The sequence below is a fragment of the Trichosurus vulpecula genome, chromosome 5 (assembly GCF_011100635.1).
Source record: "Trichosurus vulpecula isolate mTriVul1 chromosome 5, mTriVul1.pri, whole genome shotgun sequence".
Classification (NCBI taxonomy): domain Eukaryota; kingdom Metazoa; phylum Chordata; class Mammalia; order Diprotodontia; family Phalangeridae; genus Trichosurus; species Trichosurus vulpecula.
Genome location: NC_050577.1, coordinates 21,261,321 through 21,405,002, shown reverse-complemented (window position 1 = coordinate 21,405,002; position 143,682 = coordinate 21,261,321). Strand labels below are relative to the sequence as shown.

At 44.9% G+C, this 143,682-nt stretch overlaps 3 protein-coding genes across 8 annotated transcripts; 2 read left to right on the top strand and 1 right to left on the bottom strand.

Moving 5' to 3' along the window:
• Nucleotides 1-14,986: 14,986 nt before the first annotated feature.
• Nucleotides 14,987-20,596, top strand: GGCT (gamma-glutamylcyclotransferase). The gene is made up of 4 exons (XM_036762061.1): nucleotides 14,987-15,403; nucleotides 17,502-17,647; nucleotides 19,094-19,229; nucleotides 19,913-20,596. The coding sequence occupies exons 1-4, from the start codon at nucleotides 15,257-15,259 to the stop codon at nucleotides 20,048-20,050; spliced, it is 567 nt and encodes a 188-aa protein (XP_036617956.1). The 5' UTR covers nucleotides 14,987-15,256; the 3' UTR covers nucleotides 20,051-20,596.
• Nucleotides 20,597-24,806: 4,210 nt separating this feature from the next.
• NOD1 (nucleotide binding oligomerization domain containing 1) lies at nucleotides 24,807-65,891 on the top strand. 6 transcript variants are annotated; one of them, XM_036761086.1, is made up of 14 exons: nucleotides 24,807-25,054; nucleotides 32,563-32,744; nucleotides 42,374-42,417; nucleotides 43,439-43,735; nucleotides 45,799-45,973; nucleotides 47,843-49,664; nucleotides 51,159-51,242; nucleotides 53,838-53,921; nucleotides 55,528-55,611; nucleotides 57,022-57,105; nucleotides 57,806-57,889; nucleotides 58,342-58,425; nucleotides 61,038-61,121; nucleotides 65,032-65,891. In XM_036761086.1, the coding sequence occupies exons 4-14, from the start codon at nucleotides 43,535-43,537 to the stop codon at nucleotides 65,099-65,101; spliced, it is 2,856 nt and encodes a 951-aa protein (XP_036616981.1). In that variant the 5' UTR covers nucleotides 24,807-25,054; nucleotides 32,563-32,744; nucleotides 42,374-42,417; nucleotides 43,439-43,534; the 3' UTR covers nucleotides 65,102-65,891. The 6 variants fall into 6 exon arrangements, with proteins under 6 accessions (XP_036616981.1, XP_036616980.1, XP_036616983.1 ...); XM_036761085.1 differs by lacking the exon at nucleotides 32,563-32,744 and having other exon boundaries at nucleotides 42,377-42,417; XM_036761088.1 differs by lacking the exon at nucleotides 32,563-32,744.
• Nucleotides 65,892-84,253: 18,362 nt separating this feature from the next.
• On the bottom strand, nucleotides 84,254-129,735 carry ZNRF2 (zinc and ring finger 2). The gene is made up of 5 exons (XM_036759307.1): nucleotides 129,121-129,735; nucleotides 105,476-105,571; nucleotides 94,632-94,737; nucleotides 91,201-91,276; nucleotides 84,254-89,541 (listed from the first exon to the last, which is right to left on the bottom strand). Exons 1-4 carry the CDS (start codon nucleotides 129,527-129,529, stop codon nucleotides 91,219-91,221), a joined length of 669 nt encoding a protein of 222 aa, XP_036615202.1. The 5' UTR covers nucleotides 129,530-129,735; the 3' UTR covers nucleotides 84,254-89,541; nucleotides 91,201-91,218.
• Between the last annotated feature and the right edge of the window lie 13,947 nt (nucleotides 129,736-143,682).

The window sequence follows — 143,682 nt, the reverse complement described above, 5'->3', positions numbered from 1 at the left end:
CTTTTTCATGCCCCAGGATGAGCTGCTAGACCCTCGTTGGTATGAAGATGAGAGTCCGCAGCTCGTTGGGGCGCTCAGGGGTGTTATCACCCCTTTGTAGTTCCAGGGCCAGAAGGCAGAAGATTCTCTCTGGTCCAACTTCCTCATTTTACAGAGTAGGAACTGAGGCCCCATGAGGTGACTTTGCCAGGGTCTCACAGCCTCTTCCCTGGGTAGATGGGACGAGCCCTAGCTTGGCGCCTCCTTGGTCTTCTCACTGAGCAGGCTTTTTGAGGTTGGCCTCCCCAGGCCAACAAAGGAAGGCCTTCCTTCCTACCAGGTCCTAAGAGAAGCCCTAAAGAGGACGAATTCTCCCTTCATCATGACCCAAATCCACCCTTTAGCTTTCAAATGTCTTTTCTTTCCTTTTGATTTAAAAAGAACATGCATTATTAACATGGATCTTTAGTTCACAGTGGAGTGAGGACGCCCCCTGGTGGTCCAAGTGTTTCAATGCAAACCCTGCTGTCAGAGTTAGGACTCCCTGCTCCACCCAGAGGCGTCTCACCTCTGGGAGACAACAGAAAATGGAAGCATGCGCCACAGAGACAACGCCTTCCCTCCTGGTGCATTAGCACTGGCTCCCCCTACCCTGGCATGCTCCTTCTCCTCACTGCCGGCTCCCTTCCAGACTCAGCTGGGACACTCCTTTCTGCAGGAAACCTTTCTGTCCCCCTGCCCTGCTTGCCTCACCCACAATCTTTGAGGGCCAGGCCTGGGTTTTGGCCTTTCTTTGCATTCTCCAGTGCCCAGGCTTAATCAATGCGTGCTGACTATCTGAACCACAGTGAGGCCAGAGGGAAGGACAGGTACACGTTGGTGTGTTTCTGCCATGATCCTCTGGGTCCACAATCAGGTGTCCAGGTGGGCACAGCTTAATTCTGGAGGATGCTGGAGTAGGTGACTTCTAGGGTCTCAGCCAGCTCTGGCTTATGAATTTCTGGGCAGACCATCCAAACTGTGACCGCAAGAGGCAGACAGGGCATCTCTGCCTCACGCTCCTGCAGTAAGGACTGGATAATCTCTCCACATCCCAGACTGAAATGCATTTCTTTCAACTGTTTGAAATGTGATGTAGTGTGGCAGAGTGGTCAGGGCACTGCTCCTGGAATCAGAAGGGTTCAATCCAGTCTTGCACAAGAGCTGAATGTTCTCCCCACGCCCCTCTCCCTCCCCTGCACCCTTCCAGCCCTAAGGCTCGGTGTATCCATTAATATTTACTAAACAGAGAGGCAGTATTGGGTGGTAGTGCGTAGAACCCTGGGCCCCAGTGAGGAAGACCTGAATCCAAATACAGTGTCCGATGCTCATTGGCGGCGTGATCCTGGCCCGCCTCAGTTTCTTCAACTATAAGATGACAATAATAATGTCACCTACCACCGAGGGTTGTTGTGAGGATCAAATGAGATGATATAAAAACAATGAGCTTGGTGCCTGGCACAAAGAAATCACAGGTTCTGTTAAAAAAAAAAAGCCACGATTAGCTTAGTGCTGTATAAAATGCTCCTCCCCCCAGAAAGGGGAAAAGGCACGGTGTTCTTTCCCAACTCACATTCAGAGGAGCTGGCATTCTCTCTGCTGCTTAGCTTTTCATCTGGTCAGTGTCTGAGTCTCCTGAGCCAGGCAGACGGAGTTTCCAGTCTTCTGGCATTTTGTGTAACCCATGGATAACAGATCATCCCTCTGGCAAACTGTCTGGCTTTTAGATCTGAGAAGACCTAGCAAAGCAATCTGTGATAAAGCAAAAAGCAAGGTTTTGTGGTGCGGAGAGAAAAGGGAAAGTCTGAGTGATTTAAAATAGACACAACAGGGCTGAGGGATGCACTCCCTTTGTGTCCTGCATCAGGAAAATGGGACATGACACAGAAGAACTGAACTTGGTCTCCCTCTCTCTCCCCCTTTAGAATCTCTGGCTTCCTCAGGGCTCAGCCAAAGAAAGGTATGCTTGCTACCAGAAGCTTTTCTGGATCTCCTACAGGCCAGTGTATTCCACCACCCCATAATCTTTTCTTTACTTTGTCTATCTTTTGAATGTAATTATATGAGAGTGGGGACAGGAGGATGTTGATGGAGTAAATCAATCAAATTCCCTCCAGGGCTCAGAGTAACTAGCAAGAAGAGAAACCTTTGAGAATTTGAATCAGTGCATCAAATATCAACTAAATGTGAAGGGGATCTAGCTATCTCCCTTCAAGGGTATTTCAATTAGGCGACAAAAGTCTCTTTGGATTGGTCAAGAGGCCTGGACATACCCTGTGAGGTCTGTTTATAACCAGAATCTAGTTTGGAGTCAAGATATCCAGTGGAGGGTAGCTGAAGATGAGAGTTCCAGCCAAGTTCCTGAGAAGGGGCCTTGGCCTTGGCATTTTCCAACTCCCCTTGCCCAGGGGAGGACCTTGTGAGCTTCAAAGGCAGATTCAAGACTCTACGAAGAATGCAGCAGAAAATCGATGTCACATCTAAATGGAACATCTTGACAACTCCAGTAGAAGGACTTCTAAGAACTGTGAGTTTCCCTTTTGCTCCATGTGCTGTCTAAGCCTGAATCCACTTTCCCCACACTCTGTATGGACTGGTGGAAAGTGTGTTACAGACTTTGAGGTAGGAGGCAATGTTTTGTTCCAGCTTTATTACTATACCATTTCAGTAAATAATCCTTTCTAAAAGTTAATAAAGTCCAGCTGACTAATTGATATTATCAGACAACCATAGATGGAAAGCACACCAGTGGGGGCTTATGACCATCAGAAAATCACATGCCCCTAAACTCTCAGAGCTCTAGAAGAGATAGAGCCCACACCTTCCAGAGGCCCAACTTACAGGTAAATCGGAGCTGGTAAAGTCTGTGGTACACTCAAATGTGTAATGTTTTCTCCCCCATATAACTTAAGCTCCTTAATGGCAGAGATTATCCATGCTCATCTTTGTATTCTCAGCACCTAACTCATAATGGATACTTACTTATTGAATGCTTGTTGATTGACGAATAAGTGAAAGCGGGAAGCTTTGCCACCCACCTCCCAGCCAACCTCCAGTCTTCCCTCTTCTTCATCTCCTCCCACCCTCCAATATTCATTCAGTTGTCCAATTCTATAGATTCTACTTCCACAGCCTATCTTCTCTCCACTCTCAAAACCAGCACCCTAGTTCAGTCTTTCTCCTACTCTCCACTAGACTACTTTTTAAAAAAAAAAACACATTTTATTGATTTTTTTATTTTTACATATGCCTAAATTTTCCCCTGTATTCCCTCCTTTCTCCTACCTCTCCCTCTCCCAAAGAGCCATACTTTATAACAACTAATTTCTCTAGACTATTAAGTACAATAGCATACTTTTTGCAGAAGGAAACCTAATAGGAAGGAGACTCACTACTTCCAGGACCTACCCTCTCCAAACCATTCTCCAACCAGCTGACAAAAGACTGTTCCTCAAGAACAAATCTGACCTTCACTATAGACTCAAGGATAAGGTAGAATCTCTTTATTTGCCATGTAAAGCCTGTGACAATTTCCAACTCACCTTTCCAAGTTTATCTTACATTATTCCCAACAAACATTCTATACTCCAGCCAGATTGCTTGCTCAATGTTCCCCCAACTTGGCTTTCTATCTCTAGCTGGCCCACGACTGCACCAGCAGCTTCTCTGTGCTTCCTCGCCTCTGCCCTGCTCCAAGTCTTAGCCTATGGACCTGCTACAAGGGACCTTTCCTGATCCCCCTAGTTGATCTTCTTCCCCAAACTCCTCTTCAAATATTTTTGGAAGCAGTCTTCCCTAGTGTCACACAGCTAGTAAGGGTCTGGGACCATATTTGAACTCAGGTCCTCCTGACTCCGGGGTTTGTGCTCCATCCTAGCCACCTAGCTGCCTTCAATTAAAAAAAATATATATTGTGAATCTTTCACCAACAAACACCAGCTTCACAATACAAAGAACAAGAGGATTCTAGAAGAAACTGTGAACATCTGTGAAATCTAGCTTCATATAACATGTATGTGTAAAATATATGTGTACATAACATGTTTGTATTGGCATATATGTATACATACGTATAATAAATAAAATGTATATATATGTATGTATAGAAAACACCAAGATAGCAACAAAAATTGCTCTATTAAGCCCCTTCCGCGTCTTCATGCCACAGTGGATTGAATGCTGGGCCAGCTTCATTGCAGAGGCAGACAGATCCTCTGACCATGACATCAGCTTTCATCGAGTACTGAGGCAGAATCCCATCTGTCTACTCAAGGCAGTCCTTTCCCCACATGCTTCTTCTTCCCACTGGTATCAGGGTATTAGGGCAACTCTGTGAACCTCGGAGGGCCTGGTGCGGGGAGGGCTGCCCTTTTCCCCACCTAATCCTTGGAGTGCATGGCCTCCCAGAAAAGCCTGCATCAGGGATTGAAGTGCCACCTGTCTGTATCATCTTTCCTTTGGTACAAGGTCTTGGGAGATCTCAGATCTGACACCACCCTCTAACCTAGGCACCTGCCCAGCAGGTTAGTGGCTATCAGAGCTGAGATGGCAGCAGAACAAGGCAAAGAGAAGCAAACAAGCACTTATACGTCACCTACTGTGTGCCAGCCACTGTGCTAAGCATCTAACAAATGTTGATCTTCACAACAACCCTTTGAGGGAGGTAGAGCAACAGACACGGAAAGTCACCCACACAGAGAGAAACCAGCAGAAAGAAAAGAGTCCACTTAGCCTTGATCAGGCTGCACTGAGAGAAGGTGCAATGCAGAACGGCTTGTGAGCAGCCCCTACAAAGGTCCGGATGGAGTTTGAATACTAGCCTCCAATGGACCGCAATAATTTAATGCTTCTTTACTTAGGATTTCTTTTTCTGTGTGGGAATAAAACTACTTATTCCGCCTAACTCATGTTGATGCTCTGGCTACCTTTCTTCCTTCCTTTTCCCCTGCTGGGGAGGACCCCTGAGACTAGAACCAAAAACAAAATTGTTCTCTAGTAATCTGAGTTGGGGTGGGGGTGGGAGGCAGGGCGGGGGAACTGAGGAGCCAGGCAACCTCAGAGCAATGACGTAAGGCAAATTGGGAGGGCAGGTGGAGGGTCCCAGCTCCTGTGGGCTCAGCCATGTGTTGCTAGGTATGCAAACACACGGTTTTAGACAAGTATTTTCCTGCGTCAGTGCAATAATTTGTAATTGTTAGAAGCAGCAGAGCTTAGCCAATACTCCCAGGAATCAAGTTTCTATGAAGGTTGGCATTTTCAATAGAAAGGCTTAAAAAAAACACAACATGACTATGTTATGTAACTAATCTGTGTCAGAGTCTCACATTACCTGGCTGGAGACTGCACCCCAAATTCTGAGAAAACGTCTCCGTTGGACAGCCTAGTAGACTGGTTTGCCAATTTGTAAACATACAGACAACCACAATCTATCCAAAAGAAGTCTTTCTATAGGAAAAATCAACATGCCTAAAATGATCAGCAGCAAGAAAATTGTTGTTCAGTCATGTCCTACTCTTTGTGATGCCATTTGAGGCTTTCTTGGCAAGAATACTGGCGTGCTTTGCCATTGCCTTCTCCAGCTAATTTTACAGATGAAGAAACTGAGGTAAACAGGATTAAGTGACTTACCCAAGGTCACAAGGCTAGTATCTGAGGTCAGATTTGAACTCAGGTCTTCCTGACTCCAGGTACTTTATCCACTATGCCACATAGCTGCCCTAACGAGAAAGTCGCAAGACCTCAAGCTCCCACAGTTTCTCTGGTCCACAATAGCTTCCCTAAAGGGGTAGATAGATATTTGTTTTTTTTAAATAAAATGCCCTATTGTGGGAATGAGATACCAGAGAAGACATCTTCTATCTCTGAGGGCACTGCCCTTCTGACCTATAGGAGGACAGTGGGGTAGAGGCTGGCAGGAGCAGCTCTAAATTCTAGAAATCATCGTCTATCCTCCCACAGAGGCTTCAGGCCCCTTTGCTTTTGTCCTGGGCTGAGGAGGACATCTGACATCTTTGCCTAACCTGAGTTTCTTTCATCTGGACACCTCTTCCTCACTTGTTCAAGGCTTGGGGTGGGTCCTAGTCACAGTTCAATTTATTCTCCTTAGATAGGAATAATTAAATTACCTGGGGATCTTGAGGCCTAGTGTTGGTCAAAACCTCTGCCCCAGCTAAAGCTGCATATTAAGTAGCTCCAAGAACCAGAGATGGCCTGGAACCTTGCCTTTCATTCTTCCTGGTCAGCACAGCTACATGTGGAGGAGGCCCAGAGTAGCTCAGTTACAAGATCCCGACCATGGTCTTTACTGGAGAGGAATTCTCTGAACTTTTTTTCTAGAAGGATCTTTCTTGTTGGGTTAGTCTAGAAGTAGACTGGTGTCTTACTGGAGGTGGTATAAAGGATAGATGTGCTGGGCCCAGAGTCAGGAACACTCCAAGTTTACACCTATATGACTCCTTCAGTAACACAAAATGCTAGTTACACAAAAGACCATCACAAATAGTGAATAGTAAGCAAACTCATTTATTCAAGTAAATAGGGAAAGGTATATAGACTGGAATACACCAAAAAGTAAACAGTACAAGAGCTCTCCCTTTGGGAAAGAGCTGTCAGCCCAGGGAGAGGAGAGGCCCTGATGTTATCAATAGAGAAATAAGCTGCACATAGTGAAGGTTCAGTTTCCCATGCAGTCAACTTTTTCTCTTCTTCTTCTTCTTCTTCCTACAGGGAAATGTTCATGTTTGCTAAATTCATAATAATAAAAGGAAAAAATTTTTAAAGAAATAAATTGGAATGAAATCCTAAACTTCTTTAAAGTAAAATTAAAAAAAAATAAATGTGTTGTTAGAAACATTATATAAATTATTATATAAATATAATTATGTAACATATAATGAATATTAATATAAACGACTAACATGATTAGTATATATTTACATTAAATTCATTTCATGCATAAAATAATCATGAAACTATTTCAGTCACTTTTTCTAAATCCCAATCAGGATTCTTTGTATGTTCATTTCTCCTTTATTTTTCCTCATATTAGGGCCAAGTATAATTTTTCAAGATTTCCAATAAAAGTTGGTTATTTTCCAAGCCAGGTAAAGGGAGTCTTTCCCAATTTGAGATATCCTATCTACTCTAACCCATATAGTCCTAGCTCCTAGGTGTCATCACTCTCTCTTTCTAGGACTACTTAAAGTTCACTGTTGCTCCCAAGACTTTTGGCAGAATGGAAAACAATCAAACATGGTACATGCTAAACCCAACAAGCACAAAGGTTTGTAATAACTAGACACCATTGTTTACTCTGTCCTGTCAATTCGTTAGTGATTAAATCTAGTCTTAAAACCTAATTTACATTTTTTGGAAGGGGGTAGGCAAGGCAATTGGGGTTAAGTGACTTGCCCAAGGTCACACAGATAGTAAGTGTGTCAAGTGTCTGAGGCTGGATTTGACTCAGAACCTCCTAACTATAGGGCTGGTGCTCTACTCACTGCGCCACCTAGCTGCCAATATACATTTTTAAAAGTACTAAAAATCAAGTTACATTGAAGGAAAAGGAATTGTTCAATGAATAGACATTCCATAATACACTATGACCAGGTAGGATTTATTCCAGGAATGCAAGGCTGGTTCAATATTAGGAAAACTATTAGCATAATTGACCATATCAGCAACAAAACTAGCAGAAACCATATGATCATCTCAATAGATGCAGAAAAAGCCTTTGACAAAATACAACACCCATTCCTATTAAAAACACTAGAAAGCATAGGAATAAATGGAGCCTTCCTTAAAATTATGAATAGCATCTACCTAAAACCATCACCAAGCATTATTTGTACTGGGGATAAGCTAGATGCATTCCCAATAAGATCAGGGGTGAAACAAGGATGTCCATTATCACCCCTACTATTCAATTTGGTACCAGAAACGTTAGCTGTAGCAATAAGATAAGAAAAAGAAATTGGAGGAATTAGAATAGGCAACGAAGAAGCTAAATTATCACTTTTTGCAGATGATATGATGATTCACTTAGAGAATCCTAGAGAATCAAGTGAAAAACTACTTGAAATAATTAACAACTTTAGCAAAGTTGCAGGATATAAAATAAACCCACATAAATCCTCAGCATTCCTGTACATTACTAACAAAGCCCAACAGCAAGAGATAGAAAGAGAAATTCCATTCAAAGTTACTGTAGACACTATAAAATATTTGGGAGTCTATCTGCCAAGACAAACTCAGGGCCTATATGAACATAATTATGAAAAACTTTTCATGCGAATAAAGTCAGATCTAAATAAATGGAAAAATATCAGTTGCTCATGGTTAGGCCAAGCTAATATAATAAAAATGACAATTTTACCTAAATTAATCTATCTATTCAGTGCCATACCAATTGAACTACCAAAAAATTATTTTACAGAGCTGGATAAAATGATAACAAAATTCATCTGGAAGAACAAGAGGTCTAGAATATCTAGGGTATTAATGAAAAGAAATGCTAGAGAAGGTGGTCTAGCCATACCAGATATTAAACTGTACTACACAGCAGCAGTCATCAAAACTGCCTGGTACTGGCTGTGGATCAGTGGAATAGGATAGGTACACAAGTAGATGAAATCAACAAGTTTAGCAATCTACTCTTTGATAAACCCAAAGAGGCCAGCTTCTGGGCTAATAATTCACTATTTCACAAAAATTGCTGGGAAAATTGGAAAATGGTAGGGCAGAAACTGGGCATAGACCAATATCTTACACCATATACCAAAATAAAGTCAAAATGGGTTCATGATTTAGGAATAAAGGCTAATACTATAAGCAATTTGGGAGAGCAAGGAATAGTTTACCTATCAGATTTATGGAAAAGAAAAGAATTCATGACCCAACAAGAGATAGAGAGCATTACAAAATGCAAAGTGGATAATTTTGATTATGTTAAATTGAAATGTTTTGTACAAAAAAAGCCAATGCAACAAAGATTAGGAGGGAAGCAGAAAATTGGGAGAAAATCTTTACAACTAGTGTCACTGATAAAGGCCTCATTTCTAAAATATACAGGGAACTGAACCAAATATATAGGAATACAAGTCATTCCCCAATTGAGAAATGGTCAAAGGATATAAACAGGCCATTTTCAGAGGAAGAAATTAAAGCTATCTATAGGCATATGAAAAAATGCTCGAAATCACTACTAATTAGAGAAATGCAAATCAAAACAATTCTTAGATCCCACATCTCTCCTGTCAGATTGGCTAAAATAACAAAACAGGAAAATGATAAATGCTGGAGAAGATGTGGGGAAATTGGAACATTGTTACATTGCTGGTGGAGTTGTGAACTGATCCAGCCATTTTGGAGAGCAATTTGGAACTATGCCCAAAGGGCTATAAAAATGTTCATACCCTTTGACCCAGCAATACCACTTCTAGGCTTGTATGCCAAAGAGATCACACAAGTGGGAAAAGGACCCATGGGTACAAAAATATTTATAGTGGCTCTTTCTGTGGTAGCTAAGAATTGGAAATCAAAGGGATGCCCATCAATTGGGGAATGGCTGAACAAGCTGTGATATATGAAGGTGATGGAATACTATTGTGCTATAAGAAATGGGGATGATACAGACTTCATAACGACCTGGAAAAACCTACACGATATAATGCTGAGTGAGCGGAGCAGAGCCAGGTGAACATTATACACAACCACAGATATATGGATTCTGTGAGGACTAACCCTGATAGACTTTGCTCTTCTCAGCAACACAAGGTACAAAGACAACTCCAAAGGACTCACGATGGAGAATGCTATCTACATCCAGAGAAAGAACTATGGAGTCTGAATGCAGATTGAGGCATACTTTATGCTCACCTTTTTTTTTTCTTTTTTGTTTTTGTTTCTGGGTTGTTGGTTTTGTTTTTGTTTCTTCTTTCTCATGATTCATTCCATTGGTCATAATTCTTCTCCATAGCTTGACTAGTGTGTAAATTAATTCAATGCAAAGTTATACATGGAAGCTATATGGGATTCCATGCTGTCTTGGGGAGGGAGGGAAGAAAATCTGGAACTCAAAATTATGTAGAACCGACTGTTGTAAACTAAAATTAAAAAAACAAATAAAACCAAAAAAAAAAAAAGAAAGAAAAAATAAAAAATAGACATTCCAAATTGGAAGTCTGGAAGGAAAAAAAAATTCTTTTTACAGAAGAATTATTCATTAGTACTTACAGGCACTAAAATATTTTAATGAGTAAACGCCAGCATTCAAATGTTAAAAGGCTACTGGCGTAACAAGATCTACAGGTATTGCTAAAGACAACTGGGTAAGTTTCCATGTGGTTGCCTAATCATTAAACACGTACACTACTTTGCTGGTACTTTGTGTTGGGGGTGGGGCATAATGGACACCTGTGATTTCATCATTGTAAGAAACTCCTAGTGTGGAAAGGAAGTTTATGCTACGTGATCTGGAAATGGTTAGGACGTGGTGTGGAAACCTGGTTCTAGACAATATAAGAGAAAAGTTCACTTATCAGAACCCAGAGATCAAGACTGGGTGGTTCTGGCAGGAGATGATTAAGGGAGATAGTTGAGGAAGATGTGGGGAGTGGAAGCAGTGTGATCCAGAAAAACAGCTGGTAGGTCCATGAATGAGACTGTTCCTAGGTGACAGGGGTGTCCCCAGAGGCACACATTTCTGCTGTCACTGGATGGACCCTATAGGACAGACTTGAAGTAGTAACTATTGCCTCTTGGTTTTCCTGTGGCACTGCCCACTTGAGACAAAGTGTGGGATTGGAGAGAGCTTTATTTATTTGCCAGATCTGTAGAAACCCCTCCCCACCTTCAACACCCCACTTGTTTTCTTGTGACCTGAAATCCATTCTTGAAACTTGCGTTGCCCATGTGGAGGAAGCCCACTAACTGAGGTGTTCCTGTCTCCATTCAAGCCCCTGCCTGCTGCTGTCTTGAGACAGGACTGATGGACAGTGTGAAATCATTCTCTGGGTGTTTCTTTGCCACGAGCCCACCAGCTCTGATACTGGTTTGTGTCCTGCCCTGTCAGGGCATAGATGAAGACAGGTGACCTGGACTCATTACGTAACCGAGCTGAGAGTCAGAGGAGACCCACAAGAACCATCAGAATCTTGCGATACTCTGCCATCCAACTAGACGATTGATAGGCCAGTGATGAAGTACTCCACAGCATTTCAAGATCACATACGATTACCATAAATGATAGTTACTATGTTAATGATGAAAAACTTTACAGCTAAGTTGTTCAAGGGTAAGGCATTATGGGAGAAAGCCCCCAAGAAGCCTAACCTGGAGATGGGTCTGTGGCTCCAATGAGCCCCTGGATACCCAGGAGCACAACCACCCCAGCCATCAGCAGCAACAGCAGAAAGCATTTATTATGCCCCTACCATGTACCTGGCACACACTGTGCTAAGCTGGGGAGGCAGGGGATACAGAGACAAAAACAATCTCAAGGAGTTCACCTTCTAATGGGCAAGATCACATGCAAACAACTCTGTCCAACATCCCTTCTACCCTTTGAAGGGGAGACTGCGCTGGGAAGTTTTACCAAACAACTTCTCCATTTGTTTTAGGGCAAATTGTTAGCCAGATTCAGTTAGCTTGGAGCCACGGGCTCCTAATGCCACCAAAAGGTGAATATCTGGGTCCTGGGAAACCATACAATCCACAGAGATGTCTCCTCAGTTCTCCCATGAGCAACTCTCCTTTATTATGTGGTGGGTTTTGGTTGCTTCTTTGGACACCCAAGCTGCCCTGTCAGCTGAAAAGATCCGCAGCAATGACGCTGAGTAGAGGTGGTGATTTGGGTCAATTTAATCCAAAGGTTGGGGATAAACACAAAATGAGTGGATGAGGGGATGGGTGGAGTATTCTATGGGCCAGATGCCTACCCCGGAGTCTGAGAAGGACGCAGCTGATTGGCATTCATAACAGGCTTCTTTTAATTCCACATCTCTAAGGAAAGTTAAAGATTGATTCAGTTGTGTTAAAGCCAAAAGGTGAAATTCAAGAGCTTATGCAAGGAGAAATTCTGGAGCAATGCTCCCAGATGCAAAGGGAAGGTGAGTATTCCCAAACCCCTTTACAATGATGCATGTCATAAAGTTAATAATAGTTAACATTTAGATAATGCTTACTGTGCTCTGAGCTTCAGGCTCCGAGCTGCTAGGTGGTACTAGCAGAGTGCCAGGTTTGGAGAAAGGAAGACCTGAGTTCAAATACAGTCTCAGACAGTTACTGGTGTGACACTGGCCAGTCATTTTGCCTCAGTCTCCCCATCTGTAAAATGGAGATAATACTATAGCACCTATCTGCCAGGGTTCTTACGAGGATCAAATAAGATAACAAAGCAGTAAGCACAGTGCCTGGCACATAGTAGGTGCTTAATAAATGTTAGCTCTATGTGGATGGAGAATTTACTGGGATCTTGGGACAGAGAAGGGAGGGGGAGGTTATCTGCTCCCTCCCTTCAGGCATTTCAGTTGAGTGGCCTTCAAGGTCTTATCAGCCAGTCACCTGAGGGAGCCCAAGAGGACCCTGGATCTTATTCAGGGATATTCCCGGTACTCTGGTTAAACCAGCCCTAAGGCCCCTGACCACAACCAGGCATTCCATCTTTTCCTACCTTGCCCACAAGGCCATCATGGGAGCAGGCCCAAAGCCTTCCTGAAATCAAACCATCCTCCATCAGTCAAACTCTTAAAATAAGCTGCTGCTTTCTACTTTTTCAGCCTGTGTGTTTAAACTGCAACATGATTTCCAAAGGCCCGATGGACACCATAGAAATTAGAGGCTGTCAGATAAGCCTACGACCTTCATCTAGTGACTTAAATGAGTTTGAGAAGCTCAGAAGCTTGCTGAATCAATGAATAAATAGGACATTTAGTAAGCACTTACTATGTACATTAAAAAAACATGGACACTTGACTCTAGCACAGTGAAGTCATTTTGGTCCTCCTTGAGAAAGAAAGACACCAACCAGCCAACCATGTACATTGCCAAGTGCTGGTGCGAGCTCTGGAGGAGTTATATTCTGATGAGAGAAAATGCAGAGGGAAGGCTTCCGCTACAAGTCACTAAGAAAGGCTCCCACCAGGCTTCCTTTTCTATGAACGTAGAATCAAGGCCAGGACCCTGAACTCAAGAGCCTTGAACCTGGAGTCCTTCTGGCCCAGAGCCCTCAGCTGCTCTCCTGGGAAGCCCCGCCCCTCCCCCCCCCCCCATTTCGTAGATGAGGAAAATGAGGCCCAGAGAGGTCAAGTACGTTTCCTGATGTCACACAGGCCTGGACTTGGAGGCAGAGGAATGGGTGCCCATGCTTATTCTCCTCCAGTCACCTCATCTCTCACCCGAAGGTCCTTCAGCTGCAAAAGGAGAGGCCTCTGCTTGCCTCTAATATCCCTCCCAGCTCCAAATCCTGTGAACCGTGGGATGAATTTGAAGAAAATGCACCAAGCTGGCTCTGTCCCACCCCTCAGCGGCCAAGCCATGTCAGATCAACAAGGCTGGCTTGGGGGTGTCAGAGGAGGGCTGGCTAAATAAAGACCACCTCTAGTGGGCCTGGTAAAGAGAGGGGAGAAGGGACCCTAGCCCAAGTCCAAGAGCCAGGCAGGGGGCCTTGGAAACGGGCAGAAGACTCTGAGGTTCCATTTTGGTAAAGTGAGGCAGCTGTGTGGTGAGGTGGATGGAGGGACGGATAGGCCTGGAGTTGGGAAGACCTGAGTTCAAATGTGACGCTGGGCAAGTCCCGTCAACCCTGCCTGACTCAGTTTCCTCCTCTGTAAAACAGGCTGTTTCACCTTTGTCTCTGCTGATTGATCGATCTCCCACGTGGCTTTTTAAACCTTAGATATTTCCACAACAATACGGGGCAAGCATTCCCTGGACACTAGTGACCAGCTGAAGGGTCTGGGATTTTGGAAGTGTGATTATTCTCTCCACAGGTGCGGGCAGCAACCCCTGTACAACCAGCCCCCCTTGGACCAGCCTGGTGATGTTGCCTCTCCGCAGAGCCAGGCTGGCGCTTGGGCTCGCAGGTCTTCGCAGCCTGACAATGAGCCTCCAGCCCCACTGAGAGCCCAGGACCGAGGGAGCTGCTGGTCGTTCTGAAAAGGATGATGCTCGAAGAGGAGGAAGGGAAAGGTCCAGGACGGTGTCCCAGGCTGCCCAGGTGCCCAGGAAGGGGCATCGGGCCTCAGGTGGGGCCGCTAACAAGCATCTTCACTTAGGCGCGTTCTTGGTGCCACTGTCCTCACCTTCCCCATCTGCGAAATGGGACGCTGGATCAGGCGATCTTGAAGGCCCCCTGATTACGACTCGGACCACTGCAACCAGCTGCCCCCTCTGGTGTCTGACCCTGTTCTTCCCCTGGGTCTCTCCTCCCCCGTCACCTCTAGGATAAACCACAAAACGACTGCTTGGCCTCTGGTCCGGTGACCCCTCACCCCGCCTCTCACATTCTTCAGTCCAGCCAAACGGGCTTTATTGGGATTTTTCCATACTTGACGGGCCATCTCCCGCCTCCGCGTCTTTGCACAAGCCACCCCTCACGTGCCCGTGATGTTTTCCCCTCCGCCCCTTGGAAACTCGACCTCCTTTCTCGGTTCAGCCGGAGCCACCTCCTACGCGAAGCCTTTCTAGGCACCCCAGTTGGCTCGGGCCGCCCACGACGCCGGCCCCACCACTTGGACCACTTCCCAGGACCGCCCGTCCGGCTCTCCTCCCCCCTCTCCCATTTGCCGGCGTTTCCCTGGGCGACCACGCCACTCCGCCCCCCCACCAATGGAAGGAGAGAAGAGGAGGGGCTTCAGACTCGTGCGGCCAATCAGAAGGCAGATCGGGGACAGCTGTGTTTGGGAGCTGTTAAAAGAGCGGGCCGGGAGTTCGGAGAGGTAGAAGGAGGAGCCGGCGCCGGATAGGCCAATCAGGAGGCGCTGCGCAAACTAGCCGCGGGCCAGTGGCCAATCAGGGGAGGCATTGCTCTCAGCCCGTCGTGCTGCTGGTCCTAGGCCGGGAGCGGGCAGCGGAGGAGCGTGGACTAGGCGCGTGGGCGCCCAGGGGCCTCAGGAGGGACCCCTCCGGGGAAGGGAGCGGAGGCCCGGCCCGGGGCAGCCCTCGTGCGCCTGCGCCCAGACCCTGGCCCGGGCTGCGGCCCCTCCCGCCCGCCGTCGGCCGCGCATGCGCCCCGCGCTCCATGGAGTCTGGAGGTCTGGCGGCGGAGCCCGCGCGCGGGGAGTCGGGGGAACACTTTCTCTACTTCGCCTACGGCAGCAATCTGCTGAAGGAGCGGCTGCGGCTGCGGAACCCCTCGGCCCAGTTCATCTGCGTGGCCAGGCTGCAGGTCAGGGAGCCGCGGGCGGACAAGAGGGGAAACTGAGGCACGCCCCCACCCGCCGCGGGCTGGCGGGGGAGAGGGGGGCGCGGCCGTGGCCAGGGCGCGACCCCGGACCCGGAGCGGACGGGGGCAGTGGTGCTGGGCAGCGGGACGGTGATCATCGGACCACCCGAGGGGCCGGAGGGCAGGCGGGAGGACCGGAGTTCAAGTGCTGCCACTGGCCGGGTCCCGTGGGTAGCAGGGACGCCCGGGACCCCTGGCCTCCTCTGTGAAATGGGAAGGGTCCCAGCACACTGGACGCAGTGTAATGTCCGCGGCCGGGGGAGGGGTGGACACATGCCGGACACAGCCTCCTGCGAGGGGAGGGGGCGGTGGGAGAGGCACCACTTAAATGAGACAGGGGCCGAGGTGAGCCCGAGCCCGGCAGAGCCGCCCCCAAGTGGGCTAAGGGCCGCTCACCCCACCTAGACCCGCCAAGCTCCCGGGGTCCCAGAACTAGATTTGGAAGTGGGAGGGACCTTACAGCCCCTCCTTTGACAGATGGGGAAACTGAGGCACAGGGTGACACCCCCCCCCCCAGCTAGTCAGTATCCATCTAGGATTCACCCCAAGGTCTCCCTGACTCTGTGGGGCCATAGCCAAGGGAAGGAAGAGAGCTGGGACAGGTCTGGGGGTTCCCTACCCTCCCACTCCTCTAGCATGTGGCCTTGCTGTGTGAACTGGAATGGCTCAGGGGCAAACTGCCCCATGTTACAGATGGCAAAGTGAGCTGAGCCTAAGGCCACCAGGGAGCCAGGGTAGGCAGAGCCGGTGTGTAGAGTCAGTGGCCCCCCTTATTCCCTTGATGTGGGTCCTGTGCCCAGTCTGCCTGGGGGGGGGGGCTGAGGTTGTTCTTCCAGTCCTTTCTGTTGTGAGGGGGAAAGGGATAAGCATTTGTTAACTGCCTGCTGTGTGCCAAGCACCGTGCTAAGCGCTGTACAGACATGATCTCATTTTGTCCTCACAACTCTGGGGGGTAGGTGCTATTATCACCCCCATTTTACTGCTGAGGAAACTAAGGAAGACAGGGGTGAAGGGACTTGCCCAGAGTCACACAGCTAGGAAATGTTTGTGTCTGGATTTGAACTGACTCCAGGCCCAACACTACATCCACCGCCCCACCTGGCTGCTGGAATAATGTATTCTCCCTCTCTGATGATGACCCTGGGTTTTTGAAGTCACCCTACCGGCCCTGGCCAGTCCTATTCATCTAAAAAAGTCTTTGGTTGAGGCCTGCCAGGCACTGTCATTGGAGGACCAACCGAGGCACATCACCGAAAGGTTGGCCACTGGGTGTTGAAAAAAAAAGCCAAAACGGTCGCTGGTGACATTGCCTATTAAAGTAGGGGGAGGGGTTGTGATGTGGGAAGTAACCTACACACCGGTGAGGTCCCAGATTTAGTGATGTTAAAAAGCTAAAACTGCAGCCTGTAGTGATAGATGACCAACAAAGTGGTGTGTGTGTGTGTGTGTGAGAGAGAGAGAGAGAGAGAAAACAGTATGACTATTTGGGCCAGCAGCCCCTAATATGATCACCTTTTCAAATATCCATCCAGTAAACTGACTGAATCTGGTTTGTAAGGTCCAGCAGAAATCCTCTGTGATAACTAGATCTGTGTCCACCTTTCCAGAAAGGTCTGGCAGATAACTAGCCAGCTGAGGACAATTGGCAGCCAATTGTGACAAAGTCTTTGCAGACTGTCCATTTCACTGGTATTTATTCAGAGTGTGGGCACAAAAATCCACCAGGAAAGCTAAATCTTTAGAGACATGAATAAAGGTATTTGTGTGTTTAGTTAAGAGTTTGATGGATGGATTGTGTATACAATACAGAAGCTCCTTTTGATGGCAGCCCCTATAGGGGAAAGAACAAAGGAGACCAATAGGAAATTCCACAGATACTAAATGACCCTAAAAGCAGATGAGCCTACGGTGTTTGTCATTGATGAGAAGATGCTCATGAGTGTGTGTTGTGAATAGGACAGCCTTAAAAGACATCTAGATACTGAGGGGATCTGGAATTGAACCAAAGCCTGATCATAACCACACTGGTTTTCCTTTACAGGATTTCAAAGTTGACTTTGGAAATTATCAGGGTGTAACAAGTACTTCCTGGCATGGAGGTATAGCTACTATTGTTCAGAGCCCTGGAGATGAAGTTTGGGGAGTCGTATGGAAAATGCACGTGAAAAATATAAGTTCTCTGGATGAGTAGGTGACACCTAATTACACTTTAAATGATACTAATTTAGAAAGGCTGTGTGGATGCTGGGTTCTTAGTGGTGCTTAGCCCAGTGCCTGGCATACATCAGGCACTTAATATATGCTTGTTGACTTCTTAATGCTGTGTGGCATTAAAGAAAAAGAAAAGAAAAAGAAGAAAGAGGAAAGAAAAGAAAATACTATATAGCATCTCAAAGTGGTTCTTTTTTTTTTTTTAAATTATAAGAACGTTGGGCCTGCTCCATTTAAATTTATTTACACCAAGCTTATACCAAAGGGATGGTTTTGTTTTCAAATGACTGTGATATACTTGGAAATTCATCAGGCTTGTGCAGCAGAATATATTTTCTTTTTCAGTGCCCTTGGAGGAGGGACCCTTTGCAGTTTCTGGCTCATCTGAAGATAAATGCCTTTCTTTCTTTTTCTTTTTTTTTTGTAGTTATTTGGCTTTTAGAAAATAAATACCTAGAAAGTTTTTTACTTTAGATTCTAAAAAACGAGTATTAAAAAAAATTATGTGTTGCCTATTTCTTCGAGATTTCAGAAGATGTCCTAGCTTTATTGCAACCAGTCTTATAAAATGCCACTTACTTGTGATGGAAGTGGTCTGGAACAATGATGTAGTGATCTAAACATTAAGGGAGCTTTCCTCCTTTATGTAGTTTGTCCTTTTTGTACTCAGGCCTACTCCTTACGTCATCTAACAAGCTGGGGCGGGAGAGGGCCGGAGAAGGGAAGAAGGATGTATTATAGCTGTTCTTCATAAATTGTCAGATACATCAGTGGGAATTGGAGACATCTTTTTTCCCTCTCTCTCTCTCTTTTTAGGAGAGAGAGACATTTTTGCCAAGTTCCATGCGTTTTATTTCATAGCACAGAGAGGAGTGGTATTGCAGGTGTCATAGATTGAAAGAACTTATTAGCAGCATGGTGTTGATATATTCTCTTTCTCATAAGAGAAGCTGAGAGTTACAAGTGAAGTCATATTCATTTGCAGGCTTACCTGGTCCAAATGATTTACTTTTAAGGTGAAGGCTGCTGTCCTATTGTTCCAAATTACTTCTGAAAACATTTAGAACATAAATGTACCAAAAACGTCTTGAGCAGAGGTCCTGCACCTGCAGTCTGTGCTTTTTAAAAAAAAAAAAAGTTCTGATAATTATCTAGCTATAATTGGTTTTCTTTTTAATCCTCTGTATTTTATTTGATGCATTTAACAGTATGGCTCTCTGAGAAGGGGTCCATAGGCTTCCCCAGATTGCCAAGGGGTCCAGGACACCCAAAAGGTGAAGAGCCCCAGGCTAGAAGAATCAATATTTTTTATACAGATGCACTTTCATTCTGTGTGTGTGCTCCACCTTGAACAAAGGATCTTGCAGAATTCAGGAAATTGGGAAAATCTGCTTATGGGGAACATCTGGTTTTGGGTTTCAGACAAGAAGGAGTTGGAAGTGGAACGTATATCCCAATAGAAGTTGATGTTCAGAATCAAGAAGGGACAGTATTAACCTGCCGAAGTTACCAGATGAAAAATTACGTCCCTGCGCCCCCCTCACCGCAGTATAAGAAGGTAAGGAGCGGTGGAACTTTGACCTCAGGGAAGCGTCTGGAGAGAAATCCGATTTATTTTATGGGGAGGTTTGTCTCTAGAGTCAGCATAGTACAGTGGAAAGCAGGCAGGTTTCAGAGCCCCACATGTGGCTTTGTGCATTCATGCCTTCTTGGTGGAGTGTGAGCTCCCTGAGAGCAAGGACAGCCTTAGGTTTCGTCTGTGACATTCACTGCATCTTGCACAGACTCTGCTTGAGAAGTGACTGGGTTTGAATTGAATTTTTAAAAATGCTTTGTTGATGGTTTTTGCCTTTATATCACCTTCGTTATTCCCACAGTATCTGTTCACTCACCCCTGGCAATCCCTTCAAACAAAAAATAAAAAAAGGAAAAGGGAAAAATCAGTGCAGCCAAATTAACAACATTTTAACCAAATGGGAAGATAAATGCCTCATTTGACACCCAGAGTCCCTCTCCCCCTTCTCTACAAAGAAGAGAGGGGAGCAACATCCTTATTTTTTATACTTGCCCTTGTTTTGAATTCTCAATTTATAATTTGCATGTAGGCACTCAGTTTTTTAAAGGCTGAGTAGGCCCCAGAGCTGCCATGCTGTAATGTTGGCCCTATGATCACAATCACAGCCTGCATGTCCCAGCTGACAGAACCTTCTGAAACCTGTTTTGTTTTCCATCCATTTGCAGGTCATCTGCAGGGGTGCCAAACAGAACGGCCTGCCCTCTGAATATCAGAGGAAGTTAGAAGACATTGAAACGAATCACTATGAAGGACCCGTGAAGGTCTTTGAAGAAATTGAAGCCATCATCAATAAACCATTGTAGCAGACGTCCATTATCATTTTAGACCGTGTATCTAACCCAACTTTTGGCCTCAATTTATTTTCATTACTGTCTCTCCTTGCCACTTTTGCATTTTTTAAATATTTGATAAAATGAATCCCGAATTGTCCACAGTAACTTATTCAGGTGATATCACTGCATTAATATATTCAGAACCATTTTCTGAAATGCTGCTACCCACTGGTAGTTTCTCTTGTTTCTAGCTTTCTATAGGGATTGGGGTCAAGGCCATATCAGTTGTGAGACAGCCTAAGAATGGTACTTGGTGAAATCCTTCTTTGGACCAAGGCCATGATTTTAGGTGGGGTCCAGACACTCCTACAGCCTTTTCCCCAAGTACACCAGGGGGCTGCTTTCTTTTGTTTATCGAGGGTGGGGAAAGTGGAGATTGCTTGAGCTAGATGGTAATTTTGATAATAAAATGAATGTGAATGCTTTGTTATTGTTAGAGGAATTGGGGTACCTCTTTCCACGTGGATTCTGCTGTTGCACTGGGATAGGAAGAAGTAAAAGTTTTTGTCTGAACCATCTGTGCTTGCAGCTCTGTGTGGGAGGGTTCCTGGTTCCTCATTTTCTACTGTCATCATATTCTTTTTCGTAGTCTGTGTGGCCCCATAAATGAAACAAGACTTTTGAAAGTCCAGCCAACAAGGTCATGAAGAGGGGGGAGGGATAAAATGTATCCCTTGATGGAAGGTGAAGTTGAGGTCTTGGCAATCTAGGGGCTTGATAGAGAGCCAGACTCCCCGAGGCCCTCCTGTGCTCTCAGGCAAATCACTGGACTGTCTTCGGCCTCAGTTTCCTCATCTGTAAAGTGGAGATGATAACTCCTGCCTTCCCGGGTTGTTGTGAGGATCAGAGGAGGTAACACTGCCCAACTGGAGCCCCAAGTTAAAGGCCTCTGAGCCGGGGTCTGTCCCCTAGGGCCAGCCACCACCCCATCCGTGCTCTGAACAACTCTCCGAGGCTGGACTTGAAGAGGAGGGGCTTCCTCCTCCAGGAGTTCCCTATAGCCATGGTCTTTCCCTATGAAATGTTGCCTTTCGTTTAGGAAGGACCAGTCATTTTGTTAGTCATTGCAACCCATAGTTGGAGAAGAGTCCCTCAAGTTTAGGTGGAAAAATCATCCTGGTTGCTCTGGAGAGCAGTCATCTATATTTAAAACAGGTTTCTGACCAGAAGGAATCATGGGATCATCATTTTAAAACTGGAAGGGTCCCTGTCTTCTCGTCCAGCCACATTTTACTGGTGAAGAAATCCTGGGGTGTGGAAGTCAAGTGACTCGGGTAGTAAACATCAGAGAGGAGAGGAACTCGTGGCCCCTGACTCCATCTTTCCAATGTAAGCAGCAGGCTTTTGAGGTCTAACCAGGAATCTCTGGCAGGAAGATAGCCACAGTTGACTGGACAGACTATATTTAATAGCCTTCAGACCAGATAGTTGACCAGATGAGTTAAACCTCTCCCACCCCAGCTATATGATCAGGGCCCCAGGACCTGGCTGGGATGTTCTGTGGATACTAGAATGTTGGTGTAAATTAATTCCACGACCCAGGAGTCTTTGGTTTTACCCAAAAAGCTCCAAGTGGTGCCACTGACCCTCTCAGGAAGGAGCTTGTTCCTGTATTCCTAGTTGCTACCAAAGTAACCGACATTTCCAAAGCAGGAAAAAAGTTTATTGTTATTGCATTCAGGCACCATAAACAAAGGACTTGGAAATCTTCAAACAGCTTTGCCACTTACAGATTTGAGGAGCAATTTAAACACACTTAAACCACCCTGTAGCTTCCCAGCTTCACTGTTCCCTAAAAGGCTATTTTAGTACATTGTTCAATGTGCTGGGGCCTCTTATCCTGGGCGATGCCAGTGGGTTTGGGTCTTCCTAATTCTGTAGAAAGTATAACTCTGATCTTGCTTTGTTGACAGCTTCAGATAAGGATAAACTGAGGGAATCATTATATTAGGCTTCCCCGCCTTTCATACTAAGAAGTTCAAAATTTTTTTTTGTTTGTCATGTATCTGTCTTCATGAAATCGTAGGGTTTAGAGCTTGATGAGACCTTGGAAATCTAGTCAGTCCCCTTCATTTTACATGGAGGCCCAGACTGGTGAAGTCACTCGTCCAAGGTCATACAGTTAATAATTGGAATTAAAGCAGGAGTCAGAACCCCGTTGCTCTGCCTCTGACTGAGGGAAGCAGCCTCTTAAATCACCTCTCCGTCTATAAAGCAAAGCTTCCCTTTGCATCAGTGAAACATGCCTGCATTGTCCTAGGAACCAAGCTTTAGTGTGGATTTTAATTTTTTTAACTCTGAAATCTAAAAATGTTTCAGCCATGAAAGCCAGAGCCATTGGGACAGCCTTGGACACAGCAGCAGGGCAGAGTGACGGCGTCTCCCAGCCTCCTGACAATGCTCACATTTATATGGTGCTCTAAGCAGCACATGTACTTTACATAATTAACATCACCGACTAGATTTAGAAGGACATTATGTAGTCTGACCTCATTTTCCAGATACCTGGCCTAAGATCCTGCAGGTTGTAGGAGGATTTGAACCTGGCACTTAAAGGTTTGTGAGGAGTTTTTACAAAAATCTCTTTTTTTCTCACAACAACCCCAGGAGGTAGGAGCTGTTATGATCTTCATTCACTTAACTGATGAGGAAACTAAGGCAGTCTGACGTTAAGTGACTCGCCCAGGGCCACGCAGCTCGTGAGTGTCAGAGGCTGGATTTGAACTCGGCTCTTCTCCAGCTCCAGGATCCTGACAGTTGGCATCCTAGAGGTGGTGGCCATGGTCAGACCATGTCAGAGGTGGGGCCTGGAACCAGGTCTCTCAGACTGCAAGTCAAGCCAAAGTACTTTCATTTTTATATTTTCATCTCAAATACTTTCATTTTTATATTTTTCTTACAACTTTCATTTCCCCTCACCAGTGTGGAGCCACAGGGCACATTTATTCCTCTGACAGTAAGGACTAGGACATTCACAAGCTCAGATTCCTCCCCTCCCAGCACTGCCCTTCTAGCCCACCCCTTGACTCCTAGATCCCCACAGCCCCTTCTACAGGATGCCTCTCTCAGCCTCCCCTTTACTTCGACTGCCTTCCCTCTGAGAGTCCCTTCTATTGATTCGGTATCTAGCAGTAGGCCAGTAAACATTAAGTGCCTACTATGTGCTAGGCACTGTCCCGAGCACTGGGGATACCAAGTAAAAGGCTGCAGCCCCTGCTCCCAAGGTACTCCCAGTCTCAGAGGGAAAGCAACAGAACTAAGGGGGGAGGGGGGAATTTCTTCTAGAAGGTGGGATTTTAGCTGGGATTTGAAGGAAGCTGGGGAAGCCAGGAAGAAGAGATGAGGAGAGAACATTCCAGGCATGGGCCATAACCAGGGTAAATGCCCAGAGTCGGAAGATGGGCTATCTCTCTAGAGGAGGAGGACGGTGGCACAGAGAATGTTGGGTCGGTGTGAGGTGTGTGCAGGTTGTGAGGGGTTTGAATGCCAAGCCAAGAGGAATTTGTGTCTGCAGAAGGCAACAGGGGAGCCGCGGGAGTTTATTGAATGGGGAGCTGGGGGCCGGGGGAAGGGGGCTCATTTCATGGTCAGACTTTTGCTTTCGGAAGCTCACTGTCAGCCGAATGGAGGATGGGAGAAGGATCTAATGTGTGAATAAAGAGCCAGGAGAGACTGGAGGCAGGCCGGCTGCCCCCCCTCCTCAGCAGCAGTAGCGGTAGTCCAGGCTGAGGGGGTGTCCCAGGGTGGAGGCAGTGTCAGAGAGGAGGGGCAGCATCCAAGGGAAGTTACCAAGGTGAACTACATAGGCCTTGGCAGCGCATTGGCTTTGGGGGATCACGGTGGAGGGTGAGCCCTGGGCTTTGAGCCTGGGTGACTGGGAGAATAGCGCTGCCCCCAGCAGTAATAGGGAACTTAGAAAGAGGGGACGTCTGAGCGGAGGAGAAAGCCTCCACATGGTTATTGTTCGTGTCTCTCCTATTAGAATGGGAGCTTCTTGAGCTCAGGGAAAGTGCTATTCCCTTTCTTTGTACCTCCTACGCTTAGCACAGTGTGTGAGACTTTAATGCGGGCTTGTCGACTTCTTGGGTCTCGGTCTCCTCATCTGTAAAATTGGGGGTGGGGGTGGGGCGGGCAGCTTGCCTTGGATGGCCTCTGCCATTTGGCCCAACCCTAGTTTTGATCATCGGGCAGCATATACCACATTCCACATCCGTAGTCCCCACCACCTCTGAACTAAGGGGAGAGGGACAATATAGGTCTCCTGTCTTATCAGTCTGTCCTTTCGTCGGCGTCAGACCGTTTTTTAGTGGTGTTCCCCGCTTCCTCATCACTTTGCAAACTCCCAGCCGACTCCCCAGGGCGGTCATGGCGCATGGCAAACGAAAGCAAGAGCGAGGGTCGCCTTCTGAGCCAGGGCACAGTCTTTGGCCGCCGTAGACAACCTCCGAGGTCCCGCGGTTTGGCCCGGGCGGGCAGGCAGCAGCCATTCCCCCAACCCCCAGATGCTCCGGGGAGGGGGGTGGGGTGGGCAGAGGGTGCACCGAGGACCCCAGGGCGGTGCCGCGCGTCAGGCTCCAAGCCCTTGACCCGCCCCTAGTCCCCTCTCCTCCCCCTCCCCACTTCCGGCCCTCAGCCGCCGCCGCCGCCGCCGCCGCCGCCTCCAGTAGCTCCGGGGGCTAAAGCTGCAACATTGTGGCCACTTGTGGCGCGTTCTCCGCGGCCGCGGCTGAACTTGGCCGGCGCCAATCCTCCTCGCCTCCTGCCGGGGGCGGCCGCTGCCGACTCTAGCTGCCTTCAGGGCGGTGCGGAGGCTGGGGCAGCGAGGACAGCAGCTGGGAGGGACCGGTCCAGTGTCCTTTCGGCGCACTTGGCCGGTCCCTGCCGCGGCGCCCACGCTCCCTTGGGCCTCTCCGCCCTCTGCTCGCGGCTGCTTTGTAGGGCCCTCCCCTGATCCTCCCTCCGGCTTTGTTCGACGTAAGTACCCCTGACTGCGGACCCTGCCCCCGGGGCCTGAGCCGGCGGCGTTTCTAGGGATTCCTCGGATTTCGAACGTAGCTGGGGAAAAGAACGAGGAGGGCGGGACGCCTGATCCACCCTTCTCTGGACCGGCCTGGGACGGGACCGGACCGGACCGGAAGGCGCCGGGGCTCAATTGCTCCTTGCCCTGCTGGGTGGAGGCTTCGGTGCTCACCCGCTCCCAGTTGGTATAACTTTGGGAGATGAAAACATGGGGGCGCGGGCTGGGGGCGAAATGGAAACCCTTTAAGAGGGCAGCGCGTCTACCCCGGGATCCTGCTACTTGCGTCTTTCCCAGGGTTGGGTAGCCCAGAAGGTCTGCAGGCGGACCCCCTCAGCTTGTACAGTCCTATCGGCTCACTTGGCTCGTAGAGGTCTGAGCTCCTCCCGTGGCTTCACCGCCAGGGTCTGGAGGCGGGGGGGAAGGAGACAATGCCTGGCAGAGATCCCTGGACCGGGTTTGCGGGACAGTATGGGAAGCAGAAGGAATTCCAGATAAAGCCCCAGCGGGCCACGTTCCGATAAGCGTAACTCTCACTTGCCTTGACCATTGGAAAGTCGGAAAGGTCCCTTTTCTACTAAGTGGACTAATTTAAGGATGAAGCTTGATGGTGTCTGGCATGAGCAGGAAGGGGATGTGTGAAATTGCTACTGGGCTTCCCTTTGAAATGTGGTTCGAGTGCTTTGAAGGTTTTAGGCTAAGACAGAGCCGGGAATTTTTCGAATGGACTATTTCGCAGGCTGAGGCTTCCCTGCTCCCGCCCTGCGGTCACTGCCTCCTCTCATGCCAGATGCCAACAGTGGGATCCTAAGCCCAGGCAGATGGGTAGTTGGCAGAGGAGAGGGCTGCCATCCTTACTTCGAGGAGGCAGGACTCTGGGTTTTTATCTGTCCTCTGATGCTTGCTGCCTATCTGACCTTGGTGGGCAGAACAGTTCCCTGGAAACAGCAGTGAGTTGAGAATCAGAGGCCCCGGGTTCCAATTTTGGCTCTTCAGTCACCTGTGTGACTACGGGCCAGTCACAGCCTTTCCGACCTCGTCCTCCTCTGACCTCCCCTTAGAGAGAAGCCAAGGATAAGATCTCTGATGAGAGCTAAGGGAAGGGGAACAAAAAACGGGACACCAAGAAAGAAGAGTTTCAGAGGTCAGAATGGGGACCAGCTCTTACTTTCGTTTTGGATTTTGGATTCCAGCAGCTAGCCAGAGTTTTGGACAAAGGTTTATTTGGGGTACTTTCCCCAATCGTTTTTTTTTCCCTGCAAGCCCTTCTTCCTTCTACATTTTCTCCCCTTTGACTAAGGGCCCTCTCCATCATTTCCTTTTCTTTTTTAAGGTTTTCTGGTTTCTTGCCATAGGCTTGAGCAAGGGAAGCCCAGTGGGGGAGGAGGCAGTTCTTCGTTAACTCCATGCCCCTCACCTTCTGTGGCGATTTACAGAAGTGGGACCCAAGTGGCCTCCTTCCTCTATCTGCTTCAAACCCTGCATCACATCCCCCTGATGTTCCCAACTCACCCACCCCCATGAAAGTAATTTGTATTTACCTTCTGTTTATTCGGTGTGAGAGCTGGCCAGCCAGCATGTGCTAGAGCTGGCCTTGGAGCCTGACAGTGCTGCCCTCATATATCCTGGTTATATAATAACCCTGGGCAAGTCACTTAACCTGGAAGTACTTTAGGCAGTTCTCAATGGGAGGGAACAAACATCTATTAAGTGCCTACTGGGTGCCAGGTATTATGTTAAGTGTTTTATAAATAAGATGTCAGACTGCCAGGTTAGACTGGGGTTCCTATGTCGGTGAACTCACTGGTTCAGTCCCTATACACCAATATTTTATACACATTTTTATGCATGCGTGTTGGCTTCCTCAGTTGAACATCTCACTTTTGCCTTTGTGTCCCCAAGGTCTGGAATATAGTAGGTACTTAATAAATGCTTGTTGATTGTTTGGTTGCCAGCTCCCCTGCAACCAATCATTCTCTTCTTTGCTGGGGAGAGGTAGAAGGAATGGGCATTTAATAAGCACCTGCTACGGGCCAGGCACTATGCTCAGTGATTTATAAATATTGCTTCATTTGATCCTCAGAACAACCCTGGATGGTAGGTGTTATTATCCCATTTTACAGCTGAGAAAATGGAGGTAGAGGTGAAGTGACTTTTCCCTGTATTTCAGAACTAGAATTCAGAGTTCTTTTAGCTCTTGAGCACACCTCATCAGTGCGCACATCTTGAAGATGGGCTTTGAGGGGAGACAAGGGCTGTTTGGAGGGACCTTGGAGTTATTTGAGATGGATGCCAGCTCCTGAGCCCCCTGCTTGGGTGCTGCCCCCTCCCCCTGCCAGGCCCTGGGAGCCCAGCTAAGCCAGTCTCCACCTTCTGAGAGCTGGGCACGGCAGGTGCTAGGTGTAGGAATTCTGCAGCTGTTTATGTCCAAGGCTGAATGAACCTTTCACCCGAACACTCCCGCTCCGTGACATTCATGATTGATAATTGTGCCTGAGTGTTTCTTTAGTGGCTCTGTTTATGTTAGAAACCTAAGCAGTGAAGCAATGAAAGCATGGCTTTCCTGTCCAATCATCTTATTCGCTTGAGTCAAGCAGCTGAAACCGCGTCTCCTCGTCTGCCTTTAAGACCAGAAGATCCTCTGGAATCTAGTTCATAAGCACCTACTATGTGCTCTGCCAGTAGTGGGTTATAATCCAACCTCAGGAAGGATTGAGCAGGGTGGTCCAGTGGGAAGTGTACTCGTTCAGAGGATCAGTGTTCAAATCCCCCTCCTGCCTGTAGGATCTTAGGCGAATCTGTGTTGGACCAGCTCTTAGGACCGTAGATCTGGAGCTGGAAGGGACTCTGTTTTACAGATAAGAATGCTTGGGACTAGGAAGGGCCTTAAGTTGTACCCACAGTAAGTCTCAGAGGTAGGATTTGAACACAGCTCCTCTGGCTCCAGAACTTATGCTCTTTTCCACTGTACCAAGCTGCTCAATCCTTCCTGAGGCTGGAGGATAAACTGACCGAAGGAAGGGGCTATATCGTTTTGTTTGTTTGCTTGTTTGTTTTCGAGGCTTATGATTTTATTGGTGTAAGGAACTCTCTCCAAGGAATCTCTCTTCACCAATGCTGATCTTTTCTGCACTTTATTAGTCTTAGCAAGTTACCTGCCAAGGAGCATTGGCGGGATAAAATGGCTAATATGTGTACGAGGCAGGCAATGAACGGCTGCCTCTCCAACCCACTTCTCCAGGAAGCTTCTCTAGCAACCTCTCAGGTCCCTTTCAATTCTCAATCTATCATCTCAAGAAAGTTTTTGTGTTACATTTCTTTTGTTTTTGTTTCCTTTCTGGGAAGTTTAGTCAAGCCGTAGAATTGGGAGGGTTAAAAAGACCATAAGTGCAGAATTCTTATCTTGCCAAGGTTGGGCTCTAGGCTGCTCTCAGAGTTTGCAGGAGTACTGTTTTTTCTTCTGGGCAAATTCAGTGGTTTGTACTATGCAATAGCCTTTTTCTTTTTTTCACTGCCTTCCATAAAGGTCTAAACTTGTCTCCTGCAAAATGCCTCTTGGGCTCATTAGATGCTGGTTTGATGGCAATTGTGCCTTCCTGCCTTGACTCACGTTTTAGAAGGAAAGGAGTTTGATAAGTTGGCATCTCAGTTAATGAATGGTTATTTGCACTGCCAGACACTCTGACTGCCATTCTCCTGGCACTGATGATAGACCAGAATTTGCAAGGACTCTATTGCAGAGAAGAACCTTCCCACCCTTACATGCCTCTAGACTAGGGGCTGCAGAGATGACTGACTTAGGGAAACCACTCACACTGTCCTGTTTGTGTGATCAGTTAGGAAGTGCATGGATTTGGGATCAGCACAGTAGGGCAGAATGATATTATAGCTACATGAAGAGGGCAGGTCCCTTCCCCTCTCCATGTCTCACTTTCTCCTCTGTAAAAGAAGGGGATTGCACTGAGCCAGGACTTCTTAACCCAAAGTCCATGGAACCCCACTTTGTGGATGGATTTCTGGAAGTCTGGGAACTTGGCAGGGCTTCAATCCTAAGTGTAGGCAACAAAAGGGGATTTGGAGAAGGGGTCTAGGGGCTCTAGACAATTGCCAAAGCAGTTGGGATCACAGAAGAAGGTGGGGAATGTGAAGATCTCACAGGTCCCTTCTTGCTCGAAATCTTTAGATGTTGGAGAAATAAGCCGACCTGCCTCCCAGTCATTGCTGCCAGATTCTCTCTGGGTCCTGAGGCATCCAACATTTCCTACTGCCCTTGGAGGTCTTCCTAATAATGCTCATTTCCAAAGCACTTTCAATTAAAAAACAAACAAACAAATTACAGCCACCCTGTGGAGGGGGCAGTGGAAATATGAGCATCCTAGTTTTACAGAAGGGAAAACTGAGTCTCAGAGAGGGGAGATGACCCACAGAGGGTCACAGAACCAGCAAGTTGCAGGGTTAGAATTCCAAGCCAGATCGTGGGATTTTAAGTCTAGCATTCCCTCCACTCTACTGCGAATGAATGAATGAACGAATGGATGGATGGTGTAGCCAGAATGGACTTTGTTTTCTTTGAATGACTCAGCTCGCCTCGTCGAGCTTCCCTGGACGCTGGGGCTTGCTCTTCCGGGGCAGGACCAGAGCTTCCTGTGTGATGAGTCGTGGCACTGGCTGAGGGGAGGTGTGTTAACGTGGTCTACGCTAGGGGGAAGGGCCAAGTCAAGAACCAATCGGCCCTGGTCGTTCAGGCGGCGCTTGATGATGTCAGAAACTCTATAAGAGGGGAGAGGACAGCTTGAAGATCCTCCTTTCCTCATATTGTGAAAGACTAACTATATTTTGCTCCTTCCTAACCTATCCCCCTTTATTGAATTTTCTCCCTTGACCCTGTTTCGAAAGTGTTTGTTTTTGATTACCTCCTCCCCCATCTGCCCTCCCTTCTATCATCCCCTCTTTTTTATCTTCTCCTTCTTTCCTGTGGGGTGAGATACCCAATTGAGTGTGTATGGTATTCCCTCATCAGGTCAAATCCGATGAGAAAATGCCTCAACATCTCAGGCCTCAGTTTCCTTATCTGTAAAATGGGGTAGGGGTGGACTGATGACTTCTGAAATCCCTTCAAGCTCTAAATCTTCAGATCCATGATCTGAGTCCCAACTGATTTCCTTTACTTCATTTAAACACATTTAAAAAGTGCTGTCTGTGAAACAAAACTAGAAATTCAGCGACAGAAACCATATGGAAAACAAGCCCGATCTTTGTCCCTGCCATTGCTATCCCTCCCTCCCCCTCCTCTTTTGTGGGGTTGTGGAAAATGAATCTTTTCATAGAGAGAGGAGATGGCATTTCTGTGGTCTCTTTCTGAAGGTAGCCATTGTCTTGTGTATTTTATGATATATACAAAAGGCAGCCTGCCATGGTTTTCTAGAGCACAGGGCAGGCTTGGAGTCTGGAAGAGCAGGGTTCAGATCTTGCCTCTGACATTTAGACACACACACACACACACACACACCCCATTAGGGGTATACAGTCTCTGCAGTGCTGAGAGAGGGTGCACAGAAGCCACATCATCAGAGAAAAGTCCCAGTTGCCCAGTGGACCACATGCCCGTGACTTCCCCCAACCTGTAATTTTTCAGACTTTCCCTTTTAACTCTCAGTAACTATCTAGAAAGTTTCATATCATTTCAAAAGAAAACAAAACATGAAGCTGTTGTTGACTGAAGTGATTAGGGTGGATTTACAACATTTATTTTGACATAAATGTGATTCTCAACATGCCAAGATTGCTAGCTAGGACATAAAGAAGACAGGCGATGGCTGATGATTAAGCATTCCTTTACCTAGAGGTGTGTACCTACTGTTTTTGGAGCATGGTTCTAGGTCCGCTGAGGCAGAAGAAGAGTTTGGATAAAATGAAATGCCAACCCTCGTGAAGCCTCTGCTCTTGGGGGTTGATTCATTGGGACTGGGGACTTCTAGTACGAAAACTCCTTCTGCCAATGCAGATTGTCTCCTGTTACCCAGCACACTGAGAGGTTAGGAGACTTGCCCAGGGTCACACAGCCAGCACATGGGTCTTGAACCCAGGTCTCCTGACTCTTGGATCAGCTCTCTAGCCACTGTGAAGGTAGCCACTAGGAAGGAGGCATAGAATTGCTTGCTTCATGAATTAGATGAAAGAGATCACTGTGAGATGGCAGGGGGAGTGTCTACCAATGGTGGGAACCTGTGAAAGCTTCCTGGAGGAGATGGCATTTACTCTAAAGGACAGGTCAGCAGGGTGCAGTGGAGAGAGCATTAGCTTTGTTAGAGGATCTAGGTTTGAATCCTACTGGGTTCAAATGTCTACTTGTAGGAGCTTGGCAATTCACTTTTTTTTTTTTTTTTTTGCTTTTTGGCAGGGCAATTGGGGTTAAGTGACTTGCCCAAGGTCACACAGCTAGTACAAGTGTCAAGTGTCTGAGGCCGGATTTGAACTCAGGTTCTCCTGACTCCAGGGCCGGTGCTCTACTCACTGCGCCACCTAGCTGCCCCTGGCAATTCACTTTTAACCACCCCAGGCCTCGGTTTCCTCATCTGTAAAGGGAGATAAGAGATTGCTGTGCATGTCAGGGCTTCAGGTACTTGTGTTCTTAGAGAGCAGCCCCACTCGTCTAGATTGGATGGCATACAGATATAGGACAAGAATGTGAGATAAGCTAGTGCTACATTCTGGGCAGCTAGGTGGCACGGTGGATAGAGTGCTGGGCTTGGATTCAGGAAGACCTTCACCATCCTTAACAGCTGGGAGTAATGAGAGTCTGATCAGTCAGTCAGTAAGCATTTATTAAGCTGCCGCCATGTTCCAGGCACTGGGCTAAGGGCTGGTGATATAAAAAGGGACAAAGACTGGCCCTGCCCTCAAGGAGTAGGCACCCCATTTCCTGGAATTGGTAATCATGTACACAGCTGCATTCTTTAAAATGCATTTTATTTATGGTGGGGTGTGTAATTTCTAGCCCTTTGCCATGTATTCTCTATCCTTTACTTCTCTCTCTCTCTCTCTCTCTCTCTCTCTCTCTCTCTCTCTCTCTCTCTCTCTCTCTCTCTCTCTCTCTCTCTCTCTCTCTCTGTCTGTCTGTCTGTCTCTCTTCCTCCTCCTTCTCCTTTATCTCCTCCTCCTCCTCCTTCTTCTCTCTCTCTGTCTCTCTCCTTCCCCTCTTTCCTTTTTATTCTTTCTACCAGTTCCCATCATTGGCTTTCAGGGAGGCACATGTCAGTTAAGTTCTTGAATAGAAGATTATATTGGAGGAATAACACATTCTCTAAGGAAGGATCTGTGGATGCTTTAGGAAAAACAAATAAACACAATACAGCCAGCCCTGTGTGTGGCCCTCCCATGGTGTGTGAAGCGCTGCTGAAATGCTAACCAACCAAGTGTCAAGGATGGTTCCAGAGTTATCTGTTGGTTCTTAAATCTTCTTTAGGCATCTCACAACCTCCATGTTCCTTGCTGCAAATCTACAGTTATAGTGTCATTAAATGCTGCTGCTGCTGCTGCTGCTGCTAATAACTTTAAGGAGGAACTAGAGAAGCATGGCCTGAGAAGGGAAGTTTTGGTGGGGAGGACACCATGTCTGGAGCTGTCCAAGCTGTTGTGCTGATGAGGGTAAGAGCCACTCTCCTTCGCTCCAGAGAGGAGAACTGAGCCCCATCACCATTCTGGTCACTTTTCTGAATTCATCATAGCTACTCATGGTCCTTCCAAAATGTGGTCCTCAGACCGAGTGGAGTGCTCCCTATGTGATCAGACCAGTTCTCTTGGCCACATTTCTCTTAACAAAGTCTGATTCTATGTTAGACATATTGTCTGTGTTGTCCCAGGCTGATTCATTGACCTTGTGGCCCACAAAAACTCCAGGTCCTTTTGAGATGCTCTGCTGTCTAACACTATCACCACCACCACCACCACCACCACCATCATCATCACCATCACCACCACCACCACCACCACCATCATCATCATCATCACCACCACCACCATCATCACCACCACCACCACCACCATCATCATCACCACCACCACCATCATCATCATCACCACCACCACCATCATCATCATCATCACCACCACCATCATCACCACCACCACCACCATCATCATCACCACCACCATCACCACCACCACCATCATCATCACCACCACCATCACCACCACCACCATCACCACCACCACCACCACCACCACCACCATCATCATCACCACCACCACCATCATCACCACCACCACCACTACCACCACCACCATCATCATCACCACCACCACCACCACCACCATCATCATCACCATCACCACCACCACCACCACCACCATCATCATCACCATCACCACCAAAAGCAGCAGCAGCAGCTGGCATTGGTATACCCCTTTGAGGTTTACAAAGTACTTTACAAATATTATTTCATTTGATCCTCCCAACAACCTTGGGAGGTTGGTACTGTTGTTATCCCCATTTTTAAGATAAAGAAACTAAGGATGACTTGCCCAGGGCCACCTAGCTAGTAAGGGTCTGAGGCAAGATTCAGACTCAGGTCTTCCTGACTCCAAGTCCAGTGCTCTATTCACTGGACCACACGGCTGCCTCCATAATAAAACCAGGAAGTGCTGCCATAGTCCTTTAGAGCTTACAGAGCTCACAGCAACTCTGGGAGTTAAGGTACTATAGGTGTGGTTGTTGTTGTGTTTGTCCCTTGTTCTCAAAGAGGACCAGGACAACAGGAAGGTGATGCCGTGACTTGCAAGTGAATTGGATTTAAGTGAGAGGGGGCTGTGCAATTTTACAGACAAGGAAACTGAGTTTCAGTGAGGTCCATATTCTTTTTTATAGTATTTTATTTTTTCCAATTACATGTAGAAACAATTTTTAACATTCATTCTTAGAAAATTTTGAGTTCCAAATTTTTCTCCCTCCTTTCTCTCCCCTGGACTTCTCTGAAAACAGTAAGGAATTTGATATTTGTGCAATCATGTAAAACATATTTCCAAATTACTCATGTTGTGAAAGAAGAACAGACCAAAAAGAAAAAAACCACACAAATAATAAAGAAAGTGAAAGTAGTCTGCTTCGATCTGCATTCAGAGTACATCAGTTCTTTCTCTGGATGCGGATAGCACTTTCCATCATGAGTCCTTGGATCATTGTATTGCTGAGAGGAGCTTAGTCTATCAAAGTTGATCATCGCACAATGTTGCTGTCACTGTGTACAGTGTTCTCTTGGTTCTGCTCATTTCACTCAACATCAGTTCATGTAAGTCTTTCTAGGTTTTTCTGAAATCTACCTGCTCATTATTTCCTATAGCTCAATAATATTCCATTACATTCATATACCACAGCTTGTTCAGCCATTCCTCAAATTGATAGACTTCCCTTCAATTTCCAATTTTTTGCCACCACAGAAGGAGCTGCTATGAATATTTCTGTACGTGTAGGTCTTTTTCCCTTTTCCATGATCTCTTTGGGATACAGACCTAGTACAGGCATTGCTGGATTAAAGGGTATGCACAATTTGGTTGCTCTTTGGGCATAGTTCCAAATTGCTTTCCAGAAGTTGGATCAGTTCACAACTCCACCAACAATGCATTAGTGTTCCAATCTTCCCACATATTCTCCAACACACATCATTTTCCTTTTCTGTCATATTAGCTGATCTGATAGGTGTGAAGTGGTACCTCAGAGTTGTTTTAATTGCATTTCTCTAATCAATAGTGATTTAGAGCATTTCTTCATAACCCTGTAGATAGCTTTAATTTCTTCATCTGAAAACCGCCTGTTCATATCCTTTGACCAGTTATCAGTTGGGGAATGTTTTGTGTTCTTATAAATTTGACTCAGTTCTCTACGTATTTGAGAAATGAAGCCTTTACAGGGCCGCTAGGTGGCACAGTGAGTAGAGCACCAGCCCTGGAGTCAGGAGGATCTGACTTCAAATCTGGCCTCAGACACGTGACACATTTACTAGCTGTGTGACCTTGGGCAAGTCACTTAACCCCAATTGCCCTGCCAGAAAAAAACCTAAAAAAAAATGAAGCCTTTATCAGGGATACTTGCTGTAAAGATTGTTTCCTAAATTTCTGCTTTTCTTCTAATCTTGGTTGCATTGGATTTGTTTGTGTAAAAACTTTTCAATTTAATGTAATCAAAATTATCCATTTTACATTTCATAATGCTCTCTATCTCTTGTTTGGTCATGAATTCTTCCCTTTTCTATAGATCTGACAGATAAACTATCCCTTGCTCAGAGAAATCCATATTCCTCCACAATCACATATAGCTAGTGTCAGAATTTAGACTTGAATACAGGTCTTCCTGACACCAAGTCTGGCAACTCTCGTTGTTGGGTCTCACTGCTCCTCTACCACTATGTCCCTCACCCTGTGTGGACATAAGTTGGTTTTTGAACCTAAGCGCAGGATTGTATGTTTGTCTTTTCTGAACTTTTGCCCAGTGTTCTAGACTCCCCAAATGTCTTTGGATCCTGACTTTGCTTTCTTTTCATTTGTAAATTGTGCACATTTGCCGCTGATGCAGTCATCTAAGACGTTTATAAAGATGTTGAACAGCCTCGGATGAAGGACAGATCCCCGGAGATTCGCCTCCAATGTTGCTGTCATTCCAGTCACGACTCTTTGGGGCTGGTCGTTCCCTTGAATTGTGCTGTCATCCAGTCTACACTCTCACACTCTCCCTCTTGTCCACAAAGATGTCGTGAGAATTTTACCTTTCTGAAAATCCAGAATTGCTGTGCCCATGACATTTCCCTGATATACCAGTTGAGTAACCCTGTTAAACAAAAAAAAGGAAGTGGAGTTAGCGTAACCTCATTTTAATAAACCCTTCCCTCTTTCTAATGATCATCACTTCCCTTTTTCAAAAGAATTTTTTGGGGGCAGCTGGGTGGCACAGTGAGTAGAGCACCCGCTCTGGAGTCAGGAGTACCTGAGTTCAAATCTGGCCTCAGACGCTTGACACATTTACTAGCTGTGTGACCTTGGGTAAGTCACTTAACCCCAATTGCCCTGCCTTCCCCCCAGCAAAAAAAAAAAAAAAAGAATTTTTTTAATTGATAGCTTTTGTTTTTACATCACCTACTTTTTTTCCTGTATCTCTTCCCCTACTTCCTCCCAGAGAACTATCCTTTATAAGAAATTTAAAAAGAAAAACAGGGAGAACAAAATCAGCACAACCAAGCAATATACTGGGGGATGGGAAGTGGGGAATCGTGACAATGTATACAGTGTTCCACACCCTTTTCCCCACCTGTGCTAAGGAGCAGGGGGAGGTGTCTTCTTCTGTCTCTTCTTCAGCATCAGGCTTGTTCTTTATAATTTCCCAGCATTCATCTTTGGTTACTTGGGTCATTGTGCACATCGTTTTTCTGGCACTACTTCCTTTACTTGCATCAGTTCATGTGAATCTTTTCATGCTTCTTTCATCTTTCATACATCACTTTCATTGGTTCTTATAGCACAGTCATATTCCATTACATTAATGTCATTCCATTACATTAATATCATAATTTGTTTAGTCATTCCGCAGCTGATGGGCATCTACTTTGTTTCCATTTCTTTGTTACCACCAAAAGTGTTACTATAAATATTTTAGCATCTATAGAGCTTTCATCAATGATCTCCTTGAGGCACGGTCTACCAGAGGAATCACCAGAATCAAGGATTATGAACATGTTAGACATTTTGTTTGCATAATTCCAAATGGATTTCCCAAAGGGGTAGTAGTAATTCACAGCTCCACCAACAATGCATTAGTGTGCCTATCTTTCCTTAATCCCTTCAGTTGGACTATTCCTGTCATCTTTACTTCCCTTTTTAAGTGCTCAGCAGGCATCCCTTTAAAAATACGTTCTTGTATTTGTGTCTTCAGTACCTAGCAGAGTACTTGGCACACAGTAGGTGTCTACTAAATGCTTGTTGATTGATGCAGGATTGGATTTTAGAAGAGAGACTAGGGCTGCACATGGATGATCATTGAACCCATGGGAGCTGATGAAATTGCCAAGTGAGAGGGTGTAGGAGAAGGAGGCCCCAGGCTAGAGACTTGGGGGACTCCCTCAGTTAGTGGGCTTGACCTGAAGATCCAGGAAAGGAGACTGAGGAAGGAGAACCAAGACAGAGGGGAAGGTGGTCAGCAGTGCCACGTGTTGCCAAGAGGCCTCCAAGGATGGAGCCTGAGGAAAGAGCATTCAGTTAGGCAATCACAAGATCCCTGGTAACTTTGGAGAGGTTGGCTTGCCTGGGCTGGAAGCCAGATTTCAGATGCCATGCATTCTAAAAGTCCCTTCCAAGGCAGCAGAAATACTTGTGGCCAGCTCTGTGTCTCCCCCGAGGGCCGGGTTTCCTTGCCAGAGGATGGAGCCTTCCATAACTGAGGGATTCCGGGAAGTCTCCTGATTTGCCAAAGCTCCCTTGGCTTCTCATCCTCCCTCAGACATTGTGAAAAATCCTGCTTCTTCTTTGATGCGTTCAACATCTTCCTACACAGGGTTGGCTCCCTGAGCTAAGTTCTCAGCGAGGAACTGTGTGTGGCCTCTGTGTCAGCATTTCTGCTGGGAGGGATCGAGCATTGGCAGATCATTCAAGTCTTGGGGGCTTCAAGTGACGGCTGTGGTCACTGCTGGTGTTCTGGCTTTGTCTTTTCTTGCCGCACAAACATCACCTAGAGATGGAAATGCCCCTCAAATGGCATCAGCTCCACTCCTCTGCTAGGGCAACTAGGTGGCCCCATAGTGCACAGAGCGCCAGGCAGGAAGAGGAAGACGCATCTTCCTTAGCTCAAATGTGGCCTCAGACACTCAATAGTTGTATGACCCTGGACAAGTCACTTACCCCTGTTTGCCTCAGTTTCCTCATCTGTAAAATGAGCTGGAGAAGGAAATGGCAAATCGTTCCAGTATCTTTGCCAAGAAAACCCCAAATGGAGTCACAAAGAGTCAGACACTGCTGAAAAAGAATGACTGAACAACACCTACCAACCAGCAGCTCTGGGGAGCATGGCTAAAATTCCACACCTCCCCTTTCCAGAGAGACAAGACTTCAAATTCACTGGGGCATCTCTTTCCCTCCCAGCATCCCCTTGACTCTTCTTGGTGTGACCCTTCACCCAGGCTCATGCCAGACACACCTGGAGCAGGTCCAGGACAGGTCCCAGTATCCTTTACCCTCATTCTAATTTTTTTTTGGTGAGGCAATCAGGGTTAAATGACTTGCCCAGGGTCACACAGACAGTAAGTGTCAATTGTCCAAGGTTGGGTTTGAACTCAGGTCCTCCTGTCTCCAGGGCCAGTGCTCTATTCACTGTGCTAACTAGCTGCCCCTCCCCTTGATCTAAATTTAATTGATATTCTTTGGCACAGGCCTCCAAAGCCTCATCCAAGCCTTGAGAGCCCCAAAATGATACCCGCTTTGGAAAGGATGCCAGTGCGTCATCTTGACCTGTCCCTGGTTGTTTGGCATCCCCAAGGGTTTCTGGGGAACAGGCGCCCCGAGCTCTCTGCTCCTGCCTCTTTCTGCTGCCCCATAGTTCCAGCTTCCTGCTTGTCAGCACCTGTATTTCCACAGATAACATGCTTACAAAAACAATAAGTCTAGACAGTCCACATGAAGCCCTTCTGCCCGGGGTTAAATTCCAAAACCACAGAAACCGGTCTGAAGTTCATCTTAGGTTCCTGGTCCTTTCATTACTACCACACCCTCTGCAGGTCAGCACTTTGGCTTGACCATAGTCCAGGACACAAGCTGGAATTCAGAGTCAGACCTTCAGACTCAACATCAGATGAGAAAACCAAATCCCCCCCCCAACTCACCCACATCACAGAAGCTGAGATTTGAACCCAGGACCTCTGACTATAGATCGCCCCTTCTTTCTATTGCTGCCTCTCCTCCAGAAAAACTTTGGTAAGAGAGGCAGTGGTTGGGACACTCCTGGGCATCAGGGGCCCCAGCCCCAAGCCTGGCTTCATCCTGGATGCATGTATCTTGAGGTCTTAAGGCTACTAGATTCCTGGGAGAGCCTGGGTACACACTGGAGTACACCTCTTCCTAAGCCCTGTAAGCATTTGGGCAGTAACAGTGGCCTCCCTTAAGAAATAATTGTAGATTGAGTCATTTGGATGTCAAGAGTGTTGGAGTTTTTGGAGGGTAGTCAGTTAAAGCTCCAAAGCCTTGATAGGAACCCCAGATCCAACATAAGGTCGGCCAAGACCACCTTCATCCTTATATCCAACATCACCAAATGTAATATTAGGAGTAATGATAATAGAATTGGATAACTAGAATTGGAATGCTCGTTAGACATCACTGAGTCCAACCCTTCTCATTTTACCTGGGAAGAAACTGGGCCCAGAGAGGTTGTGTCTGGCCTAGGTCCACACAGCTAGCAAGCATCTGAGGAAGGATTCAAAGCTCCCCCCCGAATCCAGGACACTATCCATTACACCACACTGTCTCTTCCCAGTTCCAGTGACAAACCAGATGTTTTTCTTTTCTTTTAAATTCTTACTCATCATTATGAAGCAAAGCCTGAATGAAAAAGGCATTGATGTGAGTCAGACCAGATACTCCAGCTCTGGAGAGGCTGGGATGCGTAAGGAGAGAAAATGCCTTGTAGATCAAGAAAAAAGGAAGGTGGGAAGGAAAGACCGAGAGAAAGCCGGAGAGAGTCTCTCTGACTCGGAGGCCTTTGTCAGGGGATCTCCGGGTGATTTACCAAGCAGAAGCATCTTGCAAGGGCCCTGAGAAACTGGGACAAAGGGGAAAGGAAGGAGAGGGGTGTGGTTCCTCCTTTAGGGTGAGAAGCGAACCCCACAGAGATGTCTGTGACTGAGCCAAAGCTTCAGGAAGAGAGGCCAGGACTTGGGAGGCCACGCCCCCATTGCTACTACCAGACCACATTCCTCTCTTGAAGTGTTTTCCCTAAAGGGGAACAGATTCCAAAGTGAAAGGTCTGTCTTAGCATAATGTGGCTGATTCTGGTGTCCGGCTTTTGTTTCCTGACTTTCCCCACCTCACCCCTGTGTCGGTTTCAGAGGATGACCGGACTTTGGAGGTCATCTAGTCCACTCACTTCCACTTTAGAGATGAGAAAACCAAAGGCCAGAGAAAGTGTGAGTTGCCCAAGAGGGTGAGAGGGAGCTCAGAGGTCTTCACTTAGAGATGGGAAAACTGAGGTGGGGGGGAGGAGAAGGTTAGGGACTCACCCAGCATCATACAGGCAGAAAGTATGAGAGCTGAGGTTCAAAGCCACATCCTCCTAGAAGCCCGGCAAGGGCCAGGGATGTGAAGTGAACCTTGGACTTTAGCTCATTTTAAGCTTTACATAGAGCAGCTACCACAACAATGCAGTGAAGGAGATACTGAGGTTATTATCCCCATTTAACCTGCAAAGAAACTGAGGCTTAGGGAGGCTGAACTACTTGTCCAGGGTCACGGAGCTCATAGAATCAGAACTTGAACCCTGACCAGGTCATGGACTCCAAGGACACACCCACTCTCCCCACTGGTAGCTGCCCAGGGCCTGCAGGAAGGGTCCAGTACCTGACAGTGAGGAGGCAGGAAGCCGAATGACCCAGGACGTGGAGAAAGAATGGAACTTGTGGCCTGGCCTTCATCAACCAGCTTAGCTACCTGGTCCAACACAAAGCTTATTGATTGACTGTCTGATTGCTTGGTGCTATTGGCTGTTCAGAAACCACGTGACTGGCCATTAGCAGGCTCCTCCCTTCACTCTAGTACCAGAGGATGGAGCCCCGCCAGGCCAAGCCCAACCCGCGTCTTCTTAGCTATGGCCAGCCTCACCTGGGAGTCAGGAAACCTGGATTCTCTTGTCAGTTCTCGTGTTAACCCTAGGAACGCTAAATGAGGGCATTGACCTAAATGACCTCTAGCGCTTCTAGTGCCAACATTCAAGGCTGTGCAGTCCTATGATGCTGATGGTTCTGAGGCCCCCTCCACCTGTAAAGCACCAGACCACATGTTTGTTCCTCCTCCCTGTGCAGAGGGCCAAGGACTCACACCTATTTTTCTTTATAAATTTTACCTCCATGCAGCCTTTCCGTCTGTTGACTTTTGCAGCTTTCTTTCCAGTTCCCTGATTTGTTCTTTACCATAATGGGGTGATGGTGATAATAATTACTCATATTTATATAATTCTTTAAGTTTTACAAAACTCTTTGTATAGATTATCTCATTTGACCTTCTCAACAACCCTGGGAGGGAGGTGATTTATTTCACAGACGAGGAAACTGAGGCTGAGAGTCTAAGTGACTTTGACCAAGACCACACAGTTTGTAAGTGTCTGAGGCAGGATTCAAAGCCAGCTCTCCCTAATTCCTGGTCTAGAACTCAACCCCCTGCACCACACTGCCTCCTAATTGACTGCTGCTATTAGAACCCCTCCATGAGGATATGGGGAAAATGAGATATTAATGCAATTAATGCATTGTTGGTAGAGTTGTGAACTGATCCAACGATTCTGGAGAGCAATTTAGAACCTTGCCCAAAGGGCTATAAAACTATGCATCCCTTTGACCTAGCAATACTACTACTAGGTTTGTATCCCTCAAAGGAAAAGCATCTACATGAACAAAAATATTTATAACAGCTCTTTTCTGGGGGCAAAGAATTGGAAATTGAGGGGATGCCCACCAATTGGGGAATGGGTGAACAAGTTGTGGTATATGAAGGTAATGGAATACTACTGTGCTAAAAGAAATGATGTGCAGGATGCTCTCAGGCTAAACCTAGAAGGACTTATATGAGCTGACCCAAAGTGAGATGTGCAGTGTACGAAGTGTCAGCGATACTGTCAGATGAGCAGCTGTGAATGACTTGGCTATTCTTAGTGATCCAAGACAACTCTGAAGGACGTACGATGAAAAATGCTATCCATCCCCAGAGGAAGAACTGATGGAGTCTGAATACAGGTTAAAGCAGACTTTTTTTTTTAACTTATTTGAGTTTTTTTTTTGGTCTATGTTTTCATTCACAACATGACTGTTATGGAAATGTTTCGCATGACTACACATGTATAACCTTTACCCAATTGCTTGCCTTTTCAATGAGGGGGTGGGGTGAGGAGGGAGGAAGGGAGAGAATTTGGAGCTCAAAGTTTTAAAAACCAATGTTAAAATTTGTTTTTACATGTTAACTGGGGAAAAATAAAATACCAATTTAAAAAAAAAATAGAACCCCCTCCATGAGAGCCTCATTCTGATGTCTCATCCCAGCAGGAAAGTGAGCCTGGGTTCTCCAAGACTACGCACTAATCTTGGTATGTGTGTGTGTCTGTGTGTGTCTGTCTGTCTAGATTGTAAGGTCCTTGAGGGCACAGACTGTCTTTTGCTTCTTTCTGTGTCCCCAGAGCCTAGCATAGTCCCTGGCACATAGTAAGTACTGAACAAAGATCGATTGGTTGATTGGTTTTCCATCCAAGGACCAGCCTGGTTAAGTTCCGACTTGGTACTGGAGGATGGAATTTTCAGCTGGCCCCCATGACAAGAATCTACCAGGGCACTGAAGGAAGGCAAGGACAGCTCTGCATTAGTGAACAGGACACAATCATGGATCTCAGGGGCCCCTGAAATGTGTTCTCCAGCACAAAACCTGAAGTTCAGAACTTCTTAGTATACCAGAAATGAATAAAATTATAAGGAACCAAAAAAAAGTTGAGATGCCAGAGGGATTTTCTTTTTGCTTGGTTTCCTCTTTTTACTCCTCATTGAGCAATTCTTCCCACTCCTACTTAGAAAATTTAGTTGCCTGATTTTAAAAAGAAAAGTTATTTTCTGGAGTGCAGGCAGGCAAAATTGTTAAATGAGTACAAATAACTTTGTAGGATTGAATCTTTTGAAAATAATGTAGAGGTAACTGTGTCTCTCAGGCAGAATCCTTCCTAGGACCAAAACACTGCCTTTTCTTTTCATTCCAGAGAGGTCCGCAGGAAGCAGAACATGAGAAAAGTGCTGGCCTTGGAAGCAGGAAGACCTGAGTTCAAATCCTGCTCCATATACACTAACTAGCTGTGTGACCTTGGGCAAGTCACTTAACCTCTGTCTATCTGTTTTCTCAATTGTAAAATGATGTTAAGAGTAGCACCCACCTTCCAGGGTTGTTATGAGGATCAAGTAAGATAATATCTATAAATGCACAGTGCCTGGTGCATAGTAGGAGCTTAATAAATGTGTGTTCCCTTTCCTTCTCTTTCTTAATTTTGGTTCAGGAGAAGAGAATGAAGTCAATGGTCACTTGGTTTCAGTAACAGCTTATTGCTTTTCTCTTTCTTGGCCCTTTAGTGAGGAAGTAGAAGCAACAGGCATGAAGGGTCTGACTGCCAAAAGACCTGAGAGACAGATGCAGCCAAAGATGAATTTGGGGAAAGTCCCTTAGCCATGGAAATCCAAGCCCTACCTGAGGTGACGGCAGTGCCCAAGGATGCTCGCCATTGCATCAGGCTGCTCAAGGTGGACCGAGAACGGCTGGTCACCTACATTCACAATGTCCAGTGTCTGGTCGACAACCTGCTTGTCAACGAATACTTCTCTGTGGAGGATGCGGAGATCGTGGGCGCCTGCCCCACTCTGCCGGACAAGGTACAGCCTTTGACCATTGGGAATGGGATGACATCAACACAGAGGGCCGAGTTACCCACTCATTCACCAGTTCACACTTGTGTGTGTTTGGCCTTTTTTCTTAATAGAGACTTTTTCTTTTGACTCCGTAGAAGAATCCCAGCAAACAGGGACCTTGGCTCTGGAGTCAGAGAACCTAGGTTCAAGTCCCAGCTCTGATGCTTACTGTGTGTGACCTTAGGCAAGTCCCTGCCCCTCCATGGACCTCAGTTTCCTCATTTGTAAAACAAGAGGGTTGGATTGGGTGGCTTCCCTTTCAGCTCCAGATAAATGATTCTGTGATCAATATTCCCCCGAAACGGTCAAGCAAAATGGCCGAAGATTGGTTTTAACTCACTGTGTGTGTGTGTTCACTCTCATTGTTCGCTATTTGCTAACAGGAAGGCAGGATGTGTGCTTTCACTTTCGTAATTCGCAACCATCATAGGCCGTTGTATTTGCCCTGAGTCTTGTGGCCACAAAGTATTGTTTTCATTCATGTTGTTGAAGCCACAGAATCCTAGGCAGGGAGCTCAGGGCCCTCTAATTTAACTTGAACCTGAAAAAGAATCCCGCTACACTATCTCTGCAGTAACAGATCCAGGGAAGGGGGATCTACGCTGTGCTTCTAAGCCGGAGGCCACAATGTGCCTCCTCATCCCCCTGTCTGTGGTTCTTCTGGCTCTGCTCCTTCCTGCCTCCGTTTTGCATGGAGGAGCAAACAGCTCCCAGATCACAAGACTAATTGCCTGCCTTGCTAACTCATTCCCTTCGGGCCTTTCTGTGGTTCTTGCTTCTGACTGGTAAATGCGTCAAAGATAAGGAGTCGAAGTTCTGATGGAAACATTCAGTCCTGGCCAATGAAACTTGGGCGGCTGCTGATCTAGTGAAGGAATGAACCTAAGCAACCCACCAGGTGTAGAGCACAAAATGCCTGTATCCTAAGCTGTCTACACCACAAAGGGGAGGGATGGGGCTGGGGGGGACACACCCCTCTGCAAGTGTCCACAGGTATGGAGCATCACATAGAGTATCAGAATTTTTTTCAATGTATCAATCAGTTGGGGATGTTTTTTTCTCTTCTTTTTAAAACAAAATCTCCATTATAAGAGATGGTTCTCTGGGGTAGAGAGGGATGCAGTGGGACATTTAGATGAGGGTAAAAAAAACCATCAATAAAAACTTATGTTAAAAGTAAGTGGGGAAACAACCACATTTTCCTTCCTAGATTCCTTCACTTGTCTTTTTGAGAAGTGTGGAGAGCTTCTTGGAACTTAGGGGCCATAGGGAGTTCCCCACTGTGACCCTAAAGACCATCCTAGAATTTGTTAGAGATGTCCTGAAGGGCATTCTCAGTCACATGTGGGGCGACTCAGGGGCCTCTGAGGTTCCTTTGAGCTCTGAGCTCTGTGATTCTTTGATGCAATTTTAAAAAACACGCCAACAACAATAAATCCTTCTTAGGTAGTGGAGACACATTGGCTGCTTCCTAGAAACTTCCTCGGCAATCAGAGTCTCTAAGAAGGAGCCCTGGAGACAGCGCAGAGACTGACTTGACTGTGGCGCCAGTGGTCTTGTCCTCTGTTTTCCTTAGGCTGGTGTAGTTTTTGTCCCTAGAGAGTAAGGATGCCTTGTGTCATTGCTAAACTGATCAGGTGACAATCAGGTTCATTTCTCCCTTGATGCTTCACCAGCACCATGCCATAGAGAGTGCTCCAAGCTGGTGAATATTCCTTGGCCTTCCTGAGAAGATCACGGAGCACCCCATTTGTGCCTGGAAAGACTGTGATGTTAGGGTAACAGCAGAGACGAGGGTGGGGAGAAAATTCCATAGGGGGTGGCCTTTGGGATTGGCAAAAAAGCCTTGGCAGCCTCCTGGGATTCTCCAGTTCAGTTCTTAGGCAGCCCATTTCAGGCCCCACTGCCCAACAAGCCGATGCAGGCAGCGGCTCGGTTGGTGCCTGACCCTGAGGCAACACGTGCATCCCTCCATGTGCCCAGGCACCTCTCCAGCTGACGCCCTGCCTGTTTGTCACCGCCACTAGGTCCGTAAGATGCTGGACCTGGTTCAGAGCAAAGGGGAGGAAGTGTGTGAGTACCTCATCTCTGTGCTGCAACAAATCCCGGATGCCTTTGTCGATCTGCAGCCATGGCTGGAGGAGATCCGCTTCACACCCTCAGAGGTTGTGAGGGGCAGAACAATTGTGAACACCGACCCTGGTAAGCCAAGGAGTGGGCTGGCAGACCAAGACACTGGGACATTATTTGCCAGGAGCTCTGGGACTTCCCCCGGCAATGACAATTCTGCACCTTCCCCTGTCATCTCTTGTAGGAAACACTCCTTGTTTGCCTTTTCAATCAGCCAGTGAGCAGTTACAATGCACCAAGCATTGTTAGGTCTGAGCATACAAATACAATAAATAATTCCTGCTTACAAGGTTCACAGGATCGATCAGTCAGTCAACCAACAACCATTTATTAAGCACCTACTATGTGCCAGGCATTGTGCTCAGAGGTACAAAGATTGAAACAATCCCTACCCACGAGTTTGTTCCATTCTAATGGAGAGGCAACAAGGGCTTAAATAATTGTGTAAGTATAAAATAAATGAATCTAGGGTTGCTTGGGAGGGAGGCTGCTAGCAGAGTGAGGCTATCAGCAAAGGCTACCTGGAGAAGGTGGTCCTTGAGCTGTGCATAGAAGGGCATTCCAACCCTGTGGAGCAGCCAGGGCCAAGGCTGAAAGGATGGATGAACAGCACAGCCTGTCCTGGCACACCTAGGTCAGCTTGGCCAAGCTGCTTTTTCAGTCTTTGTTGCAAAGAATGCCCCGCCCTTGCCCATACGCAATCTGTTCTCAAGTCTCACTGACACCCCCTTTCTAACATCTCAAATATGTCCCCTTCTCTGGACAGTGCTGCCCCCTGGTGCAGGCCCCCATCACCTCCCACCTGGACCATTACAATAGCCACTGGTGGGTTGGCCCGCCACCCTCTCCCCACTGCCAGCCATCCTCCATTCTGCCCAGGTCAACTTCCCAGACTCCAGGTCTGAAAACGTCACCCCCACTTTCAAAATTCCAGTAGCTCTTTATTACCGCCGGGATCTAGTGTAAAACCTCCTGTTTGGCTCGGAAAGCCTTTAAAAGCCCAGCTCGGAAAGCTGCTTCCACATACTCTGTGTTCCAGTGACATCAGCCTCCCTGCTGTTCTTCACACATGACCTTTCATCTCCCCACATTTCTCCCAGCTCTCCCCCACGCCTGGGCTGCACTCCCTCCTCATCTCCTCCTCCTGCCTCCTCTGGCCTCCTTCAGGTCCCAGTGAAAATACCCTTCCCCAGGAAGCCTTTCCTGGTCCCCCTCAATTCTTGGTGCTTCCCTCTAAAATTACCGCCAGATTATCCTGTGTGTAAAGCTTGTTTGCCCAAAGCCGTCTGCATGTTTTCTTGTCCATCAGTATGTGAGCTCCTTGAGGGCAGGAGCCATCTTTGACCTTGCTTTGTATCCCCAAACCCTTAGCACTATCCCCGGCACACAGTAGGTGCTTAATAAGTGTTTATGGACTTGACTTGATATTTACAAGGTTTGGCTCTCTGGGCAAGGCAAGAGGGTTGAAACATTTGGATATGAAGATGATGTCAAAACAAAATATAGCAATAAAATATTTTTAAAACAATGCATGTTATAGATGGAAAGTTAAGGTAATTTCTTCCTGAATCACAATAGGCTGCTCCTGATAGTAGAATCATTCTTGCACAGGGTAGAGGAAGCCAGGTTTCTCATTCTTGGAAATAACATTGTTTGCCCTCATCTCTCTCTCTCTCTCTCTGTCTGTCTGTCTCTCTCTGTCTCTCTCTCTCTGTCTCTCTGTCCCCTTCTCTCTCTCTCTCTGTCTCTCTCTCTCTCTCTCTCTGTCTGTCTGTCTCTCTCTCTGTCCCCTTCTCTTTCTCTTTCTCTCTCTCTCTGTCTGTCTCTCTCTCTCTCTTCCCCCCCTCCCCGCTTCTCTCTCTCCCTACCTTTCTCCCTCTCTCCCTCTCTCCCTCCCTCCGGCCCTCCTGCCTCACCCTGTCCCCTCCACTTCTCCACCAGTGAGCCGGTACATCCAGAAGCTGCGCTCAGAGTGGGGCCGGGATTCCAAGTTCATCACTTCCTACAGTCAGAAGGAGGAGATGCTGCTGGCGGACACGTACACGGAGAACACCATGGAGCTGCTGAACTTCCGCAATGAGAGCCTGGGCAGTGTGAGCAGCCTGGGCTCCCTGCTGGATGACTCCACGGGGGTCATCAACCAGGAGGGAGAGACGGTCTTCATCTTCGGCGACGCGGGCGTGGGCAAGTCGGTGCTGCTGCAGAAGCTGCAGAGCCTGTGGGCGCGGGAGGAGCTGGGCTCGGGGGCCAAGTTCTTCTTCCCCTTCCGCTGCCGCACGTTCAGCTGCTTTCCCCCCAGCGCGGCCCTCAGCCTCCGGGACCTGCTCTTCATGCACAGCTGCTGCCCGGAGCTGGAGCCGGACGCAGTGTTCGCCTTCCTCCTGCGCTTCCCCCGGTCGGTCCTCTTTACCTTCGACGGCTTTGACGAGCTGCACTCGGACTTTGACCTGAGCCAGGTGCCCGATGCAGCCTCCCCGCTGCAGCCGGCCCACCCCCTGGCCCTGCTGGCCAGCCTACTCCGAGGCAAGCTGCTCCAGGGCGCCGGGAAGGTGCTGACCTCCCGCACCGGCGTCGAGGTCCCTCGTGCCCTCATCCGGAAGAAGGTGCAGCTGCGGGGCTTCTCCCCCAGCCACCTGCGGGCCTACACCTGCAAGTTCTTCCCCGACCGGGCCCTGCAGGTGCGAGTTCTGAACCAGCTGGACGCTAGCCCCCACCTGTGCACCCTGTGTTCTGTGCCCTTATTCTGCTGGATCATCTTCAGGTGCTTCCAGCACTTCCATGGCACCCACGAGGGCGCCCATCATCTGCCCGACCAAACGCTGACTCTCACAGACATCTTCCTGCTCATGACGGAGGCCCACCTGAACCGGGCCCTGCCCACCAGCCTCCTGCAGCGCAACACACGAAGCCAGGTGGAGACCTTCCGCTCAGGCCGGGAGACGCTGTGCGCCCTGGGCCGCCTTGCCTACTGGGGCATGTTGAAGAATCTCTTCGTCTTCAGCCAGGAGGAGGTGGAGGCCTCCGACGTGCAGGAGGGGGACCTCCAGCTGGGCTTTGTCCGGGCCGTGCCAGAGCCCGGGCCCATCGGAGACCAGCCGGCCTATGAATTCTTCCACATCACTGTACAGTCCTTCTTCACGGCCCTCTTCCTCATCGCTGACGACAAGGTGAGCACAAAGGAGCTCCTGAAGTTCTTTGGTGAGTGGACACCCAGGGGGCAAAGGGCAGCCTCCCTTACACTCCCCTTGCTCAGGCTGAGCTGCCTGGGCGGGAGCAACCTGGACAAGGAGGACCCCTTCCGAAACAATGACCACGTCCAGTTCACCAACCTCTTCTTGTGCGGGCTGCTGTCCAAGGCCCAGCAGCGGCTCCTCCGGCACCTGGTGCCAGTAGTGGCCCTGCGCAAGAAGCGGAGGGCTCTCTGGAAGCACCTGTTTGCCAGCCTGCGCTCTTACTTGAAGAGCCTGCCCCGCACTCGCACGGAGGAGTTCAACCAAGTGCAGGCCATGCCCACCTTCATCTGGATGCTGCGCTGCATTTATGAGACGCAGAGCCAGAAGGTGGGCCAGCTGGCCGCCAGGGGCATCTGCGCCAACTACATCAAGCTGACCTACTGCAACGCCTGCTCGGCCGACTGCAGCGCTCTCTCCTTCGTCCTGCACCACTTCCCCAAGCAGCTGGCCCTCGACTTGGACAACAACAACCTCAATGACTATGGGGTGAAGGAGCTGCGCCCCTGCTTCAGCCGCCTCACGGTGGTCAGGTGAGTCCTTCCAAGCTCACCTGTGATGTGTGAATGCTGCCCGATGTGTTGGCAAGACCCGAGCTTGGGTCCTAGCTCTGGGTAATCTGGGCCATGTTGCTTTTCCACTCATTCATTCATTCATTCATTCATTCATCTTTTCACTCATTCATTCATCCATTCATTCATCCATTCACTCAGCCAGCATTTATGAAAGCACCTACCTTGATTGGAACTAGGAATTCACCCACAAAGGCAACAAAATCCCTGCCCTTAAGGAGCTTACCTAATATTGCCTAAAAGGTAAACATACACAAATAAGGACATGCAAAATACATACAATGTAATCTCCGGAGGGGGAGTGCTACTGCCTAAGTGGAAGGAAGGGGACAGCCTCACATAATGAAAATAGTTAATATTTACATAGCCCCTACTATGTGCTGGGCACTTTACAGTTATCTCAGCTGGTGCTCGCAGTAACCCTGGGACGTAGGGGCTATCATCCCTGTCTTATAATTTAGGAAATTAAGGCAGGAAGAGGTGGCATGATTTGCCCAGGATCACAGAGCCGGTAACTTGAGGCCAGATTTGAACTTGGGTCTGCCTGACTTCAGGCCCAGTGCTCTATCCACTGCACCACCTAGATTAAATGGACAAGTTTGGGCATGGTACCTCCAAGTTTTGAGGGTTTAGCTGAAGTCATTTATTGTTTACAAATGCAGGATTTCTGGGAGGCTCAGAAATGTGTGATGGAGTGGAAAATCAGGAGACCCCTGGGGTCAAGTCCCTGTTCAAAACCATCTTTGATGTAGAGTGTTATAAGTTTAGCAAAGCACCTTACATATATCGATCCATTTGATTCTCTCAACAGCCCTGTGAGCAAGTGAATGAACAGAAACACTCCTTAAAAGTGTTTTCTCTGTGCCAAGCACTGTGCTAAAGATCCCTAGCCTTCGGGATACAAAAGAAAGCTAGTCCCTGCCCTCAGGGAGTTTCCATTCTGTTAGGAGGAGCTGACATATGTGGAAGAAGGGTGACCGGGCCTGGATATTTAGGCCTGAGAAGTGACAGGGTTAGTGATTGGAGCCAGAGGGGAGTTGATCGACAGGTGCTCTCAGGAAGCAGTGGCAGTCATCATTCATTTATGGTTTCAGAGCTGGGCAGAGAGGAGGGAGAGGCCCCAAGGAGAGCTGGCAAGATGGCGGCCAGAGTAGAATCAGAAGGTTGGCTGGAGCCAATAGCTACACACTCACCAGTCAGGACAACACGGACTCCAGGGTGGGGGTTCCAGAGCTGAGTGGCTGAAATCCCCTGAGGAAGGTGCTGCCCCTTTATTGATTCTAATTTATCTGGTCTATAGCTTATTGATATATAGTTGTCTGCATATCCCCTCCCCCATTAGACTGTGACATCCTTGAGAGCAGGCACTATGTTTTTGCCTTTTTTTTGTATCCTAGCACTTAGCATCGTGCCTGACCAGTTTTGACATTGTGTGTATTTCCCATTTCCTTTCAGACTCAGTGTGAATCAGGTCACTGATGCCGGCGTCAAGGTGCTATATGAGGAGCTAACGAAATATAAAATTGTGACATATTTGGGGTATGTTTTTTAGGGTATGGATGGGGACAGCAAGTGTGGAGCCTCAATTTTGGGGGAAAGACATTGTCCTGAGAGGAGGGAGACTTGTGTTCTAGTTTGGACTCTGCTGCATGACACTGGACAAGTCAATACCCCTTCTCACTTTGAGGTCTAGCAGTCTAAGATTCCCTGACAATCCTACACTCTCATTTGAAGCTCCAAGTTCACATCTACAGCCATGGCTCTGACCTGCCATCCAGGAACAAAGTGGTGCCGGTGTAGGCATGTAGGATGATCATGTGCATCTGGAAGGGGCCAATGGGCTGTCTTTTGGAGCTGCCTCCATTCAACCCTTCCTCTGGTGCCTTTGATGACATGTAGGAGGCTAGAAGGCCGTGCCAAAAGGCTCCAACAGGTTCCCCCAAAACAGAAAGCTTTCAGGTCTAGAACCGAGGAGGGGCTGTGTGTTTGTTGTACAGGAGGATCCTGGCAAAGTTGGGGTGGGGGCTAGGAATGGGGTTGATTTTGTAGCCACAGCAACTCTTGAAGACCATCCTCAGGGTATTGCAGTGAAAAAGCATGGCTTTGGGGCCATGAGACTGACTTTGAAACTTTCCTCTCACACTTATTCCCTAGGTGATCCTGGCCAAGTCCCTGGCCAGGTTTCCTCATCGGCAAATCTCCTACAGTTTCCTTATCTGCAAAATGAGAGAGCTGGACTGGGTGGTTTCTGAGATTCCTTCTGTTGAAGGTTGAGGGAGCCAAGGTCCAGGAGCCCTAAGACTGGAGTTCCCAGACAGGGTCATTGAGGGGGTGTGCCCCTCAAGGACCTGAGTACTGGAGAAGGTCAGGGATGTCTGGAATGAATTCACAAACTCAAGCATTCTTTAAGTCAAGGTGGCAAAGATTTATTATGCTTTACAATGGACAAGAGTTCTTAGGGAAACCGCAACCTTACAGGGGTGCAGGGAAAGTTTAAATATAAGATTTGAGGACGAAAACTGTCAATTAGGTATTTTGGAGTGAGATTAGGGAATGGTTAAGGGGTAGTCAGTTCTTAAAGGAACATGCACTTTTTGTATCTACTGCGAAGGTATCTTACCCAGAGTTCACTGGGATATAGCCCAAGGTGGGGGAGGGGGCGGACCTGGAGGTGTGGTTTTGACTGTGAAACGTCATTAAGTCAACCAACAGTCAGGGCTGACTGGAAATATCCAGGCGGCTTCCAAAAAATGTCTTGTTAGACAAGATGAATGTAAGGGAGTATACATTTGACTATGTCTAGGATAAGATCAGTCAGTAGTAAATATTGTTATGTCCCAATGCACAGCCAATTAGCAATACACAGGGAGTCGGACCAATAAATTCTATATGTGCAGCTGGCTGCAGTATCAGGAGGAGAGAGAAGTGTTTGGCTAACCCATGCTGCCCTTGAACTGGAGAGAAACTGCTAGGGCCAATGCTTTGAAGCTAGGGAGAGATGTGATTTTAGAACTGGGGTCCAGGCACAGGCACCCAAGCAGAGGCTAAGGGGAAATGTTAGAATTAGGGTCCAAGCACAAGCACCCAAGCACCCCATCACTTCTAGCTCTGTATCAATGACCCCAGCAAGTTGTAGAGGGGTTGATACATCTGCATCAGTGGTGGGGAGGGGATGAAATCAAAAGGAATGACTTATTTGTGAGTTGATTTTAATTTCCTCCAGGCTTTTGGAGTCTCTTCCCTGGCCTTGTCACCCCTAATTATGGTACCCACACTCCTGGAAAGGAAGGAAGGAAGGAAGGGAGAGAGAGAAAAAGAAAGAAAGAAAGGAAGGAAGGAAGGAAGGAAGGAAGGAAGGAAGGAAGGAAGGAAGGAGGGAAGGAAGGAAGGCCCTAACAAGCTTGCCCCAAAAAGTGCTGTGGAAAGACCTCTCCCCTGACTCCTTCATGGAGCTGCAAGTGTAGAAGCAGGGGAAGGTCCTGGAGCATTGTGTGGCACACTGTATATACTGACAGATTTTTTTGATGCATTGATTGGTTTCACAGATTTTTCTCTTTTAAATGCTTTATCATCATAGATAGTTCTCCGGCGGGGGGAGAGGGGTGAGGAGAGGGATATCAAGTAAGTAAAAACAAAAGAGGTAGAAAAGATCTCAGAAGTCATGGGGCCCAACTCTCTCATTTTAAAGTTGAGGAAGGCGAGGCTGAGAGGGGAAGTATGTTGCCCCCAAGGTCAGACTAGGTGTCAGAGTGGTTAGAGCGCTGGACTGGAAAACCTGAGTTCAAATCTGGCCTTAGAATTCACCAACTGTGTGACGCCAGGCTGGTTACTTAACCTCCCATTTGCCTCAGTTTCCTCACCTGTAAAACAGGATAATAATAGCGCAACCTTCTGGGATTGTTTTGAGGGTAAAGTGATAAGATATTTGCAAAGTGCTCTGCAAGTGTTTAAAGCACTATAAAATTCTAGTTAGTATTATTTTATTATACTTATAGTAAGTGACAGAGCCAGAATTCGAACCTGCATCGTCTGACTTCAGACCCAGTCTTTTTATCGCAGTTTTGCCTTGTTAAAGCCCCCAGACCACGCCAAGATGCCCTAAAGTTTTGCCTGAAACTGTGATTTCTCTCCAAGGTTATACAATAACCAAATTACCAACATCGGAGCCAAATATGTTGCTAAGATCCTTGAAGAGTGCACGAACCTCACACACTTGAAGTGAGTTAAACAGCCTTGGGCCGCGGGTGGGGGTGGGGAGGAGGGAGAGGGGGACCGAAGATGAGACCGGGAGGGCTATCTGGTTGAGGGGGGGGGTGGTGGTACATTTCCTCTCTTCCCTTGGCCTTGTGAAGCTTCATTAAAATTCTGGATAAAGGAAGAGGCTTCCTAGGGCGGTAGACAGTCAGCCTGAGTCAGGAGGACTTGGATCCTGGGTCTTGGCTTTTGAGCTCAGTTGATGCAATCCCCTGCCTCCTCCTCTCTTCCTCTCTCGTTTTACAGCTGAAGAGATGCGGTGACTCTTCTAAGACCACACGATTATCAAATAGGGAAGCTGGGTTTTGAACCCTGGTCCACTGACTCTCAATATTCAGTGCACTGTCTGTTATACAAGTCATTAATTGGCCTCTTCAAAGGAAGGCTGGATGACCACTGGCCAGGGATGTTGTCAAGGAGACTATTGTTTAGATGCAAGTCAGAGTCACTGGCCTCCCAGATACCTTCAGGTTCTGAGGTTCCATGATACATTATGTACCATGGGTAATGCAGAGGATAGAGTGCTGGGCCAGGAACCAGGAAGTCCTGAGTTCAAATCCAGCCTCACTAGCTGCGTGACCTTAGGCGAGTCGTTAATCTCTGCCTGCATCAGTTTCCTCCTCTCTAAAGTAGAGATGACAAAATCACCTACCTCCCAGGGCGGTTGTTGAGGGCCAGATAGGGGAACACCCTCCTCCAAAATCGTTCCTATAAAATGAGGATAATGGTAGTACCGGTGCTGTGAGGTTCAAGTAAAGTGCTTTGGTAAAGTGCTTAGCACAGTGGCTGGTACGTAGTAGGCTCTACATAAAAGTTAGCCATTATCTAACAGCATTATTATAATCAGAAAGCACTTAGCACGGTGCCTGGCACATAGTAGGCTCTGCATAAATATTAGAATGCACTTGGCACAGTGCCTGGCACATAGTAGGCTCTACATAAGTTAGCCATTATCTAACAGCATTATTATAATCAGAAAGCACTTAGCACAGTGCCTGGCACACGGTAGGCTCTGCATAAATATTAGAATGCACTTGGCACAGTGCCTGGCACATAGTAGGCTCTACATAAGTTAGCCATTATCTAACAGCATTATTAAAATCAGAAAGCACTTAGTACGGTGCCTGGCACACGGTAGGCTCTGCATAAATATTAGAATGCACTTGGCACAGTGCCTGGCACATAGTAGGCTCTACATAAATATTAGAATGCACTTGGCACAGTGCCTGGCACATAGTAGGCTCTACATAAATATTAGAATGCACTTGGCACAGTGCCTGGCACATAGTAGGCTCTACATAAATCTAACAGTGTTATTATAATTAGAATGCACTTAGCACAGTGCCTGGCACATGGTTGGCACTATATAAATGTCAGCGAGGATGAGATCTCATTTTGGGCTCTCTTCGCCCCAGTGTCCTAGCAGCTTTCTGATTGTAAGTCAGCCGGTTACTGTTGTATTCAGTCAGTGATCCCCTAGTGCCCAGAAGAATAGAGACTGAGACATAGACCACTGAGTTTCTGGGTCAACCCTCTTTCATATACAGAAATGTCATGTCTTTCTCCACAGACTGGGAGCAAACTACATAACAAGCGAAGGAGGGAAATGTCTGGCCTTGGCTATTAAGAAGAGCAAGTCAATCGTGGACATTGGGTGAGTAGGAGCCTTCTTAGCCCTGGGCCTTGTGTGTAGAGGGGAGCAGCTCTCCACGATACAGGACGTTCTGGGGGCTCCACTAGAGCCTCACCGCCCCCATAGCAGGCACTTAGTAAATGGGTATTGACTGACTGCTGTTTATATAGACCGTGGGCGTCCTGGCTACTCCACGCTGGTGCCGTCCTTGCGGCATTGGCTCAGTGACCCAGCCACTCTTTCCCTGTTGCGTCTGCTGCTTTTACTACCGCCTAGGAAGGGAGGTGGGGAGCAAGTGTCAGGCCATGTGACTTCACCTCGCATGAGTTCGGCCATTCCCTCCGTTCCAGGAGCCCCTGAATCCCTGGGTCTGGCCCCGGACCCCTTCTCTGACTCGTGATAATCGTGATTGATAATTATTGCCGGCTTTTATATTGTATTTTTAGGTGTTCAAAGCACTTTACGAATGTTATCTTACTTGGCCTCAACAGCTACTGCGGGAGGTCGGCGCTATCATTATTTCTGTTTTAAAGAGGAGGAGACCAAGGCTGAGAAAAGCCAAGCGATTTGCCTAGGGTCACGCAGCTAGTAAGTGTCTGAGGCAAGATTCGAACTCTGGTCCTTCACACTCCAAGCCTACCACGCTATCCACTGTGCTACCCAGCTCCCTGTAACTGCCTGCTAGAAATCTTCACTTGCATGTCTGAAGCCTAGCTCAGGTTCCACCTCCTCCAGGGAGACCTCCCAATGCCTCCCCCAGACAAAGAAGGCCTCTCTCTCTCTTCCAATTCCCCCAGTGCTCCTGGTCTGGATCTCTTCTTTGGCCCATTGGCTTTCTACATTGTGCGGTGTTTATTTGTGTCCACTATTCTTCCTTCAGTGGACTGTAGGCTCTCTGAGGGCAAGGCTGGGCAGTGTAGTCTCTCCATATCCCTCCTGCCAAGCCCACAAGACCCTCCTGCTGAGGAGTGGCTTCATGGCTGAATTTATCTCAGAGACCACAAAGGCAGAGGATCATCTGGTGGAGGGGCTCAGAAGGGTTTATCTCCCCACCTCTCTGAGTTTCCATGTCATTACACAGAGTCTTTCTTCATACTGAGAACATGCATACAAAGTGTGAGACAACATGGCATCCTGGGAAGATCTCTGCTGTGGTGTCACAAGGCCTGGCCCTTTCATGTGTTCGCAAACTTCATCTCCAAACAGGAGGAGGTGACTTGCCCAAGTTCACTCATCATATAGCAGAGTTGGGGGCCTGGGATGCGTGTCTTCAGACTGCTTTCTCCATCAGGCCACACTGCCTCCCATGCCCACTGCTGAAGTGGGCATGCTAAGGCTGAAGTCCTTCAAGGGAGAATAGGAGAATAGCAGATGGTTCCAGCAGGCCTGGCATGGGGATACTGAACTCTCTCTGACCATTTCTCTCCTTAGTATGTGGGGCAATAAGATAGGCGATGAAGGGGCCAAGGCCTTCGCAGACGCCCTGAGGAATCACCCCAGCTTATCCAACTTGAGGTAACCAAAGCACCTCCCTCCAGGACCACTCACTACCTCTGGGGTAACTTGTTTTGGGGAGGTCGTGACAGGCCCCACTCCAAGCCCATCCCACTTTCCTCTTCCTTTGCCTGGTGGGGGTGGGGGGACATTATGGACATAATGGCTTATGCCAGTGTCTCTGCCTTTCCCCACCTACTTAAGCAGTATCCCTCCTTTCTCATTCCTAGAATGTTGAGGTGGGAGAGCTGCCTGCCTTCTTCCCCCTTTACATCTGTCCCCCTCCTCCTAGGTTTGGCCTCCTCCTTCTCAGTTTCCCCCTAGTCCTGCCTCCAGGCTCAGGACTTTCCTGTTACACTGGCTGAAGGAGATGGGACCTGAGGCCATTGGCCTTGTCCTGGGAGCCCTCCAAAGAATTTCCCCTGGTCTGCAACTCACACACGGCCACAAGATGGCCTGAAAGACTCTAAGGTACTTTGGGGCCATTGGCCCCAGCGCCGCTCCCTGCATTTATTGAACTTTTCCCAGGCTTTGGCCTGGGCTCTGGACACAGCTCTTTAGTACAGAGATCAGGGAGAGGTTTCTGCCCTTGGCCAGAAGATTTGGTCATTCTGGTTGGGAAGCAGATACTCAAAGAGTGGTTTCCCTGGCCACTGCCCAGTGACAGTGGAGAAATATTTGGAATCCCTAGTGAAACGTCTCTTGTGGTTTTCCTTTCCAGTCTTGCCTTCAATGGCATCGCCACAGAAGGAGGCAAAAGCCTCGCTCAAGCACTCCAGCAAAACAGCTCATTGAAGATAGTTTGGTAAGGAAGACAGGAGCTTGGCATGGAGGACCTGGTCTCGGGAATTGTCACTGCATGTGTTTGGGTTGGTACATCGGTCAACAAGCTTGTGTACAAAGAACACACAAATAAATACAACACAGTAGGGGGAGGGCTAGCAGGGGGAAGCAGGAAAGGCCTCTTGGAGGCAGGGAGGCACACTCAAGTTGAATCTTGAAGTCTAGGGGTCTAAAGAGGAGGGAAAAGCCTTCCTTACTTGGGGGCTAACCTGGGTAAAGATATTAAGGTGAGAAATGGAACATCACATGTGGGGAACAACACTCAGGCCGCTTTGTCAAGAGTACAGATTCACAAGGGAAGGAATTAGGCTGGGTAGAGAAGTGGGATTGGGCACGAGCGTCTTGCAATGATAACACTAACAGCCAACGTTTATATGATGTGTGCACTGTGCTAACCACATCTTCTCTGTCTAGGTTGACTAAAAACGACCTCGATGATGAAGTAGCAGAGAGCTTGGCGGAGATGCTGGAAGTCAATCAGACGCTGAGAGATTTGTGGTAATTTTATTTTCAATAGCTCCCACCTATAGGATTCCTTAGACCAGAGATGTCAAACATATAGAAACAGGGGTCACTACACTGTACGTAAGGATCCCTGCAGCCACATGGAATATTTTTATTTATTTTGTTAAATATTGTCCAATTACGTTTTAAGTCTGGTCTGGGCGGCTTCAGCTGTGGTTGACAACTCTGCTTTCCACCGTGCATGCGTGTGCGCGCGCGCGCGTGTATGTGTGTGTGTGTGTGTGTGTGTGCGCGCGCGCGCACACATGTGTACAATTTTTGCTGAGCCCTGGGCTGAATACTGTGACAGGCTTGCCCAACAACATAGCCCAGGGCCCATGAGAGGACTCGTACCATTGAGGGTAACATGGAGGGGCAGCGGAGTTGTACAGCCTGGGTTCAGATTCTGGACCTGTTGGGCAAGTCAGTTACCCCACCCCAGCCTCTATCCAGTGAGAGGGTTGGACAAGGTGACTGCTAAGGCCCGACACTAAACTTCTTGTATCCGCTCTGTGTGTATCTTGTGTGCACTTACTACGTATTTGTGCATGTTGTCTCCCCTGTTAGAACAGACGCTCCTTGAGGGTAGCAAGTGCTTTGCTTTTGTCTTTGTATCCTCAGCACAGTGCCTGGCACGTAGTAGATCCTTTATAATGTTGACTGATTAAATCTAGGATGATTTTGTGATCTCTGCCAGTGCTGGTCGTGATAGAAATCAGGTCAGGGCCTGGGGGCAGAAAAAGGGGCTCCCCCTCTTACTCCTAGACATGGTCAGCAGCACTGGGGATCCCTTCTTTTCCCCATTTCCCTGACTCTGTCATTAAGAGAGGTAGCATGAAGGATGGGGGAGGGGGAACATAGTGAAAGGAGTCGGGCTAATAGTGGGCAGGTGTCCAGCTAGATTTGGAGGGCTCCACTTTGAAGCATCAGTCTCATGGCCTTGTAAACCTGCCCTAGTTTGCTCTTGGTCATCCTGGTCCTGGAAATGACCTCCCTTCATGGGCCAAGGTGAACGAATCTAAACCTCACCAATGGTTATCACCACCATTTTTGTGATGAAAAGGGTACCCAACCAAAAATTAAGAGACCTGGATTTAATCTCTAGACTATGGTCTCCGATCCAAATTCCATGATTGCCATAGAAATGAAGAAGGCTCACCCTTCCCCCATCTCCCACCTCAGCCCCCAGCTTGGTGTTGCCAAAACAGTTGCCTGCTGGGAATGTGTGATATAAGCCAAACAAAATATTCAACCTCCCTGCTGTGAAATACCTCCCTGTTTGCCTCTTTCTTGGCCTGTGCACCAAGACAGAAGAGTTTGCCCCAGGGGAGCCTTTCAGAAACACACTGTTCTTTGCAGCCACATCCCCTGACCTGTGTAGCATTTAGCCCCTTCCTTCCTTCCTAGAAGACAAGGCAGAGCAAGGGTGAATTCAGAAGTGGGCCCAACGAGGGAATAATTCTTATCAGCCCATGAATGTTTGATGCCAGTAAGTCTTCATGGTACAGAACTGTCTCTCCTGTGCCAAGTCAAGTCACGTGGGTTCTAGGAAAAGTTCAGACTCCCCAGTGAACAGTCACGCACCTGGTGCTAGGTTCAAGCCTGACTTCAGGTACATGAGAATTGTGGCCTCGCTCTGACTCTGAGAGTCTTTGCTACATCCCAGCAAACGGACCTATGGCAGTAATCCTACTGGGACCTATGAAGACTTTCAGACCATGGCAGATGAAAGCTGTTTGCTGCCTGCCCCCCTTCAGAATGTAGAGAGGATCATAGATCTGAATCCATGGTTGTCTATCTAGACTAATGTCCTCATTTTTCAAATGGGGAAACCGAGGCCAGGCAGTACTACTGTAACTTGATAATTCCCTACACCTAGAGGCCATCTAGACCACCCTCTCATTTTACAGATGAGGGCAGTGAGGCCTGGCGAGGTTAAATGACTTGTCCAGTGTCACATACAGGTAGGTTTGGACCTGGCTTTGTCTCAGTAGCAGCTCATGTCCACAGTCATCACCCTAGATAACATTCTAGAATCAGAGAATTTGGAGAGGGTGGAGGGAGGAGACCGAGGCTGAAATCCTGACTTTGTGCCTGTCCGTGTGACCATGAGCAAACCACCCAACCTTCATCAGCCTCACCTTCACTGTCGACCAGTCTAGCTCTAGTCATCTGTACATTTAGGTCACTCAGTCCAGCCCACCACTCTCTGTTAGAGCCCCTCTCTCACATCCCTGGAGGATAGTCAGGAAGCCTCAGCTAGAACACTTCCAGTGAAGGGGAACTTATCATATGATGCAGCCTGTTTCATGTTGGGAAAGGTTTGTTGTAAAGTTCAGCTAGGGCAGCCTGGAAGTGTACCATGAGTCCCAGCTGGTTACAGCTTAACCCCACTTAACACTGGAAGCCAATCCATTTTCATTCCCAGTAAAGCAAAGGTTATAAGCATCCCTCGACAGCCCTGTGACAGGGTGGGAAGGAGCTCTGGGAAAAGCGCATCTTGGTGATGAAACTTACTCTGTCTCTGAGAGCCGGCCATGTCCGCTGCCCTCCCACCCCAGGGCCATGAAGAGAGAGGTTTAATATAATGTGCCTTCTTGTTTCAGGCTCATTCAGAACCAGATCACAGCCAAGGGGGTCTCACGCCTGGCGGATGCTCTCCAGAAGAACTCAACCATCCTGGATATCTGGTATGGCTCAACGCCTTACAGGGTGGGGTGGAAACATTGGTGACATATTTGGTGCTGAAGATGAATCCCCTTTGTAGTTCTTTGGGAACATTCATATGATAATGAGTCTTGGAATTTGCTCTTCCACTTCTCCCAGTTCCTTGGATTCCAAATGTATTTTCAGATAGACTTTTGACTGAATTTTGCCGTCTCAGCTTTCTAACTTGGTTGTGCTAATGAAGAATCACCAAGTGGTTCCCTCTTCTCTGTGTTAATAGGCGACAGACCTACCCCTCCCTATTTTCTCTCCCTGCCTCCCTCCCCACCTAAAGGGGTTAGCCTAAATGACCTCTAAGTCCTCTCTCATCTCCCCTCATGTCCGCAGAGGGCGCCATATATACAGTGGTGTAAACAAAGCCGAGACTGAAAAGGCGAGCCGCCTCCAATGTCTCGTAAGGACCAGTTTTGATCTAGAAGAATAAATGATGAAGCGCACGTTCCTCATCTCTGTAGGGAGATAGGCAACCATGGTGGTATCAGAGGCCGTGGCTGTATCCGTTGGTTTCACTAAAGTGTTTCCCTTTGTAGTATCCCCTCTGGACTCACTCTTCCAACTTCTATTCATTTTGGCAGGGAAGCCCACAGGGGGGATTCCTAAGGATTCTATCATTGGGTCACTGAAGGCCTGGGATACTCTGATCCTATTGGCTGATGACCCCCATCTAGGATGCTCCCCCCACTCTCAATCGACCAGCTGAAATCAATTAATTTTGACAAAGGAATATTTACGGAGAAGGTGTAAGTTGATAAAAACCACTCCCCCAAACAAGTGATTCCCTCTGGGGAATCTGGGATTGAGTGAGATCTAATTTAAAGGGGTTGGTACAAAACATCCCCATCCCTAACCCAGGGGTGAGTCGCTGCCACCAGCCCCAGAATTCTCTTTGTCAGTGGGACTTCAGGTGGATGTTTCAATCTCAGTGGTCACCTGGGCATTCCCATCTCAGAATGCTCATTTAGCTAAGATCAGCAAAGAATGAACATAAAACAAACAGTGGCACCGTGTGTTCACAGACACACGGCAGCTGGGTAGGGGTAGAGCTTCCCTACCTGGCCACCCACAGCAATCTTCCTCCCTTGAAAGCTGCTAGAATGAGAGGCCGCCTGCTCCGACTTTTCATCTGTACACTCAGCTCCAGCTTAGCCTCTACTGAATCATTAGGCCTTCCAACTCTTCAGCCAACCAGAAGACTTTTCATTTTTATCCTCAGGCCCAGCGGCACAAAATTTGTCCTCAAATCGACTTTTAAAGACATCCATGGGGGCAGGGGGTGGGGAAGAGTGAACAAGAAAGGTGGAGCATGGAGGTTTGTATTTTTTAGGGTATAGCCTTGAATTAGGAAGTAAATGCCATGTTAGTGTCTTAATTTAAATAATGATCCTTGCTAATTAGGCACTGAACTCAGTTGTTTCTGGTCACTCCTGAAGATGTACACCCTCTACATTTCATACTCTGAGGCAAAGCTCTGTGTCCCACCCTAGGTCCAGTCTGCTATAGGACATGGGAAGCAGTATGGTTTGGAAACATTGGAACAGAAACAGGATAGGTACGCTGAATACATGATCCCCAAAGAGCTAGGCTGCCCAGCAGTAGGGAAGGGTCCACTTAAACAGGCTAGGGGTCAGTTTAGCTTCTTTGAATGGTTTTTGCCACACTTGTTAACCTCCCAGGCTTTCTCCTGTCCCCAACAACCAGGGCATGAAGCTGCCCCTCAGGACGCAGGAGGGGCTGCCCCTCAGCACGCAGGAGGGGCTCCCTCTCAGGACTGGGCAGAACAGAAGGGAACGCTCAGTAATCTAGAAAGTCTGGGTTTGGCTGTCAGAGTTCACATTCTCATACCCTGGCTTTGGGGTGATACAGAGAGGGCTGTCTCCAGGAGGGCCGTCAGGGTCAGATCGTTGTCCGCTTGGTCAGTGGCCGGGGAGGCAGACTCCAGTTAGGAAACACACTGATAATCCTGGCTGCAGCTTCCAGAAAACAGAGGCCACTCCAGCAAGGCCGGTCAAGGACCTTGTGGGATTAGCAGCTGCAAAGCAGCTGCCTATCCCTTCTGTTTGAACAGTGGGTGGTTTTAAGTTAACAGTTTTTGTTTGTTTTAAAGAGGAAAAAAAAATCTCACCCTCTCTTCCCCTAGTTTCAGTGGAACTCCCCACTCCCTCTTTTGCTGGGCAGACAGTCAGCCAGGAAGGCCATACTTTGCTCACCCCATTCAGGCCACATTGGGTTGGGGGGTTCAGTTCTGGGAGCCACACTTTGGGAAGGACATCTGAGGAGCTAGTGAATGTTCAGAGGAGAGCAGCCAGGATGAGAGAGAGCCTGAGGCCAATGGGCCAATCTGTCACTAGGCATTTATTGCAAACTTAGCATGTGCTGCGTACTCTGCTCATGCTCCTGATGCAAATTAGCAGCAAAAACAGTCCCTGCCCTCAAGGAGCTTACGTTCTGATGGGGGAGACAGAGTCACACAAAGTGATTACACAGGAGGTAAATGCAGAGTAAATGGAAGGGAGCTTTGGATGGCAAGGGGTGAGGGGAGACTGGGAAGGACTTGTGGGAGGGGACGCTTGGGCTGACTTGTAAAGGAAGCCAAGGATTCAGCACAGCAGAGGTTAAGAAACAGCATTCTAGGCACGAGGGACTGCCTGCGCAAAGGCCCAGAGATGGGAAACACCATGTATGAGGAACAGCAAATAGGCCAGGATGGCTGGGAGTGATGTGTGAAAAGAAAGGGCTTTAAATGCCGTATAAGAGAAGGAATCAGGAATGTTTAATCTGGAGATGGGACTTGGTTGCTATCTTGAACTATTTGACAGAGTAGGGCTTTGACCCATTCTGCTTAGGCTTGAAGCAAGGCTTCTTAACCTTTGTTGAGTCCTGGACCCTCGACGCTCCCCCTCCCCCCCAAGTCGGCTGGCAGGTGAAACCTGTGGCCCTTTTCTTAGAATCAACTTTGCTGCCCATGTTCAGAATTGAAGGAAATGACTAAATTTCAGTGGGACATTAATGAAATTAAAGATGGACCCCCTGAAATCTATCCATAGACCCCTTAAGGTCCGTGGACTTTAGGATCAGGAGGCTGGGCCTCATCAGAGTCAGGGAAGGAGGAGAAGATCAATGAATAGACATTTCTAAGGAGTTGATTGGGGCTTGTTGGAAGGAAGAACTTCCTAGGAAAACTAGGAAAAGTGGATTGAGCTTCCACATGAAGGGATAGGTCTTGGGTCGAAGGCTGGGTGAGCACTTGAAAGGAATCCTCGAGAGGGAACTGTTGGGGCAGCTAGGTGGCATCATTGTACATAGAGTGCCGGCCCTGGAGTCAGGAATCGGGTTCAAATCCAGTCTTAGATACTTACTAGCTGTGTGACCCAGGGCAAATCACATAACTCCATTTGCCTCAGTTTCCTTAACTGTAAAACGAGCGGAGAAGGACATGGCAAACCACTCCATTGTCTTTGCCAAGAAAATCTCAAACAGGACCATGAAGGGTCAGAGATGACTAAAACAACTAAACAGCAGAGAGGAAATTGTTCCTCAGGTATGGATTGGACCAGATGGCCCCCGTGGTCCCTTCTGTGGACAAGAAGCAGCCAGAATCCCCTGCTTGTGGCAGCTGGTTAGGTTTGTCAAGGCTATGGAAGGGCTGTGAGTCAACAAACCTCAGAACCAAAGAGGATGCCTGGGGTCATTGTTAGCAAACCACACTCCTTTATTTAAACAGTGTTGGGTTGTCAAGTGTGAGACACTTAGCGGGTGTCCCATCCACTTAGATTCCTCCAAAAACCTTGAAAAACAGAATCCGCTGAGTTCCTCCCCTCCCGAAACACCGCGTGCCCCAATTAACACTTCCTTCACTTTCTGCGTCCCTACCAGCCTGAACGGGAACCCAATCGAGCCGGAAGAGGCCAAAGTCTTTCAGGATGAGAAGCGGTTCCACTTTTGAGGAGCTGTCTCCATCAGCACTGCGCCACGGCAGTCAGTGTCACCAGCATCGCCCAGAAGGGAACCAGCAGCGCAGCATCACCCGCTTGGGACAGTAGCCCTGGGCCAGTTGTCCGGGCGGAGCCTGTAGTCCAGGGCTTCAGGAAGATGGTGGCCCACGGGCACCAGGCAGACAGTGCCACCCAAAGCAGAGCGGTTTGCTTTTCCTTCTTATCGACTAAGAAAACTGGCTGGTGCTTTATTGCCGCAGAAGGATCCGCCTTGTGGACGCTTTTTGAGTTGTGTATACGCCACCAGAGGCTCTTGTATATAGCCGTAATTTTTTGTACATATCCATTTACAGGGCTGTGCACGCAGTAAGCGCTTCGTCAGCGATGAGCGAATGAAAGAATTTATTTTTCTATGTAACGAAAGGAAGACAAATTTTCCAAGAAAATGCAGAGCCGGCCAAGCTTGATTCACTCCAGCGTCTGAGCCTTCCCTGAACCCTGAAGGCTGCCGGGTGATGCAGCGGACGGGGTACTGGACTTGGAGACAGAAAGACCTGAATTCAAATCCTGCCCCAGATGTTGGCTGAGTGAAACATGGCAATGCCTCTTAACCTCTCTGGGCCTTGGTTCCCTCACCTGTACAATCAGAATTACAAATAACAGCATCTGCCTCACAGGGCTGTTGTGACGTGCTAGATAGAATGTGCTTCGAAAACCTTAGTGTCACTTCTTACAATTATTATTGGGGGGGCAGCCGGGTGGGTCAGTGAGCAGAGCACTGGCCCTGGAGTCAGGAGGACCTGAGTTCAAATCCCGCCGCAGACACTTGACACACTTACTAGCTGTGTGGCCTTGGGCAAGTCACTTCACCCCAAGTGCCCTGCCTTCCCCTCTCCAAAAGCAATTATTACTATTGTGGAAATGAACGGCAGCTGGCGTCGAGGGAACGGAGCGCCGCAGGGGCATCGGATCGCAGATGGAGAGCTGCAAGGGACCCTGGAGGGGGCAGGGACGAGCATTGGTGTGGCACCTGCTGTGTGCGAGCCAGGCCGCGGGCCGTTTTTACAAATATTCCGCTTGATTTGTATCGTCCCCATTTTGTAGACGAGAAGCCAGAGGCATAGAGGTGAAATTCCTCGCTTAGGGTCACCAGCGGGAAGTGTCCGAGGTTGGATTTGAACTCGGGTCTTCCTGACTCCTGGATCGGCGCTCTGTGTCCTGTGGCGCTCCCTAGCTGCCTCCAGAGGCCATCTAGCCCAGCCCCCTCACTGCACACATGAGGAAATGGCTCACTACTCGGGGTCCGAGGGTCGCCATGTTGGTGTTGTCCCTCCAGGGGGCAGCACTGGGTAATTACAGCTCAGGCTTTTGGGGTAAAACATGCTCAATAAATAGGAAGTGTTTATCAAACTGTCTTTGCTCTTCCTTCTTCCTCCATGCCACAGATCAGGAGTCTCATGTGCCGGCTCCATAGGTGAGGACCCTGGTCCCACAGGGAGTCAGGGAAATTGTTAGAATGCTCACAGCTCTGTAGTCCCGTAGGGAGTGACAAAGCGGGCCCAGCCACCCAGCTCTTATTCCAGTGGGGTAAGGATGCCAGACAGACCCTCACTTCTCCTCTTTGGTCTCTTCTAGTACGGCTCTGCCCACACATACCATCCTGCTCAGAGGGAAGGGAGAGTATGTGGGCAGAGCTGTGCTAGAGGAGGCCGGAAAGGAGGGGAATGGTTTCTGAGCCCCAACATAGCCTGGAAAACCCTCTCAGTGCCCAAGATAGTAAATTACAGAGAAGGGGCTGAGACCTTCCGTTCTATGTCTCACTCCTAGGCCTGTGACCCAACACTGAATCAAAGGTTTTGTGGAAGAGTCGAGAGGATTGGGCAGGACCTGAGCCTTCTGGGTTACACCTTGGCCAGCAGATCTTCCTCTGCCTCCACAGGTCCGTCTGCTCTCCGCTCAGTCCAGTCACTGACCATGGCAATACAAACACAGCTCAGAACATCCCCTGGAGTTTGGGGAAGTTGGCGGCCCGGTCAGCATTCCTCCGAGTTAGCTGGTCAGTGATATTAAACCCCCTTCGCAGTGACAGGTTCTGTGGAAGGCCCACCTTTAACTCACTCACTGTTCAGCTGCCAGAGGGAAGCAATCGGACTCCTGCCCGCCTTGGAAGCCAGCCCAGAAGGCTGGCGTCCAAAGGTCCCTTTTCACATGGCTCCTAACCAGCCATGGGAGGCTAACAGCCCCCAAGTGGGCCGAGAGGATGGGACCGGCTCAACGACGAAAAATTACAAGTTCTTATTTCTGAAAAGCAAAATGAACAAAAGAGAGGAGAATGTTAAGGACCCAACCAGCACTTGTTAATTGAAAGGTGGGCAGGCAACAAGCCAAGCACTTCCCATAAGCCAGGCCCTGCGCCTGAGCTCTGAAGACAAATACAGGCAGAAATGGAGACAGTTCCTGTCCTGGAGGGGCATATGTTCTAAGGGGAGAAGCTAATTCATGAAAGGGAGCTGACTGTGTGTGTGTGTGTGTGTGTGTGTGTGTGTGTGTGTGTGAGACACAGCCTAGAATACGGGCTAAATCAAAGTGCTTTCCAGAACGACTGGACAAATTCTTAGCTTTACCAGGAGGATATTAGTCTGACCACATTTTAGGGAAGGCCTTGACAACCTGTGGAGGACATACCTGGAGGGCACTTTAGATCATGCCGCATGAGCATGGGCCGCTAGGTGGCGCCTCGGGTACAGCACTGAGAATCTGGAAGACTGAGCTCAAATGATTTGGAAGATACATACTAGCAGCGTGACTCTGGGCAAGTCACTTCACCCTGTTTGCCTCAGTTTCCTCATCTGTAAAATGAGCTGGAGAAGGAAATGACAAACCACTTTAGTATTTTTGCCAAGAGAACCTCCAACGGGGTCACAAAGAGCCAGATACAAGTGAAAAAATGCCTGAATGACAAATAGGAGAATTGGTAGAAAGAACAGGGGAAAGTTTAGCTAAAAAAAGAGACTTGGAGAAAGTGGGGAGGGGGAGAGGAAGGACACGCTGAGAAATGTAGGTGAAACAAGAACAAAATCTACAATTTCATTTTTAAAAAGAAAAACCAAACGGGAAATTATTTGACAAGGTTGGCTCCCTGATAAGGTATGAATTCCTTACCTGGTCCCAGAAGTAATGTGGATATCGCAGCTGAAGATGATTCATTGCTTCAAAACTTGGGCTACACCCTTGGCTTTGCCCCATGAAGGGAGGGTGGAGGGTACCCGGGGCTGAGAGGTCTGAGTCAGTGCCCCGGAGGGGTGCTCCTCCTGGCCCAAGTGGGAACGGAAAGCCAACCTGCTGGGAGGCACAGGGGTCACAGCTGGGAAGAGCAAACCCTGCCTCAAGCCAGGGCAGTCTGGAGAATTGGAGAGGTTTCTTTGTGGCAGAGAGTTAGGGACTGTTTCTGAGCTCAAGGGCAGAACACGGTGTTGGTTTTTTTCTTTTAGATAAAGCCTGTCCTACATTGTTACATTAGTCGGAGTGCTTACAAGGGAATTGAGGTCCTCTTTCTTTTCCTTGTGGAAACCTAGAGACAAACACAATTCTGATGTTTCCAGGGAAAATCCTGGGTTGGAGCATAAGCCAGAGAGATAACAATTGAGATAACAATTCAAACCGAGAACTTTGGTTCTAAGCCACAGGTTACACAAAAAAGCAATATTCAGAGATGATGTTAGTCGAAGAGTCTGAGAGGTGGAAGGGAAAATGTAATTTAGAACAATGTCCTCATCTTACAAATGAGAAGATGGAGGGAGAAGGCTGGGATTTCAACTCATGTATCTCTACTCCAAATCTAGTTTGCTCTGACACTGTTGGAGTGTTGGATCATATATCCCCTAAAATGTTCCTTTGTTCTGACTGAGTTTCTGCTTTCTAGGCCATGCCGGGACCAAATATTTTTCAATTATACTCTAATGGATCTGCCATTTCTACAGTGCAGATTGCAGCCCATCCATGTCCACCCAACCTGTGTAACTCTTGTTCATGTCCTCCCATAAATTTACCAGGTTGGGGGGATGAAGCACCCAATGGGCTGGTGGCCTTACTTACTTTCTCTCGATGTTACCCAGATACCACTGGGATACATAGGCTGCCCATTAGTTATACCTAGCCATCACGTCTTTGATTGGTCTCTATCCTAGACAGACTCCATTTCCTCTGTCCCATACATACCAAATGCTTCCTAGAGCTGAAACCTTGGCATTTAAAGCTGTAAATGGAGCTACTGAAATTGGCCACAAGAGGGCAGAAGGTGCCCACTGTGGAAAGGCAGCCCACACCCTGGAAGCGTGGAAAGGATCAAGTTGCCAAGCCCTGTTTGGAGAAAACACAACCTAGGTAGGTAGGTAGGTAGGTGATGGGACTTAGGGGAGGCCACCCAAACAGAGGCAGGGTGATGGATTGGGGATTGGAGGACTGGGCTTCACAGCTCAATTCTCTTGAGAACTAGGCGAACTTAGATAGGTCACTTCCTCTCCGTGACTCAGTTTCTCCTCTGTAAAATGAAGGGGTTGGACTCCAAGGTTCCTCCAGTATAGTGCTATGAGCTAACGAGCATGAACTCCAGGAGCCGCAGCGCAGCACTTTTTAATCAGCGCCAAGTTGTGTTAAATAAATATTCTTGGGGGTTGCCTTTCATTCGTGAGATGAAATAGATAAGGACATTGGGACTCCCAGAGTTAGGAGGGCTCTAGCCTGACTCTGCCTCCTCCATCTTTTTTCTCTTCCTGTGGCCTCAGAGACCCCCTCATTGCTTTTCTACATGACCACCATCTTCTTCCTTGGCTCCTCCACACTCTTCCCAACCTGTTTGCATGGGCATCTGTCTGCTCTCCCCTTCTCTCTCTCTCCACTCCCTCCCTGGTCAAGTTCATTCACAACAGCCCATTCAGCTACCACCTCTATGCAAATGATTTCTCTGTCTCCAAATCTAACATCTTTCCCAACCCCCAGAAGATCCATCTCTCCACCTGGTAGAGAAGACCTCCATCTGGATGTCCCAGTCATGCCTGAAATACAACAGGTCCCAAAGTGAGGTCATCTTTCCCCTGCTTCCTCAAACTTCTCTTCCTTCAGATTTCACTGTTTGGGTCAGTGGTACCACCCCCTCATTCCCTCAGTCCCCTGTATATGGAACCTGAATATATTATCTTCAAAATTGCCCTCTCCTGCACTTCTCTCTAATCAGTTACCAAGCCCTACCCATTCAGTCTTCCTTCCCTTCTCCCACCTACCCTCTATACACTGACAAGCTAATTGTCTTTATGCAAAGATCTGATGGTGTCTCTCTTTTACTTTCATCACTAGTTTCCTTCTGGCTTCCACGTCAAGTCTAAATACCATTGCCAGACCACTCTGGGCACTCCAGAGTCTGGTGCCACTTTTACTTATCCACTTTTACCTCTCAGTATTGAAATTTGGCCAGGCCCTACCAGGACCCCCACCCACCAAGTTCCTGTTGTTTACAAAGAAACTGGATAAGGAAGTACCCCTAAGGCAGCAGGCAACCCAGTGGAAAATTAACTTTGTGAAAAACAAGATTATAAAACAGGGGAGGGTGAGGACTCCAGAGACATGCAGCCCCAAGTCATGTAGACTTTGTTTTGATGATTGTCTGAGAGACACTCCTTCCCCTATTCCCAAGGTGATGTGGCACTCAGCCTTTTGGGGAATAAAGCATTTGTAGGGAGGGACCATCATAGCTCTCCTGACCAGGAAAGACTCTCACCAAGTGTGGGCTGCTGCTATCAGAACCCAAGGCAAACCTCTACAAGGGACTGAGGGAGGAAGCCAGGGGAGCCCCATCTGACTGCAGCTGCTATCAGGGTCTGACTTTGTCTTCCATACTGGATTCCCACATCCTTTGATGATTCCCATTAGTAGTGTTGTAGTCTGAGTGTTCACTCAAGGCTAAGTTGTTTTCTTCTGGCATCTTCCTCCAAGTACTTTATAAACTCCATTTGAATTGGGCTCCTCATTCTTCAAACACATCCTGCACTTTTCCCTGTAAAGCCATGCCTTCCTTCAAAGCTTACCCAGTGAATTTGGTCCCTTCCAACGTTAAGCCTCTGAGCCTACCCATCCCTTAAAGCTCAGCTGCACTTCTAGTTTCTAGATGAAGCCTTTCCTGATCCACCTGGTCAGGAATAAACATTTGGCTTTTGTCTCTCAGTGCCCTGACTGTGTACGTATTTTGTTGCTCATAGCCTGAGTGCGTCATGTAGCCCTCCTCCCTCTTATCCCCAAGAAGGCAGAGCCTCGTGCCTCTTTGTTCAGACCCCAGCAAGGTGCTCTGTATATATTGAGAACTTAAGTGGTTTTAGGACCCGAAAAGCTTTTTTACTGCTAGTACTTTCTTAACGATAATTAGGAATAAAGGAGGGAGGAGGGAATGCCAGCTCACCCCAATATCCAGGAACCTTCCAAAATCACATTGCATTTCAATGTTCAAAAGATGGAGGCTGGTAGCAAGGTCTCCAGAAGAATTTCACCTCTTTTTAAAGATGAGCACCTGTTTTATAGAAAGCAATGGGGGTCCTTGTAACCTGCAAGGGCAGCATCCATGGGATCTCATGAGCCTGTATTTTCCTAAGTGTCATGAAATAGCTGGTTTCAAGGTTCTGAGAGCTGACATGTACAAATACATACGGACTTCTTCTGTTTGTTCTGGGGGTAGCAGAGAGACAGATTTAGGCCAAATGGAAGCTCCTAAGGGGTGTAGTGGATAGAATGCTGGACCTGGAGTTGGGAAGATCTGAATTCAAATCCAGCCCCAGAACACTTACTAGCTATGAGATGCTGTTTGCCTCAGTTTCCCCAACTGCAAAATGGAAATAATGGTAGATAATAGCAGCACCTATGTCACAGGGTTGTTGTGAGGATCTAAGGAGGTGATATTTGTAAAGTGCTTCGTGCAGTGCCCGACACACAGGAAGCACCTATATAAGTGCCAGCTGGTATTATTACTGTCACTAGTTACTAACAGGGTTCTGAAAAGCTGGAAGAGGCTGAGGTAGGAGGTGCTGAGATCGCCCTCCCAGGAGTCCTAGGGGAGGGGATTCTTGTTCAGGTATGGGTCAGACGAGAGAGCCTCCAGGGCCTCTCCCACTCAGCAGGTCTAGGCTTATACAACGTTAAAATAGATTTCCCTTATTTCAAGACAGTAGAGTCATTCCAAGCTCACATGGTAGAGGTGAGGCCATTTTTGGATTTCTCTACTGCTATGTTATTCTTACAGATTCCTTCCTATCCCAGAAATTTATGAGTGTCAAGGGCACTGAAGAGATCTGGGCCAGACCCACGTCAGCAGAATCTGATCACAAGAGGGAATGTCTAAGAGCATACTTGAAATTCTCATCGTCTTGCCATTCCATAGATACTCAGCCCAGGCCGGGCTCTGGGGGGTGAGGCCCGAGGTAGGCCGGTGAACTTTGCCCCTACCATCCCAGGAGCCTCAGTAATGTTATGGAGCACAGGGTGAGCCAGCAATAAGCCAGCCTGACCCTCTTGGAGCAGCTGTGCCACAACCACGTTGGCAGACTGCCAGCTGTGTATTCACAGGACCACAAATCTGGGTGGAACCTTGGAGATCAAATGAGTTCAGTCCCCTCAGGTGAGGAAAATGGACCCAGTGAGAATCAATGAATGAATACGTGAGCATTTTTAAACACTTAGTATGTGCCAAGCGTGGGGCCATAAATAGAAAAAGCAAGGCAGTCCTAGCTTTAAGGCCATTACATACGACTTGGAGGAGTCACCGCGTAAAAGGAAGCTCACAATAAAAAAGTTCAGCTGCAGGAAAGTTTGATAGGCCCTGGTAAGGCACAGCAATGGGGTAGGATGGCAAGGCCCAGAGGCCTTTAGGTTACCTGAGTATTCCAGTTAATCCAGATCCTCTGACTCTCAATCTGGCATCAAAGAACTTGGAGGCAGGTACGTGGCACAGTAGAGATCGATGATCTGAGGTTGAAATCAAGCTCCAGTGTTTACTACCTAAGCAACCCTGGGCAAGTCACTTAACATCTGCTTGCCTCAGTTTCCTCATTTGTGAAATGGGAAAAATAGCGGAACCTGCCTGCCAGGGTTGGTGGAAGATAAAACAAGATTATTTGTAAAGCACTTTGCAAACCTTGCTAGCTACTATTACTAAACTGTTGATGACTGTATTTCAGTAGAGTTGTTTCCTTGGCAAACCTCCTTATGCATTGCAAATCATGATTCTGTCCACAGGCTTTGGCAGGCTCACAAAAAGTCCACGACCCCAGAAAGGTTGGGACCTCCTGCCTTAATCCGAGCCTCATTCTGATCCTCCAGGGGATGCATTTTCCTTGGATGCATCGGTCACCTTCAGCTCCTGCCACAGAATCTTTCTTCTTAAATCTTTCCAGTCAAGTAGAAGATAGTTCAGGTTTTAGACAGAAGAAACTATCCTTTTCATTATGATCTCTGAAAGCTTGAGGGCCTTCTAGACGCTTGTGAAAAATCACAGTGAACACATTTCAATTTAACATTCGAATTGGGGTTCTTTCCATTATTCTGTCTGCAATGAGCCCAATTGCAATCAATGCTAAAGAACTTTGCTTACATTTGGCTCCAGATGGCATGTTCTGGGTAAAGAGTGTGGTTCTTTTGCTGGAGGTGGTTAGTTATGGAAGGCACCATCTCAGGCAAAAAGATGCTCCAAGTGGACTGGCCCTGGCACTTAGGGGGATGAATGGGAGAAGGGAAAAGGAAAGGAGAGGCAGGAGAGGAGGGAAGAGAAGACAAGAAGGATGGGAATGTCCAAAACAACCTTCCAAGCTGACCTCCCACATCCCGTTCAACCTTCTTTGCCCACCTCCGCAGGGCCCTCAAGCTAATCAAAGCCTCCCACTGGGGCAGTACTCCAGCCAGGCCCTACTCCAAAGCTCACCCCTCACCTAAATTTCCTTAATGTTAAAATTATCTGACCAAAGTCATTTTAAAATAAGCAGTGTTAGGTCTCAAAATCACTGTCACTTAAATGAAGCTTGGTAACCCCAGTGACTATGTACTTAACTGAGTGAGAGTATTAGTTCTGAGAAGGTTTTTATCAGCCCTCACTGTCCATCCCTCCCATCCACACCCTTGTCTATTCCAAAGGAATCAATAATTTATTACTCCATCTTTGAGGGCCTGGTGAAGTGGATGGAGCGCTGGGCCTGGAGTCAGAAAGATTCATCTTCCCGAGTTCAAATCTGGCCTCAGACACTTATACTAGCTGTGTGGCCCTGGGCAAGTCACTTAATCCTGTTTGCCCCAGTTTCCTTATCTGCAAAACGAGCTGGAGAAGGACATTCCAGCATCTTTGCCCAGAAAATCCCAAATGAAGTCCCAAAGAGTCAAGTTTGACTGAGCAATGATTTCATTTTTAAAATATTGCTCACTCTTGCCTGACAAAAGTTGTTCAGGAATAGCTCAGAGAGATCTGCTTCTCCAGAGCTCACTGGGACCTCACTGGGCAAATTGGTTCAAATAAATATACTGTTAGATTGACAAGTGATGAAAGGGGGCAAACTGAAAAATCCAACCCATGAATTCAACAAAACAATAATGGAGAATAAGAATAACTGGCATTTATATAGAAGGCTTTATGTTTTGCAAAGCATTTGAATAAATAATATCTCATTTTATCCTTACAATAGCGCTGAGAAATAGACTCTCCTAGTATCTCTATTTTACAGATGAGGAAATTGAGACAGACAGAGGTTAAGTGACTTGGCCTGGGTCACACAGGTGAGTGAGTCTGATCTGAATTTAGGATTTCCTGACTCCACGTCCTGTACATCCTGTGATATCTGAGACGTGGTGCCAGGGAGGTTTTGTGAGTACAAAGCTAAAAAGGAATTGCCCTTATCGGAAGGAGCTTGTCTACTTTTAAGGGATATAACATGGAAAACATGAATTTACAGAAAGTGAATACAAAGGAACTTTAGGAGAGAAAGAGCAGTGGGAACTTGCACGAGAGCTTCCTGGAGCTGGTGGCAGCAGCTGGTCTGAGCCTTGAAGGACAAGTATCTGAATGGCAGATAAAGGAATACATTCCAGTGATGGGGTTTTGTACCCCTCAAAAAAGTAAAATGAAAGGGTATTTCTGATCAGCGTTATGGGAGAGGAGGAGAAATCAGGAATAAGAAATAAAATGAGATTGATCAGGCCAACAATGAGTTTGGCTCTGCCTATGCTGAGTGAGAAAAATGTTTGTGATGATGGGGAGGGGGGGAAGCTATAACCACTGCTGAAAGATTAAAAAAAAAAAACCAAAACACTATGTCTAAAACTGTGGGAAAGGACTTTTTACTCTAACCTGTAATTCAGGTTGAGTAGATAAAGGGAAAAGTTAAACTAGTTGTTTTCAAGTTGCTCTGAGGTATTCACAAAATCTTGGAGTAGGAAGTGACCTCATGGGCCATCTGAAAATCCACCAGAGGAAGGGGAAGAGACTAAGAATTTATTAAGTGCCTAATATGTGCCAGGTACTATGCTACAAATGTGATCTCATTTGATCTATCCCAAATACCTAAGAAGTGATCATCTAGCCTTTGTCTGAAAACCACAGGGAGCCCCCCACCAAGGCAAAGCATTCCACTTGGGGGAAGTTTTTCCTTGCATCGAGTCTATATTTATATAAGGCACTTTGCAGACCTTAAAATAACTATGGTAGCCTGCTATCACTAGCCTCATTCTACCCATTGGTCCTACTTCTGTTCTCCAGTCTCAAGCAGAACAAGATGTTACTTAAATACATGAAGATAGCTTTTACTTCCCCAGAAGTCTTCTTTTATTCACTCTGAACATTCCAAGTCCTTTTTTCCAAGTCTGACTTCTCATCTGGTGTGATCTCTAAGCCTGCCATTTTCCTGGTTACCTCTGTACACTTTAGCAATGTCTTTCATAAAATGTGACATCTAGAACTGAATACAACTTTCTCTCTCTCTCTCTCTCACTCTCTCTCCCTCTCTCTCTCTCTCTCTCTTCCTCTCTCTCTCTCTCTTCCTATCTCTCACTCTCTCTCTCTCTCCCTTTCTCCTTCCCCCCTCTATCTCTCTCAGTCTGTCTGTGTCTATCTCCCTCCCTCCCTCTCTCCTCTCTCTTTCCACATGTACATATCTATATACACATTGTATACATATGATTGTATGTAAGATATATACACACATATGTGTGGAACAGCAACTTCACCCAAAATTAAACTCAGAGGCTTCTCAAGTAGAAAGTAGAAATGAATTTTATTAGGATCCGGCAGGAAAGGGCGGTCTCTGCACTGATAGACAATCAGTAGGGAGAGGCTGCACCCAGAGGGCAGAACTTTAGTTTTATACCCTAAGGTAAGCAACCTCCAGCCCCACTACCGGCCTTTTACTCTCATTGGTGGAGTTCAGGCTCACAATCTAAACGTGGAAATCTACCACCCCAGGTACAATTTAGCCAATGCCAAACTCTTAAAAACACTTTTATCCTTATTTGGTGAGGTTTGTGCTGGGGGGTTCAGGCTGCTCTAAGTTTTGGATTCCTGCAGGTCAGGTGATTTGAAACTTAGGCCTAGCTGACAATCAGATGCCCTGAGCCACACTGAAAAATCCCCACCCCCATTCATTCCACTCAGCTCACAGAAAGGCTGAGATCCAGATTCCATGAGAGGGCTTCACCATCCCACTCATATATATTTAGCTTTATTTTTGAAGAATGTCTTGATGCTCTTCGAAAACACTATTCAGTTCCCAAAGCACACCCCAACAGATCTCTCCTTCATAACAGAGTGAAGCCAAACAACATCCCCAGACCACACATGGAAATGTACACTTGGTTTGGCACCTCTTATTGCCCACCACCTGCCTTTTTCTGCTAAATGGGGGAGGGGGCTTCCTCCCACCTCCCAGCTCCTTTAGTCACAATTGTTGACCTGACTTCTGGATTCTCTTGGCCTTCTTTTCCTTTTCTCTCTGGTGGCTGTGTAAACCCTTCTTCTGGGTCTATGGATTTTACTCTACACTCACTCATGTTTCCCCAAGTTTCTCTGGATTCTCCCTATTCATCCTTTCACATAGTTGAGACAACTCCATTCCATTCCAAAACCACAATATGTTCAGCCTTTTCCTAGTCAAGGGGGCTTCCCTTTCCTCCCAGACCTTTATTAGAAAAAAAATGATGCTACAAATTCAATAGAGTTTTTTCAAAGGAAAGGCTGGACGGAACTTGAGCTGCTGCTATTGTCCCTCAGGCCTTGAGATGCAGGTCAGACTCCGGGAAGCTATAGCCTGATTCCAAGGATGTTATCTACTGCACACTCATTCACATAAGCCCATTCTTTTATGTTTTTTAAACCAAACCTGAAGGTTCATTAACTTGAAACAGATTCATCCGATTAAGCAGATGAGCAAGGTGAGTAGCCAGGAAAAACCCCTTCTCTACTTGCTTTGCCACAGATCCCCAGCCCAGCAGTGTGAGTGACAGCACTAGTTTGGGTCCTCTGTGGTCGGTCCATTTAAAACACCTCTCTTCCTCTGAAGCTACCGCTTGAGGCTTCTCCTCAGAGTTGCTATGTAACCTGATGGGCTTTCTCCACAGTGCTACTGGCTTCCCACCTCTTCCGGAGGGCAGGGACCAGCTTTCTATTTTTGCATTTGTATCTCCAGTACTTAACATAGTGCCTGGCACTGACCAGGCTTTTAACAAAGGCTTATTGACTATTATTGACTTAGCAAGACTGGAGAGAACAGGTAGACCTGCTAATCTCGGTCTTACTTTCCTGGAACTATGCTCAAATCGCTGCTCTCTCTACATGAAACTTAAAAAAAAAAAGTGAGAAATTTTTCACTATAAATCTAGAAGGCCTTGAATATGCATGGTTCCCTATGTCAATCTTGGGTCTAGTGATCAATTAACCCATAGTTGGGACAACAACAACAAGACAGAACTGAATCTCATGGCAAAATACCCAAACTTCAGGTTTGATGTTTTTGAGAACTGAATTTGAGAAATATTTATCAAGTTCCCATGGGACTTCTTTTTGACTCCCCCCACCCCCAAATGGATAAGATACTGTGCTAGTTACATTAGAGACAAAGAATTTTTAAAAGATCCAGTACCTGCCCTCAAAAAGCTTGTTATGTGGGGGGAAATGATATACATATATATAATTCAAGGTGGAGCTTGATAGGGCAAAGAGTTGCCTCATGCTATGGTTACAACCATCACAAGATATGAAATGTAATAGGAGTGCATCTTACATTCTTACAATTGGGGCCACACAAATCAACTTCAGATGAGCAAGGTCAGGGAGGTATGGCTAGGTAACAATTTAACTCCACATGACCTATATGAACAAGATGAAAAATGAGAAATGGATCGAAACAGACATGGTCACAAACTAACACCATTGATTACCATGATGAGGAGACCAAGACATCACAGGCAACAAAAAATTCTTTATTTTTTTGAGGGGGAAGGCAGGGTAATTGGGGTTAAGTGACTTGCCTGAGGTCACACAGCTAGTAAATGTGTCCAGTGTCTGAAGCTAGATTTGAACTCAGGTCCTCCTGACTCCAGGGCTGGTGCTCTGCTCACTGTGCCACCTAGCTGCCTCCAAAAAACTCTTTCAAAGCAGAGTGATGGCAATTAAGAGCAACACTATTTAAAAAAATAATTTGTGATATCTCATGAATATGGTAGGTTCTAAGCAGTATTGTAGCATTTTTTTAGTGCCTACTATGTGCCAGGTACCATGCTGAACACTTTGCAAGTATTATCTCATTTAATAGAGAGACAGTATATGAGCAAAGGATAGAGAGGATCACAAAAGATAAAATGGACAATTTTGATTGCATACCATTAATAATATCAATTGCTAGCATTTGCATATATAGCACTTAAAAGATTACAAAGAACTTTGTGTGTATTATCTCATTTGCTCCTCATAAGAACCATGGGAGGTAGGTGGTGCTATTATCCTCATTCTACAGTAGGAGAAATTGAGTCAGACAGAAGTGAAGTGACTTACCCAGGGTCACATGGCTAGTTAAGAGTTTGAGGCTAGATTTGAATTCAGATCTTTCTGACTCCAAGTCCAGCACCCTATCCACTGCACCACCTAGCTGCCCAAAAGAATGCAATGCAACTAAGATTAGAAGGAAAACGGTTAACTGGGGGAAAAAAATCTTCCAAGCAGGTTTTCCTGACAAAGGTCTTATTTCCAAGACATGTAAAGAACTGATTCAAATTTATAAAACTGAGCCATTCCCCAACAGATAGATATTCAAAGGATATGAATAAGGAACTCTGAAGGGAAGATATCAAAGCAATCTATAGTCATAAAAAATTAAAGCTATTTATAGCCATAAAATCAAAACTATTTACAGCCATAAAATCAAAGCTATTTATGGCCATAGTTAGGTCCAGATCCTTGATTAGAAAAATGCAAATTAAAGCAACTGTGAGGTTCTACCTCACATCCCTTAGATTTAACAGGCTGATAAAAAATGAACCGTGAAAAATGTTAGAGAGGTTTCAGGAAAAAGGGCTGTACAGTTGGAGCCATGAATTGGTAAAACAATTCTAGAAAGCAACTTGGAATTATTGCTCCCAAATTACTCAACTTCATGCTCTCTGACCCAACCATGCCACCATTAAGCCTATACGCAAAGAGATCAAAGAACAAAAAGTCCTCTGTGCACAAAAATTTTTATAGCAGCTCCAAGAGCTGGAGACGAAGGAGTTGCCTCATGCTTGGGGAATGGCTGAACAGATGATGATGATGATGATGATATATATATATATATATATATATATATATATGTATGTATGTATGTATGTATATAATGGGATAATATCATGATGTAAGAAATGAAGAGACAGTTCCAGAGAAATCTAGAAGACTTGTATGAACTGATGCAGACAGAACAATTTATATTCTAATATCAATATTGTAAAAATGAACAATTCTGAAAGACAAGGACTCTGATTGATGAAATGGTCAATAGATCATGATTCAAGATGAGCAATCATAAAAGCTATCCATCTCATGACAGAGAGGAGGCTAATATATAGAGATATGTTTTTGAATGTGGTTTATAAGAAATGCTTTTGCTTGATTTGTACAATGGTTTTGTATTCCTCTTTTGAGTGGAAAGGTAAAGGAGATAGGAAGAAAAATAAATGCTTGGTAATTTTTTAAAATAAGGTATCTTTTTAAAAAGTATAACTGAGTACAACTTGGGTGGCAAAGGATCTGGGTCTCTATGGGTGCCCAAACTCAGGTGATTTGGAGGGAAGCTACCTGTCTTCTACCTAAGGCAACCCAAATAATTAAGAGTTCATCGGCTGAGTTGCCAATTGGTATCTATTGCTGAGCAAAAGAACAGAGTGAACGATAACATAGCTTTAGAGTGGAAATCTGGTATTGTAACCCCTGATCTGCTACTAATATCCCCAGTGGCCGCAGGGACTTCATAAAACCTCTGGGAAGGTTTTAGTTTTCACTGCTGATGTGGTTAGTTGGTTTCATATACATCTAACACACAAGGTGGAAGAGCAGTTGTGGTGTGATTGAAAGAGTGTCAACTTTGCAAGCAAAGGCTACATTGTGAACCCAAGGATTGCCATCATCATGTCAGTTTTTTCCTCATCAGTAAAGCAGGGGAATTGTATTAAATGATCCCCAAAGTCTTTTTTAATTCTAAAGTTTTATGAAATGTCCCTCCAACTTTTTTCTATAACTCATCATGATCTTTAAATGAAAACCGGCTGATTCTCAAAAAGTTTGGAAGAATTTAGAAGGCAGATCTGGGCTCTATATACTCCCCTCAAATTTGTCCTCAGCTGTATTGCAAAACATAAATTTGCATAAAAGCTGAGAAAAGCGTATTTTCAGGCTTTGATTAGTTTGGCAAAGTTCATTCTCATCTTCCCAGACCTAGGTGTAAGCCCTTCCCTCCTCGCTACTCTGCATTCAGGAAAATATTTTCTTTTGAGAAGAAAAGGAAACTCCACTTGCCTTCATTTTCCTGGAGTGTGGGAAGGCCAAAGGCATGAAGGGAAATGGGGATGTCATTCTTTATAGATCCAAGGATGCACCATCATAGAAAGGAATTCATCCTTTTCTCCTCCCCATCTTGGCTCAATATGGACTCTACCTTGGACACCAAAACAAGGTCCTGTATTTCCTACTGCCTCTGCTACATACACTACGCTCTCCTGCTCTCAGGCCTCTGCTTCTTCAGCTCCAGTGGAATCCTGACTCAGTCAAGGCCAAATTCAAATGTTACTTTCTGGACACTCTCTCTTCTCACTTCATGCACACTTCTCTTAGGTCCTTATTAAATGTGTCATGTTCTTTTTCTAACTTGTAAGCTGAGGGCTGGGGCTGTGTTTTATCCAAACCTTGCCTTTCATCCTGAGTTTATTATCAATCAACAAACACTTATTGAGCATCACTTGGTGCCAGGTCCTATTGGAAGGCAATAGAAATGACACAGCTCCCTGCCTTGTATACCACATATATCCAGAGTTAATGGGGAAAGGAGCCAACAGCAGCTTTATCACTACCGTATTCCTGTTGCTCTGAGTTGGAGCTAAACTGAACCGAGTTGGGTCCTCCCTACTCTTGTGCGCTTACATTCTTCTCCTCTTCACCAGGCATCTCATTCCCACCTCCAAATAGTCCCAGGCAGTATTTGTTTAGGGTTGGGATTGCCTTCCCACTCCTGGTTCCTTCAGGCAGGCAGTTGTTCTTAAAGAAACTTAAATGAGTGGGGAGGGACTTAGAACTCATTGAACCCGTTCGATTTAGAGGAAAAGGAGGCCCAGAGAGGGCAAGTTCTTCGCTCAGGGTCACACAAGAGGTAAGAGCTACTTCCCTTGAAATATCTTTGTAAGATCCCAAACTTCCTCTAGTAGCAGACTTGTCCTGTACGACCTCGTTAGATCCATGAACTGCATCTTCTTAGATCTGGCACATAGGAGGAGTTCAATGCTTGACTCAATTTGCAGCTGAGATTCCCTTCCTCCTTTATTATATATATTTTTTGTTGATACAAAGTAACTCCATTATGATACATACATATACACATATATGTATATATAGTGCTTTCAGAGCCACAAAACACTTTATGTATATATTACCATGTTGATTTTCATGACCTTTGTGTCATTGACACCCCTCTCTCCAACCTCTCACACAATTATAATCAAAAGTCTGATACAGAATCACAACTTTAAGCACTAACAGGAACACAGGAAACCTACAGGGGCCATTTTTAATCATGTTCCCCAAGGGAATTGTGTATATCATTCTGATACACAAGGGCATCAAAATCTTTTCCTTTTTAAACTTTTTTTTTACTTTTTTTGGTTCAAATTATCTATTGTCTCAATAACTGAGACACAAAAAACAGAATTCATGGGGCCGTTTTGCTTCATACCGTGCCATGATGGGTATTCCTCTTTCTGTAAATGCGTGTACAGTAATGTCACTTTGATCTTCTCTGAGAATGAAGGCCAACCACCAACCAAATGGATGTGATGGACTTGAAGTGGCTGCTTTTGAAGCCAATTCATTTTTTGAGATCTGGTTAATAAAATCTGAAGATGAGACAATGTGTTTCTTTCACCAAATCCGGCAATCATCTCACATTCACTGCAGATTAAGATGATGTACTGAAAGCAAAGTACCTGGCTTGCAGGCAACTCAGGGATGATGGAGCTAGGAGAGGGACCTGTTAAAGGTAAGTACTTGAAGTTTATGATGAAGCACAATGACTTTAAGTAGATAGTATTTCAGAAAATTGCAACTAACTGGATAGAACTCTTCTAGAGTTATATCAAATCCTCCCATTCTTGTTCAGACATAGGAACTACAGTTATCCAGTTTCTAATATGGAATGGCTGACAGGAAAAGAAGTGAATTCATTGGTCTATCAAACCTAATAAAAAAAGACAAAGAAAAAATTTTAAGTAGAAAGCAAAACTTTATTTCTCTGAAACTTTTGAAACAAAAGTAAAAAAGTTTAGAGTGTCAATTTAAAAATCTATAATCCATTACGATTCCAAATCTCAATTCAGTAGCACCTTTCCAGTTGGAGCTCCCGCATTCTTGGTGTGCATGATGGTAGGTGACCTAAGCTTTGCCCATTTGGCACAGTCCCTGCTGCTGGCATCTACTGAATTGTAGGCTCACCACACCCTTCCCAGAGTTTGTATCATTTTCTCCCATCTGCTCTTACCTAGTGGTTCCAACACTGTATGAAGGAAAAGGAATCCCAATCCTTCAGTGGCCACCTTTTTACTAAAGCACATACGAGAATTATCACAGGGTTTCTGGAAGCTGGAAGGGATCTCAGAGGCTCTCTTGGTCCAACCCACAGAGGAACAAGAATCCCCTCTATAGCAAACCTGACAAGTGGTTATCTTTGACTGAAGACTACAGGCTTCTTTCCCATCACCTATTACCTCCTCATTGAAGAATTCTTTCAATTGTCCATTACTTAACAGCACACAGTAGTCTTACCTCCTTTTTGGGCTTCCTCTTTTCCTCAATGTATTTTAAAAACCTGATTTTTGTCCTTGTTTTCTCATTCTTAAATAACTGTGTCACCCATGCTCCCACGAGCTGCCCCTGCTTCCTTCTGTAACACATACTGGCTTCACATCAGTCTCTGACAACTCCCCATATCTCCCTCCTCACTGGCATCGTTTCTGGGTCTTCAGGAGTTACACTTACAAGTTGTGTTGACCCTGGGCAAGTCACTTAAACTGTTTGCCTGTTTCCTCAACTGTAAAATGGGGATAATTTAACAATGTCTCCCTCCCAGGGTCATTGTGAGGCTCAAATGAGGCAATATTTGTAAAGCGCTGAGCCCTGTGCCTGGCAAAAAGAGGTGACCTGTTCAAGGTCATGTGGTCAGACTCGGCTACAGAGCTGCAATTAGAACCCAGAACTCCTGATTCGTTCTAGATCACTTTCCACTACATAATAAGCTCGCTTACTTTGAACAAATTTAATTGGAAATCCTCATTGTTTCATGAAAACCATCCCAACTAAAAAGGGCTAACTAAATCTTCACGAGGAAGGAGCCTAGAGAACTCAATACACCTTGCATTGCAAATTGTGCTTCAAAAGATTTATTACATTTTCTTTACATAATGGAATGTTATTAAACATACAACCTAAATCCAAAAATATCCATGATTGTGTATTGGCAGACCATCAAAAATCCCAACAATCTTAAGCCTCCCAATAATCATATTACAAAATCTAGAAACAGGCACTACATTCAACGATTCAAACATTACATTTTTGTTTAAATTTAAGGTAATGAGGGAAGACCTATAATTCATTACCACTAAAATGACAATCGTTTCATAAGTGATTACAGTTTCATCCAATACTTGTCAGTACATTGCTGTCTGGGTACGTGTGCAAAATCAGATACACATGTTACCATGTAACATTAATGCTCAGGGCTCAGTGTCCCGATTCCTTCCTCAGTTGTTAATGCAGCATTGGAACACAATTAGGGAAAGTTAAAATACATGCCCTCGAAAGCCTTCTTTTCTCTCCTCTTCTGCCTCAAAATATTTTGACACTTTGGCAAAATCAGCTAAAAGAATAATGTATTCAAACCCTTCAGTGGATGTCCTATTTCAGTCTGAACTGAAGAGACACAAGTTGTTTCTACTTATTTTCTACTTTTTATGATTGAAAGCTTATGCTCACTTAACACTATGACTCTAGTAGTAAATTAGGAGCAGCCATAAGGACATGACGGGGAAAATAATCAACAGAAGTTAACCAAGTTACGGTCACATGTTTCCTTTATTTTCAAACAATGACACCCATAGCAAGTTATTTCTGAAGAAATAAAGTGGGATTTACTCTCCTAAACCCAATATGAGAAAGCATCACGTGACTCCAAGCTCAAAGCCCCCATCCTGAGGGCCCCGCATGGTAGCAACAAGACACAGGGGATACTCAACAAAGGTTTGTGGGTAATAAGGACCTAATACAATGTGTATTATAATGGCTGCACAACAAATGCTAATTAATACAACTTCATTTTAGGCCACTAATCAGATCTGCTAATGCCTGGATGTGAAGTAGGTACCTAACTTTCAACACAAACCATTAGGACTTAGCAATATGTTTTCAGATCAGAAACTAGGAGGGAAGATCTGAGAATCTCAACAGTTAAAAAGCAGTTGCTGGTAGGTAAAAGCCTGTTTATTAGGCCAGAGGGTGTCAGTCCCTTCTGGAGTCAAAGTCCATCAAGGCCTATGCATGCATACCAGGGATCTGAGGGCCACCCAGCAGCCGAGGCAGAGCCAGCAAACATTACCAGCAAGGTCTGCTGGCCAGGGTTTCAGCTCACAGATGCCACCTGGTCCCTTATTTCTGGAATCCTCTCCTGTATACAAGCAGAGACCTATTTTGATGGCTACTGGTTGAGGTAAGATGGCTTTAGAGTGTTAACACACTTATTCCCAACGACAAAACCAAAGATTAATGCACGCGATTGCCTTCAGTGCTAGAAGCTATTAGCAAGCTAAGCCGGCCAGGGAAAGGAAGCATTTCCTAATACAGTAATTCTTTGTTTCAAACATAGACCACAAGGCCAGGCAGCATTGAGAGTAAGGATGCTCACTCAGAGCTTCAAGCTGGGATTGTTTTGTTTGAGCAAACTAACCTGCTGTTGCCAGGCAAGGACCACAGCAAAGAAATTTGGATTGCAATTCCCTTCCAAAAAAACTAGACGCAGTAACATATCAGGGTAGGAAGGAAAATTAAGGGGGGAAAACCAACAACCCAACACTCAACCAATGTTCTTCACAGAGCAAAACCATAAATCAGTAGTCATACACTACAAGAAAGGAGGGCATAGGGACTGGTGCCTGACATTCCTCCTTGACTTGAAATGTGGCAATGTCAGAATTTGCCAGCAGCTGGGTACTAGTCTTCCAATTGTTGTCACATAAAAGGCTCCTCCGTTTCAAAGTCCGAGAATGAACTCCCTCTAAGAAGGGTTGAAACCCAGCAGGGCCTACTCACACTACTGCCATTTGTTTGGATTTACTCTTGGCATGTGCTTATTTTACTTAGATGCAAAAGTTGACTTAAAAATGTTGATGTAGTGGGGATGCCAGTGAGCAGTAAAATTCAATTATTCTGTCTGAAAGCCTAGAGAGGTTACAATATAGTTTTGCTTTATAATCTGGTTTGTTGGTATGAAATCCACACTCCCTGGTTAGTAGGCAACAAGTGCAGATGATGTTTATATATCAAGTCATTCACATTCATAAAGCACTAAGATTTACAAAGCGCTTTCCCCAAACCTGTGACTACCCACATTACAGAATTTGTGAACTTTGGTTTGAAATGTTCCCATCACCAATTTTAGAAACACTGTGAAAAAGACAATGGCGTTCTCACCAAAGGAACTTGAATGTAATTGGACATCTGCACTGGGGATAGGGCCCAGGGGCCTCCATGTTTTAGCCCAAGGTCTGCTTGAGTTTGAGTTATCGCAGGAAATTGAATAGGCAACATTTTTCTATTTCCAATGAATTTGCTTTTTGTAAAACAAAGTCTTGTGCCCAGATTTGAAAAACATGCCTTTAGAGCATATTTTCTCTTCTGGCAAACGGATCATTTAATGGTAAAACCTGAGTATTACAAAGACTTATTTTTTCTTACATATTTAGGCAAGAGATAGGCCTGACAAAAATATTAGGGAGGGGTGTGTGGTAAAAATTATCGATCAGCACACTGGGGACCAAGGGTAGCACAGAAATCATATGACAGAACATGCTGCTTTCCCATGGGTGACCTTCCCCTACAAAGTGGAGAGGGTGAGACATTGTGCTCATTTGGGCTTTTAGCTCTCTTGATTGAGGCAGCAGGGCACGTGAGGAAAAAGCTAGTTCTCTAAGATACACGATTTCCTGCCCTGGCACCACTAGATCATTTATAAATTTCAAGCATATTTCCCTGGAATGTTTAATGTTTTAATTATTTGGAGGTAAAATTCTGAACTGTTTAGATTTAAGTAATTTTTTTTAATAATCTGCACATTAATATTTTGGAGGTTAAGTGATGGAAGATAAAAATTCTAAATTTAAAACAGTAGTTTCTAGTTTTGTCTTGTTTAGGCTGGTCCTCAACAGATTTCAGTAGAAACTGTCCCAGATCAGGGGTGCCAAACTCCAACAGAAAAGGCCCCCTTCTGGCTCCACAATTGACTTTTTGAAAACCACAAAATAATGTTGTCTAAATTACATTGTATTTTTAATTTGGTAAACTTTTCCCAATAACATCTGAATCTGGGTCTGGCCCTGCAAGAGCTGGACACTTCAGTTCTGGAGAGAGCAAGGCTAGTAGAGGCAACGAGGCCCAGGACAGTAGGACCAAGCACATGCCACTATTTCAGGGTGCAGTCAAAAAGCAGACTTAGGCCAATGTAGGTTTGACACCTACGGTCAGTAAAATGAAAAAGAAATAAGTAAGCCTCTAGGAGAATATGGCCACGAAGCCATCCCAGCTCCAATCATCATTTCCTGCAAGGAACCCAAATAATAATTCTGCCCACAACAGGACGTCGACAGTGCAAAAGGAACACATTCACATTCTAAATGGCTGCTATTTTATGGAGGGAACAATTTACAAAATTAAAACAACAAAGCAAATTTGACTGAGATTTAATGATGAGAGCCAAAGTTGGAGGGAAGAATCTTTTCCTCGGTTGGTTCAGAAGCACCAGGACACTGTGCGGTCCGTTGTTACATGAGTGGTTTTGGATTTTCTGATCATGTGCAGCATCACGCAAGGCATTTCACAGCAGAGTTTCAGGGAAAATGTTATCTAGGTTAGGCTTTCCCAGCAAGCCATGACAGAGCGGGGCCGGGGCAGGTGTGCTCGCCTTGTTCTGGCCGGTGGTGGTGGTGGTGGCGGCGGCGGCTCCTGTTCTTGCCCTTCTTAACGAGAAAGAGGAGGGGCGAGAGAGGGAGAAGGGGGAGAGAGAGAACATGGGACATCAAGGGCCCAGGCTGAGGCAAGAAAGAAAAGGAAACATTTCATCTGCTCAGAAATCAGCTTGGGATAGCTTCCTTCTGAGGTCCATCGAGTACACTGCACAATCTTCACTGATAACATTTTCCTGTTGTTGATAAAAAAGACATTCACTTAAATAGCCCTGATTTCTCTTCAGAGTTTAAACCATTCAGATTTTTGTTTTGTGGGAACTATTATTTTTATTCACATAATTTCCTCAGTACATTTCCCCTACAGGACTGTTTAAAAGCCTCTGTAAATTAACATACATATGCAGCACAGTAACAATACATTAATAAATTATAAATTAACAAAATCTCCATACTTGTTTAAAAAATTATCAAATGCTAATCTCCAGATTATCTGGAAAATGAAAGATGCAAATTGCTATGAATCTGCCATGCAAATTAAATTCTGATTTTTTTTAAAAAAAAATCTATATAAAATGTCCCGCAAATTATTCTGAGCTCCATCCAAACTTAATCTTAGGAACTTGGAAAACTTCTCTCCCCACTTCAGCAGTTATTCTTAATTTTTCATATTTTGCCCCACTTGGAGAGGCAGCCTAGAGATGAAAGTACAGAAAAAGAATTACCTGAAAAAACAAAAATACCCGTTAAAAAAAAATTCCCATTGCCAGCAGCACTTAAGACTGGTCCTTCCTTAGGAAGTTGCATAGCTGCTCGGGGCTGCTGCCACACTGCCGGGCAGGGGTTTCTCCCCCAACGAGGAAGGAAGCCATCCAGATTGAGCAGGTCTGAGGGAATTGATCCCCGAATTCACTGGACTCTTTGGGCTCCATTCTGCTTTTCACTTTTCCTTTGGAGACTTCTGGAAGAACTTGAGATCATGGTCTGCATTCAGAGAAAAAGGTTTTACTGTTGCTCCATCGCCTAGTTTGGTTTTTGAGGCATTATCTTCAAGAAGAAAGCTTGAGGTCATCTTTACTTTAGAATCTGAGCATGCAAAACCTTCCAAGTTGGGAGGAAAAGAGACAAAACCCCAAACCCCCAAATCCATTCATAGCTCGAGGGAACTTGAGAAGTAAATCCATTATGAAATTCGCTAACTTTGGCGTCTGAATACAAAACGTTACCAACAGGAACTATGGGTGGATGACTAGACACTACGGAGGGATGTGCAGCATTTTCCAATCCCTGCTGTGCGGCCTTTCCTGCGCATGCACATGCGCGTGTCGGTGCGCCGCGTGTCTGTGCACTGAGCTCTGCTGAGAAGTGTCGTCCCATTGATTGTCCATCTCTCTGTGTGATCCAGTCCCATAGAACTCAGGTTTCTGGCTGCATGTGTTTTTTCCCAGAGACAGGTCCTCATATGATGTTTTCCAAATATCTTGAAAAGACATAAGAAAACCTTTTTAAAAACAAACAACCCAGGTATGCATAATTCACAGTGGTCCCTGACAGTAGTCATACAAGTCAAGACTACAGGACTCCTCCCCGTATCCTCTGCTAGCACTAGATCCTGCAAACATTTTGCTTTCCTAGCCCCAGAATTTCAGATAAAGCCAGTATTTCACTGAATATACAAAGAATCATTTCGGAGGCTTCATTTTCTAATACAAGCCAAGCCTCATGTTGCACAGAACATGCCCAGGGCAGTGGCTGGTGGCACTTTTTTGGCTGGAGTGGACAACTGTAGCTTTCTAACTTCCTTCCACAAGTGAGGGACAGGTTACCTTGGACACAACAGGTGTTTAAAAAAAATGTTTGCTGGATAAAGAAAGGTTGGGGGGAAAACGTTTAAAATGAAGGGAAGTGAGAATTCCGTCTTGCTTTCATGCTCTTTTGGCAATGTGTTAAGCTTTTTGTAATCAAGACCACGAGCTTCCTCCACTCCCCGACTGTACACAGAGATGCTCAATGCTGACTTGGGAGTTCTCATTTCTAATCCGCTGGATGGCTGTTACTATGAAAATACCTGTTTACAACCTCAATCAATTTTCTAACCTGCTACTGGTGGGCTCATAGTCTAACAGAGGCATCTCTGAAAATCACCTCCATTGACTCCATTTTCAGATTCAAAGCCAAGCAATGGTGGGCGGGCAGAGGCACAGAAGCAGAATGGACTTGGACATTATGTAGGCCAGTCGGCAGGCCTTTGGAAGAGCTGGAAGGGACATGGGCCAATTCTCTTATTTTATAGATGAGGAAATGACCCTCATGAGACCAGATTTGACCCAGTAACTGGTTCCCTGCAATCGCCCTATACTAAATCTTCAGCCTTTAAACAGGGTTCTTCACTTTTCTGTGTCCTTGGCCAGCCTGGTGCACCCTACGAGTCCCTTGTCAGAATAATATTTGTGAATGCATAGCATAAAATGTGAGATTATACTGAAATTAAAAAGTCCAAATTTTAAAACTGGGTTCCAGGTGAAGAATTAGAATGGCTTGGCTCTCTACTGTCACTTCTGGCAGCCAAGAGGCCCTTAAACTCCTCCCTTTGAAGGGAATTGCTTGGTGCCCCTCCGTGTGGCAAGCCAGTAGCCCTTTCATAAATGACCATTCAGCCGGCAGAGCAGTGAAGTCATCCCTCAATCAAAAAACCCAATTTAACTTTCTCACAGGATCAAGAAGGGGAAAGAGCCACAAATTACCATCCAATTCAATGTTTACTGAGAACAGCCAAAAAACAAGACTCCTGGAGGGGCTATGCAGAATGAAAGTGGATTCAATATAAAATCCAGGCTAACAAAATAGTAGCAACAGAGACGGACAATTTTACTGTTTAATCAAATAATTACTTTGTATTTCTGTGCACGCTTGGCCGGGATGTGGGTCAGAAGTGCTGACGGAAGTGGGGCAGAGGGCTGAAGCAGCTGGTTCAGGTTTTATAATTTGTCAAAAGATGTGAATAATTGAGAATTGGGTATTTTTTCATCACAAAAAAGAAATTACTGGACAATTGACATTTAATTAAAATGAAAAATTCTATTATACCTTGTTCTTAAAAAGAAACTACAATAGGGCAGATAGGAAAAGAATTACGTACAAAACAGGAATCAGACGCTTAATCTGAAGGGTGCTCAGGGCAAGACCTATTGACTTCAAACCATTCATCTATGCAGCTGGGAAAAGAAAAAAAAAGACAAGAGAATAAGCATTTATAATGATCAATATTCAAAAATATTTTTCTTTTAAACATGACTATAATTTAGTAGAAAGGTGTAGCAACATTTTCATTTTAAAATTTCACAAGTTTATCTATCTATCTATCCATCTATGTTTATTTCTATTACTATTCCTTTAAGCAGTATAACAGGAAAGATTTTCATGAAGAATTATATTTTATTTTGGTAATCAGTTTTGGTTTGAAAAAAAGCTGGGGAGAAAGTAGATGCCTCTAAGGAAATCACTGGGCAGATCATGACCAACCCAAAGGGTACAGAGTAGTAGATCCCTAACCTGACAGAAGATCTCTAGTGTATACATGCTATACTGATCAGTAGAATCATCAGTTGAAAAAGAAAACCTAAATGAGGCCAGCGTAGACGTAGTGAATTTGCTTATAAAATTTGGGCAGGATATTGGATGAGGCATGTTAGTCCAGGTTCTGAGACTCAAGTCATGTTCTTTTCACTAAACCACATGGATGGACCTAAGACCCCTTAGAGCTATAAAAATATATGGAGAGAGCATGAGCGAGATATATTCAAAGACGCAAAAAAGGGAGCACTTATTCTGGGGGTCTGATGGTCACCAACAAGGGCTTTGTTGCTGGCGTGAAAATGATGGCAATGGGGAGAGGTGAAGGGGACATACCTGACCCATCCATCTAATTATGACAGAAAATGGAAAGAAGACGTGTGCTTTAGAGGAGAATAAAAATCACAGCCCACTCCCATCAGAGTACCTAGAGTGCTAGAAAGCATGTAAAGTAAAAGGCTTTTCTTTTAAAGGTAAAGGTAAAGAGGATTCCTCCTGACTTCAGTTCCTGGAAAAACTCTACAAGGTTTTAATGGGGATGATCAATAAGACCTAGTGTGTCTTTACCCAGAACTAGTCACAAGTCCGTTTGTACGAGGACATTTGCAGCAGCTCTTTTGTGGTGGCTAAGAATTGGAAATAGGAGGGATGCCCATCAACTGGGGAATGGCTGAGCAAGATGTGGAATATGATTGTGAGGGTGTACTCTGGTGCCATAAGAAATGACCAGCAGGATGCTCCTAGAAAAACCTGGCAAGACTTACATGAACTGATGCAAAGTGAAGTGAGCAGAACCACCAGGTGAACATTGTTCACAGTAACAATACTGTATGATGAAGAACTGTGAACGATTTGGCTATTCTCAGCAATACAATAATCCAAGACAATCCCAAAGGACTCATGATGAAAAATGCTATCCATCTCTAGAAAAAGAACTGATGGAGTTTGAATGCAGACTAAAGCATATGATTTCTCTCTCTCTCATTTAAGTTTTCTTCCACAAAATGACTAATATGGAAATGTGTTTTATATGATTGCACATGTATAACCTATATCAGATTGCTTACCATCTCAGGGAGGGGAGAGAGAGAATTTGGAATTCCAAATTTTTAAAAAAGCTAAAAATTGTTTTTAAGTGTAATTGAGGGAAAAGTTATATACATATATATATATATATATATATATAAAATCAGCTTAATCTCACTTCTCATTCTTTGAGGGGAGGAAAAAAAAGTGAGGGTCTTAAATGTTGTAAACAAAGGGGGGAATACAGTAGACATAATTTACGTAGATTTTAGCAGAGCATTTGACAAAATCTGATGGAAAAGTGTGCATAATGTAAGCTAGACAACAGTACGGGGTTGGGGGTGGGGAAGAGAGGATTTCGATGCTAAGTGCAACCCACTAATGGTTGGTTGGTGTCACATGGAAAAGAGATTTCGGTGTGGTGTTCTGCTTAGTATAGGATGTTGGAGAGTTGGAACAGACCTCCAAAGTCACAAATTCAGAAAATGAGGCCCTCAGAGGTGGAGTGTCCCTCTCTTGGAAAGTAAAATCTGTTCTGACTCCTCTCCACAGAATAACCTGCCTGCGTATGCAGGTGACAAAGCTGAGGGGGAAAGATTAACATGAGGAAAACAGTCACCACAGAATATTCAGGCAGATCTCCTAAGATTTAGCTGTAGTCTTAAACATGGATTCAAAGAAACTCACTTCATGAGATGAGAAATCATGACCAGTAAAGGATCTTGTGTTTGTGGCCTGCATGTGATGAGCCAATAGTGGGGCAGGCAGCCAAGAAAGCAAATGTGATGAGGTGGGGAGCCCAGGACAGCCAGGAAGGGAACTCTTATGAGGACGGGCTAGACTCGACAGCCTCTGAGGGTCTTTCCAAAGCTGAAAGTTTTATACCCATTCATGTCATGTCCTGTTTTCCTGGTGTTTCATCCGCCTAGCATAATTCAAAGGCTCTCTAAGAGTTAGCAGTGGGAAAAGAACGAGGTAGAGACCCGGCCTCCAAGAAGATGTGGGTAAGAAGTGATGGGACAAGCAGGTGCAGCACCGAGTATGACTACAGGCATCACTGCCTAGACTGGGGCGGCGGGGGTGGGGGGGGTGGGGGTGGGCGGGGAGACTGCAGCTTTGAGGCCACATGTGGCCTTCTAGCTCCTTGGGTATGGCCTTTTGACTCAGTCCAAGTTTTACAGAGAAAATCTTTTTATTAAGGGGATGTGTATGAAGTTTAGATTCAGTCAAAGGGCCACATTGAGGACCTAGAGGGCCACATGTGGCCTCAAAGCTGCAGGTTACCCCCCCCGGTCTAGACAATGAAGGGCAAAATTAATATTGATAGGAATAATCAGTGAAGCTTCCTGAAGTCAGGGTGCATTTGAGCTGAGTCCAGAAAAGCAGAAGCTACAGATGGGAGCAGTGAGGAAAACCTTTTAAGGGGGAAGGATACAAGCAAAAGCATCAAGAAGAAGGGGAGATGGCCTGTGATGGGGCTGAAATTGAATTCTGCTGTGTAAAAGGCATTCTTCTCCTAGGGAGGGAATGCTACACAACAAAATCTTTACTTAGGGAGATCTGCCCAGCAGGGGCCATCCAAGAGGCATCTGGGAGGCATCCTGGTATGAGATGACAGTCGGGATTAGGACAGTGGCAAGGAGAGCGAAAAGCACAAACCATACTGAAGAAAGAACTGTGAGGTGGTAAAGTTAGAGGAATCCAGGTGTGCCCAGCTGGTTGGATGGCTGCAGGTGAGACAGACTGACTGTCCACCAAGGGAAAGAACTTGATTTTGGACACTCCTGTGCTAGAAACACAAGCTTTGTAAAACCCTCACAACCATTTTAAGATAAAATACACATCATGTCCATGTGGTAAGTGATGATGCTATAGCATTCTAACATGAAATGATTTTCTTGGAAAGTTCCCACACTGTGATGAGGTGGGGAGGCCAGCACCCACCGGCTACACTAGTGCCAATGCCCGTACCCTTTATGATAGATGCATAGACAGGGCAGCCGGGCGATTGTATCTCCATGCTGCAGCTCTTCCAAGCATATTGCACATTCTCCAGCATCTTTACTTAGCACGTCCTCTAGGGAAAGAAAGAAAAAAAAAGGATTCAGGAAATATACTTTATAAGGCAGGCTGCATTGTGGAAGGGAGATGCTATTAAAGTCCTGAGATAGAGGGGTCTTAATGAGCCCCAACCTAAGACACTGTAGGCATACCTTTTCATAGACCACAATGTCCCATCAGCCTCAGGTAGGGCATCATCTTTATTGACATTCTGTTAACATTTCATGAATCACTTCAATAATGAAGTCTCAACCTAACAAACTATGTCACTGGTTAGTCATGCTCCTGCCACACAATGATATAAACAAAGGGGGAGGGGGGGTCAGGTTCCCATGGGGATGGGCTCTCTAATTTTATTGATAGAACTTTCAAATAAGGAAACACCCTCGACTAATTCAGGCTGACACCTTCTCTTCAACTTCAGTCTTAGACTTAGAAGTTAAGGGATTTGCCAGGGTCACCCAAGGTCAGCCAGCCAGCATGTGTCAGAGGTGACTAGTGATTCCATGACAGCCACCAAAGTTTTAAAATCCTTAATAACTGACAAGCTGTACATTGGCAATGAAAACAAAGAAGCAATAGTTACTGTTACAAGGAAATAGAAAAGAAATTGACATTTTTCTTGAGTGCCCGTGCTTAGTCATGAGGAGAGGCACATGGAAAACCCTTATGGCGATTCTGGGAGGAACTTGTAGACACTTTCAAATCAATGAAACCAGCTTTTACTATCTAATTCACTTCCAAAAATCGTTTTCCTTTCCCTTGACATAGCTGTGTTATTAGGACTTTTAAAAAAATCTGTGTCAGCCTTAATTAGTCCTTTCTTTGAAAAGAAGAGAGCTTGCTCTCTTCCTGAAGTAGTCTAAGAAGCTGAGGTGGGTGTAGCCATGCCAGAGACTGCCTGAGTTAAAGGCAAGGAAGGAAGACGTCCCTGGGCCTCTGGCCACCGTCAGGACAGCAGAGCTGAGTTGCCATCTTAGCAGAGAAAACAAGATGCAGTGAACTTCCAGCGATCTTATTAACTCATCTGGGTTCAATTATCTCTACCCAAATGATTCCCAGGCCTAACTAGCCAAGCCCTTGTCATTCTCCTGAGGACCAACCCAGCATCACTGATTGCTGGCTGAACATTTTTTGAACCACATGTCCCAGAGGCCCTTTCCAGGTTACCGCCACCCTTTTAGTCTCCCAGGTTTACAATCTGAATCACCCTTAAATCTTCACTCTCCCACCTTGTGCATCCGTCCAATTGTCAATTCTATAGACTACACCTGTCCTCCATGGCATCACCTGGACCACTGTAACAGCCTCCTCGGAATAATGCCCCCGACTTTCCCAAAGCACAGATCTGACCCTGACGATCTCCTGCTGCCTCCAAGGTAACTGCTCTGCCTGGTTCCAGCTCCCCTTCCCTAGGCACACTGCTGCTTCCCTTTATCAAATCAAACCTGCACACACTTCATTCAGCTCTCTATGCCTTCTGCACAGCTCATCTCTGATGCCTGGGACTTGTCTCTAGTGAATCCCCTGGCTTTAAGTAACATGAGGCCTTTCCCAATGCTGCCACCCCTCAGACTCCCAACTCCAACTCCCATTAACTCTAGTATTGGCTATTTCCCTCAATAGAATACAAGCTTCTCAAAGGCAGAGACTTCTTTATACTTCTAATTCCTAATGCAGTCCTTAGTACACAAAGGACTCTTAATCACCTGTTTTAATTCTTTTACTTTGGACACTTCATCCATGTGTCTGATAATTCCCAAAAGATTCCCAAAGCATTCATGTCTTGTCCTATGAGATCACAGTTCATTTCTCCCTGTATTCCCAGAGGTCCATCCAATATGACTGCCTGGACGTACATTAAGCAAACAGGCTGTTCACCCTTTCTTACTTTGGATAGCTTTCCAGTACAGTAAGTAGATATTCTACTTATCACAGAAATTAAGATTTGGATGGTACCCCAAAGGTCATCTCAGACTCAAAGACCATCAGAGCTAAAAGGGGACCTTAGATAGCAGCTAATTTAACACCTCATTTTATGGAAGAAACTGAAGCCTAAAGAGGTAAAATAATGTGATGTCCTGAAACATGCTTTCCTCCTACCATGTGCCTGACAGTGATCCTCCAGCTTCTGTTCAAGACCCCCAAGAATTGGGACCACCAGCACTCCATTTTTGGACAGCTCTCTCTACTGGCCAAATACAGCTTCCATCAAATGATGCCTTCCGGGAGCAAATGGAATTCAGTTGGATCTTCCTTTCTATGACCTCAATGTCTAGCTTGGTCTTGGGGCCATATTCTTTAAATGAGTTGTTTTTTGTGGAAAACAATTCTTAATTTTAAAAAGCAAGAATCTTTTGCTAAATTCTCTCAAAGTACTTCAAATATTGTTATTAAGACATCTAAGATATGTGAAGCACTCTGGAAGAACTAAATCACAACAATGTCCAAAGAGCTTTCAGGCAGTGTGACAGACGCCTTGGCTCTCCTACTTCCTCTTATTGCTGTCTCCACCTTAGATCCAAATCAACAGAAGGAGCTACCCGAATTATGTGCTTTCTTTTTTTTTAATCTCAACATAAGTTCAAGTGAAAGATCTAAAAACTGAAAGGGAAAGTACAAGTTACAGAATTCTTTCAAACTCGCTTCTCAAATTTCTTTACAAACACTATACAGATGAAAAGTATAAAAAAGTGTATTTGGTTTATTATGTGTATTATATGCATATTGTTATGTATACGTTACAATATAATGTGTATTAAAAGTTTCAAACAAACAAAAAGTTTTAACAGATGTGATTTATTTAAACTGAACCCTTAGCACTTCTGTATATTTGACTTTTATGAGATAATTGACTTTTCCTCCTATCTAACATATTTAAGATAATTGAGATGTATTTAGAAGTTTTGCACAAGGGCCCAAGGTCACAGAGCTAGTGGTGGTCAGGAAGGGAATCCAGACTAGGCAGCTGGCCCACAGCCAGGGCTCTTTCCACTATCACACACCACCCTGGTGTTTGTAAGTCACAGGCCTTCAGAGAAAGGAGAGGCCCGAATCCTTGAGGGACAAAGCAACAGTACTGCACCATCTGGACACAGGTAGGGGGACAGTGAACGATGGTCCTACGTCCTGCTCTTGAGTTAAAGAGTGTTGACTTCACAATTGAAATATCGCACCTTAATATAATGGAAACATTATTAATAATGAATTCTAAGTTTGAATACTCAAGACTAGCATCCCCACATGTAAAAACTGACCAAGACTGAAGAACAATTTTGTTCCTACTTTGTCTTCTGGAAAAAGGAATGGGTTCAAGTCATAAAAATGGTTCTACTTTTAAAAACTGTATTCTATGTACAAAATCCATGTCAGTGAATAAAAATTCATAAACATGACCTACTTTAATTTTGTTCTCACATATATTGCCTTTCACACAGAGACTGTTAAATTATTTTAAACCCAAAATACTTAATTCAAAACAGCCAGATATGCAAAATCAAAAATTAAAAATGTTTTAGCAGGTCCAAGCAAATGCCTATAGTTACTGCAGATCAAGGCAACATGGAAAAAAGCCAACAGCCAAAAGTCTTAAATTAAAATATAAAAATATCAAATTTGTTAAGAGGCAGCCAAGAAAACCCCATGCGTATTTCATAACCATCATGAAATTGAAGCTCAAACACCCCAATGCATCAATGAGCTCTTCTGCGTATACAAAAGACAAGCACTATGGTCTGGATTAACATCAGGCATTTTACCTGAAGATTTATTTTTTGATCTTGACCCCTCAATGATAGCAGTAAAAACAAAAGCAGCTGAAATGTGAAACATTCCCTAGAAAAACCAAGAATTAAAATAAGTTTACACTATTAGTAAGAAGCAATTTTATAAAGAATGAAAACGGGGGCTCAGGAGGTATACGAACTCCTACATGAACTTTCCAAGATTCCTCATCCAGATAAGCCTTGATTTCTGGGATCCACAGAAGAGCACAGGATATTCTATTCAAATATCAAGGTGCCCTCCATATGCTCACACATACTTTTTTCTATCTGGAACCCTGTGCTGCTCATCTGCAAAGGACAATTCCTAAAGTGTCTGTAAGAAAAATTCTAGGACTCAAACCATCTCCTCTCAAAACTAAGATAGACAAAAGACACTCCAGGAGTGTTTGAAGAAACCTATTTGTACATAGTCATTAACAGTTATCTTTCCCATTAGACTGTGAAGTCCCTGGGAGCACATAGTAGGTGCTTTAAAGTTCATTTAAATTATTTTTTTCTGGCTTTCTTTTTTTATCCATCCTTCACAGATAAGTCGGGCCTGGAAGAGTAACTCCTAATTTCTTCTAGATGAGGTAGTTGGTATTCCCCAAGTTGGGTTTTCTCAAACTGTATTTCACGGAACCATTTGAGGAGACCATGAAGAAAACAGCCAGGATACTCAAGGACAAACCAACCTGTTGCTTTCTTGTCTTTTTTGGCCTCGTCAGGAACAAGGGTTCTTAACCCAGGGTCTGTGGACTTGGCTTTTTAAAAAAATACATTTCAGATATCTATTTCAATATAATTTGTGATCTTACATTATTTTATTTATGCATTTTAAAGAGGCCTATAGCTCCAGACTGCCAAGAGGTTATAACACAAGAAAGGTTAGGAGCCCCTAGAACCAAGCATTTGTTGAGCACCTATGGGCTATGCTAAACACTTTACAAATTTCATCTGAGCCTCACAACAACAACACAGAGAAGTGGGTCCTATTACCCCTTTTACAATTAGGGAAATTGGTCAGACAGAGGTTAAGTGACTTTTCTCTATGTTTTAGAAATCAGGGAACTCTTCAGGGTTCTTTTAGCTCAAGCCCACCCACAACATTAACCACCTGCTTTGAGGATGGGCTTCTGGGGAAAAGACAACAGGCTAAGTGACAGCCAAATGCGTAAGGCTGGGCTGGACCTGGGCCTTCCTGATTCCAGGCAGCTCTAGGAGACTGCTCAGGGCTAAGATGAATCACTAAATGTGCTCAGTGTGAATCACACCCAGTGAATCCAGGATCTGCAGCCAGGCGCGGCATGGTGAGGAGTGTGCTGGAAGCCTTGGTTCTGCCCCATCTCTGACTCTTTACTAGAAATGACAGTGGAAAATTCACTTCCTCTTCAAAGTGGGCAGAAAAACTGTCATATCTAACCTCAAACTAAAAGAAGGTCTATGAGGAACTTTGCAAACCTCAAAGCACTATTACAGTTCTTTTATTTTATAGTGCCTTTATTTGAATTCAACTCGATCAAGCATTTCTAAGCACCTAGAACACATACGTAGAGATTCTTCAACTTCTTCAAAAGAGGGTCAACTGGGCAAGGGGTGGGGAGGGGAGTGAATCTATACAGCAAGTCATTACACGAAAGGGAGAGGTGGCAGCTACACCGGGCCTTCAGGGCAGAGCACATTGGTCTGGCTGTAAGACAGACAGGAAGGGTTGGCAAGAGATGGACATGAAGTCTAGAAATGCCAAACAGAGATAGCAGTATTTTAGCCTGCTAGCAATGAACCAGAGAGTTACAAACAAGGGAAGACATCATCTAGCCCATGTTTCAGGAATATTATTTGGGAGCTTTGTGGTGACTGGATTAGATGCCAATCTGGCTATTTTAATAGTCCTGATGAGAGGCGAGAGGACCAGGCTGAGTGAAAGACAAACACAGGAGATGCTGTAGTGGTAAAGCAACAAACCAAACCCTCTGCAATGTATCTAAGCAACCCCTGCCCTCCCTCAAGAAGTTTCCATTCTACCAGAGCAGCTGATTAGATATAGGGAGTGAGGGCAAGGTAAGACCCAAGGATTATTCTAAGTGTGAGAAGCCTGGAGCAATCTGGAGGAGGGATGGGTTTGGGGGAAAGATTATCTCCAAAATGCTGACTTTCAAAGACACTAGGCCAAGTCACTTAGCCTCCCTGGTCTACAGTCTGTACACTGAGGGGATAGTGGTATTAGAATTGATGAGCTCTGAGGCCCCTTTTTAGCTCTAAATCTATGAAAATTAAAAGCTCGTGAAGATCCTTACAAAGTGAGCCTATCATATCCAGGATTCTCCTACTCCCTGCCCCCCATGAAACCAATGACAATAATATGCTTTTCTCTCCACTAGCTATTGAAAGAACTAGTGGAGGGAAAGGGAAGAGGCATCTTGCAGCACTGGAGATCTGCAAACATCAACAAAAATGTCATCTAGAGTAGGTCATTTTTCTGTGACGAAAATTCTGGAAAATTGTTTAAATAGTTAGTGATTACCTAGAAAAGGAAGCGGTCATGACCCAGAGGTCATGGATGACTAGCCTAGACTGTAGCAAAGCATTTGGTGAGGCATTTCTTGCTGGCTCCAAAGAGTAAGTAGTCAATGGTGCAAGATCTGGGATGAAGTCTCCAGTGGCAGGCCCCAGGGATCTGCATTTGGCCTTTTCAAGGATCTGGCCAAAGGCAGAGAAGCTATAAAAGTCAGACTAGTACAGAAAACCCAAGATGGGAGAGGGCAAGATACCATGGCGTGTTGCCTTGGGCTTTTTAATGGAATCCTCTCTTCTCAGAATCATTTCAGTTATATATACTAAAGTACAGTTGTCAAAATAATTCATGGTCCCAAGATAAGGAACCCACCATGGTGGGAAATGGCCAGTAAATGTAGTGAGTATGCCTTTAAAAGTTAAATTAGGGAATCAGTTCTGTTACCTGATCTTTCCAAAGTCTAAGTCTAAGGAATGTGCAACAAAATTGTTTGCCATAATTTGCTCATTGTGTAAAATTTAAATTAATCATCCAAGTTTCTATATTGGGTGATACTTAGATGACCAAGAGTGCCTTGAGTTTTGTTCTCTTCTCTGGCCCCTTACTAATGCAGCCCAGGACAACCTAATGTCCAACAACCAAGAGAACCTAAACCCATTCACTAGAATCTTCAGTGACAACCAATTTGCCCAAAGATGAAAAACACCCCCCCAGATTGGCATTTAAAGCTCTTGCCAGACTTAATATTCATTTCCCTCACATACACTATGATTGGGCCAAAATGGCCTCCTCTACAACATTTCATCTCCAGGCTTTGTGCACACTCTGAGGCCTGGGATGCACTCAACTCACCTTCATGCTTCTGAGAATTCCTAGCTTCCTTCAAACTCTGATCAAACACCCTTTTCTACATACGTGAAGGCTTTCCTCATCTCCCCCACCACAATTTGATACATCCATATAAACTTCTAGGTGAGCACACTGTCTCCCTCCTCTGAACCAAAGTAGGCTTCTGGGATCATCCCTTTTACCCTGACATCCCTGGCACCTAGCAGGGGCTGAGACATAGTACACTAATGTAGACAGTAGACCACTTAGGGGTGTAAAGGTGAGGGGTGACATATGGTGTCCATTGAGCAGAGTAGGAGTGGCAGTGGGAGAGGCTGGAGGCTCCCCAGGGCTGGACAGGGAAGAGGAACACAGACATTTAAGGAGAGGCAATCATGCAGACAGGCAAACAAGGATAATGGAATTAAGAATAAAAAAAACAGTATTACAATGAAAGAATTAATAGGCCAAGATATGGAAGGGCAAGGGATGAGTCACTGTTCCGGAAGTCGAGACGTAGATATAAATGACAGTTATTGTAGGCACAGCACAGATCTGGCAGACAAATCATTTCACCAATCTCTTCTATTCATGTTCCTTTCTAAAATCCTCTACTCTCCCAGAAGACTTTCCCTCATTTAGACAAATTCAGTGGAGGTTCTATCTACTGCCTAATCATTTCTATCAAACTATTGCTCCTTTTCACGATAATCACAAAAAGTATATATACAACTCCACCAAAAAAGTATTGAAATGTTAAAAGAGCGTACATTTGTATGCGGGATTTACATTCAACATAAGCTTAGATACATGGTTTCTTAACTTCATATAGGTGCACAGCATTAATACCACACGGGCAACCAAAAATAGCAGCCAAATTCAGAATCGGCACATAAAATCTGCTGATTCGTTTGGTATTCCCTCCTTGAAACAACATTTTCCCTTCCAGTAGCCAATATGTTACGAATGGTGGGAAACGCCAGACCCCAAGGCAGAGGCAACACCGCACACTGGTTATTTTTCTATTGCTAAACATAAAACAATTAGAAACACCTTGTGAATACTCACTGGCTACAAAACAAAGCAGCCCCATAGAAAGATCGATTTGTTGGAAACATCTCCCCAAACTACTCTATTAAATCTAAGTGTGAGGTCAGTGCCCACCGCCACATCGGCTCTCATTCATGCTTCCTCAAACCTTCTGCAGACTTCTGTTTGGGCATCCCCCAGGAAAGAGACCAACTGTCATGGCTTGCTCTGTGGCCTTCAGGATCAAACCCAACCCACCCTTGCAACCTTCTGGACTCATCTCCTTCCCCACACTCTCTAACCTGGATGGTTCCCTAGGCCACTACATTGGCCACTGCCAGGCCTCCTCCTTCTCTGTGACTCAAAAGACTCCTTTCTCCTCCTTTGAGGTACAACTCCATGCATATAGGCTAGGTGGGGAAGTGAAAAGAGCACGAAGTCTGGTTGCTACCACCTTCGTGGTTGTGGGCAAGGTCCTAGAGGCCCTTCCTTCCTCAGCCTTTCCCAGTGCTTCCCCCTCCCCATATCGGATTTCTTGTACAGAGTATATACATATTGTCTCCTCTCATTCAATCCAATCTCCTTGAGATGATAGTCTTGTGTTTTTTTCCATCTTCCTCAAGCTTTGGACACAGCAGCCTCTTAATAAATGCTTACTGAGTGCTTAGGGATTAACCTTTTATTTTCCATGGAGAAAAATGCATTCTAAAGCTCTCAACCTCTTTAAGTCTAATACTTTAGCTGCTGTGCTGCCCTGAAGGTAGAAGGTGCCTATAATCTCTGCTCAGTGGAAGCTAGTGGGGGATGGGGAAACTGAGGCTGGGGAGCTGCACTCAGGTCAGTCCAGCATGGATATAGTGGCAATGTGTGTTGGTGGTCAATAAATATTTCAAGGGAAGCAATTATTTCTCTTTAAATATTAAGAAAGGTAGGTGAATGATTTGACCTCAAAGGCTGACCACCCCCCTCCACACACCCCAGATTCTAGGATTTAAGAAGCAATTCTAAAGAGAAGCATTTTGAGGGCAAAAAGTTTTGTGCCACAGACCCTATGTTACAACAACAGCTTTAAAAAATCAGTTCAACACTGAATATTCAAAGTGAGCTTGCAAATTATGTATCCTAAAGAAACTTATCTGCTTCAAGGAGCTCTTGTTCTTGGTCCAAAAAAGGACCCCTGCTTTCTTAAAAGTTCTGTAATGTTTCCTTCTCTACTTAAAAAGTACAAAACTTTTAAATGTACAACTAGTTTAGAAGGGAGATGCAATCAACTTTCTTCTCCGAGATTATCAGTAGAATCAGAGGTGGGGGTCTGCAAGCTACAATGCACCAAGGCCCCTTAAAGCTGTTTCAGACCCTTCTTTCTTCTTAATTGACCTAAGTTGAATTCTAGAATTCTGGGACTAGAAGGAACTTCAGAGATCACCTAATCCACTCCCTTCTAATTTACTTTTTTACTTCAATCTCCCATTTGGCACCAATTAAAAAAATGTGTACTCAGCCTAAAACTATGCTCCCAGCTTGAGCCAGCATCTCTACCATCACCTATCTCAAAGGTTCTAAAGATTTATTTTCACTGTAACTCCAGTGAGTGATTTTTTCCATCTAAGCTTCATATTTCCTAGTGGCGGATCTTATTACATGAAAAACCAGAAAGATTTTTCCAATGAATCCCGGCTTAGTAAATGTGAGGAGAGATCGGGTTCTCACCTCCTGTTCTACTTTTTGCAGTGGTAATAATGTTTGAATTTCAGAAATCATAACCCAAAGTTTATTAAAAAGCTGGCTTATATTGCATACCCTTCCCTTCACCCTTTGAGTCACACTAGAAGTTCAACAAATAATTTTTTGTTTTGAAAGTGCTGTTATGTCACAAGCTTTCTTCGTGACAGTATTCCCATAGAAAAACAACACAGCTGAAAATCAGCACATTCTATTGAGCCAAGGTCAAGGCTCCTAGTATGTCCTCATCCCCAGAGAGCCCAGTCATCCTTTGGGGGAGATGGCTAATTGATCTACAGATACAACCTGTTAGTGTAAGAAATACAATCATCTCCACCCGCAACAAAAATGTTCCCTCATCCCTAGCTGAGCCCTTGTCTTCTGGGTTGGGCTTCTTTCAGGGAGTTTGGCTACTTGGGGCATCAGAAATGTCTCCTGCATTTCCATTAGCAGCAGAAGTAGCCAATAACAAAATCTCTATGAAATGACTCTAAAGAACACAAACCTGGTGGGCAGGGTGTTTAAAGCAATTTTTGAGAGCGAATATGGGCATTGTGGTTCTGTCTCCTCCATCTATCCTTCTCCCCTCCCCCATGGCTGCTCTGTAGCTAGCCAGTCCCTTTGGGCTTCAGCTCTATTTAACCTGCCTGTCCCCTACTCTGTCTTTTTTGTGCATTCTCTAGCCACTACAGTGAGGTTTTGGGGCGAGGGGGCACACCAAGAGGGGATTGACGCTGCCAACCCTGTTTCACAATTAGCTGCTTTTCCCCTTAACGAATTTTAAAAAACAAACAAACCCAACAACAATAAAGATTTTCCATCCCTGCTTTAAGGAAAATTTCTGGATATTGAAGTTTCATTAAAATGATATCAGACGACCAATACTGGAGACTCACCATTATACGTTATCCTTGGCTTTGTCAAACACATCACAAGATGTAAGTCCATTTCATCTGAAGGTACAAACTTGGAGCACACTGGGCACTTGAAACCTAAAAAGAAAGGAAAACCATTTGTTTTTTCACTTGTCTGGATCCTGAATTTGAACCTGATTGAACCTCCAGCACTGATGTGCTGGCCCAGTATAAATGGAGGTAGAAAAGGGAGATCTTTGACAGGTGGGATCTGACATGAGGGAGCCAGGGAAGCTCAGAGATGAGGAAAGAGAGCATTCTGGGGAACACTGCTGGTGGGTAGGCCAATGGGACTGGACAGGGAGGGATAAAAAAGCATCTGATCCTGGCAGAAAACCAAACAGGTCTTTGTCTCCTGTGGACACATGAGGCATGAAGATTACTTGGGACAAGAAATAATGCAGATAGGTTTTCATTTTGTGAAAGAAGTTGCCATGCAATATTAGTACTTCTGCTACTGTCTGGCCTTGGCCAGATGACACTAGTTTGAAGAGGGGGATTTCCTACTATATACATACTGTTTTGTTGCTCTGATTGTGGTTTGGCTTAATTCTGCAGATATTTTAATGACAGATTCAGACACCAGCCACAGGAGTGGGGAAGTTTAGCATTTTAAGAAGCATTCTCTCCAGGCCACAACTTTTTCCCCTCTTCTAACCCTTTTTAAGGAAAAAAAAAATGCAGCACAATGCTTGATATAGGAAAAAGGTCATTTTTACTGATGAAGTTCACTATTGAAAAGAGTATTCCAGATAAAAAACCTGGAAAATCTTGGTATCCTTAGCAAACTGTAAAACAAATACCACAAAATTTTTAGGGGATTAAAAAAATCCACTACTGAGGGAACGATGAATGACAAAGAGTGATGTGGAATGACAAATAATGATGTTGCACTGAAAAAGAGAACTGTTCCAGAATTATAGAAATCTCAATAAGGAGATAAAATACTGCACCGTGACCTTTCATCACTGTTACCTGCCACAAAAAGTTATCTAAGACATGGAGATAGGCATGCTTCAAAAGATTGAGTGGGTCCTTGTCTGACTTAAACAGCATTTAAACCCATGAGCTATAATCTAGTATAGACGTGGAAAAATGGACTGGTCAAAGGTATGCTAAACATACAATGTCATAAGCATCAAAAGCTTGTGATCATAATGTCAAATCATTTAAAACAAGTGACTGTAGCAAAAGTTTCTATTATTGTAGCAAAAGGATGTATTAAAAGGTTCACTGCACAAGTCAATAAATCCAATTATTCTAATAATTAATTCTCCATAATTCTCACTGTATCTTACCAGATAATTAATTAGCTAGGCAGAAACAAAAGGTTTACAAAACCATTTAAATTTTAAAATAGTAAATAAATTCACTGTTTTATTGAAGCACAATGAAAGCAGACACATAAAGCAGCTGCTGTTGCTTCCCTCCAGAGTTCCTGGTACTCCAAGACCAGGCCTTAGATATCATCTATCCTCATCTAAAGGCACATCATTTGTTCTAGGAAAGTGATTTTTGTGGTGGTTGTTCTAGCATATTTTCAGGAATAAAATTTAGTTGGCCGGGTGAAAATTTCTAGGATCGTGACTTGCTCTCCTCTTTAACAACTTAAGCATAAAATTGTCCTTGTTCCAGTTCCTGGACAACTCACAGATGCTCCAAGTTCAACAAGGTCTGGCCTACTACACCTTAGCTCTGAGTCCCAGGGGTTTCTACCTGGGCTGTGATCAGGGCAGGAATATTCTGAAGTAGTGGTTCTACTTTGGCTCCAGAAATCCTAAGAATCACAAAGTTGGGAGGATGCTCAGAAGTTGCCATCTATACCAAAGTGTGTAGCCTACCTTCACTGGCAGGCCTGTACCAAAAGGGAATGACCTAGCTGGAGAACCTAGGCCATCTCTTAGGAGCTGCTAGAAAGCTTTCCCTGATATCGGGCCCAACCCTGCATCTGTTCTGCTATGGGTCTTCAGGCTCCCCATCCTCTTGGGGTGGGGGAAGCAGCAATCACTTGCCAGCTGCTACAGTCCATCCCCCTCAACACTTCTCTGGGCCTCTTTTCTCAGCTACCTTTCAGTTCCCTTCTCTGAGCCTTAAACACCCCCCAGATCTCCAGTCCCCTCATTAACCTCATGGCCTTCCCTGCAAAGCTCAAGGCAGATGGTGGTGGGAGAGAGAGCCCCAGAAGGCAGGGAATCAAATGGAATGCCAGGTTTATAGAAGGTAAAACAAATATTAAAATGTAGTACATGATCAAAACCAAATAAAACCAAATAAAACTTTACAACATCTACCATGAAAATAGTTTTTAAAGAGAAAAAATGTGTAGTATTAATATATTTACTGGCACCCTCCAAAGTTCTACCAGACCATTTCATTTGGGGGCAGAGGGTGATCTTGGGTTCTCAAAACCTCCGCCAGCCCTGAGGGTGTTTAAGGCATACTGCGACCCCTGCAGGCCTTTCTGTCAGAGGAAACACCCCAGCTGTCCCAGTGAAGCCCTCATAATCGATCTGTTACCTTTCCCTCTTTATTAGCTTGCTTCCTTTGGCAGCAGTTTTCAAAGCATATTTCTATACTTATTACAAACTCACTTTTAAAAAGTTGCTTATTAGTGGCCATCATTACGACATGCTAATAAGTCTGACAATCTCTCTTCTGCTCAAAAAGCTTCAGTGACTCCCTATTGCCTGGAGAATGACCCCACCATGACCCCAAATCTGACTTTCCAATCTTGTTTCTTTGGACACCACCCCCTCCTCCACCTTCAACTTCCCCAGGTTGGAGATAAAAGGGACTTGCCAGCTATTTCCTGATATCTTAGCCTGCCCTCTCCTGCTTCATCAACAAACAATAAAGACTGCACTATGTTAGCCTGAATTAGGTATTGGATGGAGACTCTTAAAATCACACACACACCTCACTCCCAAGAACTTACATTTAATCACGTATAATAAGTAAATAAGTTATCGTTCAGTCGTTTTCAGTCATGTCTGACTCTTCATGAACCCATTTTGGGTTTTCTTGGCAAAAACACTGGATTTGCCATTTCCTTCTCCAGCTCACTTTACAGATGAGAAACTGAGGCAAACAGGGTGAAGTGACTCGTACAGAGTCACAAACAAGTGTCAGGACCAGATTTGAACTCAGGAAGATGAGTCTTCCTGATTCCAGGCCCAGTACTCCATCTACTGTGCCACCTAGCTCTCCCAAGTAATAAGTATAGTGAAGGCAAAATAAACACGATTTAAATACAAGGTAGTCAGAAGGGGAGAGTATGACTAGCTGGGGACATCAGGAAGAGGCTTTATGTAAAATGAGGTGCTGGAGCTTCAAGAAGACTATTAGGAGGTGAGGAATTTTATTTGGGGCACAGGAGTTGACCAGTACAAAGACACAAAGATGCTGGGTGGAGAACAGTGTATGAGTAAGAGGAGGCCAAAGGCTTTAAAATAGAGAAAGATTTCTACTTGATCCTAGAAGCAACAGGAAGCCATTGGAATTTAACGAAGAGTAGATTTGGGAAAAGAAAAGCTGCCTGGAGAAGAGGAAGCTGGAGAAGGGAAGAAATACCTAATCCCAAAAGCCAGCCACCAGTGGAGAGTGGTCCAAGGATGTGAACAGACAATTCTCAGAACTGCCATCTATTGACAACCCTAGGAAAGAATACTCCAAACCACTAATAAGAATACAAATCAAAACAAACCTGGTTTTACCTCACTCAGAAAACTGGAGATTCAGTCACCACCTCAGAAACCAAACAGGAATTTATTAAGCGCCTATAATTGCCAATGTAAGAAACAAAAGATTTAAATTTCAGTTTTTCTAAAGAAAAAATTCAATAAACATTTCTGGAGAGCCTAATATGTGACAGGAGCTGTGCTGAGCAATGGGGAGGTGGTGAGGGGTACAAAGAGGCAAAGAACAGCCGCAGCTATTCTGTCTCCACACATTTGATCCCTTCTTCTCTTGCCTATGTCAAAGAAGGAAAGCAATAAATATCCAGCACCTACTATGTGCTAAGTGCTGGGGATACATGAAAGAGGGAAGGCCAGTTTCTGCCCTTGAGCTCAGAGGGGAGAAACAACAAGCGAAAATGCACACAAACAGGCTATCAACAGGATAAAAAGGGACTAATTAAAAGAAGGAAGGCAACAGAATCATGACTGAAAGTTTCCTGTAGAAGAGGGGAGAAGCGGAGACTTTGGCACAGGGACATGACATCCTCCAGACTGGGATGAGATCCTGCCCAGGTCTAGCTCAGGTGCCAATGCACCAAGTGCCAGGCACTGTGCCGATCATTTCCTCCTCCTCCTTTTCCCTCCCTTCAGGAATACCTCCTTTTTCACCATGTTTACAATTCATTATCTGCCATTGATCATATTCCACCTTGGACCAGATTTGTTTGCAAACATACTCACTATTTTCTATGGCTTATCTTGGCATCCTTTGTCCCTAGCATAGAATAGTTTAACAGAATTGGGATTTACACTGAAACACTGAAAACTTCCATTATAATTAGTTTAAATAGATGTTGTGCCAGTCAATCACCTGCACAGGAGCTGGACTGTGGCATCGAGAGGTTCAGGCTTGGGGTGGGGGGGAAGGGGCGGGGCAGGGGCTCAGTCAAAAAGACCTTAATGAATTGTCATTCTGCCTTGGACAAGTCACTTCACCTCAAGTGTCAGGCAAATAAGGGAAGTTTTAGGCCAACGGCAGCCAGGAGGGGAGGGACTGTGCCTCCTGTGGGGAGGGAGCAACTGCCAATCACAGGTCCCAGGCCACCTTCCCCTACTCCCCAGAAGGTCTTGATTCATAGTTTCAAGCTTGAGGTAGGATGAACTTTTCCAACTGAGCCCAGGCCTCAAAAGATTGAAAAGGTAAAGTTTCTGCTTCTACCACCTAATACAACCACTGCTGGATATTTCAGTTGCATAGGGTTGGCTTCTCTGGCTATCCAGCCCTTCTTCCTGACTCCCAAGTGCATCATCATCTCATGATCCCAAATTACTCAACCCTGGTCAGAAGCCCATTCCTTCAAATCCTTTAACAATTGAGGATAAGTGACCCCAACAGGGTGAACTGTAAAAAGGCATCTTCCCTAGGAATACATTTTTTAAAAAGAACTTTCTTTGGAGGTTGACAAAAAGATCTCATATATACATATACATATGTATATATGCAGCACTATTTGGGGTAGCAAAAAGTTAGTCGACAAATTACCCACCTATTAATTGGGGAACAACTAAAAAACTGCAATATGTTAATGAAATAGAATACTAAGAAATTCATTAGATAGACATGGGAAATGTGGTAACCCCACTCACTAGCCTCCTTAACCCCTAGGACCTTTATGATGCTTTACAAACATGATCTTTTCTGGGTAAAACCCTCCACCAAAATGAATTTTTTCTGTGTAACAAGTTGAAAAAAATTCAACCAAGAAACCAACCAGCTGATAATATAGGCATCATCCTCCATATATATATATATATATATATATATATATATATAAAATCTTGCCAAGAGGCAAAAAAAAGTTTCCTCTTTTCTCTGGATTCAAGATCAGTAACTGGAATTTCAACATCATTTTAGTCTTTTTATTTACATTATGGGCAGTTGTGTGTTCTCTTGATTCCCCTCTTACAAATCATATGAGGAACTGAAATCGATGGTCACTGGGTTATACAGAAGACACTCTGAGTGAGGGGAGGCCCATAATTTCATGAGTGGCCAAGGTCAGATCCTGCAGAATCACAGTCTGACCCCAGGGCCTTTGACTTCAAAAGCCTTTCCCATAACACCACACAACTTCACCCAGAAATACAACTGAGAGAACAAGTGGGTGACAGCACATTGTGAATGATGAATTAGGGTGGCAGGGAAGCAACATCAAATCAGCTCACCAATTGCTATGAGCCAAGCACTGTTGTAGGCACAGCTGATACAAAACCAAACAGTTTCTGTCCCCAGGAAACAAGTAACAAGTAGAGACAGAAAATGCAAGGTAATTGGTAGAAAACAAACAAACACACTTTGTTTCTAGACCTTTTCAAGTGGTATCACATAAGCTGAGCAAGGAAGGACCATCTCTAAACCTAGGGTCCCATCACAGTGGGCAGACCTCTGGTGGAGGATTTAAAGGGCACCATATATATATGAAAGGTCTCCCTGGAATCCTGAGTCTCTGAGCTCAGAATTCTTCTGGGATCCACTGAAGGGACTGACTGTTAGACACACAATCTCAAGTGAAGATCCTACCTTCCCTATGACAACTATGAAGATTAAATCTGCTGGAGTGAATTATGTAAATTTGAGAACATTTATTTTGGATGGAAAGGCAATATGATCTAAGAGACTGACATATTACAATATAACTGATAATAGGCTTTACAGACTGCAGACCTAGGTCTAGATTCTTATCTCTGAGGGGATAAGTCACTTAATCTCTCTTCATCCATCCAACGAAGGTGTTTGATTAGATGATTTCTAAGGCTCTAAATCATATGATTCTACAAGGTCAGGTAGTTGAACCAAAGACACATAAATACTTGAGCTGCCCTTATCTGCACACAGGGATAAGCACATGACTGTGCCTTTGCCTTCATAAAGGGGGGTAGGGAGAAGAAAATAGTCAGAAATACTGATATGAGCCAACTTACGTTTCTATCCAATTAATAAACGAATGTATTAAAGGGGTAGGGGCTGATTTTTTCTTGGCTGTAAAATTCAGACCACTAATAATGAATTTTTCTTATGGTTTATAAATTAAATCAGGGGTTAACATTTCATTATTATTAACATTTTATAAATGTATTTCAATAATAATTAATTACTGTATTATTATTTCTGAAAAATGGTCAAAGGGTTTTTAAAAATTCCAAAGGAGTTCATAATACAGAAAAGACTGAGAATTTCTGATTTCGAGGCCAGCCAAAATACTACCAATGACCGCCTTAATCATTAAACCTGGGTAGAGCTGGACTAATTAGAACTCAAAAATCTGAATGTAGTTAACCACCCTTACCTAGCTAGTACTTTTAAATGTTGTCATTACAAAGCCCTGAATCTTAAAAGATAAAAATGAACCAACCAAGGCTAAATGGAAAGCAGTTAATGGAATTTTGTTTCTAACTTTCAACAATGTCTAATTTGAATATGACTCAGATCTTTGCTTTGTTCTCATCTTTGTCTCCCTTTCAATTGTTAATATTTTCGTTACTGAAATACACAGGCCCCAGTGGTGAGGAAAACTTTGCCAAATGTGAGGGGACAAAGTATTGCTCAGAACACAGTTTGCTAATAAATCAGTCTCCCTCTCCCAAAGTACATACAAAACTAGAATAGTTTGGAGACTTGAAATAGAACCAAAGCAACACAAAATCTGTCGAGGAAACATGGAATTAAGAGAGCAAATGAATGAGGATAGCAACACCATGCTGAGGCAGAATATTTCATCTATTGCTCTCTAAGGAGGAGGAAAAGGTCTTTAAAATGCAGTCAGATAGATACGTTACAAACAAGTTGGGGGAAAAAAACCTGAAAGTTTAAATGCTATAGAGGGAAGAGATTAAAAAGTCACCTCCTGCTTAATTATTTTTTAAAAATGCAAAATAGCTGAGAAAAGGGGACAAGATGAAAGTAACACAGACACAGACACACACACACCCCCAGAACCTGGGAAACAGAGGCTACAATGGGTGCAGTCTACAAAGTTTTCACCCATGGTATGAGAGGTTAAAAACATTGTCAGGAGGCCAAGAAACTGTCAAGATTTGGTTGATATACTTACCATAAAACTATTGGCTCCAGGAGGAATATAGGTAGCAGTGGTAGAAAAAAAAGAGGAAAGCCTAATCAATGCAAAGTGATGCCGGGCTTCATTCCCACTGCACACAATAGTGGAGGTCTTTTCAGTAACAGGGCAGGTCCTCCCTTTGGGAGTCAGGCACCTACTCCTATTTCTGCTCCCAGGCTGTGTTTGGTCACTCATATGCCTGCAATCCACTCAAAAAGTCTTGTCAGTTTTTCTAGTCCCTCAAAATGGAGCTGTGCTAGGTATGGGGCAGGGGGGAATGAGACAAGTAGTTTATCCAAGACCTTTTATTTTCACTGAAACTGTACTGATTCCCCCAACCAGCTGAGAGCTGACTGTTGGTTCACTGTCCCCTATGCATCACTGAATGCCACTTATTCTGGCTTTGTTTCATTAGAATTACTAAGTAACAAAATATGCAAATATGTTGCAAACTTTTTCCATTGAAAATTTTGTAACTGTTGAAAATAATAACTGCCCTTATCACCAAAGTATCTAATGAGTAAACACAATAAAAAAGAATTAGGATGCAATTCTTGAAAAGCTTCCCCACTCCACTCTCCCTTTCTAGACTGTCAGAACACAAGAAATATCATGTGAATATATAGTATATTTTCAATATTACAAAGTGTCAAGTTTTACATTAAACAAGCCAGATAGTAGATCTTAAAATACACCTATCTTTTTAACACTGCACTAAGAATGAACCCACATATGGAATTTTCACATCTAAGGTGGCATATGCCACACTTTAAGTAAACTCCATGCAAATCCAGATGTACAAAATAAATTAAGGGCTGGTTATATTCCCCATAGAATTCCTATAAATAGCAAATCTTAATTTAAAAGACCCTGGAAGAACCTCATTAGTAAAATCTGAACAACCGCACACCACTTCTCAGAAATACTTTGATTTCTTAAGTCACCATCTTGTCAAAATGTAGTGTGCATAAATGTTTCCCCCTTTTCCCTCAGGGACCTTTTAAAATTAACTACAACTGAAATGACCAGCCTTTAGGCTCCTTCTTCTCAGATAAACTTCCCTACTGAGGATATGTTCCAATATACTTCGAGCCTTAATCTTTTCCCTAAGGATCAGAGATTTGTCAGAGGTTATACAGGTTGTAAATGCAACACATTACTGCCCCACTCCCACCCCAAAGTAAAAAAAGCAGGTACACCCAAAGGCCTGACAGGCAGAGAGGATGACCAGTAGCAGCAATAAAAAGAAATCACTTTCTTGGCAAGTGAGTTCCCTCTTCACATGAGCTCTCAACGATGCCAGGTTATTTTAAGTCTCCATTAATTTTTAATTATATTTTAATAATTACTGTCTACACCTAGCAGCAGTTTTCCATGCTATGAATGATTTAGAGATTTTTTTTTTTAAATAAGACACAATCCCAATCCAGAGGGTTTCAGAGAACACATGTGACTTTCACACAAGGGTGCAGCACTATTTTACAAACCAAAAGGAAGTTTCTATTTAAATTGTAACCAAATTTCTGGTACAAAACCAAATCAGGCTTTTAAAATTTGCAAGTGGACAACACTTTGCAAATGGGTAGGAACCATACCTTCCTTCTTGGTTTGCTTTAGTTTGGAAATTCTGTTTTAGATATACAAGAGTAATGAACCATTAATACAGATTACTCAATGCAATGAATTTTTCTCTGGTTATTTTTGTCAAGTAAAATTGTTTGCTGTAAGAAAATACTCACACAATTTTATGATATGACACAATGTTAACGATTCAGTTCCAAAGTGTTAATTCCAACCTAAAGGACTGAGATCCTAAGGCCCCCTCGGGCATGGAGGTAGAGTGAACCCAACTTTTCTTTCTTCCCCAAGAGATTGCCTTCTTAAGTAAGTTGCTATTTAGTCAGCATAGTTGCAAAGGAAGGCCAACCTATTCTTGTTAAGTCTTAGGGATCAGAAGGCAAACTCTTCTTCGAGAAGACCTAACTCTTCTGTACTTGAGTTGGAATTAGTTGAAATACTTGAGTTGCCTTCTCCTTCCACTTAGCAGGCAGGAAAAAGGGCATTTTCAGAGGCTTCTCACTGTAGTCCGCCTCCCCCCATTCCCTGCCTGCCTCTTCATTTTCACCTCTTGCCTTTTTTTTTTAAAGAAAATTTAATTTTACTGATTGCAAAGTTCTGTACCTATGATAAAATAAGCTATGAAAAGCCAGGAATTATATATTAGAAAAGAGATGTTCATACAAAAATATAATTTATGGATGGACTTTGGTAAATAAATATTGCTAACATTAAAATCCCAAGTGATGTGCAGTATTACACATTATTATAAATGATACATTACTGTAGTTTAATTGTATTGTAAATTCTGTATTAGGAATATATGTTTCACCTAGTATCAGAAAAAAGAGAATTCCAAATTTCTTCATATTTTATCTTTAAGATGGAGAAATTCACGTTATAATATCAGATTGTTAATTTCACTATTGATGTATTTTTCTCATTATATTGTTTTGAAGATTACTAGTAAATATGGTATTTTCTATGTTTTAGCAATTTTAGGAACTTTTTGATTAAATGCACAAATTTAATATAATGTCAATTATCTTGCTAACAATGCAACTGTAACTGCCTTCTTAGTACTTTTTTCACACTCTGATACAGTTTCAAAGAAAAACACTCTAGTTTAATATAAGAATGGCATTTCACAGTTTAACACATGGATTGGGGCAGTGATTCTTTATCTTGAAGCATCCTGCTATAGCAGTGCTTGCAACAACCCAAACTTTTCTGGGGGGGTCAAAAATGTTGCCTATTAAATATACTTCCCCCAGTCAGAGCAGATTGTGGGGTTTACAGAACAATGATGTTGGAGCTTCCAGATTGCTACCTCTCGGCTTTTCTGGCTTCTTTCAAGGGCCAGCTAAAACCCAAGCTTCTGCTAGAAGTCTTTCCCACTCCTCCTTAACTGCAGTGCCTCCCTCTGAGACTAACCTCAGTTCACCATGTATATACCTGTACTTTCCATTGTTGTCTCCCCATCAGACTCAGGGATTGTTTTTTGCTTTTCTTTGCATACCCAGCCTTTAGCCTAGTGCTGGCATAAGTTACTTAGTAACTGCTAGTGATAAGTAGAATAAGTTCTAGCCATTCGTTAAAGATAGGGATATATCTACTATGTGACCAAAAGTGACAATTACTGTGTGTGATTGTTCCTGCCGCTAGATCAAGCAAAAAATAATTAAGTCTTCTAGTAGGTCAAAAGATTCGATGAAATATGTGGACTTCTAGTCCAAGCTTTAAAGAGTCACTGCAGTGGAGAGAGTGCTAAACTTGGAGTCATTTAGACCTGAGTTTGAATCACTCACTAGCCATGTGACCCTGGGCAGGTCAATTAACTTCTGAGTCTCAGTTTCCTTCCCCACCTGCTTTACAGGGTAGGTATGGGGATCAAATAAGATACATAAAAGTGCTTTGAAAATCTTGGAGGTGCTTAGACTATTTCTAAAGATGTGTTTGAGCATCCTTTCAATGATAGAATCCTTATGACTTTCCTTAAAGGCATAAAAGTTTGGATTCAGTCAAAGGGCTGAACTTAAGGACCTAGAGGGACACGTGGTCTGGAGAGGCTGAAGGTCCCCCCACCCCCACCCCTGGGTAGTTCCTTCAACATAATACAAATGTAAAGGACTATTTAATAAGACAGCAGACAGCTGTTCTATGGTATGAATTATGTTTTGCAGTCAGTTCTTGTTTCTGAGCTGCAGCACAATTCGTAACATAGATCAAATGTTTACTTCAGTAATTGTACTTGCTGGTAATGAGGCAAGACAGAAAGAGTGAAAATGAGCTACATTCATAGAATTATTGTGGAACTTCAGCTTTTCCCCTCTTTATGGAAGATTAATTTGCAATTAACGTTTCCCACCCAACCTACAGATATGCAGAGAAATATTCAAAAGATAGAAAACACAAGCAGAGGGGCGGCAGACAATCTAGGACAGTGGGGATAACTGCCTTTCAGAAGTCTTCCCTCTTTTCCCCTAAAGGCTTTACATAGTAGCTCTGGGGCTGAATGGACCATCAGAAGCCATCTGATAGAGACCCAGGGACTTAAACCTAGGTGTCCTCAGACTCCAGAAACCAGGCTTCTTTCCACTGTTGCCAGCCTGCTTTTTAATTATTTAGGAAATTCATAAAGCTATACCAACTAGCATATAGCATATATAGCTATAGCAGTTCATAAAAATTTAATCATGGACAACAATACAATATAGTGCTTTAAAGAGCCACAAATTTAAGCTCTCCAAATCTCATTTTTAGCCAACTTTCAATTTTTCAGGGACTCATGATCCAAGTCTCATGCTTCTTCAGTCTGTACTTTTCCTATTAGCATCTGCATCAGATGCATAGGTAGAAAAAAAAGCGATTCCTATGAAAACTGCGGACTGATGACGAATAACATCCACTTACATTCCTATAAAGTTTTCTAACTACGTAGAATTTTCTCCTATATTCTCAGGTGATCCTCTGAGCAGTAAAGGGGGAGAAAGGAGACAGGAATTATAAAGATGGGAAAGGAGAAACAAGAATATCCCTAGTACAATAAATAGTACACACCCTCCCTTTGTCCCAGGGGAATTCAATGGTAAAAGTCAGGGTTCCAACCTAGATCTTTCGACTTCAGGAAATTATAAAAGGTTTTGGTGGATAAAGGCAGTTGGCTAAAATGGAGCGAGCCTCAGGTTATGTTCACTATCATTTTCTGTCTCTTTCCTATATTATCAAGGATTAACTAACTAGTTGTAGAGAAAATAAAGTAATCCCCAAACTGAAGTGATCTGGACGGGCACTTGTACAGCTTCTCTGAAATCTTCAATAAATAGGATCTTTCAAAGCTGCTCTAAAACGTTGGATGCAAACAAATCAAGGCGCTCAGGATGAGAATGTACAAGGATTCAGAAGGACAAGGTCAGCCACTCTAGGCTAAAACCAAATGTCCCTTATCTGCTACTTTTAAAGAAAGTGTCTAAGCGGCTTACATGAAAGTTGGGGGGGAGCTTGGGGCGCCAAATTCCTAGTTCCAAGATGATAGGATTGCTACTAGCAGCTAGGTGGATGAGAGCACTGGAGCTGTAGTCAGGAAGATGAATCCAGATCTAGCCTTAGACACTTTCTAGCTGTGTGACCCTAGGCAAATCACTTAACTTCTGCCTCTGTATCTAAATCTGTAAACTGGGGATGATAATAGCACCAACCTCCCAGGTTGTGATAAAAATCGCAAAGTACTTAGCACAGTTCCTGGCACATAATGCTATATACATGTTAGTTATCATAATGACCATCATATCTGGTTCTGACAGGATGAAGGAAAAAGCCCAGTTCAAATTTTATCGACACCTCTTTGAGTAGGGCAAAAGAAAACTGTGGGGGGAAGAGGTATGTGCAACCAGAAGGAGCAAGCACAGTTTATGAAATTCTCAGACCATGTTGACAGACACAAAAGCAGAATTTGCTTTGGCAAAATCCAGTAATATCTTACATATAGATCAATTTGCAATAGCAATGTTAATATCATATAACCAAACTCCATCACAACACACACACACAAACACACACCCCAGGAATATCAGTCTCCAGAGAAAGAAATGTGGTCTAATTATGGAACCACTCCATGTCATGTTTCCACAGAACCAATTCATGACATTAGATGAGTATTTGTATTTGGGATACAGCAGGGAACAAAAAAGGCAGCCAAAGAACATGAAATTAGATGAACTTTTTCCCTGGGCCATCCTCAGTCCCTAAACATGACACCTCAGTTCTATTTTTTCAGTATATTTTCTACTAACAACCTTGATTGAGTTTTTCAGCCCTCAGAAGTTTAGAAGAATCAAATCATAAGAGATTGTTTTAAAAAAAAAGTGGGTTGATAACCTAAAAGTCCTGGCAGCTGACCATGAGGGACAGAACCCAGATCCTTCTTAAGACACAAAGAGCAGATAAGACTTCAATGAGCACCTCACTCTACAAACACCTTTACAATCCTTAAAGATATCACTATATTACAGCACACTGATGATCATGAAAATGAGTCACCAACACTAGATTAAATCATATTCAACACACTGTTTAACAACAGAAATTAATGCCTTTAGTCCTATTTAGTTTATATGAATACATTATTTTGCGAATTTGTGTTTTATATTTAGCATATAAATGCATCATTTTGTCAGTAACTACTGCAGTAAAAAAAAACAGTGACACTTATTAGGGCTAGTGTAGGCCCCTTACCAAGTGGGTAAATGAAATCACAACTTCTGTGGGTCTAAGTTTCCTCATCTGTAAAGAGGGACTCCCTCTTACACCAACTGCCTCAAAGTGCTTTTATACTTAAAAAAAAAAAAAAGCAAAATTTTAAAAGTTGTTAAAGGCTGATTATATGCAAGGGAATGGCCTATGTACAAAGTGAAGGGAGAAGGGAAGAAAGCACAGTAAGAAATAGTCCCTGCCCTGGAGAAACTTGTATTCTGCCTGGGAGGAAAAAAACCCACAGCTAAATAAATAAAATTACTTGCAGGGAAGGCACTGATAACTAAGGAGAAATACTTCACATTGGAGGTGAGCCCAGAATGCATTCCAGGCCTGGGTGAATGAATGCACAGAGTTGTTCAAGGAATAACTAGTAGATATGTTTGTCTGGAATGGACTGTACCAGAGTGGGAGTAACAGGAAATAAGGTTGAAAAAGTAGAATGGGACTACATCTTTGGAGGGCTCTAAGTGCTGGGATAAGAGGAATTTGTGTTTTCTCTTTAGAGAGCTAGTAATATTTTTTGATAAGGGGAAAGAAGTCAGATCAGAGCTTTAGGAAAATAGTTTTTGGCTACTTTATGTAGGATGGATTAGAGGGGAACAATCCAGAAGAAAGGAGGCTATGCCATTGGACAGCGGAAACGTGATAAGGGATTCTGCCATGTGGCAGGAGAGAAAGGCACCAATGCCAAAGGGTTTGGACATGGGGAGTCAGGGAAAGGGAAAAGTCAAGGTAGTGACCTCAATGGTGGTGGTGGGAACTCTCAACAGGAGTAGGTAAGCTTGAAGAGGGAAGTTTGGGGGGAAAGATCAGTTCTATATTGAACATGTTGAGTTTGGTAGAACATCCAATGAGAAAGTTCAGGGAAGAAATCAGGTCTGGATACATACATCTGGGACTTATTTGCAGAGAGACAATGGAACTCAGAAGAGCTAATGAATCACCTAGAAAGAAATGAAGAAAAAAAGGCCAAGGACATAGCCCTAGTGGGGGCATCCAGACTAAGGAGTCAGGACACAGATGACATACCCAGAAAAGGAGATGAGAAGTGGTCAGAAAGGTAGGAAGAGGAGAGGTAGAGAAGGGGGAGTCAACAGAACTGAAAACTGTACAGAAGTAGGAGGAGGTCTTGGAAAAGCCATGGGATTTAGCAGTTGAGCACTGGTAAAACTTGAAGGGAAGAGTTCATTCAAATAGTGGATTCAAAAATCAGAATAAGGGAGTGAAAACTTTATTACTAAGTGAAATTATGTTATCTGAATAACTCAATGACATGTGACAGTCCCAAAAGGTCCCCAATAAGGCTTTAATGTATATAGAACTTCACGCAACAGAAATGTATCTATTTGAATTCCAGGTAACAAAATATAACATTTTTTTCTGACAAATTTGATTATCCAAAATCTCTTGAAATATTTGCTAAGTAGGGGACGTATTTATTATGTTGATGAATAGTAAGTGACTTGTATAATCTGTGCTATCATAAATATTCTTAACTAGACACTTAAATATCGTTGGAATTTATTGGTTAGCTACTACACAGAAGTAGCTAAAATATCTCTGGGAAGGACGAATGTTGATAGATCTTAAATACTTTGGGCCTTTTCAGTGCGAAGAGAAGCAGGAAGCCAAACATCTACTTATGAAAAGATGAAATGGGTTTGATATTCTTTTACAGGATTCATCTATGCCCAGGGAACCACCAAGTTGTCTTACGAGATGCAAAAATATTTAAGAGCTCCAGGCCTGATCACTTGGTGAATGCCAACATTACTTCAAGAGGTTGCAACCCATCTTCAGAAACTATACTGGACAGTCATGAAGCATTCCTTACCAAAATGTTTTGCAATTTATTACTTCACACCTTTCCCATACCATTACTATAAGATCTATTTTAAATGTCAAATATTAAGACTTTTATTTATTGTATTTAAACATATTTGTGCCAAAGGGTCAGAAGCATAAATGTGCCCTCTCTGAACTACTGATTATGGAAATCTACCCCCCAACTGTGGTAATTTGTAATCAATCTAGACCAGGAGTGGGGAACCTGCAGCCCTGAGGCCAGGTGTGGTCCTCTAGGTCTAACCTTAACCCGGGCCTCACTTGAGGACTTAGAGGACCTCAGAGGCCTCGAAGCTGCAGGTTCCTCACCCCTGGTCTAGACTGAACACCATGTTTATTATTTGCATAAAGCAAATATTCATCTGTATAATAAAGCAATAAACTTCTATTTTAGCAAATTTTAAAAATATAAATCTGAAGCTGACGGGAAAAGCTTGTTTTTAAAAAAAGCATTCTATCTGTATTACAGATAGATGGATAATTAGTATCTCAAAGCACTAAAAACGCTTATTTGTTCAAATCACTGCAAATACCACAAAAGTAGGTTATTATTCCACAACACATTTTTTATAATATTAAAATTTTTAATTGCCATAGAGCTCATTTTAGAGGGAAGTGAAAACATCCAAAAAATAAAAACCAACAAAAAGCTGACCAAAGTTTTGTCTATACTTTACAGCCATGCAAGGAGGAAGAGTTATGGCTGGGCCCTGTGTAAGAAGCCTGATTTGTTTACATTCTTTCGTTTTGCTGACCAAGTACTATGGGACAGTTCAAGTGGTTTTAGATAAGCCAGGCAGTGTGGTTAAACGTGTTCACAGACAATTCAGAAAAACATAAGAAAACACATTATAAAAGTACTGATTGACAAGGAAATTCTAAAATACAAATTTAACCAACAAATTCATGCAAAAGAATGAGATAAAATCTATTCTTGCTCGATATTTAAGCTACATTTTCTTTAACTTTTAAGGACTTCAACCATGAAAGAAGATACACAATCCATTAGAGACTATATGTGTTAATAAGGTCAGTGCTTTAGAGATCCATCTACAACGTCAATTTAGACATATGAACATTGAAAACTTTTAGACAGATCTCAGGAATAAACACTGTTCACTCAATGATATAACTGAGCCAAGGACTTTGTTATATTAAAATTGCCTCCATACTTCCTTCTGCACCATTAAGTCACTTTGAAATCTTATCTAGCAAGCAGACCAATATATTCCAAGTCACTGATTTTCATAGAAACATTGAAAAATTAAGTTGGTTATCTAAAACATTCCCTTGAAAAGCCTTTAGCCCAGCAGAATGCCTGGTACATGGTAGGGTCTAACTACTATCTGTGGCTCAATGACAAAATCTTCTCCTTCCCACCAAGCAGGGGTGGGGGTGACAGGAGATTGGCTGCAGGAACTGCACTTTCTATGGGAGTTGCTGAAGCAGCCAATGGTCTAAGAACCACTTAATTATATAGGATTATTATATTTTATTACAGAAATTACTAAAAGCAAAAACCCTGCCATTGATGGGGGTGGGGGATAGAGTGCCCTTGACATCACTGCTATCTAAAGGAAACAACTTAAATTTAAAGATAAAGAATTCTTGTGAACCTGTGGATGGGTCACATTTTGCCCATCGTGGGCTCTTCACAAATATATTGAGGTGCTAGCTGTCAGAATGGGGAGGCTTGGGCTAGCCAGCCCCAAGTACTCCCTCACAAGTGATGAGCAGTTCAATAATAAGAAGGGAATTATGACCCTATAAAAATGAATCTCAGTGATTAAAGGAGACCCATCTGTCTGGATATACAGATTCCACTTTAAACTGCTGAGTTTTAGGAATAAGCGTCCTTCGCTAACTCTTGGCAGGAGGTTCTAAATCAGATCATGGAAATGCTCATGCCCAAGCAAGCTCCCAACTAATCACAAACTGACCAGAACCAGCTGCCCTGGGGAATCTAGTCCATCTTCCTTCCCTTTTAAGCCTGAATGTGCACTGCAGAAGCTGCTGTCAACATTTCAGATTGCAATTACTCACATCACAAATCTCATGTGTCAAAAAATGGGTTTTGCCCCATATGAGTTTTTTTTATATGGGATAAAAATGACACGAGATAAGTCGAATCAATTTTAGCCCTTGTCTCTATTTCTACCAGTTCTTAGATAGTTTTAAGTTATAACTTAGAAATACAAATATTGCGAGCTAGAAGTGATCTAGACAGACTATCCAATGCTCTCTTTTTACAGTTACGTAAACTGAGGCCCAATAAGGTTAAGTGACTTGCCCAGGGCCTAAAAGCAGACTGTGGCACATACAAACCAGTCCTGACTCCCAGTCTAATACAAGATTCTGGGACATATTTGCAGCCCAGAAGGGTATCCATATTTTGGTAGAATTTGACTCATAAACTGGAAAGAGAAAAAAGATTGTACATTTCATTTCTCTACCTTTAGACAGAATCCCACTGAATTCTTGGGGGGGGGGGGGGGGGGTGGTGGAAGTGCCCTAGGCCTGTGACCTCACCAGTGAGCAGAGGGCTCAACCTTTTTTCCTGTGTTCTGGACCAGTTTGGCAGTCTGGCCAAGCCTATGGACCACTATGTGGAATCATTTTTAAAGCAAACATGACATAGGATTGTCAAGGAAACCAATTCTATTGGAATATTTATTATGAAAGTTCTATGACCCAGGTTTCTTTAAGAACCCCAGGTGCGGAGAAAGCCTAGTGACTAATGTCCATGGTCACATAGCCAGTACGTGTGAGAAGCTGGCCTTGACCTCAATCAGGGCATCTGGAGGCCCAGGCCTGCTCTGATCCCACCATGCCTCTCAAATCCATCTAACAGGGAGAATTACTCAGATGACTAATAAAGCAGGAGCCTTGGATCCCCATTCCAGCTCAAATTGATTAGCTTTGTAACTTGTGCAATCCCAAGGTCTGAATTCTAGCTGCTGAACAAGCTGTTATCTCCAAGACTCAGCGACTTGACTCTGCACCTGCCCTCAAGTCAGAGCCTATGAAAAACTGGGTCCAGCACTCCTCAATGGAACTGAAATCCCTCTGCAGTGTCTTAGGCCCAGTTTTCTTTCTGTCCTCAACAAAGAATAAGGGAGGTCCCTGGTAACAGGAGTGTTGTCAAAAATTATTAAAAGTCAAAAAGGTAAAGATTCCGATTCCAGGCCACTTTGAAAGGCTGTACAGTTCACATTCTAATATGGAATCAGAATCTTAGAACTTGCTATAAGACTTAACAACCTGCATTTCTTCAGCACTTTATGGCTAGAAAACATTTTTACATAACTTAATATTTAAATCTTACTTTGAGATAATTCACTTCCAGTCTTCCTCACCTCCAGCATTTTTCCTCAGGCCCACCCGTAAACTTTAACTAAGCTTACTTTACATATTGATATTTGTTCACAATCGAATACAATCCCTGTAAGTCTAAAGTTGCATACAAATATCTTGCAGTGTGTTTTCACTAACTCAGAAAGGTCTCTTCTGCTTCTGGTCACTAAGTTATTGACTACACATTTTCAGTAAGTTTAGTACCCCATGTAAGTATATTTTAAAAGTCTCTCCCCTCTCCAATCCATTCTCCTCACAGATGCCAAAATGATTTTTCTATTTTATGGGAGGGAGACAGGGAGGGAATACAGCACCTACTGCGTCAGGCACCATGCCAAGTACTTTACAAATATGATTTCATTTGATCCTCATAACAACCCTGGGAAGGAGGTGCTGTTACACTATCCTCAACCTTACAGTTTAGGAAACTGAGACAAATAGAGGTTCAAGGCCTGACCCCAGGCCCTCCAGATTGCATTACTTTAGCTTTTGCCTTGTGGCCACACCACTCTCGTGCTCTATTCTGCTGTCTCCCTAGGATCAGACATAAGCCCCCTCTCTTGTTGGCATGCAAAGCCCTTCGCAATCTGACCCCCACCTGCCTTTGCAGCATTATACTTCACAAGACTTTTCACCTGCACTACCATCAAGCCAAAGCAGCCTTCCTCTGCTCCTTATAGATCTATCTCTAGCGTCAGTAGTTTTGAAATGAAGGCATTTCCCTCTCCACCTCTCGCCACTTGGAATCCCTGGTTTCCTTCAGGATAAGGCTCAAAGGACACCTTCCTTATGAAGCCTCAGTTGATTTCCCCCTCAACTACTTTGTATTCATTTTGTATGAATTCTTTATGTATGTATAGTATATACATCCATGTGTTGTCTCCTCCCTTAGAATGGAAACTCTCCTGAGGTCAAGAATTGTTTCACTTGTCTTTGGGCTCTCTCGCTTAGCACAGAGGCTAGCACACATACTATCAATACCATCTAGTATAGATTAAGCGGAGACAGATCAATGGAACAAACTAGACAAGGGAGATTCAGAAACAATAGAATTCAATAAACTGGTATTTGATAAAGTAGAAAACAAATTATGAGGGGGAAAAAACTCTTATTCAATAAAAACTGCTGGGAAAACTGGAAAGTAATCTGGCAGGAATCAGACTAACACCTTAACTAGTGTATTCCACAATACACTCTAAACGAATATGTGCCCTTAATATTGAAGATCATACCATAAAAAATTTAGAAGAGAAACAGATCATATATCTTTCACAGCCATGGGTAAGAGATGTAGCCTTAACCAAACAAGAGATAGAGGCAATTACAAAAGATAAAATAGGTAATTGATTACTTGAAACAGAAAAGTTTCTGCACAGACAATATTAATACATGCAAAATAAGAAGGGAAGTGGTCAAATGGGGGAAAAATCTGTCTGAAATTCCCGATAAAGGTTTGGTATCCAAGATATACAAATAACTAATAAATAAAAATAAATGTGTTTGTATAATGTATATATAAAGCCATTCCCCAATAGACAAATAGTCAAAGAATAAAAACAAACAGTTCTCAAAAGAATTACAAAGTATTCACAAGGACATAAAAAAAATGTTCCAAATCATTAAGAGAAATGCAAATGAAGACAACCCTGACCTTTCACCTCACACCCTGCAAATTGGCAAAAATGATCAAAAATGGCAACAGTGAGTCACTTTTGGAGGGGTTGTGGGAAGGTAGGCACACTAATATTGTTGGCGGAGCTGTGAAGTTGTACAACCATTCTGGAAAGCAATTTGGAATTATACAACTAAAAGGGACTAAAACGTCCATACCCTTTGAACCAGAGATTCCATTACTGGGCTTATATCCCAAGGAAGCCATCTATTAGGCCAAAAAGTCCTCATACTTCAAAATATTTATAGCAGCACTTTTTTCTAATAGCTAAGAATCAGAAACAAAGGACTATCAAGTGAAGAATGGCTGACCATAATGTGGTACATGAATGTAATAGAATCTTACTGTACTGTAAGAAATGTGTGACTACAGATAGTCGGGGAAAGATCTACACGAACTGATGAGCCAAGAAAACCACAAACATATTGACCACAACAATGTAAATGGAAAGAGCTACACGTATAAAAATCAAAGGTAAATGTGACAAAATGATAAAGATCAAGCAAGACTTGAATGAGGAGAGACAAGGACTCCCCCTCCCCTCCCCAAGATCCCTTCCTGGAAGTGGGTCCACAAGTGGCACACATGAGTATTTTGGAACTTTTTTAATGTATCAGTTGTGTTGATTTTTTTTTCCTTCTCTGTCTTATGGGATGGCTCTCCTGAAGGGGAAGGGGGTAGGGTAATTATGGTGACATAAGAAACAAGTCAATAAAAACTTAAAAGAATAAAATGAGAGCTATGATTAATGCTTAGTGTTTGATTATCTGATCACCAGTTCAATTAAACTATCAGTAACATTCCATTATATCAAATACTATTAAATGCATATCAAATTCCTATTAAAGGAGGACTCATCTATAATGAACCCATTTCCAAGACATAGAAATAACATTTTATTGCCTTAGTTCCACCAATAGTCCTTGAGCAAGTAGGATGGATCACTTTTTCAGGTGCCCTTTCATTTTCCAGTCATTCTTAAAAGTTACCCCCAGAGCTTCATCTGCCCTTCACAGGCAGGCACTAAAGTTCCTTACCGAGAGTAATCACAATTCCCCATCCAACTCCAGTTATCCAAAAGCCCCACATAAGAGAGGGGGAGGGAAGGAAGAAGGGGACGGTCATCTCTGCTTTGATGGGTTCCCCATAGCCCAAGTTGGGTTCAGAGTACCAGTTTTGTTATGTTTCTAGCTTCAGGACTGGGAATATAACTTATGTCTATTAAACAAACCACTCCAGCTACAGTGAAACTGTCTTAATGGAATCCCCTCCAATCAGAATCAACAAGCTAGAGATTAACTTCATAAACTATTGTCCTTTTAAACGCAGGCTTCTTTACACCAATTCTCTTGATAGAAACAGTAATTGCCAACTTCATTTTACTATCCCTAACTCGAGGTTTCTTAAAAAGTCCTCACTATCTTTCTTTTTGGGTGTAATATCTTTGCATTATTTCCTATCGTAATTAAATTATGGGAATAGCCACCTTTGTGCCAGAGACATTTGTGGTGGTCAAACATATTTTCTTTTTAAGGAAAAAAAATGACAAAAGTTGTCAAGCCCAGAAAATCACAAGACTTCATTTATACAAAAAAACTCTTAATAATTCTATTTAGAATGAGAGACAACAAGATTGAGCCTAGCACTTCCCTTTCCAACTACACTAATCTGAAAACTGAAACTGAAAACCAGCTCTATGCTAACCTCTTGTGTACATTACAAATAAATTCAACAGGTTTTAAAGATGCTTTTCTTATTTTCCCGACAAACAGAAATGTTTACTAGCTGACCTACCTTCTTCCTCTGGCACATTTCTTTAACAGATATTTATGCATACTTGTATTTAACACCTTTTTGTGACAACACCAAAAATTTGCTCTTCTGGTGGTTTCTCCAAATGTGGTTTCAATGGCTGTGGGTCGTTTTGAAACAGCGAATACCTTAAAAGGCTATAGACAACAAAGGATATTCCATTTTCCAAAGGACCATCCCCTGATTTTAAATTATTCCCATTTCTGCTTAGGGTACACTGAGCCGCCCTGCCAAGCTTCTAGCTTTTCCTGGACACCAACCACTCTTCTCCCGTGTCCTTTTTAAGATAACCCATCGGTCAAAGGAACGAGGAAAAAAAGGACTTCAAGAATTTTTTCAAAACGCTGGAGATGTGGAAAGGCGCAGATTCCTATCAACTAGGATATTGCTCTAGGTAAAAATAAGAGCAAATAAACACACTATCCATTAAAGCCTAAATATCAAGAGTGGGTATAAAGACAGGGGGAGAGTCATATGCAGAAAGTCCGATCCCAAGAGGGACTGCCTGGCCCGGCGCCAGTAAGCCACCGCCAGAGCCCCAAGGCCCGGGGCCCCAAGGTCGGGACAGGTTCCCACGCCGGGGAATCTTCGGGGAAAGTCTCCCCGTTACGACTCCACCCCCTCCCGGCCCCCATGCACCGGCATTGTCCGGCAATCGCTAAACGTCCCCCTGCACGTGACCCTGGCAGGAAAAGTGCCAAAGTTCCGACTGCAAGGGGCGTCTGGGGCTGGGGGGCCCGGGGAAGGCGGGGGGAGGGGGGTCACAATCGCGCGCCCCCCGCCGGGGCTCGGGGGAGGGGGAGGGTCAGGGCCGCGGGCCCGCGCCCCAGGACTCACCTCCGAACATGTGCGGGGAGAGGTGCGCCGGCAGCGAGCCGATCACGAGGCGGGGCCCGCCGGCGGCCGAGCGGCCCTCGTCGGGGGTGCTGTTCACCGAGTCCTGCGAGCCGTACGGGCCACTGCTGCTGCTGCTGCTGGGGATGTGGAAGGCGGACTGCGCCGCCCGGGCCCCGCCGCCCCCGCCGCCGCCGCCCAGGGAGCGGGCGCCCCCCCGGGGCCCCGCGGCCGAGCCCGAGGCGGACGGGGCCGGGGCCGGGGCGGGGGTGGCGGCCGAGCCCGAGGCGGCCGGGCCGGGGGCCGGGGGCGCGGGCGCGCGGGCCCGCACGGCGCTGCCGGCCGCGGGAAGGTCGGAGCCCGAGTAGGCGCGGGCGCGGCCGTTGCTGGCGGCGCTCTGCTTGGCGCCCATGGCCGGGCCGGGGCAGGAGCCTCAGGTGGGCCGGAGCCGCCGCGCCCCGGAGCCGCCGGGGCCGCCGCTAGGTGAGGCCGCTGTCCCCTCCCCGGGCCTCGGCACCGCCTCCTCCTCGTCTGGGACTGGGACCAAGAGCGCCGCCGCCTCCGCTGCTGCCCCCGCTGCTGTCGCCGCCTCCGCTGCCGCTGCCGCTACTGCTGCTGCTGCCTCCGCCACCAGCGCCGCCGCCGCCGCCATTCTCCGCGGCCGCCGCCTCCTCCTGTAGCCTCCGCCGCCCCAGGCCTGGGGGGAGGCGCCCGCCCGCCCGCCGCCGCCGCTGCCGCCGGGCCGCCTGCCCCCCGCCCCCGGCTCCGCCCCCTCTGGAGCGACGCCCCGCCCCCGACGGCCGTCTCTTCGCGACTCCCGGCAACCGCCGCCGCGCCCCCAGTAACGTGTGGCCGCCGGGGCCAAGTGCGAGGGCGGAGGTGGGGGGCGCTGCCGGCCGCGGGGGTGGGAGGGAGCCACGGGCGGGGCGAAAACAAAGTCGTCCCGGCCGTTGCCGGCAGTGGATATCCCTTCTCTTTGCGGGTCGCAGTTCAGCCCCGCCCCGCACCCCTTCCTCCCCCACACTGATCTCGCGCCCCAGACTTCCCACCCCTCTGCTAAGCTAAGGTACAGTCCTCTCAGGAGGAGCTACTGCTGGCTGGGCGCGAGATGGACACGCCGCTGCCCCGCCCCCTTCCCCGGCCTTTCCACCCCCGGCGGGGCCGTGTCTAGGTACAATCCGCCCCCAAGGGCACGCCTGGGGTAGGGTGGGATGACAGACAGGCTCACGGCCCCGCCCCCTGCCCTCCAAGGTGAGCGGTCCTCGGACACAGCCCCCGCCCCTTCCGCGGGCCGAACTCTGATTGGCCAGAGGGCGCAGCCCGTCTGAGGCCCGCCCCCAACTGGAAGCCCCCTCCCTCGGCCCCCCCCCCCAGGCGAGCACGTGGTCCCTGGCTGGGGAGGTGTATTAGGAAGGCAGAATTTATGATTTCAAAGAGAATCATGTACATGTCTGAACCGTTCAGAACCGCAGGATATAAGGAATTCCCTAAGTAGAAGGCAGAAGAATCAAAGCATTTATTCAAGCTCCAAAGTAGCAGACCCACGAACCAGCATCCCCATTTTGATATCTTGGTCAAGAGCTTCCAGGCCCAATTAGTCCGCCTCACAAGAGTAGCCAGGAGGTCACAGAAAAACATGATGGCATTAAACCAAATCATATTCATGCCTGCCCCCTTGGGTAAGAAGATTACCCATTGAAGATGGCGGCTGAAAAGCAGGGACTAGCGTGAGCTCCCTGCTAAGTCCCTCCAAAAACCTATAAAAAATGGCTCTGAACCAATTCTAGGACTGCAGAACCCACAAAACAGCAGAGGGAAGCAGGGCTCCAGCCCAAGACAGCCTGGATGGTCTCTGGGTGAGGTCTATCCTGCATGGAGCTGGGAGCGGAGCTGAGTGGAGCAGAGCCGAGCTGAACCTAGCCGAACCCAGTGTACCAACCAGACCAGGAGCCGGCGAAGCTTGCCCTAGCGCCCTGAATCAGTGAGCTGCAGCAGTTACCAGACTTCTTAACCCACAAACACCAAGGACAACAGAGAAGGTTAGTGGGAAAAGCTGCAGGAGTGGAAGGAGTTACTTACTCACAGCAGTGGTGGCGGGCGTGACTCTGGGCCAGCCCTTGTTTGGAGCTCCCGGGCTGAACCTAGGTGTTGGTAACTATGAATCTGTATTTGGTGTGTCTGTTAATGTTTGTAATTTGTTTGTAGTTTGCTCTGAAGTTCAGTGTGCTGGCTTTTCCCCCTGAACTAAGGGAATGATATTTGTATGCTGAATTAAAGTAAGCTTGTCAACCCCTTCACCTTGCTTTCCTTAGTTAAGCAGATCAAAAGAAGCTGTGCTGCTGGCAGCTTTCTGGGTGCTGGCTGTGGGTGGATCTTACACCCCCACAGAAGCTGCTAGCTGGATTGTTGAAACAAATGGCAGTGGAGGTGGGGCAGCTACAGAACTATAGCTGCAGTTGCTTCCGGCCCCAGGCCCACCTGGTGGGAGGAATTAAGTGGCAGATTAGAGCAGGAGTGAAGAGCCTGCTGAAGATCTAAGTCCAGTCCAGATTGGAGGTTCTTGGGGAAGGAGGAGTGCTGGTGTGGCAGAGCTGGCGCATCCCCCCAGGCTTGGAACATAGTTCTCTTAACTCTACAAGCAGTCATACCCCGCTGAAAAACTCAAGGGTCAAATTAGTTGGCTGGGAATATGGCCAGGCAGCGAAAATGCACCCAGATTCAGTCTCAGACTTTGAGACAAAGTCTCAGACTTTGGTGACAAAGAAGACCAAAACATACAGCCAGAAGAAGTCAACAAAGTCAAAGAGCCTATAACAAAAGCCTCCAAGAAAAATGTGAACTGGTCTCAGGCCATGGAAGAGCTCAAAAAGGATTTGGAAAAGCAAGTTAGAGAAGTAGAGGAAAAATTGGGAAGAGAAATGAGAAGGATGCGAGAAAACCATGAAAAACAAGTCAATGACTTGTTAAAGGAGACCCAAAAAATGCTGAAAAATACACTGAAGAAAACAACACCTTAAAAAATAGACTAACTCAAGTGGCAAAACAGCTCCAAAAAGCCAATGAGGAGAAGAATGCCTTGAAAGACAGAATTAGCCAAATGGAAGAGGAGGTCCAAAAGACCACTGAAGAAAATACTACCTTAAAAATTAGATTGGAGCAAGTGGAAGCTAGTGACTTTATGAGAAATCAAGATATTATAGAATAGAACCAAAGGAATGAAAAAATGGAAGACAATGTGAAATATCTCATTGGAAAAACCACTGACCTGGAAAATAGATCCAGGAGAGATAATTTAAAAATTATTGGACTACCTGAAAGCCATGATCCAAAAAACAGCCTAGATATCATCTTTCAAGAAATTATCAAGGAGAACTGCCCTGATATTCTAAAGCCACAGGGCAAAATAGAAATTGAAAGAATCCATCGATCGCCTCCTCAAATAGATCCCAAAAAGAAATCTCCTAGGAATATTGTCACCAAATTCCAGAGCTCCCAGATCAAGGAGAAAATACTGCAAGCAGCCAGAAAGAAACAATTTGAATATTGTGGAAACCCAATCAGAATAACCCAAGATCTGGCAGCTTCTACATTAAGAGATCGAAGGGCTTGGAATGCGATATTCTGGAGGTCAATGGAGCTAGGATTAAAACCTAGAATCACCTACCCAGCAAAAGTGAGTATCGTGCTCCAAGGCAAAATATGGATTTTCAATAAAATAGAGGACTTTCAAGCTTTCACAGTGAAAAGACCAGAGCTGAATAGAAAATTTGACTTTCAAACACAGGAATCAAGAGAAGCATGAAAAGATAATCAAGAAAAAGAATGAGAAAAAGAAATTTCAAGGGACTTACTAAAGTTGAACTGTTTTGTTTACATTCCTACATGGAAATATGATGTGTATGATTCATGAGACTTCAGTATTAGGGTAGCTGAAGGGAATATGCACACACACACATACACACACGCATATATATATATACACATATACATGTTAATGTATATATATGTATATGTGAGTGTGTATGTATGTATATATGTATGTGTGTATATATATATAGAGAGAGAGAATGGGCACAGGGTGAGTTGAAGATGAAGGGAAGATATCTAAAAGAAATAAAATCAAATTAAAGGATGATAGAGGAATATATTGAGAGAGGGAGATAGGGAGAGATAGAATGGGGTAAATTATCTCGCATAAAAGTGGCAAGAAAAAGCAGTTCTGTAGGAAGAGAAATCAGGTGAGGGGGAATGAGTGAATCTTGCTCTCATCAGATTTGACCTGAGGAGGGAATACCATACATACTCAATTGAGTAACTTACCCCACAGGAATAAAGGAGGAAGAAGATAAAAAAAGGGGGGGATGATAGAAGGGAGAGCAGATGGGGGTGGAGGTAATCAAAAACAAACACTTTCGAAAGGGGACAGGGTCAAGGGAGAAAATTCAATAAAGGGGAATAGGTTAGGAAGGAGCAAAATATAGTGAGTCTTTCACAACATGAGTATTGTGGAAGAGTTATACATAATGATACGCATGTGGCCTATGTTAAATTGCTTGACTTCTTAGGGAGGGTAGGTGGGACGGGAAGAGGGGAGAGAATTTGGAACTCAAAGTTTTAAAAACAGATGTTCAAAAACAAAAAAAGTTTTTGCATGCAACTAGAAAATAAGATACACAGGCAATGGGGTGTAGAAATTTATCTTGCCCTACAAGAAAGAAAGGGAAGAGAGGATGGGAGGGGAGTGGGGTGACAGAAGGGAGGGCCAACTGGGGAACAGGGCAACCAGAATATACGGCTGTAGCTGTCTCTGGCTCCAACAAAATCTCAATCTCCAAGCTGTCTTCTCTCCTCTTACAGAGTTTTGGACGCCATCAAGCGTCATTTGAATGACCAGGGCTTAGGCTCTGGTGATTGGTTCTTGAGTTGGCCCCTCCCCTTAGGACCCATGGAGGTTCACATCCACATAGATTAGGTTAATACCTAATAGGGGTTAGTGCCGGGGCTTAGTACTTAGTAAGGCATGGCTCTGGAGTTAGCACCTCCCCTTAGTCAGCCCCACCTTGGGCCCCACCCCAGTCACCAATTCACACCCACATAGGTTCCACACCTAAGAGGGGTTTGGGCCTGGGGCTTAGCACCTAGTAAGGCTCACTGAATTACTCAAAGAAAACAAGGGCCATTTTGCTTACCAACACAGGAGGCTGCTTCTGGGAATTGCTCTGTATGTTCCAGTTGAGGGGTTGGCAGTTAGGCTATCAGAAATCCCCCAGCCCTTGGGGGCGATGCTGAGGAAACGATGGACCTAGGAACTCTCTGCTTGGCAGTAGCCATGTGACCTTGGACAAGCCTGACATCCAGTCTTTTCAGTCCATAGCCTGTTGGTATTATGTCTCCCTGGTTTAGGCTGGGAGCTCCCGCAGGGCAGGTGCTGACCTTTGAGGTCCGGGGTGTCTAGGAGGTGTCTAATGAATGCTTGTTGACTGACCGAGTCGCCTAATCTTACCTGTAAAATAAGGAGGTTGGTCCAGATGAACACCCAAATCCCGGACAGTCCAGTGCAGTCTGGCTTCCAAGGCCATCTGGTCTGCTCTGTTCCCAGAGCCTGAATACATAATACACAGCCATTCTGGGAGGGCAGCAGACCCTAACACCACCTTTTCTGTTCTGTTTAATTCCATAAACATTTATTAAGTGCCAGGCGCTGTGCATAAACCCTGTGCTATTTTACAGATGAAAATAACATTCCTGAGAGTTCACTATGTTACCCAAATCTAAATCTGCCTCTGGGCAACTTTCACCAAAGCTCCTAGCCATGCCCTTTGGGGCCAAGAAAGACAAATAGAATGTCTCTTCCAAAAAAAAAAAGTCTTCCAAATACTTGAAACAAGTTATTTCTTTTCTTCTAAATTTTCTCTTCCCCAGATAAACACCCTCAGTTCCTTCTATATGCCCTTTGAGGGCCTGATCCAGCTCCTTCACCATCCTAGTCTCTGTCAATACTTTTCTAAAAATCAAGGCCCAGTCTGATCTGGGCAGATCTTTTAAGATGTTTGTTTTTCTGCCTCCAGCTGCCTGGGTGTGCTACTCAAGGTATTTCCTTTAAATTCTAAAGAAAAGTTCACCAGCACAAAGAACAGCAAACTCACTGACTGCAGATAATGAAGCCAAACAATCACTTCTGAGAGGATGAAGGTCAGATTCCGACCTACACTGACACAGCCAGAAAGGGACAGTCTCTAGTGATCCTAGGATCACCCCTGGGGGAAGCATGGTGAATGTTTAAAGGGGGAGGTTGTAGTAGGACCAGAGGCACAGTAGCAAAATCAGACATGGGGACACTGGGTTCTAACCTCAGGGTGCCCCTTTAAAATCACTTTGTGACCTTGGGCAAGTCATTTACGTTTGAAGACTTCAGTCTCCTCACCTGTAAAATGAGAAGGCTTAGCTAGGTGGGCTCTGATATCACACCCACCTCTCCAACTCTATCATGGCAGTTCCTGGGACATGATTGGCACTTAATAAGGGCCTTGCCTTGCCTATGATTTCTAAGGCATATGTTCAATGCAACAAACATTCACCAAGTACAAGTCTCTGTGTCCAATGGCTACAAAGACAAAAAAAAACAAACAAACTGAAACAAGACTTCTTCCCAAGAAGCTTACAATCTGCTAAGCCAGCAAATGCAAGACAGTTTAGATAGGGGGAGAGCACTTAACAACTTGGGAATAACAGCTGAAGCTCCCTTTAGGGTGAAGAAGATGTCTTTATTTTCACTAATCTTTAACTGAAAGTTAGCATTTCCTTCAGTTATTTAAAAGCCCGATTCTGATAAGGGGTTCATAGGCTTCACCACATAGCCCCAGGAGCCCGTACACATAAATGTGACAAATCTCTGCTGTAGGGGGTGACGTGGGAGTTGAGCAATGAAGGAAGTTAAGGTCAAAGTGCATTCAAGGTATGAAGACAAAAGTGGGAGATGGGATACTAAGTTACGTGGGAGTGGAGTGCAGCTAGTAGTTTGGCAGGACAAGAGTGAGGAGCAAGGAAATTCATCTGGAAAGGAAGACTAGGCTACTTTTGCAGCCATGGTTCCTATTTCTCTGCTTTCCCACATTCCCTCTAGTTAAACTAGCCTGCTAGCTAGCTGTTCCCTGTTGCACAAGTCTGCCTCCATATCTTCACCCAGGCGGTACCCTAAACCTAAATCTGGATCACCCTGGATCATTCTTCCTAGACTCAGCTCAGGTCCCTCATCCCTGGCTGGCTGGATGGTGCTTTGTCTCTCAAACTTAGTATGGAGTATAAGTGACTTTGTATCAAGGTACAAATAACTTTGTATTGAGGTATAAGTAACTTTGTATTTGCTTTTCTGGGCAGATGCCCCGTTCCCCATATGAATGTATTCAAGGGCAGCTACTGTTTCATTTTTATATGTGTCATGTTATGCCTTGGCCCTGGAAGGCTTGTTGAATAGAATTGGAATGATTAGGAGGCTTATGGAGTTAATTCATTTAGTGTACATACAGGATTACATACATGCAGCATATAGAGATTATCTAGGCCTGTTTCACAGTGTGGTTGCCCAAACCTAGTCGCGATTCAACAAATTTTGCTTTGGGGGAATATGACCCCAGCAGTAGGCTAAACCAGTTCTAGAGGAAACACAAATATGAATCCTGCAGTCAGGATTGGTGAGAGAGTGAGAGAGAGAGAGAGACAGAGGAACTGAGAGGAAAAGAGATGGAGAAAGAGAGAGCGAGAGAGAGAGAGAGAGAGAGAGAGAGAGAGAGAGAGAGAGTGTGGCTGGGAGGGAGGAGTTGCAAACTCACCCAGCTCACCTTATCTGGCTGTCCTCAGGCCATGTTTCACATCCCAGTCAGCCACCCCAGAGGCTGCCCACCTCTGCTCTCCATCCCTGTTCTGGGAACAGAAATCAAATGCTTAGCACTTAGTCTAACACAGAAAGAGCTACTTAAAATATGCTTAGGGACTGACCGAGGAGACTACCATTGCTTTAGGAAAGATGTGACAGCTCCCACGTAGGGCCTGAGATTCACCAGACTACAACTCTCTTCCCTGCCTACTACTCCCCAGTAGAATGCTGCTGCCCCCATCAGAATAGAAACTACTGGAGGGCAAGGGACTTTTCTTACTTGAGTATTTATATCCCCAGTGCCTAGCACCTGGTTAGTGCTTAATAACTTGGGGATTGATTAATATGCAGGTGATGGATTTAAAAGAACATTTTTCCTGTTTTCATAATTATAAAATGGGACATTTTGGACATTCATTTTTTTCAAAATTTGAGTTCCAAATTCTCTCTCCTTTTGCCCTTCCCCCACCACTGAGAGGACAAACAATATAATAATTATACATATGAAAATATATTGCCATGTTAGCCATGTTGCACAAAAAAGAGCAAGAAACAAACAAGATGAAAAAAGTCTGCTTCAATCCTCGCTCAGAGTTCATCAGTTCTCTGTGGTGGTGAACAGAATTTTTCATCCTGGGTCCTTTGGGATTGTCTTGACTAAGTCTTTCACAGTTGATCATCACTAGAATCTTGCTGTTACTGTGTACAGTGTTCTGTTTCTGCTCACTTCCCTTTGCATGTCTTCCTAGGTTTTTCTGAAACACTGTTTGTCATTTCTTATAGTACAACAGTATACCATCACAATCATATACCACAGATTGTTCGGCCATTCTGCAGTGGTTGGGCATCCCCTAATTTCCAATTCTTTGCCACCACAAAAAGAGCTGCTCTAAATATTTTTGTACAAATAGGTCCTTTTCCCTGTATTTTTTATTTAAGCTCTTTGGGATATAGATCTAGCAGTGGCCTTGCTGGGTCAAAAACCATACACACAGTTTAATAGCCCTTCAGGCATAATTCCAAATTGTTTTCCAAAATGGCTAGACCAGTAAGGAACATTTATTAAGTACTTACTGTTTGCCTGGTTTTTTACTAAGATGTTCTCTGCATTCCAATTTAATTTAAAGGTAATAAAAAGGTATACATTCAGTGGGCGATGGAAGGCAAGAAGGAAGGAATGTAACAAGTATGAGGAAGAGGTAAGATTCAATTTGGTTGGTTTCCTATAGATCAGATCATAATACTTCTAAATGAAAGAAACGATTATGAAGAACTTGGTCAATTTAGCTTGGTGGTATGATGTATATAGATGGAGTCAGGAAGACCTGAGTGAGAATGCTGGATCAGACAGATGTCCATGTAACTTTTCAGACTCAGGTTCCTCCTCTTTAAAATGGGGATAATAACAGTCCCTACCTCACAGGGTGGTTGTGGGAATCAAGTAAGATACAAATGCCTGTTATTATTATTAGAAGGTAAAACTTTTGTTCTAGCTTCGGAGGCTTAAAGTGGAAGATGTGGACACCTCCAGTGGACACTAGGAGGACTTTTATCAAAGTCTTCAGCACACGGAGGACAAGGAACCTCTTCACGCCATAATTTGGAGATGTGATCAAAATCACCAAGTAGCAAAGAGATGTCTTTAAAGGCAGAACAAAGGACTTCTGTCTGACTTTAACTTGACCAGGTTCCTTTTGTTCACACCCTTTCCATAGTATTTATCAGGTTTGGAGCCCAGTACATTGCACTGCCTGTGGCCTTCCTGCAGAGCTAAGTTGATCTGTAGATAACAATAGCTAGATCTCTACTCATCCCCTTTTCCATCAGCCAACCCAGGCAGGATTCACAATGACACCAAAATGAAGGCTGGGAAGAGTAAAAGGAGTAGGAAAGTGATGCCAGAGACATCTATATTTCAGTTATCCAGTCAGTCAACAAACATTTATTAAGGTCTTACTGGTGCTAGACCCTATGCTAAAAAGGGGGGGGGGTAGGGAAGAAGCATTTATATAGCACACCTACTATGTGCCAGGCACTGTAATAAGTGCTTTGCCAATATTGTCTCATTGAATTTGAAGTTCTACGCACTAAAGATACAGAGAAAGGCAAAAAATGAAAATGAAAACTCCAGAGTCCTTGCCCTCTAGGAGTGCATATTCGAATTGAGGAGACAACATGCAAGTAACTAGGTAATGCAAGGTATATACAGAGGAAATGGAAGACAATCTTAGAGGGGAAGGCATTAGAAGCTGGGAGGGAACAGGAAAGGCCTCTGAAGGAAGGTGGGTTTTGAGCTGAAGGAAGGTGGGAAGCCAGGCAAATTAAGAGGTTGGCATGGGAGAAAGTCAATGCAAAATGCAAGAAGGTGGGAAATGGGATGTCTTGTTCTAGGAATATTAACTAGGTCAGTGGCTAGATTGATTGATGAAGACTTTCGTGGGGAAAGCAGAAGTCTGGAAAGGCAGGAGGAAGGGCCCAGGTTGTAAAGAGCTTTAAATGTTAAACAAGGCTTTAAATCTGATCTTGGAGATAATGGGGAGTTCATTGAGTAAGGGAATAACATGATCTGATCTGGGCTTTAGAAAAATCACTTGAAAGAACATTGGATTCAGATTTTGCCTGGCCATCTGATTTTATAGATAAAGAAACTGAGATCCAGAGAGGTGATCACACCCTTGGTTAGTGAACAAACTGTCTCTCACCCAGTTAGAGCCTAATTCTACATCTAATGCTCCATCTCCATCTCCTGACTCCCTGGCATTTTCACTGGCTGGTCTCCTTGCATGTGTACCTGTGTCTCATCATCTCTGCCACCTGGCTTCCCTAGGCTTCCTTCAGTTACCATTCAGTCATGCGTGACCCCATTTGGGGTTTTCTTGGGAAAGATACTGCAGTGGTTTGCCATTCCTTCTCCAGCTCATTTTACAGATGAGGAAACTGAGGCAAACAGAGTGAAATGCCTTGCTCAGGGTCACATAACTAGTAAGTATCTGAGGCTGGATTTGAACTGAGGTCTTCTTGACTCTAGGCACATTGCTCTACCCACCATGCCACCTAGTTGCCCTAGGTTCCTTCGAGTCCCAGCTAAAATCTCATCTTCTACAGAAAGCCTTTCCTGATCCTATTTTACATAAGTGCCTTTCCTGGGTACCGTATCTCTCTTTTTTTTTGACCCATGTTTAGTTTGCATGGTCTCTCCTCTGTTAAACTGTGAACTCCTTGAGAGCAGGGACTGACTTGATGTCTTTTTTACTTTTCTTTGTATTTGAAATACTTAACACAGTACCTGGCACACAGTAGGGCTGGGGTGGGGAGACTGGCCTCCAGGCCACAGTTTCCCCATCCCTATAGTAGGGGCTTAACAAATGCTTGTTGACTGACTGGCTGCCCTTTCTACCCCTCCATAGCAGTCCAGGTGCTAACCACAGAATTATGGAATGTTCCAAAGGAAAAGGTCATTAAAGTTCATCTAGTGGGGGGGGGGGGGAGGAAAAAGCACCTTCTTGATTCCTCTCAGCTGCCAGTTCCTTCCCCTCTGAGATTACCTTCTATCTACTCGGTTTTGTTGTGTCAAAAGACCTGGATTCTAGCATTAGCCCTCTGGCTGTGTGACCTTAGGGAAATCAAGTTACCTCTCTGAGTCTTGGTAACCTTAAAGTGTCATATAAAATCGGGAAGTCTGGCCCTGGCTTGGTTGTTAATTGGGGATACGTATCCACTGCAGATATCAAGCTGTTGCTTCTTTTTCTTTTTTTGGAGATAATTGGAGATAAGTGACTTGCCCAAGGTTACACAGCTAATAAGTGTCTGAGGCTGGATTTGAACTCAGCTCCTCCAGACTTCAGGGCCACTGCTCTCTCTATTGCCACACCTAGTTGCCTCCAATGCTTCTTTTCAAAAGCAATGAACAAATGAGTCCATTTTAAACATTCAAAACATAGAAATGAATGTTCATAAAATATAGTAACCTGCCACTTGAGAATAAAAAGAGATTCCCATCTCTATTTTAGCATTTCTACTTAAACAACCATTTGTAGGGTCCTGGGTCTAGACCTGCGATTTTGTCACTGTGGGGTAGAAACTCTGTTTACCTACCCATTTGAAATTTATCATCCTAAAGGATTGAGGAGGGAGAAGAGCCCTAACAACTGGGGACATCAGGAAAGGCCACATGTAGCAGGCAGTAACTGAGCTGAACCAGGAAGAGAAATCTTACCTGTCCTTCAAGGCCCAGCTCAAATGCCAGCTTTTCCATGAAGCCTTCCTTGCTTTGCCCTAACTAGATGTACAGTCTACCCCTGGCCTCTCATCTCCAGAGATCAAGCTCCAGGGCAGTTAGACCACTCAGCTTCAGAACTCTCCACTCTAGGGCAGAGCTGCCGTAATTGGTGAATGAGTGAATGCAGACTCAAATAATTTAATGCACAGCAGACTAGGCCATGCTTTGCATCCCAGCATCCATCCATCCATATCATATTCTTGCCATCCACTTTTGACCTCTTACTCTGTTGGGTTTTTTTTTTTTTTTTTGCCTGCCAAGTTTCCAACCTCTTTCTCTGTTAATGAAACCCATATGACCACTGCTTTTGGAAGGAGAGTGTTCATCACCTGCCCTGTGACTCTATTCACAATCACTTGGATTCCCCAAACCAAAAGCCAAAGGATTCCCCTAGTTGACTATCACTCCCTACAAGGATTATTTCTAAAATTAGAAAATCAGTTCCTTGAAGGCAGAGACTGTCTCCCTTTCATATTTACATCTCTGGTGCTTAGCATAGTGCCTGGCACAGAGACTGCTCAATAACTGTTTTTCATTCATTCACACTAATGATCATAGCATCTTGTTGGCATTTTTCTTATACACTTGAGTTCTATTTTGCATTACTGTTGTGTATGTACCTGTCTTAACGGGGCCTGCTAGATGGCAAGCTTTCTGAAGGCAGGGATTGTCATATTGATCCAAACCTTAGGACAGGGCTTTGTTCATTGTGTTCTTAGCACCATGGAGAGAGGACTGACTGTACTTTTACTACAGCTCATCACTTCTGTGACTCTAAGTCCCCCAAACTCCCGGGACCTCAGCTGGCTGGTGGTTAAGTGAGTGACTTGCACCAGATGGCCTATGTGGCCCCTTAACTCTCTAGGTGCTTAGGTTCAAATCACTTTAACACAGAAGATGAAAGACGGTATCTGACATTACAATTACAGTGCAATTAGAAATAGGTGTCTCATTTAAACTCTAAATATAATCGTAACAGCTCTCATTTACATGGTGCTTTAAGGTTTGCAAAGCGCTTTACAGATATTAACTCTTTCATCTTCACAACAGCCCTGGGAGGTTTATTATTGTCCTTACTTTATAGTTGAAGAAACTATGGCAAGACAGACTTGCCCAGGGTCACACAGCAATAAGTATCTGATGTTGGATTTGAGCTCAGGTCTTCCCAATAGCCCCTTTCCCTCCAGTACTCTGTCCATTACAAAGCTTTTTTTTTTTCTCACATCTATTTCAGTCCTTCCAAATGGGATACTTGACAGAACTTTTTGACCTAAGGCTTCTCTGTCCCAAAGAGGCCCAAGTGCACCTCAAAAGTATCTTGTGTTAACCTGGTTATTTTAATAGATTTTTTTCCTGGTCTATTAAAGAAAAATAACACCATAAACCAAGAATCACAGCCTATTTCACATCCTCAGAATAATCTCCCATTCCCAAATGTTTAGAGAAACTATGTCAGCACCTGCTAATAAAAAATAGCTCGATTCTTTCTTGTCAACATCTGTGATTCGGTGTTAGTGAAAGCTCAAATGTTCTTATTGTGTTCTCTCAATTAAATCCACTCTGGTTGGCAAGGTCTTCCCATTTTCTGAATCTTTGAAAGTCATTGGAATATGCCCCAAATAAAACTTCAAATAGTACCTCTTTTACTGGGAGCCAATGGGAAAGATACCCAACAGGTCAATTTTTTAATACAAACTCAGGAGTTTGGAGGTAAGAGAGAAGTGAATATCAAGGCTCTAGAGTCCATGGACCTCGGAACACCAGTGGATTTTAGAGAAAGAAACCCTTTAGTTTATTCCTCTGTGGAGCAAGACAGAAAACCCTAGACCAGTGCTTAGTTGTTGCTGGGGAGGCCTCTAGGACAGGAAGCAGGGTGAGGTTCAGATTAGGGAGGAGCTTACCTGGTGTGTGTGTGTGTGTGTGTGTGTGTGTGTGTGTGTGTAAGACAGCCCAACTCTACCACTTAACTAATTATTCTAAACAAGTAGATGCTATGCTCCATTGTTCCCTCTATTGAAACAGTATAAATGATGTTACTGTCCTAAATGCCAGTGGCTATTGGCAACCCCCCAGCTGCCTCACCTTAGTTTTAGCTCTAGACTAATCCAAAGCCATTTACACCCATGCCATTTCCCCCTCATAAATAAAAAAAGTTTCTTAGGCACATCGGTCCCCAAAGGAATTGTGGAAAGCATTCTATCCTTTAATGGCATATTTCTGGAAAGATCTCATTGGTGTGAGTGCATCACAGGTCAGAACCATTACTGAAAATAGAAACGAGTTAAATTCTGGCCTCAGACACTTAGTAGCTGTGTGACCCTGGGCAAGTCCCTTACCTTGGTTTGCCTCAGTTTGCTCATCTCTAAAGTGGAGGTAACAATAGCACCTACTTCCTAGGGTTGTCATTGTGCAG

Excerpts from the sequence above, each read along its gene's own strand:
- NOD1 (XM_036761087.1), top strand. The coding sequence starts at position 43,535 with ATGGAAATCCAAGCCCTACCTGAGGTGACGGCAGTGCCCAAGGATGCT. Across the intron at positions 43,736-45,798 it reads GCCCCACTCTGCCGGACAAG|GTCCGTAAGATGCTGGACCT; the intron begins GTACAGCCTTTG and ends CACCGCCACTAG. Across the intron at positions 58,426-61,037 it reads CAGACGCTGAGAGATTTGTG|GCTCATTCAGAACCAGATCA; the intron begins GTAATTTTATTT and ends TTCTTGTTTCAG.
- ZNRF2 (XM_036759307.1), bottom strand. The coding sequence starts at position 129,529 with ATGGGCGCCAAGCAGAGCGCCGCCAGCAACGGCCGCGCCCGCGCCTAC. Across the intron at positions 105,572-129,120 it reads CTCCCCGCACATGTTCGGAG|GTTTCAAGTGCCCAGTGTGC; the intron begins GTGAGTCCTGGG and ends CTTTCTTTTTAG. Across the intron at positions 91,277-94,631 it reads CTATGCATCTATCATAAAGG|CTGCATAGATGAATGGTTTG; the intron begins GTACGGGCATTG and ends TTCTTTTCCCAG.
- GGCT (XM_036762061.1), top strand. The coding sequence starts at position 15,257 with ATGGAGTCTGGAGGTCTGGCGGCGGAGCCCGCGCGCGGGGAGTCGGGG. Across the intron at positions 15,404-17,501 it reads TCTGCGTGGCCAGGCTGCAG|GATTTCAAAGTTGACTTTGG; the intron begins GTCAGGGAGCCG and ends TTTCCTTTACAG. Across the intron at positions 17,648-19,093 it reads AATATAAGTTCTCTGGATGA|ACAAGAAGGAGTTGGAAGTG; the intron begins GTAGGTGACACC and ends TTTGGGTTTCAG.